The sequence below is a fragment of the Panthera uncia genome, chromosome C2 (assembly GCF_023721935.1).
Source record: "Panthera uncia isolate 11264 chromosome C2, Puncia_PCG_1.0, whole genome shotgun sequence".
Lineage (NCBI taxonomy): Eukaryota > Metazoa > Chordata > Mammalia > Carnivora > Felidae > Panthera > Panthera uncia.
Genome location: NC_064810.1, coordinates 79,494,803 through 79,634,382, shown reverse-complemented (window position 1 = coordinate 79,634,382; position 139,580 = coordinate 79,494,803). Strand labels below are relative to the sequence as shown.

The 139,580-nt window shown below is 43.3% G+C and overlaps 1 protein-coding gene, 1 long non-coding RNA gene and 1 other non-coding gene across 4 annotated transcripts; all 3 read right to left on the bottom strand.

Moving 5' to 3' along the window:
* Window positions 1–56,121: 56,121 nt before the first annotated feature.
* On the bottom strand, window positions 56,122–116,310 carry ETV5 (ETS variant transcription factor 5). 2 transcript variants are annotated; one of them, XM_049628420.1, is made up of 13 exons: window positions 116,041–116,310; window positions 112,823–112,941; window positions 112,598–112,685; window positions 112,393–112,440; window positions 112,248–112,298; window positions 88,335–88,464; window positions 87,125–87,418; window positions 75,323–75,582; window positions 73,250–73,309; window positions 68,676–68,744; window positions 68,347–68,516; window positions 63,877–63,978; window positions 56,122–58,659 (listed from the first exon to the last, which is right to left on the bottom strand). In XM_049628420.1, exons 1-13 carry the CDS (start codon window positions 116,258–116,260, stop codon window positions 58,438–58,440), a joined length of 1,833 nt encoding a protein of 610 aa, XP_049484377.1. In that variant the 5' UTR covers window positions 116,261–116,310; the 3' UTR covers window positions 56,122–58,437. The 2 variants fall into 2 exon arrangements, with proteins under 2 accessions (XP_049484377.1, XP_049484378.1); XM_049628421.1 differs by lacking the exon at window positions 116,041–116,310 and adding an exon at window positions 115,594–116,029.
* Window positions 94,577–94,679, bottom strand: LOC125922168 (U6 spliceosomal RNA). Its single transcript, XR_007457605.1, has one exon. It is a non-coding gene; the product is annotated as a U6 spliceosomal RNA (small nuclear RNA).
* Window positions 116,311–119,526: 3,216 nt separating the features above from the next.
* LOC125922112 (uncharacterized) lies at window positions 119,527–122,477 on the bottom strand. Its single transcript, XR_007457579.1, has 3 exons — window positions 122,311–122,477; window positions 121,490–121,609; window positions 119,527–120,073 (listed from the first exon to the last, which is right to left on the bottom strand). It is a non-coding gene; the product is annotated as an uncharacterized LOC125922112 (long non-coding RNA).
* Between the last annotated feature and the right edge of the window lie 17,103 nt (window positions 122,478–139,580).

Here is a 139,580-nt window from a genome sequence, read left to right as displayed (position 1 = left end):
TATAATAGTGTCTGCCATATATAGGTGTCGTGAGGATTAAATGAAATCAAGCTGCTTAATCTATGCAGTACAGTCAGAAGAAATTAACTGTGTTTATCTCTCAACTGGTGTCTCACCATCAGGATAGTTGCTTCCCCACAACCTGCTCCCTACTGCAGTTCACCTTCCCCACTGCACTAAACGGATATGCGCTCAAAGAACAGCAGTTGGCTTATCAAAAAGGAAAGTATGGAAATACATCTGCCTGGGGGTGGAAAGGTATAAAGCACATCCCAATCCCAATGGAAAAGATTGAGCGGTTAGCCCAGTCTGGGGGCTCCATTTCCCCACTTCCCACCGCAGTTTCTCTGGAAGTCTGAGTGGCAGACTGGACTCTACCCTTTTCCTCAAGTCTTAATAACACCATCCAAGGAAACAGAAGCTTGGGGTTCTGGAAAGGGTGTCTTGACCAGGGTGAGGCAAGTGAGGTACTCACCTCGGTACAAAATTTAAGGGATTGCCAAAACTCCAGGATGAAGATATTTATCATTTTTTTTTATTTTTAGAGAGAAAGAGAGAGACAGAGAGAGAGCAAGCAGGGGAGGAGCAGAGAGAGAAGGAGACACAGAATCCCACTTTACAAATGAGGACTTCAAAGCTCAGAAAAATTAAACAACTTGCCTAAAGTCATACAGTTTACAAATAAAGGATCAAGATACTTTAAAAAAAAAAAAAAAAAGAATCCAAAGCAGGCTCCAGGCTCTGAGCTGTCAGCACAGAGCCTGATGTGGGGCTCAAACCCACGAACCTGTGATATCATGACCTGAGTTAAAGTTGGATCTTAACCGACTGAGCCATGTAGGTACCCCAATGCACAGAGGAATTTTGAAACTTGTCTAAGCTCACACAGTTAGGAAGGGGTAGAATTGGGTGTTAAACCAATGGAGTACTACGTGGCAATGAGAAAGAATGAAATATGGCCCTTTGTAGCAAAGTGGATGGAACTGGAGAGTGTGATGCTAAGTGAAATAAACCATACAGAGAAAGACAGATACCATATGTTTTCACTCTTATGTGGATCCTGAGAAACTTAACAGAAACCCATGGGGGAGGGGAAGGGAGGAAAAAAAAAGAGGTTAGAGTGGGAGAGAGCCAAAGCATAAGAGACTCTTAAAAACTGGGAACAAACTGAAGGTTGATGGGGGGTGGGAGGGAGGGGAGGGTGGGGGATGGGTATTGAGGAGGGCACCTTTTGGGATGAGCACTGGGTGTTGTATGGAAACCAATTTGACAATGAATTTCATATATTGAAAAAAAATAAAAAATAAAAATAAAATAAAGAGGGGATGTGGATGAGCATCCAGTACTCATTACATATTCCATCTAGCCTAAAAAAAAAAAACAGAAAAAAAAAGAATTGGGTGTTAAACCTAGTCATAGTCCACAGCTTTAATCACGTTATGGAACCTTCTAGCTGACAGTTGACTGGGTTCAGTTAATTACACTTGCAAGTAAGAGACAAACATAGGCAAGAGAGTGTAGAGCTGAACATTAGGAACAGAGAACTCTGCCCATTCTCTTCACTGGGTGGACCAAAAAAAAAAAAAAAAAAACCAAACCCACGCTCCTTTCATCAAGGGAACCCTAAATAAATGCTTTGACATCAGCTCAGGATGCCTTCAAACCACAAGAAAAAGGCATCATTGACTACTCTCCATGAGAACATAGTCTTTTCTTTTTTAAGTTTTATTTTGAGAGAGAGAGAGCGAGCAGGGGCGGGGCAGAGAGAGAGAGAGAGAGAGAGAGAAAATCCCAAGCAGGCTCCAAGCTGCCATCGCAGAGCCTAATGCAGGGCCCAAACCTTGGAAGATGTGAGGTCATGACCTGAGCCAAAACCAAGAGTCGAATGCTTAACCAACTGAGCCACCCGGGTACCCCACACATAGTCTTCTTAACGGGTCACTACTTGCCCTGGCGGGGATTAGCTTAGTTACAAAGCCACAGGTTTTTGTTTCCAGCCAGCATAAATGTTTATAGGCTGGTATCTGCCCATTTTAGCTTTTCCTGTTCAGTCACTCTAAACTTATTTTTCCTTAAAACATATTTTTAAAGTAAACTTTCTAATGAAGTATAAGATATATACAGAAAGGTACATGGTACACAAATCTTAAGTGTACAGCTTGATAAATTTTCACACAATGAACATTATCAGCCCTGCAGAAGCCCCTTTTAACCTTCTTTCAATCACTATCCCCAAAAGCAACCACTATTCTGATGCCTATCACCATAGATTAGTTTTTTATTTTGCATTTTATATAAACTGAATCATATGCTAGGCATTCCTTTTCTCTCTCTCTTTTTAAATGTTTATTTATTTCTGAGAGACAGAGCATGAGTGGGGAAGGGGCAGAGAGAGAGAGGGCTCCGAAGCAGGCTCCAGGCCCCGAGCTGTCAGCACAGAGCCCGAGGTGGGGCTCAAACCCACGAACTGTGAGATCATGACCTGAGCCGAAGTTGGACGCTCAACCACTCAACCAGCTGAGCCACCCAGGCACCCCAGTGTATATGCAAATGTGGCAGTACCACAAAGACACTGAAAGCCCAGGGGGAGGGGCCAGTTTTTCCTGACTATTCCCACCAGGTTGCCTCTCAGCTTCTCATGGGTCCCTGGAATGCTTTCTTCTCTGCCCCTTCCCTTCTTTCCTCTTCTACTCCCCGCCACTTCCCAGTGTCCCAAAGTCTATGGCCCTAGTAAGAGCAGGCTGAGGGCTTCGGTATTTTGACATGGTGGAGCTTCTGCTTGCTAATATTGGTGGCCTCTCATATGACACCTTAAATATATTTTGATGCTGGGAGAGCACCCTGTCCAAGGAGAACAGTAAGAAAAAGAGGGGGTGGAGAGGACCCAGCACCCATCCTCTTGTCTCTATGCAACTCTATATAAAAAATTTACCTTTGTCCCTTAGGGAAAGCTGATGGCAGAGGCTGCCAAATGCCTGGGTCTGAAGCATGTGATACGGTGGCCTGGAGATTGTCAACTGCCTGAGTATGTGGCAGGTTGGAGATACCACACATTGATGGGAAGGGAAAGGTAGAGGAGTATTTCTGGTCCATTGGTGTCCCCATGACACTGGTCCCCACGACCAGCATCTGCATGCAGCCTCTTTGAAAACTATCTCACCACGTGGAAGCCCATGATTACTACACCTTGGGCAAATGGAAGGTTGTAGTGTAAGTTACCCCTTCTCTCCTCCCTCTTTCCCCGGCTTCCTCTCTTCAGTGGACACATGTCATTTGAATGCCTTCCATGTGCTTAGCTCTACGTGAATTTCAGAGGGACACCAGGTTGTCCTGGACTTCACAGAGAACGGGATCTTGGACTGGAAACACAAGGGGTTACACTTCTTATTGATGCTTCTTATATAAGTAGTCAACTTTGTGACCTCAAGCCTTAGATCTTTCATGTCTAATGGGAAAGTTGGACAAGATGACTTTTCCTCCTAGCTCATCCACCTGACCTTCTGTGGCAGCAGGGAACACATTCTCCTCTTGACCTGGGTCCCATGGTCAGAATCCCTCAAGGGATGCTGACTCCTCAGGGACAGGTTCCCAGTCCTGCCTCCAGAGCCTGATTCAATCCATCTGGGCTGGGGCCCCAAAGACTGTAGTGTAATGAGGACTCCTGGTAATTCCGGTGCTGCCAGTCACTGACCAGCATCCCCTTACCCTTTGGGAGACATTTTCTTTGTCCACCGTCCTAAGTGGCTCTGGCACAGAGAGAATACCACACTGTAGTATCAGTGCAGCAACGCAGTCTTTCTTTCTTGTCACATACTGGGGACACTTCAGAGGCATAACTAGCAGCAGGCAAAGTAGACTGGAGCTAGAGCCAGGAGCACCTCCCTGAACCATAGACAACTCAGGTGATAGTTCAACAAATGACTAGATAAATGTGTAAATGTGGCCCATCCCTTCACCTCCGTTTCTTCCCATGCCTCCTCTACCAGCTTTCAGAACCCAGCTTATGCAACACTTCCCAGATCGACCCTCGGTGAAAAGATGATGCCTTTAACTTCTGATGGTACCCAGTCCCATTAGGGGCCCCAAAGTCTGTAAAACACAGCCTCAGGTATCCCCAAATCTCATCTTCCACTATAGGAATAACTGACATTTACTAATGTAAATGTAATGACTCTTACTAGGTGCCTGACGCTGTGCTAATTGCCTCCATTTTACAGATGAGGAAACTGAGGGACAGATACACTAAGTAACTTCCCTAAGAACCAGGACTAAGGCAGAACCAGGACTTGAACCCAGGCACTTTGGCTCCAGAGCCATATTCTTTACCACTGTAAATATAGCTGCTTTTATTTTTATTAAAGTTTATTTATTTTTGAGAGAGAGAGAGCAAGTGAGAGAGAGAAAGTGGGGGAAGGGCAGAGAGAGAGAGGCAGAGAAAGAGGGAGAGAGAGAATCCCAAGCAGGCTCTGTGCTGTCATTGCAGAGCCCCACCTGGGGCTTGAACTCAGGAACCATGAGATCATGACATAAGTGGAAATCAAGAGTCAGATGCTTAATGAACTGAGCCATCCAGGCCAGAGCCATATTCTTTACCACTGTCCCACAGCTGCTTTTAAACTCAGCCCAAGAACTTCAACTCTGAAGTAAAAACAAACCTCAAAGTCAGAACAGACTTGACTCTGAGTGCCTCAAATAGAGGCTTTACAAATAGAAAATTTAATTTAATCTAAGGAATAAGCAGACATTTTGCCTATAAGATATTCAGTCAGGAAGCTAATTTTGTTACAAAACACAAAATATGGTATTTAGTCCCTGGCCGCTAAGCCTGAAGTCACTTTTACGCTGGAATGACATTCGGAGGCCTTGATTCTTGCCTGAGCTGGCTGCCTTCTGGCTGTGAGGCATTGGGCAAGTTAATAGATTTAGTTTCTTCATTTAAAAAAATAAGCACACTGGCGTTAGGTCATGTCTACGCTGGGTTCTGGCCTGGGATTCTGGGAATCTATGAAAAACCATATCACCCCAGAAGCAGGCACAGGCTTTGGAGTGACAGATGAGGGTGTGAATCTCCTTCTGCTGCTTGCTGGCTGAGTAACCTCAGGTAAGTACCTAATATTCCTGTGTTTCAAGGTTGTCTTGAGGATTAAAACAGCCAATATGTTTGTCTGTTCGTTCGTTCATTCATTCATTCAATAAATATTTGAGGGCCGATTTGCTAATCACTCATTGGGGAATCAGCAATAAAGAGTTTAAAACAGACAAAGCGCTGCCCTCATGAAGCTCATATTCTGGTGCAGGAGACAGATAATAAACATAAAACATGTAAGTAAAATATATTGTACATTAGAAGGTGATAGTGCTATAGAAAAACCAGGGTGGGGAAAGTATCTGTGGAGAGAGAGCAGTAAGGATGGGATATGAGATTTAAAGACGACTGGCAAGCCTCCTCAAGAAGGTGACATCTAAGGGGTGCCTGGGTGGCTCAGTTGGTTAAGCGTCCGACTTCAGCTCAGGTCATGATCTCACAGTTTGCAGGTTCGAGCCCTGCAATGGGCTCTGTGCTGACAGCTCAGAGCCTGGAGCCTGCTTTGGATTCTGTGTCTCCCTCTCTCTCTCTGCCCCTCCCCCACTCACACTCTGTCTCTGTCTCTGTCTCTCTCTCTCTCAAAAATAAATAAACATTAAAAAACATTAAAAAAAAGAAGGTGGCATCTAAGCACCTTCCGATGGAGGTAAATAATGAGCTCTGTGAATATTCAGGGCAAGGAGAACAGTCAGTGTTGTTGGAACAGAGCAAGTGTGGGGGGAAGTAGGAGGTGAGGACAGAGCTAACAGAGGGTCTGGTCCTGTAAGCCACTGGTTTTTCTTCTGAGAGACACAGAGAACCATTGCCAGTATGGACAGACATGACATGAGCTGACTTCGGTTTTTACAGAATCATTCTGACTTTTGTGTGGGAAAGAGACTATGGAAGGCAAGAGTGAAAACAAGGAGACCAACTTTGTAATAATTCAAGTCAGAGAGAAGGGTGGCTTGGACCAGGGTGGTAGCAATGAAGAAGGTGAAAAGTGTCTGGCATGCAATAAATATGTATCATGTCCCTATTATGTCCTGGGGGTATCTTTGAGCAATTTACAGCAGAGGTGGGGTAAAAATCCTAATGCAGATGAAGTCACCATGATCAATACAAAACAGGATGCCATCGGTTGTGTTGGCCACACTATCTGTGCTACAGGTGACCAAAGAAGGGTAGGAGAAGGCTTCATGGAGAAGTGGCCTTGAGGTGGTCCTTGAGGGTGGGCAAGACTGTGTATGGGTGGAGGGAGTGACATGCTGGTCTGGCTAAAATCTAGAATCAACATGAATGAACCAGAGGCTCTTTGGGGGAAGTAAGGAAATCCTGGTTCTCCCCTCATCTATCCGTGGAATTTTGGCAAGTTATGTAACCTCTCCAGCCTCAGTTTATTCATATGTTTAAAAAGGTTGTCACATCCCTTTCCTGAGACTGTTGCACGGATGAAATGAGTTACACATGGGAGGTGCCTGGCACTGGGTCTGGCATTTAGTGAGCCCTCAGTAGCTGATCAGGCTGGAATGGCCTGGACGAGGGTGTGGCTAGCACAGAGCTTTTACAGACCAGCAAGAGGAGCTGATAACATTAAGCACCACCAGCCATTTCTCCAAGGAAAGGGAAAGAGAACAGAGTTTCTCAGAAGGAAGTGTGTGTTTGTGTGTGCCTCACACAGAGTCTGTCAGAGCTGAAAGGAGGGCCCATGACTTCTCTCAAGCTGGCAGGTGTTAACTAATGCGCTCTTTGCCTCTCTTGGCTGCAGTTCTCCCAGCTGTGAAAAGAGAGTGTTTTCTCATGATTTCTAAGGTCCTATCCAGCACCAAGGTCTCTCCAGAGTAGGGGGTCCCTTCTTCCTTACAGAGTTCAGGGCTGCTTTTGTAAATACTGATTTATTGGAACACAGACACACCATTGTTTATGTATTGCCTGTGGCTGTGTTCATGATACAATGCCAGAGCTGAATATTTAGAGACCATATGGCCCACAAAGACCAAAATATTTATATCTAGCCCTTTAAGAAAAAGCTTGCTGATCCCTGTGGTAGAATGTTGCCTAGAGTTGGGGATAGAAGGTTGGTTTTGTTTTTATCTGTAACTCTTGGTCCAAGTGAGTCTTGAGGGGGTATCAATATTCCCAATTCTGCCTCAGGTACTGGAAATATAAGGAGACCAAGACATTTTTTTTTTTTGAGGTGGGGAGCTATTACAGCTGTCAATCCAGCTACAAAACCGCATCTGGGAATCTCACTAAAAACCACACACAGTTTACTGGAGAAAATATGTTACTCCCTGACCCATGCAAAAAAAAAAAAAAAAAAAAAAAAAAAAGGACTTCTGAGAAGATCTGCCAAGTCACTTATTTGTACCTGGGTACAAATTTGCTTCTCAGTGACTGACCCCATTCCCAGGGTATTTGCATTTGGGTATTATACTCATTTTGTCTTGTGGGGTTTGAATTCCTCAAGGGAGAAGGGGAGAAAAGTGAAGGAGTGTGAGCATGTGTGTGTGTGTGTGTGTGTGTGTGTGTGTTCGTTCTCAGAGGACTGGCTAGACATTATTTTGGATGGCTCAGGACCTTCCAAGCATCTTTCCATTGTATACCTGGTCCCTGACTATTCTTAGTACATCAGGTTGTTTTAGAATGCAGCAGAAACTTCCCTGGTACCAAAAGTTTGAGGGTATTAGAGGCTGGGAGTTCTACAGCGTGGTTAATGCCGTTCTTAGTTATTCGTCGGACTTGAAGATGCTCTCCACTGTCTGGCTAGAGTGGGGAAGCCCTTCTGCACCACGCTACTCTGGGAAAGGACGCGTGTGGCCACAAGGTGGAGCTCCAGCCCTGGAAGTCTGCCTTTCCCCCAGTCGGGTCGGAAGGAGGCTGTTTGCTTCATAATTTCAGTGAATGCACGCTCCAAAGTAAACTCCCGTCAGCAACTCTAGTCTGGCTGAAATGGTCTAATCCCAAAAGAAACATTGTTCTCTCAGAAAGTGAGACACAATGGAACAAATCTCTTTCCTTCAAAAATCTACAGAAAAGAATTTTTATGTGACTGAAGGATGTTAATCAAAATTGCAGGATGGGAGGATGACCCGAGAAGACAGAAGTCATCTTTCATGCCTCTCTTGTAGTGTTCTATTTCCAAACTCACTAAAAATTTAATTTTTTTCTGATTTCAAAAATAACAAATGCTTTACTGCAGACAACTCAGAAAATTATAAGAAAGAAAATAATGATCACGTAATGCAATTTTTCAGAGATAGTAACTGTTAAGATTTGGCACATTTTCTTCTAATGTTTTTAGGGTATTTATGTAATGAAATTAAAATAACACTATATGTACCATTCTGTATCTGGCTTTTTCACTAAAAGTATGCATTTTTCTGTTTTGTTACATTTCTTCAAAAACATTAATTGTAATAGTTGCACAATATTCTTAGAGTAAATGTATCAAAATTTATTTTACCATTCCTTTGTTTTTGGACACGTAATTTGTGTTTGATTTTTCATTATTATAAATGGCACTTGACAATCACTGTTTCAAAGAAGTTGCTTGTGTTGGTTACATTTTTTAAAGCCAAGTGGAATTGCAAGGTTAGAGTTTATCTTTGGGGACTAAAGACAGATTACACTGGATCCAATAGCTAGAAATGGTCTTTGGTGACTTAGATGGGGCGACTATTGGTCTAGTTAGTGTCAGAAGGGACTCAGGGAATGGATTTTGTGGAAGGTGACAGTTAGTGTGTGATCAGCAGAATTTGTTTGGGCCTGGTCTTGGCAGAGGCTGGGATGGTCAAAATGCCCATTTACAACCAAGAAGGGGAGTGATAATGGAAGAAACATCGGCCAGAAAGGAAGGATAGAGAGCCCAGTGGCAGAGTGAGAGAGCCTAGATGCTGCATGGAGAGATGAATTGGTAGAATACCGCAGAGGGCGGCCTGATGAAGGCCATGAGGAAATGTAGCTGGAAGGTGAGGAGGTGAAGGCGGGTGGGTACAGATCCACAGTACCTTATCCAGTACCTTGGTCCCCCTTGCCCCCCCCCCCTTCTCTGGGGCCAGAAAAGATTTAGCTTTCAGAGTCTTCCTGCTTTTAGATAGGTTATGGTCTACACGTATTATGTAACATCATCAGCAGGGACTGGGGCAGGAACCTGTAATCAACACGTCAACATCTCCGCAGAAAAATAGGTGACTATTTCTATTAAATGGGATAACTGAACACCATAAATAGCTTCACATAAGTTCAGATCAGGTTTTGCCACCAAATTAGCTCAGAGAAGTCAGTGGGCTGCAAAGTTGCTTATAAAAAAATGTTCAGACTTTCTTGAGTTTTCAAGTTAGGCTAAAGAGTTGTGGACCTACATCATCACTAAGGTGAATACTTTCTTTTCAAACTATTTTAAATGTGGGCTATGGCATTCCCCGTCTTTTAACTTGTTCTTAAAAGATCACCCCAGAAGCTTGAGGGAAGCTGGGGTTTCCTGAATCTGAGGAAATGGCCAACATGTGTCGTTTCTATCAAATGAAGCCAGATTATGATGTCAAGCTGACTGACCGATTAAATAAGTCCAAAGTTTCAGCCAGTTTATCTCGGAGAACCAGGGAGCCTTGAGGGGCATTTAAACTGTTCAGACAGGCCCCAGACCACACAACCCCCTTTCTTCCGGATCCTGGTTCTCTTTACCACACAACATCCACATTTACAGAACAGATGTGTTAGAACCAATTGTTGGAAGGCCAAAGGTTCCCCTGATGCTCTCTTCTCACTAGAACACTGCAGTGGTTCTCTGACATAGTAATTTGACTCACACACAACCTTCCAGCTAGCATTCAGGGTGGTACCCCTGTTTGGTTAAGCAAGAAGCCCCAAACCTACACCCTTTGTAGCTCTCCCTCCCTCGTAGTCAAATTTGCCTCAAAAGGCTCTAGCCTGAGGAATTTGAAACTTCTTCCCTAACATGAGTTGGGGGCCATTCAGCATTCTTGTTTGCCCGCATAAGTGACCCTGAACCCTGGTTTTGAAACTCCTCCATGCAGCTCCAGTGTTTCCAAGTGCATTGTCACATTCCCAATGGACTTTTAAGTAATTTTAATTTCTTTTAAAAAATGTTTTTAATGTTTGTTTATTTTTGGAAGACAGAGACAGAGCCTGAGCGGAGGAGGGGTAGAGAGAGAGAGAGCGAGGGAGACACAGAATCCAACGCAGGTTCTAGGCTCTGAGCTGTCAGCACAGAGCCTGATGTGGGACTCAAACTTGTGAACTGCAAGATCATGACCTGAGCTGAAGTCGGACGCTTAACTGACTGAGCCACCCAGGTACCCCAGTAATCTTAATTTCTTAAATTAAAAATCTTTGTACAGGATTTTCTCAGGAACATGGTGTTCAAAGAGCAAATACAAATGTTGGAAACTCTAAAGTTCAGTTTTGCTTCAAGGATGGAAGTGCATTCTCTGATTCATTCATCAAATCATCTATTGAATCATCATTCAATTATTCATCTCTTCACTCATCTACCCTTTATTTATGCGTCCACAAGCTTTATTTTTAGCACCAGCACTGATGAAACATTTGTGGACTTCTCTCATCTCCTATGTGTTTTCCTATTGGGGTGGTGCACACTCCAAAAGCTGCCATTGCTCCTTTCCTCTTTGTGGTTGGGTTTGTGTCATGCCAGGGCAATGGGTGCCATCTAACCATTTAACTAAAGTGAGCTCCAGAAGCTCTGTAGTAGGTGAAAGCAAGGAGCTTGAGGTGGGGCCTGGGCAAAGGTAGGAAAGTGGAAAGAGAAGATGAGGGAAGGGACTCCATAATATCTTTGTATATTTCTGGCTTAGCATATCCTATGCCATGCTGTAATTGTCTTACTTACTAGTTTCCTCTTGGCTGTGAGAGACTTGCACTCACCTTTATCCCGGCGTCTGACACGTGTTAGGTGATCAATAAGTAGTGATTGACTAAATGAGTGAATAAAGGTAATTGATGACATCATTATAAGAAAAGGGAAATAAACATGTGCATAGTTTGGAGAGTGGTAAGAACCAGCAAGTGGTGCTTAGTGGATGAGAAGTTGTCCACTTCTGGGAGAGGTGAGGCAGGATGGCATGTGCCTGTGTGAGAGGCTGCAGTGGCCTAGGATCTGACCCAGAGGCGAAAGAGCCAGGGCAGTGCTGAACAGCAGCCGTTTTTGTCTCTTAAGGCATCAAGTGGCAAGTACTTATTATGATGCAGGAGTTATTGCAATGAATGAATGATACTGAAGTTACTGCAGACACTTTTGGCTCTTGGGAGGAAGTCACAGTGCATCTGAGGACCACTCTCCTTTTCAAAGGGCACTTTCCTTATCCCCTGAGCAATAAACTCAATGCACCTCAAACTCTCAACCCTGGGAAATGGGTCTGGATAAATTTCTAAAAAGGGAAAAGAAAAACAAAACCTTAAACTAAAAATAGGCAGTTTATTACTCATCTGGGTGGGCCGGGCAGGAAAAATGGCTGTTCTTTCCTAAATAAACCTCAACATCCCCTACATGGGGAGTGTCTGCAGGCTGGTGTATTCCCTGGCCGCCTTGTGTATTCACTGGGGTGGCAGGTGGGTCCTTTCAGGCCGTGGGACAAAGGTAGCCCTGGGCCAGCCCCACCATTGTTCTTAGAAGGCACATGAAGCCCTTTTTGGGCTTTGAAGCAAACTTTACAGAGGCTCATCTGAAATGGGACTGTTCCTTTAAGGGCTAGTTTGCGTCTTCGTCTCCCATAACCAGTAAGGGAAAAGGATTGTGACAGAAAGTCTACAATATTTTAATATTTGTTGACAGTAGACACGGGAGTCCACTACCACCTTGTCCTCCCCCTCAACAATCTCCAGGCTTAGGGAGAGGAGCTGCTCAGAGTAGAGACATGGGGACCCAAGAAAGGCATGGAAGGTGGAAGCGGGGCTATGTACCACAGTGAACAAAACCATCCTCGGTTGTCCAGGGAGTGGGTTGGGTGAGGGTGGGGCTGGGGGTTATGAAACAGAAGGCGGGCAGGAGATCTCTCTGTGATTTTAGAAAGGTCCCTAGAAACCCGAACTATCAAGTCAGATGATGGTGTATTTAATTCCTGCCTGTGGCACTGACTAGTGTGGGAAGTTGGGCAAGTCACTTGACTTCTCTGGGCTTTAGTTCCCATCCTCACAAGGGCCCACTGGGAAGACCAAAAGATTGAAAGCACGAAGAGCACTTGGACAGTCTTTGGCAGACAGTAAGTGCTCAATAAACAGTAGCTGTAAATATTTTTGGGAATAATTCCTGCCCTTGCCTCCTTCCTATGGCACCCTGAGTTCTGTTGGTGCCCATGGGGTGCTCTGGGTCTCCCCACCCACTGGTGGGCTGCTCCCAGATTGCAGGTTCATTGTACCCAATTGCCGTCTGTCTACGGGGGTCTTGTCCCTGCCCAGCTCCCTTTGCCCACCACTAGATGGCAGGATGAGTCCTCTGTTTAGAAAGGGTGACACCAGCCTTGCCCCACATGAATTCTTTCAGGGGCTTTCTTTGAGGACAAGGCTCCAGCGGACAGTTAATATGGTGTGTATGACAGCCCTTCGGTCTCTCTCTATTAGGCTCTCTCAGTCCCCCTCCAAGGTCATTTCAACAAACATGTGCTGGATACTGTCTCTGCACCTGGCACTGTGGGATTAAGTGCCTTCTCTGTGCCTAGTTTAGGATTAAGGAAAGGAAGAGCCAGGGTATTATCTGAAGGCTCCCGCACTGGCCTGACCCGCCACGGAGAGAGGCTCTTGGGTGGAGGAGGAACCTACCATGGATAGAGGGCCCTGAGGCCCCTGCCCCAGGAGCATGGAGCACTGCTCTCCAGCCCAGTAGTGAGGGGGCAGAGCCTGGGTATGGGTGCTCCTGGAGCTGGCCTCAGTGTTATTCTCTCTCCTGCCCACAGGACACTTCCAGCTCTGAAGTCCTACCAAAACCGTACAAGGGGCAGAGACACTTCCCCCAATGGAATTCAGGGCATTGTTAGGAAAAGGAAGTGCTTGCCAGGCAGACCCCAAACAAACACCATGTACTCTCCAAAGTAACTGTCCCCTGGCAATAGAGTCAACTCCTGGGCTCGGTGCAGAAGTGAATAGAACAGCAACAGCATGAATTTTAAAACACTCCAGAGAATAAGTTGTAATAGAATTTCTGAAGGAAATGCTCAGCTGGCTCTTGCAAGAGGATTAGAAATGTGCAATCCTTTGACTTGGCAGTATTATTGCTAGGAAGCTGTTTTAAGTAAATAAACACCAATATAGACAAAAATAAAGTTTGCAGGATTTTATAGGGAGGTGTTGTTCATGACAGTAAAAAAAAAAAAAGTGGAAATCATCTGAATGTTCAGCACGGAAGGAATAGATAAATAAATTATTGAATCGTGAAAAAATGTCCTTGAATTTAAAATTCTTTAAAACTGGCATTCGTGAAGAACTTTTACTGACAAAAAGCTTATTATGTGTTAAGTGGAAAATGTTGGATGTGAAATCACATTATAGTTAGCTGAATTCCAACGGTATAAAGTATACATGGACATAGTAAAATACTGAGAGGAAAAATCACCAAGATGGTATAATAGTGGTTTTCACTGAATAGTGCAATTTTGGTTGATTTCTATTTTCTCCTCTTTAAGTTTCTCCTTTCCCCTAGTTTTCCATGGTAAAAATATGTTAATTATATGTTGAGATTTTATGTAAAAAAAAAGTTTACTTTAAAATTTTAACAATCTAGGGGCTCCTGGGTGGCTCAGTCGGTTAAGCGTCCGACTTCAGCCCGGGTCACGATCTCACGGTCCGCGAGTTCGAGCCCCACGTCGGGCTCTGGGCTGATGGCTCAGAGCCTGGAGCCTGCTTCCGATTCTGTGTCTCCCTCTCTCTCTGCCCCTCCCCCCGTTCATGCTCTGTGTCTCTCTGTCTCAAAAATAAATAAATGTTAAAAAAAATTAAAAAAAAATAAAATTTTAACAATCTAAAAAACAAAACAAACGCGCAAGCAAAACAAAACAGAAACAGACTCATAAATACACAGAATTGGTGGTTGCTGGGGTGGGGTGGGGGTGGGGGTGGGAATTGGTGAAATAGGTGAAAGGGATCAAGAGGTTCAAACTTCTAGTTATAAACTAAATAAGTCACAGGGATGCAAAGTGCAGCACAGGGATCACAGTCAATGGCGTCATAATGACTACGTACGGTGACAGATGGTAATTACACTTATCGTGGGGGATCATTTTGTAATACATAGAAATGTCAAATCACTATGTTGCACACCTAAAACTAAAAGAACATTGTATGTCAATTATACTTTAATAAAAAATGAGTAAACGATTAAATGTAATGAACAGCATTGATCAACCTAATTCTTCCTTACGTTATGGCAAACTGTAATAAATTGCTATTTATGAGTGTTTACTTGGTATTGTCACTATGCTCTGAGCTATGTATACATATTTTCATTAAATGTTTGTACCAACACTCTAAACAAGACTATCTCCTAACGCTTTCGCCCAGATGCACACCCAGGAAAATAATGAAACCAATGCTAAGGAGGACAAGGCAGTACTTGGGGAGGTCAAAAGGAGGGCATCCCCGAAGCCACCTATGGGTACAGAAAGAGAAAGCAGAGCCAAGGAGTGACTCAGGGTACAGGCAAAACCCATGAGGTCTGAATGGCTGACTGGCAATGCTTCCAAGAAAAGGGTGCTGGGGTTGAGAGTGGAAGCCCCGCAAGGAGACCTAGGGAGCCCCCAGGAGGTTTTGGGGGGAGGGTATCAAATCCAAACGTTTCCAAGAACCACACAGGTAAATGCATGAAGCCGGCCAGTTGTGATCCACAGGAAATAGTGGGGACCACGGCAAGGAGAGACTGTGTAACCTACCCACAGGCATTAATAAAATTTAACAGAAACCCAGTAACACTAAACGTAACTTACCTCAACTGTTCCTTAAGAGATGGCTTTCTGACCCTGAGTTTAACTGCCGAAATTTCACATTTTGTGGAAGGGTAGGGACCTGCTGAAGCTGTAAGGACTGGGCTTGAAAATGAGGGGAAGGAGCAAGAACAAGATTTCAGGGTCCCCTGCTTTGGCAATGGGGAATATCGGACGGGGGCGGTGGGGGTCCTGAGCCTGTTGACAGCAGCTGCTCCTATTTGTGCGTCATTACAAATGAAGCATTCTCTCATTGCTTCTAGCAAAAGTTTGGCCGTGGGGAAAGAGAAAGAGGGAAGGAAACAACATGTCTTGAAAGCTGCATTGTTTCATAGTCATTATTTCACTTAACCCTGTTATTGCCCTGAAAAGTTGGTGTATGTGGCAAAGACTAGGTAGATGTTTACCAAACATCTGTTTCCTCATCTTCCTGGGCACACACCTGGACCTTAGTTCTAAGTGTTCTTTGCAATTAATTGCAGCCTCACGCCTGTGATAAAGACCCTAGCCCGTGAGTGGAAGTGCTGTGTGATATTTCTAGGCTTAGTAGAAAACTTTTCCACTTGCCACAGTCCTCCATCACCTTCCTCCTACTGTTGGATTGACATCTATAAGCCTGATGACCTTGGGAGCCATGTTTAGAAAATGGCGAAGCCAGACAGAGAAAGGACCCAGCATGTAACTCCCCTCTTGGAGGAGGGCAGCCGGCAGATTAGAGACACCTGTTCTGGACTTTATGCGAATCAGAAATGAACTTCCACAACGTTAGAGCCAATTAACTTTTTTTGGTGTGTGTTTATTACAGCAGCTAGCATTGCTTTAACCAGTATGGTATTTTTAGACCCATGTTATTGAGAGGCAAACTGAGGCTCAGAGAGGTCAAGTAATTTTCCCAAGGTCACACAACTGAAACTAAATGAATTTGAACCCAGGTCTATCCAGCTCCCAAGCCCAGGCTCTTTCTATAACAATCATACTGCTTCCAAGGTAACCGGTAAATTCTGTAGTGCCTAATTTGTGATTTCTCATTCTGTTTTAACCCACCCACCCACCCCCAAATTTGATGGGTGCCTCCAAAATGCAAGCAAGTGGGAAGCAAAACAGGGGCTGGGGGACGGCTGAATCTCCACCTCCCTCTATTATGTAGTTGCAGAGGGGGAAGTGCACAGGCAGCTCCCACGTCTTTCTCCTGAGAGCCGGGAGGGGCCGCTGATGGTGCAGAGTGTGGCCTGATAATCCTGGGGAAGGTTTTTGATTCCCAGTGGCACTCTTGCTTGGTCCCCTTGTTCATTAACATCTGTGTCCCTCCAATTTGGGCTCTCGCTTGAACTCTGTGAACTGCTCAAAGAGGCTCTTGCTACCTCTTTGTTCAAACAGACAATGGTTGCAATCACAAAGAGGAAAATCAGATGCAGGTGAAAGTTTATTTTTAACATTTCCAAGGCCAAATGGGGATTTAACATGAAAATCAGAGCCCTCACTTCCGCCTGCCCTGTCCAAAAGTGGCTTGGGTGCTTTTGGCTGGCCAGGACTCCAACACATTTGGACCCCTTCCAAGCAAATGCACCACTCGATGAAGTAGATAGTTCAGGCTTTCTAGGGCCTTCTTTTGGCCAGAAATAGATGTTTTCTTTGGAGGTGGTGTCAAACTTGGGCCCGCAGAGCGCGAGAAGCTTAGGAAGCATGCTGCTCTAGCTACCCCAAATTTGTGAGGTCTCTTTATATTTTAGTCAAATTAGGATGAAGTCTGAAAAAAATGTGTCATAAAGTGACAATTCTTGGAAACCACCAGGTAGAAGAGTGTGCCCCTAAGCCTCCTGTGTGGCTCCACGGGCAGCTGGCAGATAGCAGAGCCTAGGAGGTTCGTGTGAGAAGCAGCAGGGACCGCGGGGCCAGTGTTCCGGGAGCCCCTGTGCCGGGAAAAGGACCTGACCACGTTGTGCCACGATCATATCCTCTCCAGAGGGCAGAGTCATTCTTGCTGTGCTTGATCAGTGAGGAACCGGCAGTTTGAAAGACGAGTCAGCCCACGAGTGACAGAGCATACCTGAGAATATTTGATTCCAGAGTCTGTTTTTTCCCTGATTGTCCCATAGTGCGGACAAGCATTAGCTTTCTTTACTTGGATTTTCCACCTACCACGGGGAGGCAGAAACGTGCAGAAATGGCTCTGTGCTTTCCCTCTCCTGAGGCCACAGCAGCTGCAGTTTTCCTGCAGAAATGAAGAAATGAGAAGTTGTGCGTTCACAGCAGCCACGGTTAGAATACAATGTTTAGAATACAATGTTTAAAGAAAACAGAACAAAAGTGAAATTCTTTCTGTACTTACTTGAAGCTAAATCGGTTTTCTGATATAGATGGCTTTCCTTTCTGATTCAGTTCTTCCATCGGCAGGGTCTTGGGCAAGTGTGGATGGAGGAGAAAAGAAAGGGGAGTAAGTGGCCGCAAGAGCTAAGCACTGCCTTTATTTAGGACACTTGGTGAATGTGCCTTCCTCTTTGCCTGTATTTTATGTTTTTTTCTTAGCAAATCAGAGAAAAGATGGGGTGACTGCTGGAGGGAAGGGAAGAGTGGAGAAGGCCAGGGTGAGGAGGTGGAGTGAAATAGGATGTCTGGGCAGGGCCAAGGGTTGGCTTTAAAGCCAGCTCCACCAGGTGGATTGGGGTGTCTGAGGCAAAAATGAGGCAATACAGGCTGCAAATGATGGTCCTATCGTTCCATCCAATTTTCCTTGTCATCCGCCTGTTTCCTCTCTGCTCTAAGCCTTTTTAGAGTGGGCAGTCCCTACCCACTCCTGCTGCCGTCCCTTTCCTAGAAGAAGAGTCACTCATTGAAGATTACTGAACAGGTTCTTCCCAACCCCCATCCCCAGCCAGTACCTGTTATCCCACACTGCCCTATATTACTCCATTTGCATCACCAGCAACTTCTATGAAGCTCAACAAAGGCAAAGTTATGGCCAGATCTTCTCTCACAAGCCAACGCCTCCTTCTTCCTTCCCATTTTTGAAGGGTCATTGCCAGTGTCCAGGACCTTGGGGCTGGAGTCACCTTTGATCTTCCTTTTCCCATGAACTCCCATAGTCTATCACTCACAAAGACCTATCTGTGCTTTCTTTTGCATGCCTCTTGCATTTCTTATTTTTTTCTAACTCCCTCTCCCATCCTAACCCAGTCTTGCATCTGCCTCTTGCACCTGCTTCTTGGCTGGTCTCCATATAGATTCTTTCCTCTCCAAACTGTCATTCCACTCCATCCATTTATTATTTGTTCATCAAAAGGGTATTCACTGAGTACCCGGTAGGTGCCAGACGATGTACTAGGCACCAGATGCACCAGTGAGGAAGACCAGCATGGTCCAGTTGGGGAGGCAGGCAATTATCGGGCACTTACAGTGTCTTGGGTGACTGGGGGTGATGGAAGGAGCACAGGCAGCTTAGGAAGCCTGCAGGTGGGATCCTGGTCCAGATGGGGAAAAGTGACAGGGGACGCCTGCGTACACGGGCCAGACGCATCATCATCCAACAATGCTTTTATCCTGTTTTAACTAAGATCGCCCTCCTATTTATTACTTTTGCTTCTTCAGGTTTGCAATGAGCTGAATGTGTTCCACCAAAAGCCGTATGTTGAAACCCTAAACCCTAATGTGATGTTATTAGGTGGTGGGAGCTTTTGAGAGGTGATGAGGTCATGGGGGTGGAGCCCTCAGGCATGGGATTAGTGCCCTTGTAGAAGGTACCCCAGACAGCTCTCTCACCTTCTTTCTGCCATGTGAGAACACAATGAGAAGTCAGCAGTCTGCAACCCAGAAGATGATCCTCACCAGAACCCGACCGTGCCAGCACCCTGATCCCAGACTTCTAGTCTCCAGAAGCGTGAGGAGTACATTTCTGTTGTTTATAAGCCACTCAGTCTGTGCTGCCTTGTTATAGCTGCCTGAACAGGCTAAGACGAGGTTCAAACTTTGCCACCTGAGATTCCAGCCTTTCTCTCTTCAGGCCAGGCTCATCCCCAGGACTCACCCATGGTAGTAGTAGTGGTAATAACGATAACAGTGGCAATAATAGCAAAACTGCATTAAGATTATACATGCCCCAGGCCCTCTACTCAGTGCTTCTCTCCTGCTCACTCTTCACAACATTCTCTATGAAGGATGGACTGTTACTGTCAGCACTGACAGATGAGGAAACTGAGGCAGGGGGGCTAAATGGCAGGATCAAATCCTGGTGGCGTGGCTCCAGGCCTGACACATAGGACCACAACACCAGTGAACATCAGTGTAACCTGGCTGTGTGGACCTTAGACTCCATATCAAACACCATAAAGGCTCCCCGAGGGCCTTCCCCCCCGCCCCCCGCCCATCCTCTCTCTCTTGGGAATGCTCTTCTCCTTCTTATCACACCCTAGGTCTTTTACAGAGCCTCCCTCTTTGGAAGAGGAACTGGGTCTGGACTCAGTTCTGTGTTCAACTCTGTTCAACTGACCTTCTCCCTGACCCTCAGTTCCCCCATCTCCACAATGGGAATATCACTGTCCTCCTCACAGGGTCTTGCCGAGCGTGACATGAGAACAATGTATATGAGTACATTCTGCTAGCCCTGGAGTGGTACCCAAAGGTAAGGGAGTCAACATCATTTTTCCCCTTTTGTTTCCCAAAGTCAGAACATTTCTTTACAGTCCATACTTGACCATGATGGAGTTTGCTTACACACTGCCTTGCGCATACAACTCTATCTTTCTAAACCTCAGCTCTGTCATCTGTGAAATGGGCATAAAACCATCTGCCATGTAGAGCGATTTGTGGGGATTAAACGTCATAGTATTTCTAAAGGATTATGCGCATAATAGACACACAGAATGTGCATTGGATGCCTCCCAAACCTTGACTTTTTTCTCAAGCGGCCGGGGATGAATCTTTTTTGTTTCTCCTGAGAAGGTCATCTAGAATCGTGCCTTCTCTGCCTCCATTCTTTTAATAAATGAATCACACCTGTCTTGTTAGAGCCTCTGCTGTAACTCAGCATCAACAGTGGAACATTTACTTACCAAAGAAAAGTACTTTTCATGCTCCTTTTGACCATGTGACACCATGGACCCCACCACCAGCCGCCCATGGCCTGTTCTACGGCGGCAGGACATTTTGTGAGCACAGCAGCACTCTGTGGCGCTCAGAGTGCTTGTTCAGCTGGAATTACTTGCGTCTGGCACAGACCTTCTCTTTTGATTTTGGCAGAACTTCAGGGAGTGAAAAAGCTGGGTTAGTGTGAGGGCTGGGATTAGAATTTGAGACTCAACAGATCATACTGTTAACACTTCTTCTCTTTGCTAACTTTATGAAGTTCAAGAAAAGCTTTCTGGGGAACGGCACCAATTTATTTGCCAAAAGCTGAGATGGGCCAAGGAAGATGTAGTCAGCATTTGGAATCTCCTCGCCTTAGAATGTAACAGCCAAGGAGGGAAGAAGGATATGCTAGGGAGCCGGGGAGCTGGGGGGCTGTGGGGGTAGGTGTGTGTAAAAGGGATTTGGAAGGATTCACAACGCTGAACAGGCTTGGCTTCTTGGGATTCCACCCCCACAACATCTCTCAAGCCGTCCCTTCCTGTCCTTCCCTAGTACAACCCCCTGTCCTGGTCCTCGTCATCCTCACCAATGACAGCAATACTTTCTGATATGCCTTCCTGTCCCTCTTGTTCTTCCTAAAAGCTGCTGTCAGTTTCTATTCCTCCGTTTAAAAACACCCAAGGCTCCCCAGTACTTATCAGATAAAAGCCTCACCTTTAGTACAGTGTTCAGGTGACCCTAAACTACCATCTGTCTGCACCTCCTCCCTCCCTTCCTCTCCATCAACCTCGCACACCTCCAGGTAGGTACGTGCTATCACACAGGTGGGACGGTATGCCTGGTCTGTGAGCCTTTGCCCAGGCTGGTCCTTCTACCTGGATTGCTCTCACCTGGTTCCCAACTTTGCCAGTGGGATTCCTCCTTATCCTCGAGGACCCAGTCCAAATATGGTTCATTCTGAGAAGACTTCCTCCCCTCCTCCAGGCAAAGCTGATGCCACCTCATTTCTGCTCCATGGGACCGTGTCCTGCATTTGTTTGTGTGTGCCACTGGTGACGTTGGGGACAGGACTAAGCTTTATTTTGTCTTCCCCATTCCCACCTGGTGCCTTGTCCAGAGTATGTTACTTTATTTGAACCTTTGAAAGCTGATGGGACAAACTCCCATGATGCTAGGGAGGAGCCAGAGCAGTAGACTGAGTTTTTGGCTGGGTCGGGCTCACTGATTCCACCTTCCCTAATCTCCAGAGAAGTGCAGCACACTGGGTAAATGCCTCCTCGTTTACCACGGGTAACTGCTCCCTGAGAATGTGTCTGTCTCTGAAGGGGTGTCCCAACGGGCAGACGTTCTGGGGGGGGGGGGGGGGGGGGGGGGGTGGGATCCTACTATGTCTGCATCTACTCCTATGATGGTTTTCAAAGTGTGGTCCCCAGACTAGCAGTATATGCATCCCAGGAAAATTGCCAGAAATGCACATTTTTAGACCCCACCCCAGATCTCCTGAATCAGTTCCCTGAGGGTGAGACCCAGTAATGACCACCAGGTGTTCTGATGCACAATGAAGTTTGGGAACTACTGGGCCACATTCATACAAGAATGAAAAAGAAATGCCATGGTGGCTCAAAGAAGAAGCAATAATGTTTGATCAGAAGATGAGGAAAGCCCGAAGAGAAGAAGTCTTTCAAGAAATAACAAGTGTTGATGAAAATGTGGAGAAAAGGAAATGCTTGTGCACTATTGGTGGGAATGCAGTGTCTTGGGGCATTTGGGTGGCTCAGTTGGTTAAGCAACCAACTTTGGCTCAGGTCATGATCTCACAATTCGTGGGTTTTAGCCCCGCATCGGGCTCTGTGCTGACAGCTCAGAGCCTGGAGCCTGCCTCAGATTTTGTGTCTCCCTCCCTCTCTGCCCCTTCCCCACTCTCTCTCTCTCTCTCTCAAAAATAAACATTAAAAAAAAAGAAAATGAAAACACAAATTCAAAAAGATAAATGTACCCCTATGTTTATTGTAGCATTAGTTACATTGACCAAGATATGGAAGCAAACTAAGTGTCCATCAATAGATAAATGGATAAAGAAGAGGTGGTTTATATCTACAACGGAATATTACTCAGCCGTAGAAAATAAGAAAATCTGACCATCTGTGACAACATGGAGGAACCAAGAAGGTATTATGCTAAGTGAAATATAGTAGACAGAGAAAGAGAGTATGATATGATTTCACTTATATGTGGAATCTAAGAAACAAAAGAAGCAAACAAGCAAAAAGAAAAAAAGCAGAAACAGACTCATAAATACAGAGAACAAACTGGTGGTTGCCAGAGAGAAAGTGGGTGGGGGGATGGGCAATTTAGATGAAGGGGATTAAGAGGTACAAATTTCCATTTATAAAATAAACAAGTCACAGAGATGAAATCAGGAATAGGAAATGTAGTCAATATAGAGTTAACAGTGTAGGGAATATGGTCAATAATATTGTAATAACATTGTATGGTGACAGATGGTGCCTATACTTATTGTGGTGAGCACTGTGTAATGTACAGAATTGCCAAATTACTATGCTGTATGCCTGAAACTAATATAGCATTTCATGCCAATTATACTTCAATAATAAAAAAAAAAAAAGAAGGGGGCACCTGGGTGGCTCAGTTGGTTAAGCATCCAACTCTTGATTTCTGCTCAGATCATGATCTCATGGTTCATGAGATGGAGCCCCACATGGAGCTCTGCACTGACAGCACAGAGCCTGCTTGGGATTCTTTCTCTCCCTCTCTGCCCCTCCCCTGCTCAAGCTGGCTCTCTTTCTCTCTCTCAAAATAAATAAATGAACTTAAAAAAAAAAAAAACCTTTAGAAATGATCTATGGACTCATCACTGTAACCCAATCATCACGACCATTTCCTTCTTGTCTTTCTCCTGTGGCCATTGCTTACCCAAGCGGGATGAAAGCAGAGATGTATTCTCCACAGACACTTCACACTCCAGCACAAGCGTTCTTCATTACTGAGCAGCTCCATTCTGCACAAGAGGCCAGCAAATCAATGTCTCATGACTTATTCAACCCATCTCCTACTATTGAACATTCTGGCTGTTTCCAGCTTCTGCTGTGATAAACATCTTTGTGTATGAAATGCTTCCTTCCACATTTTGAGTTATTTCCTTAGAATAGATTTCCAGAAGTGGAATTACAGGGTCACAGGAACAAACTCTTTTATGGTTCTTGATGTGTCTTGCCAAACTTCTTCCAAAAAGGTTTGTACCAATTTACATTGCCACCAGCAACGTGTGACAGTGCCAGTTTTCCCATATCCTTGGCAGTTTGGGCATTTTAATTAAAAAAATTTTTTTTGCCAATTTAACAGGGGAAGAGCTTTACCTTGTTTTAATTTGCATTTTTATTACTTTACCTAACATTACTTAATAAATATTTTTCCATGTTGTTTTAGTGTTCTTAATATGCACTTTTATGGTTGCAATGTCTTTTTTATGGTTTAGATTTGATGAGTGGTGGGCATTCCAGTTTAGCTGGATGGAACCACCATGAGCCATAATGCAGAGTCAGGAAGTTCACATACAGCCTATCAGGAATTGGACTCATTGTTTTCAGCACCCTCCTCCTTCTGAGCTCCCCATCTTAGTAACTGGTACCACTAGCCATGTAGTCATTCTAGCCAAAGCCTGGTGTCATTGGTGACTTCTCCTTGCTCTTCATCACATACATTCGATCAATAACCAAGTGCTCTAAATTTCTCTGAAACCCTACTGCTACTATGTGAGTTCAGACCATATCATCTCTTTCCAAAATTATTGAAGAAGCCTCCCAATGAGTCTTTTTCCCCTCTCGACCATACTCCACATTGCAGGCAAACACATTGTTCTCATATCCAAATACAACTCAAGTCAAGTTTAACGACTTCCCATTACTTTCAGGATTAACGACTTCCCATTACTTCCCAATATTTCTTAGTTCATTTGCATGGCCTCCATGATCTGGACCCTGCCCTACTCTTTTCCAAGTGGTGCAGTTAGAAGGTGGTCTACATCTTTTTCCTGCTGAGCTGTGCAGAGACCATGCCCCAGACCTTTAAGGACCACAGCCACATTCTCAAAATGGCTGGCTGGCCTGGGAACAAAAGGTGGGAAGCATTACCTGGTTCATATGAGCAGACTCACTCTCATACCCTGTATCTAGACCAACCACCTGGATTGTGCTTTATCTGGAGCTTCTCAAAGTAGCTCCACGATTTGTTCATGAAGTGTGTTGCTGGCTCACAATGGGGTGAGGACAGGAACAGAAAATAGGTAGTTAACAACTGTTATAGCAATTTGATAGAGAAATTTTATGTTTAGAATCTAATAATAACAAAATAGTTGTATTTTGTGAGTCTTTTAAAAATTCAATTGGATTTTATTGTATTTTACAAATTATTGGTCTCTCATAAGATTAGTTCGAAATTTTAATTTTTTGTAATGTTTATTTTTGAGAGAGAGAGAGAGTGGGGGAGGGGCCGAGAGAGAGGGGGACAGAAGATCCCAAGCAGGCTCTGTGCTGACAGCAGAGAACCCAATGCGGGGCTCAAACTCACAAACTGTGAGATCATGACCTGAGCTGAAGTCAGACGCTTAACCTACTGAGCCACCCAGGCACCCTGTTAGAAATTTTAAAATAAAAGCTCTTGACCACAGATGGTTTGACTTGAATTCTCCTGCAAAGTTTAGTCTGAAACAATCTTCCCGTAAGTGTGGAAATACACTTTCTGGAGTAAAGAGATGTTTGAATGTCCCACAGGGAAAGTGTATTTCAAAGATTGAAGAAAATCACAAAGAGAAAGAAACCACAACTTTAATTTATATCTTAACTTCATGAGTTTCTTTTCTTTAAAATTTTTATTTATTTATTTTGAGACAGAGAGAGAGAGAGAGAGAGAGAACACATGTGTGTGCCTGAGCAGGAAAGGGGCAGAGAGAGAGGGAGGGAGAGAATACCAAGCAAGCCCGCTTGCTGGTAGCATGCTGCCAGCATGGAGTCTGACTCTGGGCTGGAACTCAAGAACTGTGAGATCATAACGTGAGCCAAAATCAAGAATTGGATGCTTAACCCACTGAGCCACCCAAGCACCCCAAACTCATGATTTTCATGGAGAAACTGGTTAAAATAGAAAGCTCTTGTTTCTGACATCAAGATGTAACAGTACTTGATGTATTGAATGGGACAGTAACTGGGAACACCTATGAAGAGAAATTGGTTAAGTAATTCCTAGTTTTCCTGGCCTGTTAAAATGAAGGGGTGGGATGAAAAAACTTCAGATATTCCTTTCTGCTCTAAGACCATGTGATTTGATAATTCTATGCCTGCCTATTTAGTACAACAAAATTTAAAACTTTTCTAATAAAGGTATGTAACATGGAATAACGAGAGCTTGAAAAAAGACACAGATAGAGAATCATTATTCTTACTCAAAATTTTTCTTTTCCGTTCTACAAATTCAACAACTTTTTAATGGAAGAAGCTGCCAAACATTTATCATTTATCAGAGACCTGGGTTCCCCACCACTGAGGGGAACCCAGTGGTTCATGTGACCCAGAGTCACACTGAGCTGTGTGACTGAGGACAGATGCTTTCTGCTGTGGAATAAGAAGATTGGACTGTTGCCAGCACCCCTGAAGTGTCGAGGGGTCTCACAGAGGGGGTAAGGGAGGAGGATAGAGAGTAGAAGATTGAGTACTTCTTGGGGTTTTCCCCACTCTCAGCCAGATCAGCTTCTCTTTGTATTTAGAGATCAGGCTTGTGTAAGATTTCATTAGAAGAAATACTCCACTGCCATAAAAAGTTGGGAAAAACTGTCTACATGATTGCCAATTTTAGATTTAGTTCTACCTATTGGCATTGTACCACTTAGTGGCAGATGCCTGACTTACAGTCATGGTTCTAGGTGGAGGGGTTGAAAATTCAGGTGTATAGGAGACAAGCAAGCTATGAAGAAGGCTGGATGTAAGTCCGATAGGGAGCAGAGAGGATTGCGGGGAAGCAGGAAGTGCATGCCTTATCTAAAGAGAACCTCAGAAATTCAGTTCCTGCCCATAGTTGCCAAGTGGTGATGTGGACACTCCTCTAGGGCCTGTGCATCCAATATGCACCCTGGAAGCAAAATGTGACTCATTTGCCTTCAGACTGTGGCCACCTGAAATTCTTAGAATTTTTGATGCTAAATAGCCCACATGAAGTAGCGGTCTAGTAGGTAGTGGGCCTGATCATCTTCCTATCTGTTTAGCACTGTAACTGGCACATGGTAAACGGATGCTATCATTATCATCATCATCTTTTCTTGCCTAACAATGATGAAGAAGACTTGGATCTGTTAATAATTGCAACTGAATTATAACATAATTATACAATTTTGTGCTATTCGAGTTTAATTCCTTTAAGAGTCATATCATAAAACGAACATTTTGGAGAATTACTGACAAGAGGAGGAAGGAAATAAAGGATCCCTCACTCTTAACTTGAGTCATGTCCAAGGTAGGCCCTATGCTGTTCTGCCAAGTGTGGTCCTTCAGATGCATCATGGCTCACAATGAAAAATGTGTGGGAGACCAGCATTATTAAATACTTGGAAGTACCTGCTCTCTGTGTGTTTTAAAGCCAGACCTATTCCAGTAATAATAACACAGTCACACTCAGTTAAGGGTGTGGGTTGTTGGCTTCTCTCTCACTCACATATAGATTTAAAAGAAGTTATAATATCTATAGAATAAGGCCCTCTTTCTTACTTTTTTCCAAAAACGTCTTGGCTTGTCTATAAATTTATTTTTATAAATTACTTTTCCAGATAAACTTGCTTACTCATATGGGACATAAATACCCAATGCCTGATTTCAGATAGCACAGTGAAATCCTGTCTGGGCATTTAAGATTCAACCTTAAAAAAAATTGTAAAACAAAACATAAAAGAAAAACATTAAAAAAAAATGTACTCTCAGTTTCAGCAGCCTACTACGATTATTGTCATTTCCCTGTATTCCCTCTCATCACATACTTGTACATTGTCAAGTAAATTAAAGAATCATGACTTTATTGAGTTTGTGAGTGGCTGGTGAAGAGGGTAGGTGATTACAAAAATGAGTAGGACATAATTTCTACCTCAAAGGAAGGGAGATAAAGAGGTAAAAAAATCTTAAGATAGAATAAATAAAGCAAAGGATGGCAAGGTTGGGAGGTGGCTAGGGAGAAGGAAGCATAAAGGAGAAGAGCTGATTAACTCTGCCTATGGAATTATCTAGCCTAACGTTTGCCAAATTACTCTGAAACCTGCTCTAGCTGAAGGTTTCTGATGCTGAAGTCCCACCTGGATCCAGGGACTAGAGTTATATTTATTATTATGTACAGTTTTGTGTTTTCCTCTTATTAAATTTTATATTAAGAAGTAAATCATTTCTCATATTGCTACACAGACTTTCTAATTATTTTTGTAATCTACTGAAACATCCTTTTGTATTAGGTATGTATGTCACAATCAATTTATCACTAATATAAATAACAGTGACAGTCATATATAATAATAATATAAATAACAGTGACAAATATCTTTATACATTTGGTTTTTTCTTCATTATAATTATTTCCTTAGGATAAATTCTGTGGAATTGGGATCTTAGGTTTAGAAAGATAACTATTGCTTTGAATTGTGTCATATTGCCCAATTGTCTTCCTAGAGGCTTGTATAAATTTACATTACTAATGGATTAAGAGGGTTGTTTTTTTTTTTTCTGTAGACTCCTGGGGATTTGATTTTATAAATTTTTGTTTTCATTGTTTTAATTTTTGTGTCTTTGAAGACCAGTAAAATAGAGGATCTTTGAAAACCTCTTGTTTGTTATTCTTTCTTCTTGTACTCATACTCCTTGTCCCTCACCATTTGTCTAATGGGATTGAGGTGACGTTCTTGTATATATTTTTCCCACTTTCTCTCTCTCTCCCTCTCTCTCTCTCTTTTTTAAAGTAGGCTTCATGCCCAGTGTGGAACCCAGCTTGGGGCCTGAACTCACAACCCTGAGATCAAGACCTGAGCTGAGATCAAGAGTCGGATGCTCAACCAACTGAGCTTCCCAGGCTCCCCTTTACCCGCTTTTATATGGATAAATAATAGCTCTTTGATAATTATTTTTACAAATAGTTATACTTTTTAAATCTTAGTTTGACTGATTTTGTGCCAAATACATCCCGGGCTTACATGTCCTTTGTTTCTGTCTCATCAGGTTGTGCTACAATTATTGGTTTACATCTCTCTCTCTCTCCTAGTGAGCCACAAGTTCCTTTCTATATGCCCACTGTACATAGAATCTGGCACATAATAAATAGTTGCTCAAAATTACTTGTTCGGTTTGGAAGAAAAAGAACACTTGATTGAAAGAAGTAAATGGGGAATGCTTTGCAGTGATACTACCATTTTGAATTTCTAGAACTACAAGGAGACCCGGGTTTTATTCCTTTGGTCAGGAAGATGAAAGGAAAACGCTGGCTGACCCTGTGGGGAGGGCTAGTGGTTGGAGAGCAGGTCTTCCTCTCTCCCCTGGGGCCTCACCCAAGACTCAGGTCTCGCTTGGAGAGTCCCTGGGGGGTCCGGGTGGGCAGCTGCTTTCCTTTGGCGCCACTTTCTGGGCAAAAGGTTCCAGTGTTTGGATTTTATTAGCCAGTAAAATTAAGGGAAAATGCTGGAAAAAAAAATCACAGCATACTGTTGTTACTTTTGTGAATGAATAACATAACTCGCAACTAGACTATTAATGTCTAAATGGATTTTCTGTGCTCCAAGCCAAAACACATTTCATAAAGTTGCACAGAGATGGATGGTGTCCCAGTTAATAAAAACACTTGTGGGCGAAGGATGCGTGGTCTGATGGAAGGGAAGCTGATTGATGCTAGGTTGCGGGGATTGTTGCATTTCACAGGGATTTTATTTATTTTTAAATAAAAAATAAACACTTTATTAAATAGTTGAACTTAAACACTGTTACCAAAACTTAACTCAAAAACGTGAATTTACTGAGCAAGTGTTTGGAGATATAAATACGTAGATGAGATTTTATGAGTTATCTTGAATAATTTTCAACATTGCATGATCAACCACTTTAATCCAATCCTAGTTTGTTTCTAGTCATAAGAAGGGATATTTCTTTTAAATTTACATTTAATTCATTTGTTGGAATAATATCCCTTCCAGAATTGATGTGTAGCTCCGGAATTTTAGTCTATATTTAAAAATTAAAATAAACAGAGGCACTGGGTGGCTCAGTCCGTTAAACTTCCAACTTTGGCTCAGGTCATCATCATCTCTTGGTTCGTGAGTTTAAGCCCCGCCTCGGGCTCTGTGCTGACAGCTCAGAGCCTGGAACCTGCTTTGAATTCTGTGTCTCCTTCTCTTTTTGCCCCTCCCCTGCTCACACTCTGTCTCTGTCTCTCTCTCAAAAATAAATAAACATTAAAAAAATAAATAATGCTACAGATTCTGACAGCTACAGATATCTTAGCTCAAATAATTATTTTTGTGATTATCTTTCTTTACAATCTATTGTGATAATATATTTCAGAGTGTGATTTCTTTAGAGCCTCCTTTAGTCCGCTAAAGAAGAAAAGAAAGAATGCAAGTCACTGTACAGAAAGCCTAAAAACCCCAGGACTTTCATCTGAAAAGGTAACTTTTCATTCTAAGAAAACTTCCCGATTCCAGTGGATCTCTGTGGTAATTGGTGGCTGGTGGCTGGCTATCACCTCAAACTGCAATGGCTTCTTCCAACATAGCTATTTGTAATATGGCTAATTTTACAATTAGTATGTGGTATGGGAGGTATGGGTATGGGTATGTGGTATGGGAGACTGAGTAGACAAAGTAGTTAGAATCATATAAGTATATTATTATATATAAATATATATTTATATTTATATACAATATACATTATTTTCCTTTTTAATATTTATAAGATAAATGTAAAAAAGTGATAGAATATAAAAAAATAAAATGAGGCATATGTGGATATGCACCAAATGTGAACAGTGGGTTACTTCTGTGTCATGGAATTAGGAGTGATATTTATTGCTTGTTTGTATTTTTTCTGCATTAAGCCTGCAGTTCTTGTATTATGGAAAAGGGAGCTATTTTTCTTTTTCTTTAATTTTGGAAAAACTTAAGTAAATATAAAAACAGCAAGACTAGATGAATAAAGCTAGACTATCACCTAGATTTGTGCACTGGATTTCAGACTTGCTTGGAACCCATGGACCCTTTTTGCCTTCTTCTTTTTCACTTTTGGACTGGGACTACCTACCCCATGCATGTCCTACCATTGTATTTTGGAAACAGATAAATTGTTTTCCAGTTTCACAGGTCCTCACATAGAGCATAATTTTGTGTCAGGATGTACCATATCTCAAATCTCACCCCATAAAATGACTTAGATAATGAAATTTGGGGCTTTTGGAGTTGATGATATTTATTTATTTTAAATTTCATTATTTTTTTAATTTTTAAATATAAATTATTATCAAATCGGTTTCCATACAACACCTAGTGCTCATCCCAACAAGTGCCCCCTTAATGCCCATCACCCACTTTCCCCTCTCCCCCATCCCCTATCAACCCTCAGTTTATTCTCAGTATCCAAGAGTCTCTTATGGTTTGCCTCCCTCCCTCTCTGTAACTTTTTTTTCCCCCTTCCCCTCCCTCATGGTCTTCTGTTAAGTTTCTCTGGTGAATGGATAAAGAAGATGTGGTTTATTTTTTATTTGAGAGAGAGAGAGAGAGAGCATGTGTACAAGGGGAGGGGAGGGGAGAAGAGAGAGAGAGAGAGAGAGAGAGAGAGAGAGAGAGAGAATTCCAAGTAGGCTCTGTGATGACAGCACAGAGATGGGGCTTGATTCCACAGCCTTGGGATCATGATCTGATCTGAAATCAATTGTTGGACACTCAACCAACTGAGCCAACCAGGTGCCCCTGGAGTTGATGAGATTTAGATGAGATTTTGGATGTACAGCTGATGCTGGAATAACTTAAAACTTTTGGGGATGTTGGGCTCAGGTGAATATATTTTGTGCATGGGACAGATGTGAATTTTGGGGGGGTCAGAGGGCAGACTATATTAGGTTGGCTAGTGTCCTCCCGAATTCATGTCCTTCCCTGGAACCACAGAATCTGACCTTATCTGGAAATAGGGTCATTGCAGATGTCGTTAAGATGTAAGTTAAGATCAAGTTATGTTGGAGCAGGGTAGGCCCATAACCCAATTTTGTTTGGTGTCCTGAGAAGAAGGGAATATGCATATAGAGAGACACAGGGAGAAGGCCACATGACAAGGGGCAGAGAAAGTAACTTCAAGGACTGCCATTAATACCAGAAGCCAAGACAACGGCGGTGGAACCGATTCTCCCCCAGAGCCTTTGTAGAGAGAGATCTTGCCCACACCTTGCCCTCAGACTTCCAACCTTCAGAACTGTGAGACAATCGATTTCTGTGATTTTTAAGCCATGCGGTAAGTGGTACTTTGTCACTATAGCCCTAAGAAATGAATATAATTTGTTCATAGGCTCCTGTATTGGTATATTATGCACATTCCAAAACATACACAGAAACAGATATTGAAAAATGTATAAAGATGAAAAAGCTAACATTTAAAAAATAATTTAAGCTTATTTATTGTTTGCAAAGAGTTTCGTCTAAGAGAGCAATGGTACTGAATATTTGCCATGTTTAAATAAACTTACCTTGGAATAATTTTACACGTACAGAAAAGTTGCAAAGACAGTACAGAGAGTTTGCCAGAGACTTTCCTGGTGTGGATGGGGGTGGGGGCAGCAGACAGTGCCTGTGACACAATAGGCAGCTGTGATACTTAGGAGAGAGCCCTGACTTTGGTGGAGGAGACCACCGTGAAAGCCTCACTCTGCCACCCACTATCTTCCCGCTTGCCTCAGTTTCCTCACTGGGGAACGAGGACAATAAAGCTAGCTCATCAAGTTGTGAAGGTGAAGTAAATTCTCACTCTGCCCTGTGCTAGCTAAATGAGCCTAGAGAAGATATTTGACCCTAAGCTCTGTAAAGTTGGCAGGGTTCTGTCTTCTCTATCAGGTTGAAAGGGGGTGAGGGGTTGTTCAACTCTACGCCACCAGGTCATCCGTTCTCCCTTTCTTTGGGCCTCTTCCATGTTTTCTAGGCTTTTCCTTAAACGGAGTTCTTGGTTGTGTTTGCAAAAAATGCCAAAAGGCAGCCCAAATATCTGCATGGAATGTTCAGATGCACCATGAAAACTTGCTCTGAAACATACAGCGTGTGGCACTAACATGATTGAAATGTTGGGGGGCGGGGAAGGGGGTGGACCTTCCAGTCTTAGGATTCTTTGTATCAAGAGAAGCAGAATCTAGGCTTGATGCTTTTATGCTGGGAGTAGTCCTCAGCTCTGTCTGGAAAATTCCAGGAGGAGGCTTCTTCAGTACATATGTCGGAGAAGAGCTGATTTGTTCTAAAACTAGCAAGTGCGTGGGTTGCTACGCACCACTGCTCCTCAGCACCCGCCCCTCGCCCCCACTTCTGCGATGCCCGCCTTGCCCTCAGCGGAGGAACCTCTGCCACCCCCGCTCCTTTCTCCCCAGACTCCCTCAGGGAGAGGGGGCACTCTCCGGGGTCTGGACTTCAGCCCTTTTCTCCTCTTTCCCCTTGATGGCAAAGATCACAGAACAGGGATTTTAGAGCAAGTTGCTCTTTGATCATGTAGTCTCTGTTTCTCAATCCTGGCTTCTCCTTAGAATCTCTTGGTGGAGATTTTAAAGCATACAGATTCCTGGGTCCCACCCTCAGAGATTCTGAGGAGAAGCCCAGATCCTGGTATTTTTTACAAAGCTTCTCAGATGATTGGGCACCTGGCTGGCTCTGTTGGTGGAGCGTGTGACTCTTGATCTTGGGATTGTGGGTTCCAGCCCTACTTTGGGTGTAAAGATTACTTAAAAGTAAAATCTTAAAAAAAACAATAATAAAATGCTTCTCAGGTGATTCCAAAGTCCAGCCAGGATTGAGAGCCAGTCCAGGGTTTTCCAACCACCTCTTTCTGAAAGCAGAGATCTTGTCTCTCTTGCATTCTACCAGCACAAATATTTGTTGAATGAATGAATGAATGAATGAAACATATTCCTCAGAGCTGTGGGCAGTTTCTTGGATGCCCCAGAGTGTTGGGGAGAGGAAGGCCAGTCTGTTAGGCTCCAGGCCTCCATCCTTACTTCAGCTGGACCCCTCACATTTATCTGTTAATTTTTTGGTATATACTTCCAGGTAAGACATGGAAACCCTTCATTTACTGATAAAGTCTGATTGTTCTAGATAAAAGAACAGGGAAAATTTCTCCTGATGCAACAAAATGGCCTAAGAACAAGTGTTCTCATGATAAAACTGCAATACATGTTCATTAACAAGTTTCGTAATTTAGGAATAATTTAAGAACACATTTGTGGAGTTCAATACAAACTTATACCCATTTTTCCTAACAGACTTTAAGTTTTAGAACAGTTTTAGATTTACAGAAAAGTTGTGGAGACAGTACAGAGTTCCCATATACCCTGTACCCGGTTTTCCCTTACTACTAATATCTTATGTTAGTAATGTACATTTGTTACAATTAATGAACAAACATTGATACATTATCATTAACTAAGGTTCATGCTTTATTCTTATTTCCTTGGTATTTACCAACGTCCTTTATCTGTTTCAGGATCCCATCCAGGATACCACCCGGCACTTAGTTATCGTGCCTCCTTACACTTTGTCTCGGCTGTGACAATTTCTCAAATTTTCCAGTTTTGGAAGATTCTGACCAGTTTGAGGACCAATGCTGGTCGGGTTTTTTAGAGTGGCCCTCTATTGGGATTTGTCTGTTTTCCTCATGGTTACATTGGGATTATAGGTTTAGGGGAGGAAGGCCACAGAGGTAGAGTGCCATTCTGATTTCATCATATCGTGGGTACATACTCTCAACATGACTTATCACTGTTGATGTTGACCTCCATCACCTGGCTGACGTGGTGTTTGTCCAGCTTCTCCACTTAATTATTCTTCCTATCCCTGCCCTTTCTCCACTGTTTTCTTTGGAAGGAAAACATTTTGTGCAGCCCACACTTGAGGGGTGGGGAGTTACATAACCCTCCTTGAGGGGGCAGTATCTACATAAATTATTTGGAATTCTACTTGGGAGATTTCTCTTTTTCTTTCTTCCATGCTTCCTTTCTTTTTATTTATTCAATCATTTATCTATGTCAGTGTAGATTCTGGATATTTACTTTATACTCTGGATTATAATGAAATACTTTTTAAATTTTGTGTCTCAAAATGTTCCAGCTTTGGCCATTGGGAGCTCTTTCAGTTGGCTGTAGTGTCCCTCTGACATATGACCATCAGTTGTTTTTTTTTTTTTTTTTCAAGACTTCCTTACTTTCTGGCTCTACAACATGCTACAGGCTCATCATGCATATATCCTGCCCTAGAATATAGCCATTTAAAAATGTATTAATATTGTTCTGTGTACTCGTTAATTTCAGACAAATGTATACTTAAAGAAAAAATTTTTTTTAGCATTTATTTATTTTTGAAAGACAGAGAGACACAGAGCATGAGCAGAGGAGGGGGAGAGAGAGGGAGACACAGAATCCGAAGCGGGCTCCAGGCTCTGAGCTGTTTGTTAGCACAGAGCCCGATGTGGGACTTGAACTCACCAACTGCGAGACCATGGCCTGAGCCGAAGTTGGACGCTCAACCGACTGAGCCACCCAGGCGCCCCGAGACTAATGTATATTTTTACCAGAATTGAAAAATTTAAAAAGTATTAGACAAGTATGTCAGGCTGTGAGGGATTTTACAACGTTAGTCAGCTTTTAAATTTTGTAATTTGCTATGATTTCTTTTCTTGGTCAAAATTAATATTATTTTTATACCTAATTCAGTATTCATGATTTTGTTTTTCTTTAAAAAAATTTTTTTTAATGTTTATTTATATTTGAGAGACAGAGAGAGAGAGAGAGAGAGAGAGATAGTGCAAGTGGGGGAGGGGCAGAGAGAGATGGAGACAGAATCTGAAGCAGGCTCCAGGCTCCAAGCTGTCAGCACAGAGCCTGACATGGGGCTCACTCGAACTCACGAGCTGTGAGATCATGACCTGAGCCCAAGTTGGATGCTTCACCAACTGAGCCACCCCAGTGCTCCAGATTTTTCTTTAAAAAGTCCCTCCAATTATAAAAGTTTTAGGCCCTAGTGAGCCCTTTATGCCCCTTGCTTGTTCAAGTGAGCCAAGACATTTAGGAATGAGGTCTAATTCTTCAATAGTCAGAGTCAAGAGAGAGAATGACAGAATAGGAACATGGGAAAAACTGGCCCAGCCCATGGGCCAGGCCAGCTGAGGCACCTTTAAACTGGTTGTTGACCATGGGCCTTTGCTAAGAGCACTTCTTTGCCAGTAATGTAACTTCAGTTGTTATTTTACTAAGCACATGGTACCGGTGACTCATTCAGTAAGTGCTCAGTGAGAACGTCTATGTGTTAGGCATCTTTCTGGACTTAGTTGGAGATAATGATAAGACAAAGTCTCCAACTCCAATGTACAGTGCAGAGAAAGAGAAAAGATGGAAGGAATATGAAAAATTACAAATGCAGTGTGACAGGTGCCATGAAATTCTCCAGGAGAGACTTACTCTATCTTGAGGGGTTAGGGAAGGCTCCATAGAGCAAGGGATATTTGGATTGGGTCTTGACTAATAGATGGAAGTTTGCCAGGCAAAGAAAGGGTCATTTCAGGTTAGGGAGTAGGGTAGCTGCACGAATAAGACTTAGGGCTGTGGAAGGGCCTGCCAGGCACACTAGGAACCTTAGGGAGTCTAGTGCGCCCAAGGGGTAATGAATGATTCTTTTAGTATCCTTTCCTAGATTGACAGTTCCTGTGCCAGATTCATCTTTGTTGTTGTTGGGTTTTTTAGATAATTTTTTAAAGATTTAATTAAGTAATTAATTAAAATGCTTATTTATTTTTGAGAGACAGAGGGCAGCGAGACAGAGAGTATCCTAAGCAGGCTCTGCAACACAGGGCTCGAACCCACGAACCGTGAGATCATGACCTGAGCTGAATCCAAGAGTCAGACGCTTAACTGACTGAGCTACCCAGGTGCCCCTAGATGCATCTTTATAACTCTAACACCTAGATGGTTCATGGTGAAGTGTAGGTGCTCAAGAGCAGTTGTTGAATGCATAAAAGAAAACATACAGCATTCGTTCAAAATTGACTTCTCTAATGTATGTGAGTATTTGGCTATAAAGATGTCCAGTATAGCATTATATATAATATTAAAAATCTCAAAAGAACTCAGATTTCCAACAAAAGTGGATTGGCTAGACCAAGTATGGTATATTCACTAATGCAATAAAATTCTATATAACCATTAATAACAATAAAGATAATATTTGTGAATATGGAACAGGATTTATACTATATTGTTGAGTGGGAATAGGAGATTACAAAAACAAAATAAACAATATGAACCCAGTTTTGTAAATTATATGTGTGCGTATATGTGTGTGCACGTGCGTCGACACACATATATGTATATAATATGAAAGTTGGGCAAGGAGTTTTGCAAATTATAGATTATTTCCATTTCCCTCTTTTTGTTTATTCACTCTTCCTAATTTCTCTATAATGCATATATGTTAAATATTTAACAAGAAAAATGTTTTCAGAAGACTCAGATTTTGAGAAAATAGTGTTTATTGAGAAACCATAAAGCAGTAACCAAAAAGAATTCTTGTCAAATTGCAAATACTTGAGAAGCACCTGCGTGGCTTAGTCAGTTAAGCGTGGGACTTCAGCTCAGGTCACGACCTCCTGTTTCGTGGTTCGATCCTTACACTGGGCTCTCCGCTCTCAGGGCAGACCCTGCTTTGGGTTCTCTGTCTCCCTCTGTCTCTGTCCCTCCCCTGCTCGCTTGCTCTCTCTCAAAAATAAATAAACATTAAAAAAATGCAAATACTTGTGTGTGCATGGATGGATGGATGCTTGTACACATGGTGTAGCTGTATCAATATTTTAACACCTTGTTGCCCCACAACGAATGGTCTTTTCCTAACCACTGTCTCATTTGATCTTTACTGCAGTCCTGGGTTAGAGAGGCCAGGTTGGCATTACTGTGGGTGAGAAGATGTAAATATTTCAAACTGACTCTCACAGCCTAAGTCCTGCCTGCGGGCACACAGCTGGTAACAAACTGGCTGAGTTGAAACTCACTCATAGGCCTTTTGACGCCAGGGGCCAAAGCATTCTGCTTTCCTTGTCCAGACATTATCTGATTGGGAGAGGGACAAAACCTAGGCATATTAGTACCCCAGAGCTTTTTCCTGACATCAATAGCCTTTAAAAATCATACCAGAGGGGCGCCTGGGTAGCTTGGTCGGTTGAGCGTCCGACCTCAGCTCAGGTCATGATCTCCTGGTTCATGAGTTTGAGCCCCACGTCCAGCTGTGTGCTGACAGCTCAGAGCCTGGAACCTGTTTTGGATTCTGTGTCTCCCTCTCTCTCTCTGCTCATTCCCTGCTCAGGCTCTGTCTCTCTCTGTCTCTCAAAAATGAATAAACATATCATACCATAGACGGGCACCTTGGTGGCTCAGTCAGTTAAGTGTCTGACATAGGCTCACGTCATGATCTCGCATTTGTGGGTTCAGGCCCCCCTTGGGCTCTGTGCTGACTGCTCAAAACCTGGAGCCTGCTTCCGTGTCTCCTGATCTCTCTCTCTGCCCCTCCCCCACTCACGTTCTGTCTCTCTCGCTCTCAAAAATAAACAAAAAAAATTAAAAACCATACCATAGACTCTTTGATCATATACAAACAGGTCCGTAAAATATTCTTGAGTGATGAAGCCACTTACAAAAGTGTGATCCCATTTTAGTAAATGTTTGCATAAACACAGGAAAAAATCTGAACTATGCTATATTATCAAGAGCAAAATGTTAGATGCACTATATGTGGTAGGCTGCCTCTTGTAGTTTGAGCCCCACGTTGGGTAAGGAAAGCGTCAAACACGAAGTTTTGTTTGTACTTGTAATTTGCATTAAGGAGTGCTACAAGGATACACAAACAACCCAAAAGATTTCACCTAACAGGATGGGAGTGGGTGGGAAACAGATAGATGGAGGTGGGGTGGGGACAACACTCTCAAGGAATATCTTTTCAATACCACTTTGTTTTGAACCATTCAAAAAAACTAAAAATCACGTTAAAAAAAATTGAGTAGACATACCAAAATGCTGATTTTGGGTGGTGGAGAAACATGCCGTGTTTATTTCCTTCTTTTAGTGCATCTGCATTGTCTCAATGTTTTACACGTGTAAGAAAAGGAGTTATTTTAAAACCCTTTTTCTAAACTTATTAAAGTCTTTGTACCCTTGGTTGAAAGAGATGTTGAACGAGATTTCTAACAGATTTTGGGGAAAAGTGGTTCTGTAAGATACTGTAAACGTGGATCCTTCTTTCACCTGAAGCTTTTAGTACTTCAGGCTGCCAGGTTGCCAGGGAACATTCTGGACCTGGTTTCCATTGTAAGAAGAGCAGTAGTCCCCAGAATTCTCTCTGCAATTGCATTTAAAATCCCGCTCTGGCTAAAAGATGAAATGCAGATTTCCCACTACAGGCCAGTCCTTCCCACTCTCCGCCCTCAAACGTTGATTCAGATAATACTTTAAAAAGAATCTCACACCACTTACTTTCAGGGAAATGGAAGAAGTCTAGTCCAGAGGCATTCTCTGGGCCTTTCGCATTTTTGATTGATTGTGAATTCAATATATTTTTAACTCAATTCAAGTGCTTCTCTCTCAAGAGACTGCTCCTCTTTTTCTTGTCTGTGTTGCCTGAGTGGTAGTCGGTGAAGTTTGGCTTCGTGTTTGTTGACACATTTTCTGGGCAAGGCTATTTGAGAAATACTGACATTTCCTCTGACTTTCTCTTTAGGCATCAACCCAGTTTGTCTCCCCATCCCTGTTGGGGCTCCAGTTTCTTTCTTGGAAGAGAAGAGTCCGCTTTCGTTTTCACAATTGCTTTCAGATTTTTTTTCTCTTTCTTTCTTTCCTTCTTCAGACTTGTCTCTATTCCACAGCCTGGGCCTCTGCCCAGCCGGCTTCCAAACCATGCTGTCTTCCTAAGCACGGAGTCCTCTGCTCTCAGATTTGGAAGGGACCTCAGAGATCTTTTTAACTTGCACATTAGGAATCTCCTCTACTACATCTTTGCCAGGTAGTCATTCAGTGTCTTCTTAAACACCCCTAGTGACAGAGAGCTCACTACCTTTCAGACCAGTTGGCCGTCTATTGTTGGTGTTAGGAAGTTGTTTCCTCAGGAAGCAGAGAGCAAGTCTGGAGTTATCTTTCCTGCTCTTTGGTTGATTTCTGATCCTAGCAAAAAGAATGGCCTAAAACAGGAGGGTGGGGGAGAGAGGAGATTATTGCCCAGCCTCGACCAAAGGGACCAGAAGACTGGCATTTGTCCCGAGGGCAATGGTGGGAGTAGGGGTGGGAAGGAGGGGGTCCGAACTTGGCCTCAGAAGACAGGATTTCATCCCTGCTCCATCTTTCACTTACTGACCCGTTATCTAAGGAAGTCATTTTTACTCTGAATCTAATTTCTCTCCTTTATAAAATTGGAGCTGTAATAACTTCTTCCCTGGGCTAATGGAACGACTGAATGAAATAATCCAGGTGCAAATACTTTGTAACTGTAGAGTTTTACAGAAAGCACAGTTATCATCTAAATTCCAGATGTGTAGCTTAGGAAGTCTGTGAACGAGCCCAGCCCAAGGAGGTTACAAAGTGGAGGCTTTGGGGATTTACTCGGCCGACACCTGTGTATCATTGGCGGAATCAGCCTGGTCTCCTCTGAGGGGCTGTTGGTCTCCTCTGAGGGGCCCACCCAATGTGATGACAGAATCTGGGCATGTCTGAGGCTGAAGGATGTGAGTTCCCATTTGGAACAAAATGCTCATTTTCAAGATGAATGAGAAGAATTGGTGCCTTGCCCAGTCACATGGCTCAGTAATGGTGGGCTGGTTGACTGTAGACCCCAGAAGACTGATTTTTAGGCACAGTTTTTCTGACAAAGGTGCAGTGGTATTTTGGATAGTACCATCTTCATTGTGTAGGACTTCTTGGATCACTGTAACAAGTTTAACATCTCAGGTCCCCATCCACTAAATGGCAGTAGTATTCCCTCGTCTTACGATGATTAAAAAAGGATCTCCCACATCTGCCATCGCTTCTGGGGGCAGAGCCTCCCCTGGCTGACAACTCCTGGGGGCTTTCCTCTAAAGTGGAAAGAGCACTGGGTGGGGAATTAGAAAGTGACGTTTGCCCTCAACCAGTTCCGTAATCTAAAGGAGATAATTTGTGTCTCTGAGCCTCAGTTCCCGCATCTATGAAATGAGAGCCCTGTGCCTCCTTCTGGCCTGCCTGTGCCAAAACAAGTCCATCAGTGAGCCTTCGTGTTAGGTCTTGTTATGATGGGTGATTTGTATTCTTTTATACATACCTTTCCATGTTTACCACATTTTCAGCTTTGAATATTTATTTATTTTATTTTTTATTTTTTTTTAAGGTTTTATTTATTTTTGAGACAGAGAGAGACAGAGCATGAACGGGGGAGGGGCAGAGAGAGAGGGAGACACAGAATCAGAAGCAGGCTCCAGGCTCTGAGCCATCAGCCCAGAGCCCGACGCGGGGCTCGAACTCACGAACCGTGAGATCATGACCTGAGCCAAAGTCAGATGCTTAACCAACTGAACCATCCAGGTTCCCCCAAAATATCTTTTTTTTAATGTTTTTTTTTTTTTAATTTATTTTTGAGACAGAGAGAGACAGAGCATGAGCAGGGGAGGGGCAGAGAGAGGGGGAGACACAGAATCTGAAGCATGCTCCAGGCTCTGAGCCATCAGCCCAGAGCCCGACGCGGGGCTCGAACTCACGGACCGCGAGATCGTGACCTGAGCCAAGGTCGGACGCTCAACCGACTGAGCCACCTAGGCGCCCCTATTCTTTTTTATAGTCTCAAGCATTTCCTCATCTTCTGTTCTCTCACTCGTTTGCTCTTCCTCTCATGAACACTCTCTCCCCGTTTACCATGTGCTTCCCACTACTGCTATCTTTATTTAAGTATGCTCAAGTTTCTCTCATTAAAAATACCCCAGGGGCACCTGGCTGGCTCAATCTGTGGAGCATGATGACTCTTGATCTCGGGGTTGTGAGTTCAAGGCTCATGTTCGGTGTAGAGCTTACTTAAAATTTTAAAAAGTCTTACAAGAATACCCCAAACCCTCCAAATGTTTGACCAACTTCTCTCTCCTTCCTTATCATAATCAAGCCTGTTTAAGAAGCAATACAAAGAATTCCCACATAGGTTTTGCCAAGATTTCCCAAATGTTTCCAGCTTACCACCTTTGCTTTCTCCCTCTCAATCTAATTTCATTTAAACAAATAAATATATGTTTACATTTATATATTTTATTATTTTCCCTTAATTTATTCATTATGCTTTGATTTATTCTTTTTTTTAAGTTTATTTGTTTTAAGAATGAGAGACAGAGAGAGTAGTGGAGGGGCAGAGAGAGACGATCCTAAGCAGGCCCGGTGCTGTCAGCACAGAGTCCAATGCGGGGCTTGAACTCACAAACCTTGAGATCATGACCTGAGCTGAAACCAAGAGTCAGATGTTTAACTGACTGAGCCACCCAGGCACGTCTATTTGATTTATTCTTAATTCTACTATTTTTCTGTTTTCTAACACATTGATTTATTCTTACACATTTTTTCCTGAACCGCTGCACACAGGATGCTACTTTACCCCTATATACTTCAGTATATATTTTGTATAAACGTAAGTCAATGATAAAAATCAGGAAGTTAACATTAATATGTTATCTGATCTATAGACCTTATTCAGATCTATCCATTGTCCCAATAATGTCCTTTATAGCAAAGGAAAATTTTGGATCGTTTTGGATTCATTTGTCATGTTTTTTTAGGTTGTTGTTGTTGTTTATCTGAACATACTTCCTCAGCTTTTTCTTTCTGTTTCACGATACTGACGTTTTTAAAGAATAGAGACTGGTTTTTTAGTAGAAAGTCCCTTAGTTTAAGTTTGTCTGATGTTTCCTCATGATTAGGATAAGGTTCTACTGCTGTGAAGGAATACTACTGAAGGGATGCTGTGTTTTTCATTGTGTCATACCACGGGGTGCTGATTTGTCTTGTTATTAGTGACATTAACTTTCACCGCTTGACAGTGTTAACCATCTGTTAACAGATGGTTTTCCTCTGTAAGGTTACTATGTTTTCCATTGCAATTAATAAATATCTTTGGGGAGATGCTCTGAGACTATGCGAATATCCTGTTAGTCCTCAAACTTTTCACCTACTAATTTTAGCATCCACCGATGGTTCTTAGCTTGCATCAATTATATTATTGTAATGGTTGCTGAATTATGAGTTTCTAATTCCTTGACTCCTTGTATACTTATTAGTGATTTAAATGCATGCTCTTTAAATTTTGTCAAATGCCTTTTCAGTGTCTGTGGGAATGGTCATATTCTTTTTCTTCCTAGATCTGGTAATATGAATTATACTGGTTGATTTGTATTGAACCATCCATGCATTCATAGTCTATTCTCATGTAGTTTGTTTTTTTTTTTTTTAATTCTGTTGTGGTCTGTTAATATTTCACTTAGGATTTTTGTATCTATATTTATAAATTTGATTGACCTGTAGCTTTTGTGTATGTAATCTTTGTTATTTATCTGTATTGGTGTTAATTCTCACTATAAAAAAACATTTATAAGGTTTTAATTTTTTCTGAAGCTGTGGAACAGTTTAGATAACATTGGCATTGTCAACTCTCAAGAAGTCTGGTAAAAAAATTCCCTGTGGGGGGTGTGTGTGTGGGCGGTGGGGGGGACTCCCTGTGAAATTCTCTGAGTTTGCTGCTTTTGGAGGGAGTAGCTCTCTGATACATTTTTCACCTCCTTTTATGGAAATTGGTCTACTTTTCTTTTCTACCTGTTCTGGGGTTGATTTTAGGGAATTATATTTTCCTACAAGTTTATCAATTTCATTCAGTTTTTCAAAGTTATTTGCATTGATTTAGCAAATTAGCCTCCTGATTTTTAAATTTCCTCTAATTCTAAGGTATAGTTCTGCCCTGTCAGTTTTTGTTTGTGAAGTTGAACTTCCTCATTGTTTTTTAGTTTTCTTTTGTTGCTGTAACAAATTACCACAAGCATAGTGGCCTATTATCTCACATTTCAGTAGGTAGGAAGTCTGACTTGGGTACCACCAGGTTAAAATGAGGTTGTTGACAGGGCTTTGTTCCTTTCTGGAGGCTCTAGGAGAGAAGCCCTTTCTCTGCCTTTTCCAGTTTCCATAGGCCACCTGCATTCCTTGGCTTATGGTCTCCTATTTCCATCTTCAAGCCAGCAATAGCATACCAAATTCTCTCATACATCTCTCTGACCCTTCACCCATTGTTACATCTCTCTCTGATCTCAACAGGGAAAGGTTCTCTGATTTTAAGGACTCATAGGATTAGGTTGAACCCACTTGGATAATCCAGGATACTCTTTCCATCTCAAGGTCTTTCACCTTAATCACATCTGCAAAGTCCCTTTTGCCATGTAAAGTAAAATATTCATAGGTCCTGGGGATTAGAGTGTAGACATCTTTGGTTGGGCCATTATTCTGCCTACCGTACCTGCTTTTTTACTTAATAGATTGGCAAATTTAATCTATTTTATTATTTTCCCCTTAATTTATTCATTATGTCTTAATTCATTCTTATTTCTATTATTTTTTTCTCTTTTACAACATTGATTTCTTTTTCTTTCTAGTTTCCCACAGTTTCTGTTGTTCTTTTTCTAATTTTGAAATCAGATGCTCAATTGTTTTTTCTGTCTTCTTTATCAGTATAAACAAAGTTATGGAATTTTCACTGAACACTGCTTTAAATCTAGCCCATAGGTTCTGGTATGTTGTTTTCATTATTGCTGCCTCTAGATAGACTAGAACTTCAGTTGTCATTTTCCCTTAAGCCCAAGAAATGTTTAAGACAGAATTTTAACATTTAAAAAAAATTTCTGAAGGTGGAAGAGTCTTTTTATCTTCTGACTATATTATTACTGGTATTTTTTTACATCGGTCTGAGAATGCTTTCTGATGGTCCAATACCTGATCAAGTTTCATGAATGTTTCATGGACCCTTGGGGGAAGGGGAATGTATTTTTTATTTTCAGGGTACAGAGTTGAAATTTTATCTATCAGAACTTCTTTACTAATAATTATATATGTAAGGTCTTATCTATCATTGCTCATCTATCATCATTTATCCACTTGACCTGTCATGGACTAAAAGAGGTGAATTAAAGTCTCCTTCTAATGTATTTGTGTTTATTTCTTCTTGTATCTTTTCTAACTTATGCTACATGATGGTCATTATTACATTTCTTGGTATATAGATTTTCAAACTATTATATCTTCATTGCAGATCTTCCTTACCTCACTCAGTGTGGTATTTCTGATGTACAAAAGCTTTTAAGGGTTTATGTACTCAACTTTTATCAATAAAAGTTGATTTCTGTGTTTTGTGTCATGCCTAAACAGTCTATCTCTATTCCCAACATTTAAAATTATTCAGTCATGCTTTCTTCCAGTCCTTTTGTGGTTTTGTTTTTTATATAAAGAATTTTAAAATCATCTGGAATTTGTTTTGATGTGAAGAGTGAATAGGTGCCTTGCTTTACTCCCTATTCCCCGACGTTGGTCTTTTCAGATGGCTTATCAGATGTCTAAACATCTTTATTGAATAATCAGTTATAGGAGACATCTGTTGTTTCTGCCTCCTGCCCAGCACCCTTTGCCTCTCCCTTTAATAACAGCCCCTCTGTTTTCCTTGGGGAACCACCTCTCAGTCCATATGGTCTGTTTGGAACTGAGACACTAGCTCCTGCTCCAGGACTGGGTATGTAAATCAAATGGTGTCATCACCCTGGCCACAGGCATTGGCTCAGAGATGGGGCATGACCCAAGCTATGACAATCAGAGTCAAGAAGACTTTGCTCTAAGACTTTTATTGGTATTATTTCAGAAGAGGTAGTCTTTTTCTATTGGACTTGAAGCTGTAAAGTGTAAGCCTGGGCTTTCAGGGACCACCATCATGTGTAACCCATGAATGAAACCAACAAAATGAAAAGCAGAACCTTGTGTGGTAGAAAGAGACTAGGTACTGGAGAAATTATCTGAGCTTCTGGATTCAACTATGTGTTACCCCTGGATTTTTCTGTGATATGAGCCAAGAGGTCTACTCACCTTTCAAGATATACCAGGAAATTGACATTGGACAACATCCAATGTGTAGATTTATTTACTCAGGCAAGATCATCAGAGGATGATAAAATCATCAGGCAAAATTTAATTGGGGAATGGGCTACTTGTTAATCACATAGGGGAAAGAGTAATTTTATAATAGAAAGAATTGGCATCATCACCTTAATCAAGTGATCAGATTCAGCGTCAGTATTATCAGGGCAAACTGACATCATGTGCCTCTCGAGGTGATGTAATAGGCAGTACACTAACACTTAAGTAGTATTCCTGCCAAGAATGTCTAACCTGAATCTAATTATGAGAAAATGTCAGACGAATCCAGCTTGTGACACATTTTCCTAGACAATAGGCTTGGTATAGTCCTTGCAGCTCAGGAGCTTTCATTTTATATACCTTTATGAAAAGGTAGAAGGTTAGATGAATTTAATTGAAATGTTTACCAGTGTTTATTGTATTATTCTTCCCACTTTGCATAGGTTTGAGATACAAAAAAGAAATTTGCAAACAAAGTATCCTTCATGCAAGCACACAAAATAGGTGCTATATAAAAATCTTATGTGTTTCGAATTTGCCATGCCTCGTTCAATAAAATAGTTCAAACCTATTTTGTCAAATCATATTATGAAATGTGCATTGCAATTATAGCCAATACTCATCTTATTTCAGCTTATAATGAGATTTTCCAGCTCTTATTAACAAAAAATAAGATTATATGCTAGCTGCTGGACCAATTAGTTTTAGCAATATATACCTTTCTTTTTCATTAAATACATGTGAAATTTAATCATAATGTCTAATGAAATTAATGGAGCTATTTTGGCCTTTATAATGCATCATTTTATTGCATTATCCCCAGAAGCTGTCCACCAGGGTTCAGTACCCACATGGATATACACTTACTGAAGGAGTACCTTGCCTTCAGTAATACTCATCACATTAATAATAACTGGTAGCTTTAGTCACATATCATACTGAATAATTATAAAGTAATGAGTACTACCCTTATCATCTTGTTCTGGTAACTTAGATGTGATCAATTATATTAGATATGCATCTATTTAATTTTGACGTGACTGCTTTTAGTAATCTATCTTACCATATGTGCTATAGAATGTATTATTCCAAGTTGTTCTGTTATTTCTTAAATTTCAGATTAACACACTTATTTGAACTGAAAAATGACACCTGACCTTTTCTGACAGAAAGTAAGTCATAGTCAGGGTTGGCTGATTGGATTGACCATGAGGCCCAGCTTTGCAAAGATTATTCTAGTCAATATTTTTCAGAATGTTTATTATTGAATGACCTAAATGGTACCTCAGAAGTTTGGTAAAATAGAGTTAAAGCATGTGATGAAACAAAGGCACTTAAACAAAAAGTACTGAGTGATGTAGCAGACAGGCGATCCCTACTTCCTGGTATTCTTGCCTCCATGTAATATCCTCCCCTTCAGCGTGGGTGCAATCTAGAATTTGCTTTTAAGTAAGAGAATAGGGCAAAGGTGATGAGATGTTTATATGATTTTGTTACATGAAAGTGTGACTCCAATTTTGTTAGGAGAGACTGCCTTGCTGGCTTTGTAAGGCAAATGGCCATATTAGGAAGACCTCAAAGTGGCAAGGAGCTGAGGGTGGTCTCTAGCTGGTAGACAGAAGAGAACTGCTCCAACGATGATGTGAATTTAGAAGCAGATCCTATCCCAGCTGTGCCTCTGATGAGACTGCTGTCCCAGCTGGCACTTTGCAGCCATAGGAGACGCTGAAGGAGGGGACCCAGTTAAGTCATGCCTGGACTCCTGAACTACAGAAATTGGGAGACAATAAATAGGTGTTGTTTGAAGCCACCAAGTTTGTGGTAACATCGTTATGCACTAACAGATAACTAATACAAGTGGCAAAGATATGTTAAAATGAATATTTCAATATTTGAATGCTTTTGGAAACTATCAGATTACATACAAGTCCAGGAGAAAGAATTACAGGTGTAGCATATGGTAGGGATTCTTAAACTTCCGTAACAGAATCGCTGAGAGAGCTTGTTTGGTAAAACACAGACTACTGGTTTCATCCCCAGAATTTCTGATTCAGTAGGTCTGGGTGGGGCCTAAAAACATGCATTTCTAACCAGTTGCCAGATGATACTGATGCACTTGTCTGGAATCCACACTTGGAGAACAATTGATGTAGAAGCATTTGGTAGCTAAGTCTTGTTAAGAATTTTTTTGGTATACTTATCAGAAATTGAGGAAATGATTAGATTCTAATGACTGGTAACTTCTGGTTTTATAAGTTAAATTGATTCTAATCTTTTGTTTTCAATGAAGTTGAAGGAGGACCTAATAGAATTGTCAATTGGTAGGTCATTTAAAATAATTTCTGACGAATAACAGTATGTGAAATTTTGGCATGTAACGTGGGAGGACTTCTAATAATGGAGTGATATTTCTACTAAAAACACACACAGCTTGGACTTCTAGGTGGCTCAGTCACTTAAGCATCTGACTCTTCAGTTTGGCTCAGGTCGTGGTCTCATAGTTCATGGGATTGAGACCCACATCAGGCTCTGCGCTGACAGTGTGGAACCTGCTTGGGATTCTCTCTCTCCTGATCTCTCTGTGCCCCACCCGTCCCCCACTCATGCTTGCATGTGCACGATCTCTCTCACTCTCACAATAAATAAAAATTTTTAAATATTTTATTTTTGAGAGAGAAAGAGAGAGACAGACAGACAGAGCATGCGAGGGGGAGGGGCAGAGAGAGAGGGAGACACAGAATCCAAAGCAGGCTCCAGGCTCTGAGCTGTCAGCATGGGCCTGGATGTGGGGCTTGAACCCACGAACCCGTGAGATCATGACTTAAGCCAAGGTCAGATGCTTAAGTGACTGAGCCACCCAGGTGCCCTTCAATATAAATAAATAAACATTAAAAACAAAGAAACAAAAGCATTCTCAGCTTATTCCATTCCTAAGTACTTGTTTAAATGAACAAGGCATATTAGTTAGGGTAAGTTAAGCTGCTGTTACAAATAGATTTAAACATGGTTCAAACATAACCAGTGTGAGTTTAGACAAGTTTTAAAAGTCCCCTAAGCTTTGGGACACCTAAGTGGCTCAGTCAGTTAGGCGTCTGACTTTGGCTTAGGTCACGATCTCATGGTTTGTGGGTCTGAGCCCCGCATTGGGCTCTGTGCTGACAGCTCAGAGCCTGGAGCCTGCTTCGGATTCTGTGCCTCCCTCTCTTTCTCTGTCCCTCCCCTGCTTGTGCTTCGTCTCTCTCTCTCTCTCTCTCTCTCTCTCTCTCTCAAAAATAAATAAATGCTTTAAAAATTTTTTAATAAATTAATAAATAAATAAAATCTAAAAAAAAGAAACTTTGATTATGTTTGAATCATCTTTAAATCTATTTGTCAGATTTGGACATATATTTATGTTGTTTTGATAAATTGTGAACTATTAATTTAGTAATCACTCAATACAGAATAATTTTTAACATCTAAAGCCTTATTGCCAAAGGAAATTATTTAAAACAATTTGTTGTAATAGGTAGGATAGAGTAAGATTAAAAGGCGGATAAAAACTTCCAAGCATAGGGGCGCCTGGGTGACTCAGTCAGTTAAGTGTCTGACTTCGGTTCAGGTCATGATCTCACAGCTTGTGGGTTCGAGCCCCACGTCGGGCCCTGTGCTGACAGCTCAGAGCCTGGAGCCTGCTTCAGATTCTGTGTCTTCCTCTCCCTCTCTCTGCCCCTCCCCCACTCACACTCTGTCTCTCTCTCAAAAAATAAATAAACATTAAAAAAAAACAACAACAACTTCCAAACATAAAAATATATTGTATCAGGATAAAATTCTTTTGGGGGGTGTACATGGAAATATGGATTTAAGGATAAAAAAGAATGACATGGGATGCCTGGGTGGCTTAGTTGGTTAAGCCTCTGACTTCAGCTCAGGTCATGATTTTGTGGTTCGAGCCCACATAGGGCTCTGTGCTGACAGCTCAGAGCCTGGAGCCTACTTTGGATTCTGTGTCTCCCTCTCTCTGCCCCTCCCCTGCTCACGCTCTGTCTTTCTATCTCTCTCAAAAATAAGTAAACATTAAAAAATTTATATGAGTAAATAAAGAAACAATAAAAGAATGACATAAAAGTCTGTGAAAGAAGAGATTGTGTAATTTGGTGATAATGACGAAAATTTAGTGATGGTGGTAATTAAATTGCTAGCATATATAGAATCCATTGTTAAATTGGAATAAGAATATTATAAAATGTAAGAATTTACAATAAATTAGAGATTATATCCTTTTCAACCTTTCATAATATAATAGAAAGTATTAAATGAGTTATTAATTTTAGCCATTCTAATCAGTGTGAGGTGGTATCTCATTGTGGTTTTGATTTGTATTTCCCTGATAACGAGTCATGTTGAGCTTCTCTTCATGCGTCTGTTGGCCATCTGGATGTCTTCTTTGGAAAAGTCCACACAACCTGTTTTTCCCATCTTCTCTTCATGGACATTTGTGTTGCTTTTGTTGGCTGTTGCGAATAAAGCTTCTCTAAATGTTCTCACAGAGGTCTTTTTATGAATACATGTCTATATCTCTCTTGAGTAAATACTTAAGACTAAAATTGCTAGATCACAAAGTGGATGTATGTTTACCTTTATAAGAAACCACCAGTTTTCCGAAGGAGTCATACCATTTTACACACGCTCCGCAGTGTGTTCTTGCCAACATTTGGTGGTGGTAGTCTTTTTAAATTTTAGGTGTTCTAGTAGGTGTCATTGAAAAGGCTTAAGTGAAGGAATGGCTTGGGCTTAAAAATCATCACTCTGACTAGAGTAAGGAGAAGGGTCGGAGGAGGTAAGCATGGATGTGGTGAGATATGTTAGTTGGTGATGGTAATAGTCTGTGAGTGGTGATTGTGGATGAGTTATGACAGGTGACAGAGCTGGATTTGAGAGATATCCAGAAGGTAAAATTAGTACTTAGTTATTAATTGGGAACACAAGAAAAAGCCCCAATTCTTATTTTTTGTTTGTTTGTTTGATTTTTGAGGATGGAGAACACTTGGATTGGTTTTGGATGTATGTTTATGGTACCTTAATTCCCAGCAAAGGGGACTGCTCAAAAATGCTGTAGTACTTATGTACTATGGAACACCATGCAGGCATTAAAAATGATTAAATACTTCCAGGTTTGGAAAGATGTTCAAACTACAGTGTGGAAAAATAAGTAACAAAACTGTGTTCACTGTATAGCATGACCTTATTTTTATAATTAAATAACAGTACCGAGAAAAGCCATGTGGAAAGATGTACAATAAAGTTTTAACTGTGATTTCTAGGTGGAGTTCTCAGAATAGTTTTAAATTTGGGCTAAGGTCTTTTTTTTTCTGTTTTTCTACAAAGAACATATGCTAATTGTGTAATATGAAAAAAAGGTTATTTAAAAACAGTTAACATTTCAAAAAAAGAAATTTAAGAGCACAAAACAAGAATAGGGTCCCATAGGGATGGCAAAAATGGTGGTAACAGCATAGTAATCTTTCCTCCTTTATCCTTGAATGGCTTACCCAGTACCTTCTGGTCAAGACACCTGAGAGGGATGCCCACCCAGGGCTCTTTCAGACTTTGAGAGTCAAGGAATGGAAAGAAAGGCTAGGGAGAGAGGCTGAGCTGAACTCAAGCCCAGGATTCTGAATCCATGGAGACTTCTCTGATCTCTGCCTCCAACTGAGAATAAACTTAACCCCCTTGTATTATTGTATTATTCAGTTCTGTCTCTTTCTTTCACTCTGTGGAAAGGCACAAGTAACCTATGACCTCCAGGTTGCCAATTCAGTCCCCGTCCTCACCCTACTGACACATCAGAAGCATCAGCCATGTTAATTTCTTTTTTCTCCTGGAAATACCATTCTGATCATCACTATTTGACTAGTCACTTTTTTCCCTTCTCCTCTGATGGTTCTTTTTCATCGCCTCAGCCTCTTCATCCTGAACTTTTCTTGTGAATTTTTCTTTTTTTTTTTTTAATATAGGTATATTCCCTTAGTGATCTCATCAGCTCAGCTTTATATACTCTCTTACACACTGATGACTTCTTTCTCTAGTTTGGATCTCTCTTCTGAACTTTAGACTCGTATATCCAAACCAATGCTCCCATCTGGATTTCTAATAGGCACCTCAAAGTTAATATGTTCAAAACAGGATACCTGTTCTTCCCCCCACTCCCACCCCAGATTTCTCCTCCTCTATCTCAATAAATAGCTGTAAATGGCAACCTCACACTTCCTTAATGCTCGGACCAAGAAACTTTGAAGCCATAACCAACTCCTCTTTTTCTCCCACTCTATACATCTAAAACCTATTGGCTCTATGTGAAAAATATATCTAGACTATGGCCTCTTTGTGCCCTGGACCAAATCACCATGTCACCTCATCTGGATTACTGTCTAGCCTACTACCTGGCTGTTCTTCCTCCCCTGTTCTCCTACCATCTATTTTCAACTCAGCAGCCAGAGCGAGCCTTTAAAACAGAAGTCCGATATGTCAAGGCTCTGCTCAAAACCTCTAACAGCTAAACACGAATAGAGCAAATGTCAGAGTCCTTAAAAAGCCTACATGGCCCTTGATAATATAACCACAATTTATTCTTGCTGCCTTTGTTTCTTTTTTTTTTAACGTTTATTTATTTTTGAGACAGAGAGAGACAGAGCATGAACGGGGGAGGGTCAGAGAGAGGCAGACACAGAATCTGAAACAGGCTCCAGGCTCTGAGCTGTCAGCACAGAGCCCGACGCGGGGCTTGAACTCATGGACCGCGAGATCATGACCTGAGTCCAAGTTGGCCGCTTAACCAACTGAGCCACCCAGGCGCCCCTTGCTGCCTTTGTTTCTTACTACACACCCCATCACTGTGACTCTGATCTGGAGTCACAGGCCTTGCTATTTTCCATAAATATTCCACGTATATTCAAGTTTCAAGCCCTTTCACTTGCTCTTCCCTCTGTCTACAAGCTTTTGCTTCAGATGTGCATCTGGCTACTTTAATTTTCTCAAGTCTTTGCTCAACTGTGAGGTCTTCCCTGATATCTCTATAAGCGCAACCCATGCACCTTACCATTCACTATTTCCCTCTCACGCTTTATTTTTTTCCATAGTACTTACCACTGTCTAATGCATGTCATCACTTACTTGCTTCATTTGTTTTTACCCTCTTCCCCACATGCAAGATCCCTGAGAGCAGAGACTTGTCCCTATTTTTTTTCCTTCCACTAGTCCTAGAGTGATGCCTGGCACAGAATAGGCACTATTTATTGGATGAGTAATAGTAACTTATAACTTGTATTCTAGTTTCATGTAGAAAAATGTTTTCCCCATTTGCCTGTGAGCTGTTTAAGGGGAGGGTGGGTTTCACTGTGGGACCCCCACCCCCACCTCAAAGCGTCTATTGCAGTATACAAAAAAGATGCTTGATATATGCTTGTTAACAGAATGATGGAAGCAAAGAATCACTCACCTTCAGTATGGAGACAAAGAAACAAGGTCATTCAGGAGAGCCCTGCTGATGTGGAAGATAGGTATAGCAACCATCACGACATCTGCTTCAGGTCCCCGCAGCCCACCTGCATTACTGCATCTGCAAACAGCTCCCAGCTCATGGACATCTGGGCTTACCCTCTTCTCTTCCTGGTAGGAAGTACACCAAGGACTTAACATCCCTGGGAACAACCCTCCACCAGCAGTGGCAGTAGATAAATGCCCAACCTCAGCCTCTGGTCAATGTGGTCAGAATAAGATGGTGTCAGTTGTGTTTAAGTATGAGCAGCTGTGAGCTGGTGAGTAGGGCATTTAAGGAGTCATTGCATGTATCATCGTGTCAAGAACAGGGCTTTATATAAAAATGCCACCTTCAGTCATTTATTTTCAGTATCCAGCAGTGCCTGGCATCTAGTAGGTATTCAGTGGATGCCTGGGAAATGAACAAACATATACCTTTAATGGTGGGACTCAGCAGTCTTCAGAGCTTCCTTAATGACTGGAGAATGTCTTTAACTGTTAAACCTGTGCACCTGTGTTTCCCAGGCATCCTTTGGCCTTGAATTCCCAAAGGAACTCCTTCTCCCCTATCTCCTAAGAGCTCTGGAAGTAGCAGCTCATCAGTGCCCTCCCTGACCTGGGAGGTTAGGCCAGGATGCCCCTGAGATTATCTGGTTAATCCAGTCAATCCCAGAGCTGGGGCCAGAACCCCTGTGTCTAGCCCTCTTCCCACAGTGGCCACTGTGGACAATCCAAGAAAGTACTTGGGGAGGCTAACAGCCGTATTTTCAGATTCAATTTCAACAAAGTGTTACCATTTAAGAAAGCCTGCCAAAAAGATAATGGGGATGAAAGAGTGCTCTGTAAACTGTAAAGTGCCATTCAAAGGTTAGCTATCTGAGGTTCACTGCCAAGGTCAATAAACCAAGGCCTGGGTGTAGAGCCAGGTTTTAAACTGGAGGAGCTAAAGAAAGGCTGGTCGGTCGCTCACTGACCAGTGTATGGGACAGGAGTGTATCTGCTGGGACGGGGACACAGTGGCTTGTCTGTATGCCACGCCCGCCCCCACCGCCTATTTTAAGTACCAGTGCGCTTAGGCTAAATAAAACCAATGCTTCCATATATATGTATTATTAAAACTGATGATTTTTATGGCTTTTTTTTCCCTTTTGCTTGTGTTTCAGAGGCTGCACACTGAGCTCCAGCCACCTGCACCACTGGGCAACGGATTGTCTAAGGTTTCCAACCGTCTGGGTACATGAGTGTTTTTCCTCCACATTAGTTTACATTTGTCCCAGCTGCATTAGAATTTAGATTCTGCACATACTCTGGCTCCCATAACCACATTCTTTTGCCCTCACACTACCTCTTTGTCATCTAACGACTGAGTGAGCATTGTTTGCCTGGCTTGGCTCATGAAAGGGGACCTCGATGAAGAGTAAACTTCACATTTTCTGGGCTTCCTTATCCTCGCGCCCGACACTGGAAGGGCGGCCCAGTGTTTGGTGACCTCCCGCATTAGGTTAACGATCTGGGTCTGGGCCCAGGCTGGATAATGAGCCCGTGAATAACGGGGAGCTGATTGTCAGAGCCTTATCTTGGTGAAGCGGAGAGGCAGAGCTCCCTTTGTCCTGGGCTCCCCTGCCTTCTCCCCAAGCATCTTTTCTTAATCTGTCGAAGCTAATGGGTTTATGTGGCAGGCATTCATTCCTCACAAGCTCCGATTCAAGCGGCTGTGCACCGATTCAGTCTCAGATGTTTCTCCACTTAACGGCTTGTAAAACAGTGGAAGAAAGATAGTAGATAAACTTACAGAAAGGCTTCTGTTATAGGCCTGGAAAAAGGCTCTACTTATTCCTCTACAGTAACAGGAGTCTTGAAAAGCCCACATGAAGGTACAGAAAAGAGAGTGAAACAAGAACACCACGGGGCCTAGCACTGCACGCAGTCTGCAGACTGTATTTTTCTTCCACACTTTCCCCAAGCGATATATGCCCACAAGAAGGAGACAAACTTGTAAGAAAAATTCTTACTGCTGCACGGCTAAAAACAAACAATAACAGAAAAAAAAAAACAGGCTAGAAAAAAACTTCCTAAGCTTTTGTTGTAATTTTCAGGGGAACAGCCTGATTTTAAAATTAGGAACAATTTCACTTCTTAAGATCAAAACTTGTTGGGGGAAAATTAGTATGTAAGAACTTCTTAGGTTCTTACTGTTTTCTCAAGTATGTATCCAAGGGGCTGAGCTAGAATCACTCTGGAACCCCTAGTCCTAGCCTAGTTAGTAACCTTTCACACAACCCAGGGTCCAAACATGAGCTACACTTTAAAAAATTGTTACTAAGAGGGGTGCCTGGGTGGCTCAGTCAGTTAAGCGTCCGACTTGGGCTCAGGTCATGATCTCATGGTTTGTGGGTTCAAGCCTCGTCCAGGCTCTGCGCTGACAGCCTGCTTCGGATTCTGTGTCTCCCTCTCTCTCTGCCCCTCTCCCGGTCACACTCTGTCTCTCAAAAGTAAATAAATATTAAAAAAAAATTGTTACTAACAGTTGGCAGGTAGGTGGGCTTGAGGGGGTGGGGTGGTCTCAGCTCACCACTGGCTGGGAAGAGGACTTCTCTACCTCCTACTCCTTCAGCTCGAATTTTTAGCCACAGTTTAAGAGGGGAGGTGAGGCCAAAGAGCACTGTGCACTAGTTCCAGGTGACAGTTCCTTTAATTCCTCTCTAAATGTCTGAGAGAGGGGGGTAATGGATGGAAGAGAGAGAGGGGGGGAGGGGGGAGAGAGAAAAAGAGAGAGAGGAAGCCAGGTGGCTTCTGCTTGCTTTAAAACTAGAACACTGAGGGGCACCTGGGTGGCCCAGTCGGTTAAGAATCCAACTCTTGGTTTTGGCTCAGGTCACGATCTCCCAGTTCTCGTGTTTGAGTCCTGTGTCCGGCTCAGTGCTGCTGGTGTGGAGCCTCCTTGGGATTCTCTCTCTCCCCTTCTCTCTACCCCTTCACTGAACTCTCTCAAAATAGATAAATGAACTTAAAAAAAAAATTAGACCACCGAGGGCAAGAAAGAGGCAGGTTTCAGGCACTCGGTAAACTGAAAGCAAACTTCTTTATTGTACACAGTACAGAATATAACGCAGCTTGGCAGGATGCATACGGCCCTGCGCAGGGGAAAGTATTTCAAATCAACTGGCAGGTTAAAGCCTTTCTGCACTGTAGACTTTCCACACTCTGGAAAAGAAGCAAAAATAAACAAGAAAACAAATAAAAAAACCAAAACCATCAGGGAGGTGCATGAGTCCGATGGGAATGCAACGGTGATGCCGCCATCCTAGGTCCCGTGACAGCACAGGCCACGCGGTTACAGCCGGGGAGAGGGGAGCTCGGGCTACAGAGGGTTATTTTCATACTTGCTAAGACAGCGTAAATTCATCAAAAAAAGAAAACCCAAACCAGGATAAGTAAAGAAAGAAAAAACAAATCCTATACAGCATTTACAACAAATAAATCTCTAGCCAGCTGGGGGTAAAATATGCATCTATATATAGACTATGTGGAGGTTAGAGAGCTATAAATATGGTTTGGAAAGAGTCCTTTGATTAGAGTACAATGCTAATTAAGGCCCAAGCTAGAGGTTCAATACCTTTGTGGGCTAATTAGCTTCCAATAGAGGAAAACCTCCTGTTTTCAGAGCTGTAAAACGCACCCCCTTATCCCTAGGACCCTCTTCACAGACATGCTGCTGGTCTTAAGGGGGACTGTTTGAGACGGTAGCGCACCCCATTCGTAGGAAAACCAATCAAAGCCTGTTTCTTCCGCTCACCGTGTCGGCACGGTCTTCCCCGTGTGAAGAACAGCAGTCGTTCCTGACGTGCTGAGTGCCGCGGGGAGCACGGAATCCTACCAGCAGGGCAGGTAGCAAGGTACCACCACCTCCTAAGAACTTTTCCTCTACTTCGAGGCCAACTTTCACATAGCTTTAGCTGGGTTGTTTAAAACTTTTCCAATATAATACAGTAATCCGAATAGCTTTTTTTTTTTGAAGGTGGCAAGAAACTAAAACGCTAGCACTGTTTTTACCTGTCAGTGTCACACGTACATCTGAAACCCTATCGAATCATATGCAGGGTTTAAAGTCCAAGGATTAAAGGAAAAAAAAAAAAAAGAAATGAAACAGACGAATGAAATGGAAATTGTCATCAGTCACGCCCAGGGAGAAACCCCCAGGGTTCCCACCAGGTGGCCAGGTTTCAAATGGACATGATATGTATTATGTACATATGCTTTCCAGAGAGGGCGTGTTAGAGAATGCGGGGAACTATACACATAGAATCTCAGCGGGGTGTCCAGGCTGCCCTGCACACCTCAAAAATGTACAACTCAGGTGCAAATGTTCTGTCAGGCTGTCTGGTGCAGAAAGCACAAAGCAGGCAATAAAGTGGGCTTGGACACTGCTAAGGGCAAGCCCCCAGCAAAGCCCCTTTCAAGCTGCAGCGTCTTCATCGGTCGGCACCGCCCTGCTAAAGGACGCAGTGCGCAGTTACCAAAAGGTTTTTTTTTTTTGCTTTAAATACCAAAACTACAAAAATCAGTTTATAAACTGTTTTTCCAAAACAACCACCAAAACAAAACAATCCCCCTAATCAAAGCAAAACAAAATACTGTCAAAAGTGTAAATCACCCTTCTGAAATGAAAGCCATCCACACACGGCCGTGTGACTGGGAAGAGAAAGGGGGCTTGTTCTACTTGGTGACCACATGGCTAGAAGGTTCCCAAGAGTAGCAATGGTTTATTATTTGAGAACCATGGAGTGGGTAACAGCTGTTCTGACTTCCCCCCCGCCCCCATCCTTCTTTCTAGACCAAGGGGGAAACATTTCAGATTGAGCTAGAAGAACTCTCCAGATTTTAAGATCTATTTTTAACCCTTCATGGTTTGAGCCTCCCCGACTTCGTAGCCTACCTACTCTTCTACAGGTTTGTCATTTCTTGTTCAATAAATTGTGCAAATCAGAGCCCTTCTACGTAAAGGCAATTAGTAGTCCGTGATCAATGCAGATTGTCACACACTCCATCCTGGTTTGTGGGCACTAACCTGAACAAGGTATTGCTTTGCATATATTGTCCATGGGAAGGAGGCTCCGTTTCAATCTCTTCCCAGAAACCTTGTCAGGGTCAGAGCTGAGGCACCAGCCTTTTGGTGGTTTCTCTGCCCCTCCCTGTCCCCACTCCCCAGCCAAGGTATCGGTCTTTAAGGGTGCCAATCCAGAGACAGCTTGAGTTCTCCAGATAATACTCAAAGGGCAAGCTTTAGGAACAGCCAAAAACACAAACAAAACCACTGCCCTCATTTGCCTGAATGGGAACTGCTAGCTCTAGGGTTTGGCCGCTTAGCCGCTCAGAAACTTAGTAAGCAAAGCCCTCGGCATAGGGGAGGCTGCTGCAGCGATCCACGTCCAGGAGGTAAGCCGGGTTGTCTTCAAAGTGGGTCAGTGGCAGGGTATCCTCCTCGTTGAGGTGACACTCAGACTCTGCCTTCAGGAACGGACGCTGGTTGTCAGGGAAGGCCATGGAGAAAAGGGCATCCGGGTCACAGACAAATTTATAGACGTATCGCTCCCCAGCCACCTGAGAGAGAAAACATGCTTTATAAGGCCCAGCTGGAACAGGGCATGGGGAGGATGGGAACCAAGGGTAGGATAATGAGATAACTGAACGTCATCAAGTTCTCAAGGAGCCAGGGACCAAAGGAGGCTCATTAGTAGTTGATTGTCCGAATCATTCAGATTTACTTTGATCAATCTTGGGGACCTGTTAGCTGCCAAGCGTTGCGTTGACACCACAGCTCGGCACTTGAAAAAGAAGATACCCGAATTTCAAGATCACACTAGATAGGCTATTTTATTTATTTGATAGGCTCTTTTATTTTAATTTTTTAAATGCTTTTTAATTTGTTTTTGAGAGAGGGAGAGGGAGAGAGAGAATCCCAAGCAGGCTCTGCGCTGCAGAGGCTGGTGTGAGGCTGGATCCCATGAACCTGTGAGATCATGACCCGAGCTGAAATCCAGAGTCGGATGCTTAACTGACTGAGCCACCCAGGAACCCCAAGGCTTTTATTTAAACAATTTTTTAAGGGGCGCCTGGGTGGCTCAGTCAGTTGAGCGTCCGACTTCGGCTCAGGTCACAATCTCGCGGTCCGTGGGATCGAGTCCCGCATCGGGCTCTGGGCTGATGGCTCAGAGCCTGGAGCCTGCTTCCGATTCTGCGTCTCCCTCTCTCTCTGCCCCTCCCCCATTCATGCTCTGTCTCTCTCTGTCTCAAAAATAAATAAACGTTAAAAAATTAAAAAACAATTTTTTAAGTTTATTTATTTATTTTGAGAGAGAGGGAGAGACTGAGTGTGCGTGAGTTGGGAAGGGACAGAGAGAGAATCCCAAGTGGGCTCCACGCTGTTGTGCAGAGCCGGACATGAGGCTCTAAATCAGGAACCATGAGATGGAGACCTGAGCCAAAATCAAGAGTCGGACGCTTAACTGACGCAGCCACCTAGGCTCCCCTAGATAAGTTCTTTTAGAGAATTCTCACTGTGTTATACTCATTTACCTAGGAAGAAAGCTTACGATGAGGCTGGTGCTTAGTGTTACAAGGGGGATTGAAAGGTTAAATGCAGCACAGGGATCACGTTTTCCGTTACCTCCAAGGCTCACAGTCTTCACAGTACAGCTTTGTTATTCTGAAGGGCTAGGAATTTGATCAGAGACCCTACGTGGGAACTTAAATTTGTCCTAAGCCAAGTAGAGTTGCTTTTTGGCTTACCTGTGGTTTTACATTATGCATTCCATGGTTCTGCTACACTGAAGAACTGCTAACTACCTTTTAATGAATTTTATGCATGATAAGATTATTAGAACCAAAAGGTCTTGATTCAAAGGCCTCACAATGCAGTTTGAGGAGCCATCTAGGTCAATGGGATCACCTGTTTTCTGCTAGTTGTTTAGCATCAGCACAAGAAGACACACACCACTCAAAATCAAACCTGATAATGCGCTTCACTTGGGTAATGCAAAGGGGCAAGGGAAGGCAGCTAAAATTACTGATAAAATAAACATTTTAGGCTCAAAAATTCAAAAGATTGAGTTTAACCCTGCCCTTCAGTCATTCTGTTGTGATTGTAAAATCTTTTTTTGAATTTTTAAAAATCTTTATTTATTTTTGAGAGAGAGAGTGGAGGAAGGGCAGAGAGATGGGAGACACAGAATCTAAAGCAGGCATTAGGCTTTAACCTGTCAGCACAGAGCCCAGTGTGGGGCTGGAACCCATGAACTGTGAGATCGTGACCTGAGCCGAAGTCGGACGCTTAACCAACTAAGCCACCAGGCGCCACATAAAATCTCTTTTTAATTGCAGAGATATGCCTTTGCTTCCAAATCTTGGGCTTAACAAATCTGTGGCTACAGAGGCAGGTTGTAGAGGTAACAGAATTATCCTAATAGGTCTCAGGTGCCTGGGTGGCTCAGGCAGTAAAGTGTCCGACTCTTGATTCTGGCTTAGGTCATGAGCTCGTGAGATCGAGCCCTGCATTGAGCCACACGTTGGGCTCAACGCTGGGCATGGAACCTGCCTAAGATTCTCTCTTTCCCTTTCTGCCTCTCCCACACTCACGCTGTCTCTCTTTCTTACTGAAAATAAATAAATAAAACTAAAAAAAAAGAATTATCCTAATAAGGCCTAAAAACTTATTTTATGGTGATACTTCTGTCTAGTCACCAGAACATGGCTGTCTGCACCAACGCTCTTTGGAACTTAAACACTAGGAGTTAGGGGCTATGTATGAAACTGGACAGTTAGGATCTTCACCAAAGCAAGACTTAAGGGTGGCAGATGTACACAATTAATCATCCCTATTTAGATTTTTTAAGCTATAGATTTACACTAAATCTTGGATTCCCTCCCTCAAAAGCCAGTACATGTATGTAGAAGAGTGAGGCAGGAGGGCATAGTGGAAACATAAGATCAGGGGCCAGGACTTGATAGCTTCCTATCCTGGTTCAGTTACTAATGAGTCTTAACCTCTGTGAACCTCAATTTTCCCTTTCAAAAATTGAGGGTATGGGACTATAGCTTTTTAAAATTTCTCCCCACATGGGCATGCTATCATTCATCTTTAATTAGTTCTCATTTACTCATGGGTCATGTGACCAATACAACAAAAATCCCTTACACTGACTGGATAGTGCATTACCATCTCTGGAACATTTTCCCATAAATTACCCTGTGAAATTGCTGCAACATTTTTCATCTCCATTTTTATTGGGAATAGAGTCCTTGGGAGGTTAATACAAAGCATACAACTAATAAATGGGAGTGTTAGGATCTGAACCCATCCAAGTTCATTCCTGTGCCTTCCTTTACTCTTTGCCTGTTTTATTCTCAGAAATGAAGTTCTCTTCTACTTCCTTAAAAAACAAGGACCTAGTCATAGGGACAACTAGTTCAAGTTCCAGATTGGATCTGGAGTTGGAAACAGCAAAGGAATAACAGCTCTTCTTCCTGAATTTAGGATTCCACCTGATAGTATTAACATTAAAATGGTGGCAGGGGAGAGGAGTATGTGTATGTGTAAAGTTTGGGGGAAAGCGGAAAGTGATTGCTAATGGGTTTAGGGTTTCTTTCTGGGGTGATAAAATGTTCTAAAATTGATTGTGGTGATGGTTGCACAACTGTGAATATATTAAAAAACCACTGAATTGCACACTTTACAAAAAGGGGAAGTAGAATAGAGTGATTGCCCATCCTAGAGTCTCTATCAACGCTGTGCCAAGCACCGAAGTGAAACCCTCAGCCCTGTCCCAAAGGAGCTTGCACTCCTGTGAGGGATACTGACAAGTAGTGAGTAACTTAGAAAAAAGAGACAAGGGCCATGATAGAGATACATGTAGGTGCTACTGGAAGCAGGAAAGGGACCCAACCCAAGGACTTCAGATTCTTGGAGTGTTAAGGTGATTATTGGCTGGCCAGGCAATGAAGGGACTAGGAATGTTCTAATTCTTAAATAGGATGATAGTTTAATGTGTTTTTTTTTTTTTCATTTTTTAATATGTTTGATGACTTACATGCATGTGATCTGTATTCTTTGGTAAACAAATACTACATTAATTAAAAGAAGATGGCTGTGCAAGTGACAGAGGTCAAATGCAGGTAAGGAAACAGATGTTAGGTGATGGTGCCCAGACTGGGAATAGCCTTATAGTCTATATGAAGCACTAAAATACCGTAAGACTTTATTTTTATCTTTACCTTACGTCTTTATCCAGAAGACAATGAAAAGCTGTTTAATATTTGTTAAGCTGGTGAGAGGAATATGGGGTCACATTACCACCTACCCACGAGAAAGATAAACCTGGCTTCAGCATAGCCAGGTTCTCAACAGCAATGGCCATATGCTTCTGCCAAGTGCATCTTATCGGCTACCACCAGACTGCCGCGATGTGTAAATGTTAGAGTCTGGGTTATAGCACAGCATAAAATATGGTGGCTACGAATGATGAACCAGTGATCTGCCATTGCCATCTTCTGCCTATCCATAGGATTTTCAGACTGTGGTCCTCTCACCGGCCACCCCAATAAGTATTTTGTGCTGGCTTCCTCAAAATACACTTCATCCTTTATTCTGCAAACAACCTGCTACCAGGTGATTCTGTTGCCATTTTATAAACCTTGGGTCTTTAACTTGAGTTCCAGTTTCTATAGGTTTGGAGAGAGAAACAGGATTTCCTTATTCCTCTAACACTATTGAGAATATTAAACCTGCAGCTGCTCTGGAAAACAGTGTGGAGGTTCCTCAAAAAATTAAAAATAGAACTACCCTATGATCCAGCAATAGCAATGCTAGGAATTTACCCAAGGGATACAGGAGTGCTGATGCATAGGGGCACATGTACCCCAATGTTTACAGCAGCGCTTTCAACAATATCCAAATTATGGAAAGAGCCTAAATGTCCACCAATTGATGAATGGATAAAGAAGATGTGGTTTATATTACAACAGAATACTACTTGGCAATGAGAAAAAATGAAATCATGCCATTGGCAGCAATGTGGATGGAACTGGAAGGTAGTATGCTGAGTGAAATAAGTCAGTCAGAGAAAGACAGATACCATATGTTTTCATTCATATGTGGATCTTGAGAAACTTAACAGAAGACCATGGGGGAGGGGAAGGGGAAGGGGAAAAAGATAGTTACAAACAGAGAGCGAGGGAGGGAGGCAAATCACAAGAGACTCTTAAATACAGAGAACAAACTGAAGGTCAATGGGGGAGTGGGGGAGAGAGGAAAATGAGTGATGGGCATTGAGGAGGACACTTGTTGGGATGAGCACTGGGTGTTGTATGTAAGCCAATTTGACAATAAATTATATTAAAAAAAGAATTAAATCAAGATATTTAGAGGTCTAGGTGTTTTGACAACTAAAGATTTCAACTCAGCACTTATGGGAGTAAAGACCTTCAAGTTGATTCCCTGATGTACTCATGTACTATGGATGTAATAGTTGGCCTAAGTTTCTGGACATTTTTGTAATTAGAGGCAGTTTAAATAAAGCAGAGGAGCCTAATTTTCCCATAGTGTGCTCCACATGCAACCTCTGGTTTCTGTGTACCCAAGAGCATTAAGAGTGCTCTTTATATCTCATTTGACTCTTATCTTAAGTTTGTTTTTCCTACAGCAGAATCATTTATGAGGCTGACATTTTCTCCCAGCCATTATAAACAGTCTTATTATGGAAGCCCTTGGCATTTTCTTTGAAAGTGGTCAGAGCGGTCTAGGTGTCTCTCATCATTGCTCACCTTCTGCATGATGCCCTTTTCGTAGTAATAGCGTAGAGAACGGCTGAGCTTGTCATAGTTCATGGCTGGCCGGTTCTTCTGGATGCCCCAACGCCGAGCAACCTAAAGAGACAGGAAGACAGAGAGCAATGGAAACTCATTCCCTGGGCCTGGTGGTTTTCTCCCAATCCCAGGAGAGCCAGTTCTGTAATTTGACTGCTTTGGTCAATGATCCATTTCCCTGACCTGGAAGCAAAATCACTTAATTCCCTCAAGACCAGATGTTCAACAAAGGTGATGATTTAGTCACAACTGCTAAGAGGTGAGATCTAGAGGTGGAAGAATCCTAGCACTTTAAGATTGCAGAGGGCTTGGCTAAGGTCCCAGAGGAAGCAGGCTCTCTAGTGTTTCTCCACATATGAATTATTGACCAATACCCATAGACCATTAACATGTTGCCATTAAGTGCTATGGCTTCTGTAGCAGTCAATAAGGAATAATTAGAGTGGTCATTCTTGAAACATTAGAAACACACTAGTGAGTTGCTAATGGGCCAGCAGAGCAAAAGTTCAATTCTAATAAGATTGGCGAGGGGCTGGGAGCTGTTTACTTACTGCAGCTCATGGAGTAAGGGGGAACCGGATCATTCCAGCCCACTGCCATCCAATCCCCTGCTCCCAGCAGACTTACAGAATGGACATTAAGACATGCGGCACCATTATCCACTTAATGAAAAATTAACAGGGCTTCCCAAACAGTTATGAAGTGCATTATACCCAACCCAGGCCACCTGAGGTGCAGTGATGGGGATGTAACCGGAGATTGGGGCGAAGAAGCCTTACAGCAAGAAAACTTCCTAGTAGACTTTCCCAATCATCAGGACAGCCAAGCAACTTCTGTTCTCAAGTATCTCAACATCCAAACCCTACCTGTAAGGATGACTGGTCAAGGAGAAGAATAACTCCAGAAACATGAGTCTCCTCAGAGGTCTTTAAGTGTATGTAAACCAGGGGCTCATGTTTTGAAAATCTGAGATCGCTTTTGGAAACTTAAAAAAACAAACAAACAGAATAACTGTATTCCTTTGATCTTTAAAAAACCAGATGTTACACACAAAATGGGAAGTAGGAAGACTGCAAACGGGAAAGTGGGTCATAAAAAACGCATTTCACTTAAAGTTATTTCCTTAAAGTATTTGGGCAGAATGAAAGCAACATCTTCTGAAGTCAGGATTCTAAGCTGACCTTTAAAAAAATATCAGAAATGATCTGATAAGCAAGGAAGAATGCGTCTGTCCTAATTACATTAGAATAATTCAATAGCCATGATTCCTCTCTGCCTTGCAACAGACCATGTGAAAGTTAACTTTCCATTTGTTTGCCTCATGCCCCTATGGCAAACACGATGTCCCTGGCTCTCCTTTCCCCATACTGCACCCATTCAACTCCATCTTTGAAATAGCCAAAAAGGCACAATTAAGCAAAAATCCATCCCTTGGTTAGAGAAGATACAACATTTTAAGCCGGAAGAAATAGTGGTAAAAGGGAAACCTGCTAAACCAATTCAGGTCTTTCTACCCTGTTCAAAAGCAATGACACCATAAAGCTGTCCTTGAAGTACTATGAGCTGTCAAGTGACACAGGGGGCCTTACAAAAGAAGCCCAGCCTCAACGTCTTACTGTATTCAGTGGTGGAAACCAACTCTTGAACATTCTCCAACTTCAGCCTTGGCCTCTCCTTGCTGTCACTTGCATATGCAATAGCTTACTGGAGAGAGGTTGTGCATATGCGCTGACTTTGAAGCAGCTCTGGTAGCCATAGTTACTGACTCATCCTCTTGGGCCAGGGCCCTGTGATTCAATAGCCCTCCCCAGGGCTGCTCCTTCCACAGTAAGGCATGATACGGCACACTGAAGGCTGCTGGAAATGAGGGCTGCCCCATTTCTGGGGGAAGGGGAGCAGGCAATAGCTTGTCAGCAGCTCTTTCTTTCATTTTTTCCATTCATTACTTCGATAACGTGCCTCTTGAGGACGGAGGCTGAAAGAGTTAAAAGACTCACATTTCTTTTCCTCCCTTTTCAAGAGAGAGCAAGCCACAGCACAAGGAGCGGCTCTTTCTAGCAGCCCATCCTTTTAAACCTCCCCATGGCATCAGTTATCTGCCACATGTTCAACAAACAACCCTACCCCCCAAAATATTCATTAATGCAGATTCACAGTTAAAATGGCTCCAGATTAAAGCAGAGTCAGTCATAATTGAGAGGGTGCTAAGCTGGATGACTATCAAAAGACATTTGATTAGGGGGCCTGCCAAAACGCAGTTCTAAAACCACAATTTCCATGCACAGTGTAATGGATATTATGGATAATTACCCAGAGTGCACTACTCAGCCACACAGCTGCCTACAATTACGTCCCAAACAGCTTCCTCCTCCGCTTCACCCTTCAAGCTCCCCCCATGACAACGTCTTACAGCCTTTTTGAGGAGTTGGTATTTTCCTGACTTTAACAAAGAGTAGGGATGGCCAAAGTTATACAACCAGTAGGTTAAGAAAACCAAGGCTGCAGGCTGTGTGTCCTGAGGCCCAGTGCACACACAGAACAGAATCGGTCCTAGAACATCAGAGAATAGAACATTCAGAGTTCAGGGAATGCTGGGGGATTTCAAGGTGGAGTGGAAGGAAGTACTTCCTGAAGAAACAAAGCTGTCCAGTCAGCCGAGGGAGGCGCAAGGCCACCACAGGCCTCTGGTGCGACCTGGCTACTTGACATTTATGAGCATTTTGGATTAATATTAGTTTCCCTATTAAGTACGAAAGCAGGGGCCCTTTACCATCTGTTCATCGTTGTCTTTACCACTGGTAGGAGAGCAGAAGATTCAATAACAGCTTTATAAAGGGTCATAACCAGGTTTACCTGCAGCTGCACAGCCTGTGCTTAGGCCTGAGGCAGTGGCAATAAAGTAATAAAAGCTCCTGCTTGTGAAATGAGATAAATCAATAAGGGCTGCCCACATGACAGATTTGCTTTCGAAAAGCCTCAGTGAGTCTAGGCAACATGCTTTCCTCAAGCGTCATATAAACCTGGCTGTGATATCAGGAAAAGGATGTGGGGTGGGGGGGCTCTCCAGTAGGGCTCCATTTGTACATGACTTAGCCCAGAAGAAACCTTAGAAAAACACAGTAGTACTAAACTCTGGCTTTGAAGGGAGACTGAGTCTTAACAGAAACTGTTTACGATAGATGTTGACACATTTCCATTTTCATGAATGATACAAGACAGGGAACGCCATACAGCTTCTTTTTATAACTGCCTTCAATGAAGCCTTTCTTATCAGTCCTATCAGTCAGGATTCTTTATAAATTCCCAATCCACATAGTCTCCTTTTCTCATCTTAACTTTCAGATCATCTTCTTTTTCTAAACCAAGTACCAAGTGGTTACTTCCTGCTGTTAACTCCCAGACCAACTATCCCCTTGGTGTGCTGAGTGAGCCTTGGTGTTAATCAAACAACATCTAAAACTGTAGTTCTTGCTCAAATGCCTTCCAATAGGACTGTTCCCATTTCGATTAAATCCAACTCAAAGACAACTTCTGCTCTGCTGGTTTAATATATAATGCCTAGGTATATGCTACCAAAAGAAGCATATGTCAAGATCTTCAGGGCAGGGTTCCCCCCCCCCCCCATTTATGATCTCTTTAGATTTTAAATCAAATAGAAATTTAAAATCAGCGCTTTTGGAATATGCCAAACTGAAACCATGATTTAGTTCACTTTGTTATGTGATATTCAGGAAAGGCATTTTGTGTATTTTCTCCATTGAAGAAATGGTATTGGTATTATCTGTAGGCCTATCTGTCAACAGTTCTGGGCAAAGGACAGTAATAATGTTTCTTTGTCTATTAAAATAATGAAGGTTTGGGGTCACCTCTCAACTATTGTGATGCCATGTGATAAGCTTAAAAAAAAAAACTAAGCTCATAAGACTGACCCATTTCTGATCACTTTATTTGTCTAGGTTAGAGCCATTTGAAATATGCTGTGGGGAAGTTGCATCTTATGTTACCAAAATGTCATACAGTGTGTCCGTGTAGCCTCAAATGTAGCCTGACTCATACAAGGACCAACACCAAAACAAGCTGGTATCACGAAACAACACTTGAGAAAGACTTTCCAAGATGGAAAACAGACGTTATCTAAATGCAAGTCTTTGTGGCCTCACTCTATAGATTATGCAGATGTTTAACTAATACTTTTTGTGTTTTCTCCAGTGGAGACCCCTGCGTGTCCCTGAACTGTAAATTGTCCTATCGATAGGAAAAGAACTGCCAAGCCCATTGGCCAGGTCAGAGCGTGAATGAGAAGGAAGAGTGTATTTCACATAGTGAAAAGCCTCAATGGAGAACTAAACGAGCACCCGTCACCATCACCATCATCTTCATCATCATCATCAGTGGGTCAAGTATCATCCAAGTCTAGCCAGTGCTTACCTCCTCAGGTTCGATCAGCTTAAACTCCATGCCACGACCCGTCCAGGCAATGAAGTGGGCATTTGCTGGGTCATCAAGCAGGGTAACCAGGAACTGCCACAGCTGAAGAGAACCTCGTCTCTGATAAGGGGGCCCCTCCCGATACATGGTGGGCTCTTGTTTGACTTTGCCTATTTGGGACAAGGATATACATGCAATACTTTAGTCTTAAGTTTCTCAGGTGTCTCAGGCATGAAGGAGTTATTCTCGCCGACTCGGTGTTAACAACACTGAGGCGCTCCGACATCTCCAACACTCTGGCTTAGCAACAAACTGGAGAGGCTACTTACCTTCCAGTCTCTCAGGAACAACACAAGTGTCGTCAAAGTACAACCGGGGATCTTTTTCATATGAAAAGCCTGAAGGAAAAGTTAAAAAGAAAAACCATGTTGCTTGACAAACTCTATCTGTATTCTATTAACACTCTGGATTTAAGGACTAAAATGGAATTCTACTATTTCAGGTCCGAAGCCGTATTAATTGCGGTATGCGTGCCAGTCTGAATTTGGGGGGCTTCAAAAGGACTTAGGCATTTGTGTTCTGATGTCTTAGAGAGGCATCAATTCCTGCTATTTGAGCTAAGACTGCAGGGAAGCGCTGAGTCACGGGTGAGTTCCTTCACATCTTGTTATGAGGTCTGTGTGGGTCATTGTTGCTGTGGCTAAGCTTTTATATCTGAAAAGGCATCTCATCTATTTCCATTGGCCTAGCTGGGAGGATTTGGTTGATCTGCACGTAGTCTTGCCATTTTCCTTCTAGCAAATATTAATTTCAACCTTTCCTACGAATCGTCAAGACTTCCACTGTACCCCATTCAATTATGAAGGAGCTTACAGGGTAGACGATGTTGCCAAAATGAGTAAAGACATGGGCCTGGGGAGGACTGTGACCAGCAATAAGTTTAAAAGCAAGTTGGCGGTATTATCACCAGACATAATGGAGGAAATCTGAAGATTTCTTCTAGCAAGAAAACTTATTCATTGCCTAGACAATAAAACAGAGGTCAAAAAAGGGGAGCTGATGGGCTCAACACATGGAAATGGAAATGAAAGGAAGGTAGGGCAAAAAATGAAAGGGGTCAAGGAGAAGGAAGGATGGCCAGCATTCTCAGTCCACAAACCCTTAATAGGCATTCGATGCTGACCACCACGTCACGTCACCAGGCACCCTGACAAGATCAGTGTTCAGTTCAAAGCCAGTTAATAGACAGGCTTGATGAGGACCACATTCTTCTCTGTGGCCTAGCCTGGGTCTGACGTGTGAGCATGCCAGCGCGCCTTCAGGAGAGAGCCCTAGCAGCTCCTGTGTGCTAAGCCATGCGCCCGTTCCATTCATCTGGCTGCAGGGTACAGGCTATGTGTGTAGGGTATGTCATGGGGAGAGGCCAGGGGAGCTGCTCTGCAGTGAAGGACTGGCATTAGATGCTGAGAGGGATTTGCTAGGACTTGAAAAACCCGCGGGGAAAGATGCCAAGAAATAATCTGCTGTTCTTTAAGATCAAGTTCTCGGCAGGACCAGCACCATTTTTAAGAGGCCTGGGACGGGAAAGCACTGCCCAGCTTGGAGGAAACTGAGATTATTTTGAGGTTTGTATTATTCTCAGCCCCAAGCGCTATTTCTGTTTATTTAACAACATCAAAGGAAGCATATTTTATTAGCATTTATTTATTATTTAATCCAATAAATATTTATGCCAGGCACTGTGCTAGAAGGGGGTAGATAAGAAGAATACAGACTCGGTGCTTGCTCTCATGGAGCTTGTATCTCGACTGGGGGACACACACCAAAAAGGCGGGGGGAAAAGTGAGACACAGGGTAGTGTGGAGCATTAAGGAGTGTGGGCCCTGGAGCCAGGGCCTGATGCACCTAGATTAGCTGCGTGACCTCTCTGTGCTTGTTTCCTTATCTTCTGACAGGGGAAGATAGCCATTCCTACAGTGTTGTGTGAGAATACAATGAGTCAATATATATTCTGTTACATTGATCTGTTTTATCTTTATGCCAGGGTGCCAAGAGTAGTTCCTGGCACATAAATGTACAATAAGTGATAGTTTAAAAAAATGAAGAGAGTAGTTGTACATTGTGATAAGTACTATTAAGAAATTAATTGGATAATGTGAGAGCTTTCTTTTAGAATTCTCTGTCATGGATTCTAAATTCCTTGAGGATAAGGACCATGTCCTGAATATCTTAGTATCCTCATGTCACCTTGTACATAAGTGCTCAACAAATCTTTGAATAAGTATGAAAGAATCCATTACAAAAAGATTTAAAAATACAATACTAACTTTTCTGAGAGTGAGAAAGAGCGCACACATGCTCATGACAGTGGGAAAGGGGCAGAGGGAGAGGGGCAGCATATTAAGCAGGCTCGATGCTCAGCCCTCCATGCAGGGCTCGATCCAACAACCCCGGGATCATGACCTGAGCTCAAATCAACAGTCGGACGCTCAACAACCTGAGCCACCCAGGCGCCCCTACAACGTTAACTTTTAAGTCAGGGATTCAGTGACTCCTATGATATATTTATTTTCCTATCTGGTACTAGGAAACTGACTTTATGACAAACTGTTATACTTTATATTAGCAACAAGAATTACATAACCCCTCATGTTTCTTTCTTCTTTTTTTTTTTTTTTTTTGGCCTTGGCTGCTAGGAAGCTATATATTTCCTGACTTTCCACATGGATTTTAACACTCCAGTGATGTCTTAATGGGCTTGTCAAGTCATCATGAATAAACTCCTTCAATGTTTACACATCTGTCAAACTTGCCATGCTATTTTTGGCACCGTTCTTCCTCTAGGTAAGGATACTACATTCACAGCAAACAGGAAAAAAAAAATGTACATCTAGATGAAATCCTAGGTTTGGCTTTCAAACCAATCAGATGAAGGTCTGCCGGTGAGAGTCATTTTGGTGTCTCTGTGGTCACTAGTCCCTGCCACACGAGGTTCTCTAAAACATCTGCAAGATGCTCTTGATTTAAGTGAAATTTAAGTCAGTTAAATTTGCACCAGCAGTTACATCAGTTGTGGCCACAACCACCAACCACTCCACTGAAGGTGGCAGGAAGGAAGGACCTGTGTGAAGCGCCAAGTGGAAACGAAAGATTCACGCGCTCTGCAGAGATTCCAGGTGAACGCTAAGGCGGGCCGGCTATCTTAGTAATCACAGATGCCAATCAGAAACACTTGTTCCACTAACTGGCGCCTGTGGTCAAGCACATATAAATAAGAAGGAGAAAAAAACCCACGCCACGGTAATTTAGGGCAATTAAGAATGCAGGTCTCTTTGCAAGTAGCTTCCCCGATGTGTGTGGGGTCAGGGAAAGGAATGGGAAAGAGGAGGGGGAAAACACATAAACTCGCCAGATATTCTGTGTGTAGTAAGCAGCCCAAAGCTTTACTAAAAATATTTCCTTTAAGAGCATGCTCCTTCCTAAATGTTGTAATTATGCAAAATGTTTTCCTCCCTCTCTTTCCCCACTCCCTCCCAGTCTGCCTGCTGCAGACATCAATTGCTGCCGCAGAAACATTCGGGAACCTGGAAGAGAGCCCCGCACAGCTGTGCCGGTCGCAGTCAGAGGTCCGGTAGACAGCCCTTCCTTCCCAGGGCTGGACACGCACTCAGAATATTCTCAGGCACCCAATGCAACCACACTGGGTCTTCTCTCTCACCAGGACAGTGGGAAGCAGCTACCTATAGAAATCATGCTTGTAAACCGGTAGCTTACAAAAATGAGCAGATGCTTCCTAGTGCTGTTTTATTAGCTTTTCAACCTCCTCAAAAACTCTAGAGAACAGTGGTTGTCAGCCTTGGATACACATTGGAGTCACCTGGAGAACTTTAAAAACTAATGCCTAAGCTCCACCCTGGAATTTCTGAGTTACTTGTTCTGGGTGAAGCCTGAACACCAAAAGTTTTAAAAGCTCCCTAGCTGGGGGGCACCTGGGTGGCTCAGTTGGTTAAACGTCTGATTTTTGGCTCAGGTCATGATGTTTCAGTTCGTGGGTTCGAGCCCCGTGTTGGGCTCTGTGCTGACAGCTCAGAGCCCGATTTGGATTCTGTGTCTCCCTGGATCTCTGCCCCTCCCCCAGGCGCGCGTGTGTGTGCTCTCTCTCTTTCTCAAAAGTAAATAAACATTAAAAAAAATTTAAAAGCTCCCTAGCTGATTCTAACATGCAGCCAAAGCTGCAACTCATGACACTATAGTAGTTCTAAAACTTGAGAGCCCATCAGGATCACCAGGAGGGCCTGTCACAACACAGACTCCTGGACTCCAGCCCTGAAGCCTCTGATTCCATGGGGCGGGGCGGGGGGGGGGGGGGGGGAAGAGCAGGTCCTGAGAACCTGCATTTCTAACAAATCCCAGGTGAAGCTCATGCTATGGGTTTGGGGAATCACACTGCTCTAGGTATTTGAAGACAGATATATATGACAAAAAACAAGACAAACTTCTGTGGAAAATGTTCTAAGAAAAAAACCCATTTCCTGTTTAAGTGCCCAGAGAAGAAGTCCTAAACCCACCATCTCAAGTTGTGACGTAGTTCCCCAGTTCCAGTTTAGGCCAATAATGTTATATACAGCCATATAAAACCTCCTTGAATGGAAATGTGGAAACCAGCTTGGTTTACTTTTTCTTCATGTTATTCCATAAACTCTTACAAGTTAGAGTCATTACTATTGAAACTGATGGTGGCGCTCACTGTCTTCAGGAGCGTGCCCCAAGATAACTGAAGATTACCATCAATTAGCTCCCATTTTCATGACTTAAGAAAGGCTTAACCTCTGATCTCACATCTGAGCCTGGAAGCTGAGCATGTTAAGCTTCCTTGAATATTATTTTAAAAAGCATTACTTGCCTTCATGGTTGCTGGAGAAATACCCCCCTCTGATATAGGACGACTGGCAGTTAGGCACTTCTGAAAGAGAAACAGACACACACTTTGTCAATAGTTTCTGCAGGTGAATCAGCATATGGGTTGAACTGCAGCTCTCCAGTAAGGCCCCCTAAAGCTTCCCCTACCCCAAGGTCATGTCTTTCTGGTCCTGTCCTAGGAAAGAGGTACCACCCTAATAAGTAACATGGGGAACACTGTCACCCACCATTTGAAAGTAGGACTCTTGACTCCTAATCAAGAGAACTAGGAGGGAAAAACAATGCTTCATTCTCATAACATTTTGGAAATTTGCTAACACAGTTAATGGTAGAAAAAGAAACTGGCTTTCAAAAGGCCAAGCTTGGCCTTCTGTTTCTAACTGACTTGGGAGCTTTGGGGTTTGGAGAGGGAGGAGGGGTGCTTTAGATCTTCCCCAATTTGCCCCCCTTTACAGTGGATGGTCACATTCAATTCTACTCTAATGGGTGAAGGTGCTTTTTAGGCCCAAGAGATGAGGGGATTTGAGGTTAAGAAGCTAGGACAAGAGCTGGCAGGAGGGAGGGGATTGTTGTTTGCAAGTACATTTCCCCATGTTGGAGCTGGTAGAATCAAACCCATGCTCAAGTGAACTCTTCTTCAAGCATTACATTATCAAGGTGTCTATGGAGAGGAAAGCTGGTGAGCTGAGTTGTGCCCAGTTGGGACACACAAATTACAGATATGGTAACATCTGCTGAATGTCTTGAATTCAGGGATAGTCTGGGGTGAAAAACTCGCCAGGACAGATTAAAATGTCAATCCCAAAGGAAAAATGTTGCTGGTCATGCCTGCTCCTGAGAAAAATACATCAAAGCCTTCAGAAGGAAAGCCCAGTGGGAATTTTATAAGCTATCAATACCTATACACTTGATTTTTTTTATCATAAAGCAACAGATGTCTGCCTTCTGTCTACCTCCCCAGGCTTTCTCATAACCCATTTCTGCCTGAATTAATCAATCTACATATTATCTCCCAGAAGGCCAAGAGCAAATTCTATATCCTATTCCATTTGCAAAAACCATTCAAATACATACTGCCCCACCCCTCCCCAGAGCCTTCAAGAAAAACACCCATGGAAAAGGCTGAAAACCCACACACCACCCTCAAATTCCCTTAGCACCAACTGCAAGAGTGAAAAAGTTTAAGCAATTTCTGAAAGAAGAGGAAAAGAAGAGGAGGAAACAGTTTCTAAATGTGCAAACTGTAGAATTTCCACCCTCCTCTCCCCTAATGACCTCATTTAATGTGTCTGGCCTATAAGGTATGTAGTTAGTGAGTAGTGTGGGGGGTGGCAGGGGAAAAGCTCCCAAGTAAGTACAGCTTAAACTTCCTGATATGCTTCCATTTCTAGACGAGAGGTCCCATAACCAGATAACAGGTGCCCTAAGTGCCCTAACATGTTACCTCTCCCCATGTACACCAGCAGCCTCTGAAGGTTACCAGGAACTTCCCCCAATGAAAGCATTGCAACAGGGCAGTGAATCCCACGAAGCAATCAAGACCACCTTTTCCATGGTGCGCCCAGCACTCTGTACTGCTATGTCACCCCAGGTGTGTTCTCAGAGGACCATTCATTCCAAGAACAGAAAGAATCCCACCCTCCATGTGGACCCTTTTCCTTATGCTCACACTGGGAGTTTATGAGTCTACTGTATTCAAAAAGAAATCCATGAAACTAGGGGCAGGACTAAAATGCAGAAATGGTATTTCCTTTGTCCAGTGACCCTAAGATAAGGGGTCTTAAAAAGGGCATTGCCAAGACTGGAGCTTCAGTCTTGGACTCGGACGAGTACTCCCTACCACTTTTGAATGCCTCCTGCACTTCCTACCAACCGATGGCTTTTCTGTTTTGTTCTGTATTTGGTTATGCATCAACAAGTCTGCTTCACTAGCTCCTAAGTTCTTAAAGGGTGATTTTTATAAAATGATTCCCTACGGCCCTGCACACAGAAGACAATACCGACCAGACAGATAAATGAGAGAATGAAGAAAGGAGTGGCATGATTTTATGCTAACCTGAATCAACGCAGTAATCCCGGGGCTCCTGCTTGATGCCCATTGGTGACTGGAACCCATGTGTTGGGGGGCCTGGCATGCCTGGGACCCCATGTTCATAGAGTGGATCATGGTATTCTTGTTTGAATCCCTGAGGGGGTGGGGGAGCTGCAGGGACAATAGGTTCGGACATTTGCCGGTGGTAATTGGGGCGATTATCTCCAGGAACTCCTGACTGAGGAGGGAAGGGGTGGCAGGGTTCAGACAGTTGTCTCTGAAATCTGTAAGAAGAAAGTAGTTACAGTTTTTAACTAAGAACACGATAAATACCTACTATGATTTAGCACTGGGAATTAGAAGTTCAGACACCCTCTTCCCAAAATTATACGGCATATTTCAGACTTCTTGAGTAAGGGAGTGGCAAAAAAGCAATCAAAGCAATGACATGGTAGCTTCTTATCTCCCATGCATGTTTATTTCATGCACAGTCTATCTGTACAGTTGGGCCAGATTATGTACCTAAATATATCAGACCACTTATCTGCAAATAGTACTAACATATACATATGTTTACTAGTTCATTCATTCTTTCCCCTGTAGACAGAACTCAATTTTAAAGACCAAAGAGTACAAATTCACCACTTAGAAAATGTAATTTAAAAATCCCATTCATAATAGCAATCAAAAACATAAAACCTCAGGGATAATCAGGAAATGTGTAAGCCATATAAGAATAAAAACCTTAAACCTGGGGGTACCTGGGTGGCTCAATCAGTTAAACATCTACCTTTGGCTCAGGTCAGGATCTTACAGTTCATGATTTTGAACCCTGCTTCTGATTCTCTGCCCCTCCCCTGCTTGCATGTTCTCTCTCTCTCTCTCTCTCTCTCTCTCTCTCAAAAATAAATAATAAAAACCTTTAAAAAAACCCTTAAAACTATTTTTGGAGGAAAAGAAAGAAAATTTAATTAAAGAGGAAACATTTAGGATTTTGAAGCTATTGGTTCCCTGAAAATTATTCTGTTAAAGCAATGCCTTCCCAAAATCAACCTGACAAAACGATTCTAAACTTTATTTAAAATATTCAATAATTGTTGAAAAGAAATAATGATTTTCTATTTCTATTAGATATTCACAACTTTTGTAAAATTGCAATAATTAAAACAGTAATACAAGGAATGAAAGATAGGCATATCAAAGGAACTGAATGTGAAGTTATAAAATGTCGAGTGTATTCTAAAATCTAGTACTTGCTAAAGTTTTAGCATTTCAAATTAATGGTGGAAAAGTTAGATCCTGTTTTATACCATATGTCAAAACCAATTTCATATGGATTCAAGATTTCAATGTGAAACCTTAGTGGTAGAGTAAATATATATATGAAAATATATGATCTTGGAGTGAGGGAAAACCTTTCTACACATCATACCAACAGCAGAAATCATCAAGATAAATATGGATATTCCTCATTGTATAAATCTCTATAGTTCAAAAAACACCAGAAACAAAATAAAAAGAAAACAAACTGAAGAAAACATCTGTAACAGTCAGAAAATATCAGAAAAAATAAACAAAACCAAAACTAAAACAAGCTGGGGAAAAGTCTCTAACAGATACAGCACTGTTAAATTTGTTGACAGAAGCAGCCTTTAAAAATCAGTAAAGAATGAATATCCTATGGCGCCTGGGTGGCTCAGTCGGCTGAGTGTCTGGCTTCAGCCCAGGTCATGATCTCGTGGTTGATGAGTTTGAGCCCGAGCCCTGTGTTGGGCTCTGTGCTGACAGCTCAGAGTCTGGAGCCTGCTTTGGATTCTGTGTCTCCCTCTCTGTTTCTGCCCCTTCCCCGCTCACGCTCTGTCTCCTTCTATCTCAAATATAAATGAACATTAAAAAAAAATTATGAATATCCTGGTAGAAAAAAATGGGTTAAGAATACAAATAGGAAAATCAGTAAAGAAGAGACACTAATGATCATAAACAAACAAAAGGTTCAAGTTCATTAGTAATTGAAAAAGTACTAAGAGAGAACAGGTTTGTCCTGGTTACTTGGAGGATGAACAGGCAGCTAATAAATCTGTGCCTGGCACATAAAAAGCGCTGTAGCTACAAGGATGGGCACCAATGTGGCTCAGTACATTATGATATGGCTACTCAGTTGAAAGCAACAAATATGATGTAATATACAAATATGTAAGAACCTGGAAAGGTATTTTTGATATATTGTGAAAAAGTACGAAGAACATCAAGTTTTTACAAATATAAAAAGTACTTATGAAAAAAAAAGCATTTGTGGTGTCATACAAAATCCTGGGAAGAGCTGCACCTAAATGTGTGAATACTGCTTATCTTTGGTTGATTATTATTTTAGGTGATTTTTTTTTTGTTCATCTACAATTTAATAAATATGATTATTTTATAATAAGACAGAACCATAAAACGCTTTTATTCTTAACTGAATATCATAACATCCTTTAGCTGTCGGAGGGACGCCTGGGTGGCTCAGGTTGGTTAAGCGTCTGACTTTGGTCCAGGTCATGACCTCACGGTTTGTGGGTCGGAGCCCTGCGTCTGGCTCTGTGCTCACAGTGCAGAGCCTGCTTCAGATTCTGTGTCTCCCTCTCTCTCTGCCCCTGCCCCGCTTGTGCTCTCTCTCTCTCTCAAAAATAAACAAACATTCAAAAATTAGAAAAATTATTAAGAAAATACCCTTTAGCTGTCAGAAAAATCTGAAACTGTGCCAACTGGCCTTTCTTTGTTGGAAAGGCAGTGCAGTAAAAAGGAAAGTGACAGAGGGCAGATTTTCTTGGCTTCAGTTTCCTCCTCTGTAACATGGGGGTGTATCAGCCACCAAAATGCTGCTGGAACGATGAAATAAAATCATGTCTACAGAGCCTGGTTTCTGCCACAGCCATACGCACTGACACACTGGTGTAGACTTCAGCGGTGCCGGTGTAGAAGTCAGAGAGTGTAACCCTCGAAGAGAGATGTCAGTCCATGAAATATGTATAAGGCACTCATCCATGTGTTTAAGGAAAAGCATTTCTGAATATATGCCCTCAGGTAGAAAGCAGGAGCCAAGGTTCAGGGAAAAATAAAAAACTGAGCACTAATTTCACTGGTATTTTAAAAATCAACAATAGAATCCTGTCATATTAAGGCCTCCCTCCAAATTTAGCTTGAACCCTATTAATAGTTTTCCTGAGATAATTTAAACTTGATTTGAATCAATCTGTGGCAACAGGTGGCCAACAGATTTGTAGAACATCAACATTTGAAATCCTTAACTGAAGAGATCAGGATGCATATAAAACATCGTTTAGATCGGGGTTTAGCATGGCACTCACTCTGTGTGACTCCTTACTACCTTACCAAAAGCAGCACCGGAAGATCATGTCACAACATGAAGACCACCAAACAATTTTACAAATACCTATCCTTTCACCCCAGACACCAAAGGCATCAGGATTTGTCTGGCCAATATATGAAGCAAGCTTTACAAACTATGGAAGTTTCGGCGGGCTGAGAGCCTTTCACTGGGGCGCCGACTGCATTGCGGTGCAACTTCATCAGGAATGCGGATTTTCAAGGTTGCTGTTATTTAAGGAAACCTTCCATGGTCTTTGAAGAAGTGCAAATTTGAAACCCGGGTTTAGGCTTGACATTTAGAACACAGGCCCCAGCAGCACACTGCAAACCTGAAACTTCTGAAGCAAATTCTGAAGAAGTGGGCAGAAGAGAAAGATGAAGATACTCTCAAGGCCTTATTTTTATCAGGTACCAAACCTACTGCTAGCAGGAAGGAACAGTAACAGGGGCACGTCTTCCACATTCTCTCCTCTCTGCCACCATCTTCGCACCTTCAAAGGTGACCTCCACAAGTCACTTCCTTTGATGGCGCCGAGAGGGCACAGAACCGCTCAGTTCTGTAACCAGAGCCTCTGCTGGCAGGCCCAAGCCCTTCCCTTCCTCTCGGCGCCTATCTTCTCAGCTTCCAGAATGAAACTTTAGAGTTGGCCTGGTGTGGTCCCTTCAGGAAAAGGTACTTCCATATGGGCACCAGCCAGCAGCCCCTGTCCCTCCCCCAAGCTGCACTTGAATGGTGCACGGTGCTTAAGGGCCCGGGATCTGCAGAACAGAGTCTATAATTGGGATGGTTCAGGCCGGGTTTGTTTTGAGGGAGTGGCAGTGGCAAAGGGGATCTTAAGGGTAGGTCACAGAACCAACATACTTGGAGAAAGATTCTCTCAGAGCTTGCTGTTGATAATGGCTTTTATTTGCAGAGATGAGTAAAGTAATTCCGTTCTTGTCCTTAAAATACATTCCGTGAACTTTACTCACTGCCCTTCATTTGAACCCCTTCCCTTTCCGCAATCCTTTTGAAGTATCTAAGAATGTGTTGTATATATAATACAGCAATGACAAAGATGCCTCTTGTTTACTGAGGCAGGCAATCATTTTCAATGGAGAGGCAGCTTGGTTCCTAACAAACCCCTTCTCCTGCTCACCCCCCTCTCCCCCCTTCCTCCCCCAACCCGTCATCCCAAGAGAACTCCCCAGGCTGTGGTGAACTCACAGTTGGTGAGCAAAAGGAGATTTCTGACTATTGGGTGAGCTTAAATTCAATAGGTTACGGATTAAGGCTTTTTCAGTGCCAGTTTATTTAAAGAAACAGTTATTTATTTATTTGTCAGATTTATATAGCGCCTTTCCTCCCAAGAGCTCACCCACGCTACCAACATTTGGTTTACGTTATGAAAACCGTTAGATGCTTTTTCTGCATTTCCTTTTCGGTTTCTGCTGCCAACACACAGAGTAAACACAATGCTTAGAGGAAGAAAGGAGAAAAGTGTGGATCTGATGAAGGCTACACAGTGGCTATGGGTGCCAGGTAAAGTAGCCATGGTTCAGAGGCCAGCTGGGAGAGGATACATAAAATCCGCCAAGAAACCAATACCATGTACTTAACGTTTCCATTTAGGCTAAGAGAAGATACAAAAGGAAAGCAGCATAGCTGGGTAAGAGGCTGTGGCTGTGAAGGCAGAAGATCCTGGGCTGAAATCCAATCTTTACCACTTATTGGCTGTGTGACCTTGGGTGAGTTATATAACCGCTCTGAGCCTCATTTTCCTTGTCAATAAAGTAAGGACAACCCGGATACCTCTCCAAAGGTCTGTTGTAAAGATTACATAAACCAATGCATGAAACCACCCCTGGCACACTGTTAAGTTCTCAATATACACTACCTTCAAACACCACCATCAACTGCCCCATCTCATCCCCCAACCCCCAATAAACTAAATTCAGAAGCTATACAAATGTAAGGGGAGATCTTAAGGAACTGGGAGAAAACTATCACATGCACATAACAGAGTCCACTAGCTGCCTACCCAAAATCCATTCTCCTTTCTCACAATGAAAGTGCTGATTTTCATTCACATTTATTTCACACTAATGTTTATTTTCCTGCCATAAACCAAGAGCCAGACACTGTTGCAAAACAAAACTCAAACACTCCCTAAAAGCACAGCACAGAACTCTGCAAAAGCTCTCAGGGCTCTGTGAGGTCTGTCAGCACTGTGTACATGCAAACTGGACCATCTAAACTGTGATAAAACATTGATAGAGGAGGAACAAAATATGTCCTTTAAAGGCCTGGATGTTTGTCTGGTTTCCCAACATCAAACATGCAAGAAGGAAGGTGATGGAAATACAAGATGTCCCCAGAGTATCAGCTGCCGAAAGTATTAGTTTTATATGTACAACACTAATAAGTCTGACGATGAAAAGATTATAGATAAAGGGAGTTTCACCCGTTAAAAACCTAGCATCGACTGATGAAGCATCAGAAGTTCCTAAGTTGTGGTATCTGTATCATTTTAGGAAGATTCCTTTAATAGCTTTCTTTATGGATTATAAAAGCAATCTTTAAAAAGTAAAAGTGTCATAGAAGCTAGCATTTATTGAGTACCTTCTCTGTGCCAGTATGATTTCATTTAACCCACCCAATGTTTCTATGTGGGAAGTTATCTACTCTTCTTCCATTTTCACATGAAGAAACCCAAGCTTAGACAATTTAAGTGCCTGCCTGAGGTCATACGGATAGGAGACAGCAGAGCTCCCGGGACTCAATCCCAGGCCTAACTCCGGAGCCCATACTGTTTTTATAACTGCTTTTAAATACTCCCTTGATGGTATTTAAACAAAAATCATATAGTCCAGACAGCTAGAAAACCCCCATGTTTGGAAATTAAGAAATATATTTTTAAAGAACTACAGGATTGAGAGAACAATAGGATTGAGAGAGAATATTTCTATTGAAATAGAAAACACTTAGAACTGAGCTTTTAAATCAAATCAGAATTAATTTAAGTCAGGACTTGTGGTATGCAGCTGAAGCAGGACTTGGGTAGGGAAATCAAATAACTGGTTATCCATATCAGGACATTTCAGGGAGTAAAAAGGAAAGGTATGAGTAGTGACTTCCAGATAATGCATAAACCATATTGACCTGGGAAAAACTGAATGTATGGTCACCCCAGCCTTAGGAGAAGTTTTATTTGGTTATGTGTTTATACTATAAAGACAAAAAGCTAAAAAATTAACGAGTGAATCATCCAACCAAAGCAGTTAGGAAAAGAAAAACAGTAAACTGAAAGAAAGTAGAAATAATAAAATTATTTTCATAAGAGCCAAGAGAAATCAATGAAATAGAAAACATCTAATAGAGAGGATGAGCAAAACTGAAGCTGATTTGTTGAAAAGACAAATGATATTGTCTGCCAAGGACTAACTAGAGATTTCACGGCAATTAATTTTAAAACTCACACCAAATGGAAAATTTCCCAGAAAAAGTAATTTATTAAATTCACTCAACTAAATAGAAATTCAGAGCAGGACTAGAAAAGTGAAGACGCTTAACCAGTAATTAAAAATCTTCCCACAAAGAAAATACCAGGCCCAAATGGTTTACTGGTAAATTCTTCCAAAAATTCAAGGAATAAGAAATTCCAATTTCACATGCGCTATTCTAGTATACATTAAAAGGAGGACACCCTCCATTTATCTGATGAAAATTACTTTAATGTTAAAACCCAACAAGGATAATACAAGAAAGGAAAATTATACATTATCCTCAATCATAGATAGCGATGCACAAGTCCTAAATACAGGGGCACCTAGCTCAGTCGGTTGAGCGTCTGACTTCAGCTCAGGTCATGATCTCGCGGTTCGCGAGGTTAAGCCTCGTGTCAGGCTCTGTGCTGGCAGGAGCCTGGAACCTGCCTTGGATTCTGTGTCTCCCTTACTCTCTGTCCCTCTCCGACTTACACTCTGTCTCTATCAAAAATAGATAAAACATTAAAAAATTTTTAAGAAATCCTAAATACCATACTGGAATACAAAGTCCAGTGATGTTAAAAAAGGTAACCCATAACCAGTAAGTTGGGTTTATCACACGAATACAATGCTGGTTGCATATAAACCAATGTAACTCACCACATTAAGAAATGGAAGGAGAAAATTCATTTGATCAGGTCAACAGAGGCAGAAAAAATGATCAAATTCAATATCCATTCATATTAAAAACTCTGAGTAAACAAAGAATACAAGGAAATTTCCTTTAGCTTGACAAAAGGTAACAACAACAACAACAACAAAACCTCTAGTAAACACGGTGAAATGCCACAAACAAGCCCTCTTAAGATTCAGAACTACAAACACCCCACACTGTAACCATCAGAAGTACATTATTCAGCCTGTCAAAGAAGGTTCCATTAAGCATCTCAGAGACTCAGTTTCGGATCCCAAAGTGAATGTGTGCTGCCATACATAACATGCGTGGAGAGGAGATGCGTCAGACACATTCACTTCATTCCAGGCCAGGCTACAAATATGACTCACAGTCAAGTTCCTCCCTCTCTAAAAACTACAAAATCTAAAGGACAAAAATGAATGGCAATTTATTGGGGATGGACTTTAAGAGAGGAAGTACAAACAGCAGAAAGACTTGAGTATATTAAACATAGCATCTTCAGGGAATGAGTAGCTATCTATCGAATCACAATTCCAGAAAACTTAAGCTCATTCCTTTAAGCTTTGAAACCTTGATCAGAACCACTGAGGGAGAGAACTTTCTCAAACGGGTTAGGCGATTTGCTCTTCTAGAAGATGCTGTGCCTAACTGACCCTTTCTTGAGGATTTGGGGTCACTCTATCAATTTCAGCAGGATAGCCTATTACAACGCTGATGCCTCTGGGGAACATCAAGAAGTAGGAGATTCTTCCACTAGCAGTACTCTCTTAAATGTTGTGCTTCTTGATGCTGGGTGAGAGAGCAGGGTATCCCAAAATTCTTCGATGATAAATTTCCTAGTGGAGCCCTTTCAATGGAATTGTGGGGACTCCTTCACCTTGAGTTGTAATGAGAAATGGTATATAACGAAGGACAAAATCATACCTGACCAGTACAATGGGTATATAAGGTAGGAACGTTTTCTAAATTCTTCCACCTAGCCCATGTAAACATCATAAACAGTATGATGAAAAAACTTTTGAGATCAGGATGGCTGAACGAAAAACACACCCACTCTTTAAGGAGCGACTGGTCTTTAAGGATAAATGGAACATGTTTCAACATGCCAAATTACATGGTTTGTTTTTTTTTTCCCCTCCTTGTGGGGGAGGAAATCACAAATATAAATCATGGCTTCCAAACACAGTATTTATCTTCTAAAAATAACTTATGAGTTGTGAAGAATTATATACTAAGATCATTCAGAAAATTAAGAATATACCTTTGCCTAGATTATGTTATCAATAAACATACACTGAGGACAAGTAAGATACCAGGCCAAGAAGGGTCTAAAGCATGGTTTTTAAACCTCAAAAAGTTTATTCAACTGCAGAGATAAGGCATATTGTGAGCAAAACAAAAAAGATACCTGTCACAACATGAGTTTAGATAAGTGAAGTAGGAATTTAGTAGGATTTTGTAATTTAAGACATGGATAAAGTTCTGGCAGTTAGCAACGTCCCCCCCCCCCCCCCCCCGCCCAGCCATCATAACCAAAACAAATGGTGCAATTATGAATTAATGTTTTGGTTTCTAAATGTAGGCCCTTGTATTTGGCTATGTGACCATTAGGAAGTCCCTTAGCTGCTCTGAGGCCTAATATTCTTATCTATGAAATAGTGTATTTCACTCTGCTCTGTTACAGGACTGTTAATAAAAAGCTCAAATAAGACTGTAGTTCCTTCTATCCTGCAAAATGCCACATATTTTTGTTAGGGGGTTACTTTTGAAGTAATATTGCTTAAATAAAAAGCTAGCAAAGAGCAAACTACAAAAAAACGTAATCTACCCCATTTCAGGCAGGCGTAACAATTATTAGAGGTGGGATTATGAAGCTTGTTCTCACACACACGCAATTATTGTTACTTTTACAAAATCAGACCAGAGATTTTAGTTTGCCTCATTTTCTGTGTGCTCTCCACTACCTACAAGCAAAATCATTTGCCACGTTTCTGATGTATTTTGCATCACACAAATATCACGTGGACACCCCCGTTAATAACAGACAAGGGCAAGAGAACAAAATTCAGAGTACTGGGTACTTGATGCTTAAGGAAAAGGTGGGGTGGAGTAAGGATGGGGGCAGAAGAGACAGCCGGATAGTGATTTCTCCAAGTGGGACAGTGAAGTATCCAGGCTATGCCCCAGACACACCAAACTCAAAATCAAGGGTGGAGTAAGGAATTTGCATCTTGAGTAATTCCACGGGAACTCCTGTACCCTTGCAACTTTGCAACTACAGTGCCCTGGGGTAGAAGACTAACTGCCTCAGTGGTGCTTTTACTTCATCGATTTAGGACTTTGCCCTTCACCCCAGTTCTCTCAAGGATCTCTGTACCCGCCCAGTGTGTGCAAGGTCTTTTATTCTAGACCCATATTCCCAATGGCAGCGTGTAGGGGAGGTAAATCCAAGACGGACAGGCAAAGTTCAGGGAGGAATCCCCCTTAAAAAGAAACACCTGGTTTCTGGTCCCTGCCTCTGTCTCTTTGGACCCTTGAGGGAAGACACTCCTACATCTCAGGGATCAAACCTCCCCCTTTTGGGAGGGGGCCGGGTAGCCTGGTGACAAACCTGTCTGCCGGGGCTGTGGGAGGACAAACATTGTCTTTACACAAGCCCCCTGGATAAGAAACAGGGATTGAGGGGGGACTATGAATCAAAGAGATTTAACATGAAATAATTTCCCCTTACACGTGGTAGAACGTTTGTTTAAGTATTTCAAATACCAAATCTAATGCTCCACCTCATCCCTCCTCCTTACTTAATAATCCCTGCAGACACACCAGGAAGATACTGTTTAAAAACACAACACCAAAAAAAAACTATTGAAATAAAAATGGTGTCCAGGCCTGAGTTTACCAACTGGCAGGCCTGCAGAGTGATTCTGCCCACAGGGAGGTTTTGTTTAGTCTGCAGAGAGTTGCTGTTGTTTTTAATTTGAGTTAGTTGCCAACCTAAAAAGAAAAACCACACAACCTGGGGTTTTTACACAAAAATCCACATTTCCAAATTCTCCTGAAGAAGTGCAAGGCTGTTAACAAGGTAATAAACTGGCAACCCTTCGTGGTGGCTGTCTCCTTCAGATGGGCTCTCTACTGAAACCAGGGCCCTCTGCTGAGCCAGTCCCCCAGTCAGCGCTCGCCCCCTGGGGCCCTATGTATCATCAGCGTTCACGGCTCTTGGCCTCACGAGGGGACTAAAGACTAACCAGGCAAATTATGTAGTTCTTTAGGGTGACTTTCACAGCAGGGGCGGGGAAGGGGATCAGAACCAAACAAGAACGCTTGCTTTTTTTCTGTATTTCATCTAGAAATAAAGTGACCCTCAAACAAATTTTGGGAGGCATTTGGGTTGGACCAGGCCTGGGGAAGGTATACTCTTCCCTCCTCCCTCTCCTGCCCCTCACCTCCACACCCACACGAGGCAGAACAAGAAAGACAGAAAGGAAAGGCAATGGTCACCACCTTGCAACCCCTGGTAACATCCTCACTGACGACTCTTCACCTATATACATCCCAGAGAGACTTGAAAGAAAAAGACAGGTCCCGGAACACCCTATGTAAAGGAGGGCCGCACGCATCCACAAAATTCTAAAATACCCCAATAAAGGACTTACAAGGCTGGGACCTAAAACATTAAGTTTGATGTTTGCAGGTAGGTTACCTTCCTACTGGAGTTTGTTCGACAAATGAATGACTCTGATGCCTCAATTTTCTTATTAGGAATGTAGAACTACCTACCTGGAATGAAACCAGGAGATTTCTATCTCAAAAGTAGGTAATTACAGATAAGGTCTTTAGCTAATTCCCTGTTAAAATGTGTTAAAATCAGATGAGTGATAATACCTTTTATAATTCAGCAACCTTCTGTAATACACAAGTAAAATGTTAATAAAGTATTTATGGGTAGCATAAACCAAGGCTCAATTCTAGTAGGCAGGATCCAATGAGGAGCCAGGAGACTTGCCCTCAGGGAGGGTCAGCAGGTTGTGTATCCTGGTCAAGCCACTCTGTTTCTACCTGCATAATAGGGGGATAGTACTAATGATCTCTCCCTTATCTACTTCATAAATCATTCGGAGTGCCTCAAGAACAGGTCATATTCATATCATCATTCATCTTACCTCACAAGGGGCTTCGATGCACTGAGATCTTTATAGGGACCTGGTAAATAGGACTATCTGCTTCCTCTCTCCCCACAGGGCAAAGGGGAGGCGATGGAGGCGGTGAAAGAAGCTCAGATCAGTACCCACCTCTGTTCCGACGGATACTGGTTTTCAGGCATCATCTTTGGCATCTGCAGGGGCTGATGGGGTGGCCGGGGGACCGCAAAGGTTTGCTGCTGTGGTCCAGGTTCAGGAAGCGAATGAGGGGCGGGGGCGGGGCCCACACCTTGTACCGGGCCAGGGCCAGCTGCAGGGGCATGTGCAGAGGTGGGCAGAGTTGCCTGAGGTGGGGGAAATAGGGAGTTCTGATGGGTGGGTGACAGGGGTGTGGTGGGAGGGGTTAATGGCTTGAACCCAGAGGGAGGCTTCCTATCATAGGCACTGTAAACAGAAAAAGAGAAGGAACCGTTAAGCTGCAATGAAGCCATTAGCATGGTCACCAGATCCAGCAGAACAGCTAGGCTAGGTTGCAGTCCATGTTGCCAGGAAATGACAGCATTAACATAGTTAAATTGCTGGCAGCCCCGAGGGAATATTTGTACCTCTGAAAAGTGACAAACACACTGCGTCACAGGGACTTGTTTAACACTTCTAGTGATTCTTCTCAAAGATAATTTTAGCCTCTGTTTCCGGTTTCCTTTTTCCCCCTTCTAACAGAATTCTCCATGTATGCATGTGTAGGGATGGATGGGTGGGAGAGGGGAGAGTTTATGCTCTGGGAGGTTTCTGGCCCACTCTCCCAAGTATTCCAGGGTTCCCAGGAACTAGTCAGAATCTCTGTTGCAGATAAATTTCTGCTGTAACATCACTTGAATTAACGACTTTTCTCCCCCTTTCAGGCAGATCTATGTTTATCTTCTAGAGCAAAGAATGATTTAAAATTAAAGCCTCATTCCTGGGGCCTGGATATTCCTAAGTAAAGGGCACAAGCCTTGGGACTTTTTCATATATTCTGATTTGAAGATTACTTCTTTGGTGCTTAAAGTTCACATTAACATATGATAGACATGAAGAAGTATATATTCCCTCCCTAGAAGCCACAGATCAAATATCCCAGTATTCAAGGTTCTTTCCCTTAGGAGGGCTCAGTACCCCATGAACTCAGTTCCCCCATGGAGCCAGTTTAGCAGTTTTGCTTTTTATGTGCAGCACAAAGGCCCCATTTGGACTGGCCTACACTAGGGGATTACGTTGCCATGAAAGACCAGGAACGCTACGCTGAGTGTCTGCTGAATAGTACTTGAAACAGTCGGCCCGACGGCTCCTTTCTGGCCAGCCTCGCTCTGGCTCCACTTACCAATAGCTGTAGAGGCACTTTTCTCCATAGTTAGCACCGAGAGCCTGCTCATGGCTACAGGACGACAGCTCACAGGAGGGGCTGTGCAGCTCCCGTTTGATCTTGGTTGGAGGTGGGGCATGAAGCACCACTGCAATCAGAAGAGGGACGAGGGGGGAACGGAGAGAGGACAGCCGATTAACAGGGAGCACAATGCTTCCTTCTGCAAACCCTGGAACTAGCTGATTGTTCTTGGGAGTCAGGTCAAGTCTCATGCCAGAGAAAGCCAAACACTTAAACACAGAGCCTTCCATCTAAAACCAATGAGAAGTTCTGTAAAGTCACAATTCAACATCATTTTGAATAGCCATGTCTTTCCCCCCAATTTCTTTGGTGTTAGGTCTGCTTCCCAGAGGCTTTGAAATCCTTAAAAATTCCTGCAGGTGATGGTTCGTCAAGAAAAATGCAGGTGTGAGAGAATACCAAGAGTTGCAGACAGGAAGAATTTTGTTTCCAAAAAGGGCAAAAGAGCCAAAAATACATCGGTGGACATTCCACATTAGCTTATCAGAGGCTTGAGACTGCCCTGGCAAACACATTTCTTACTCAGAGGCATATAAATTAAATATATGACTTTTTAAAAGTCCTTCCTAGAGCAGCTTTAAATATCAGCTCTGAGTAAGAAATACTCAACTTTAAGGGCATTTCAAAAAATTTAAAAGCAAAGGAAGACAACAATGGACTAAACCATGATCTAGGAAAGGCTAACTGCATAAGGACAAGTCCTGGAAACCTTCATGCTTTGTGCTCATGTCTGCTCTGTGCCTTTCCTACCGACCAACCAGGAAGGGCAGGTTTCATAACCAATCCTTTGAGATAAGTGCCAATTACTTTTCCAAAACTGATGAAATAATACACCGAGCTCTTGCGTAATGTTTGGAAGTCAAGGGCATGTTCCATATGTGATTCTGAGAGGACAAATTTTTTAAAATCAAGATGACTTACATGGTAGCAAAATGAAACAAAATAAAACCAGGTTTTCCCTTTCTGTCTTATCTAGGAGCGAAGTCATTTTACAGAGGGCATTTTACCCAAGGTAGAAGGACAAACTCTAAAAGACGCTACACCATGGGGGATGCCTTCTTCTACCGAGGAGTTAGAATTGCTGTTCTCTGTCCAGCTATCTTGAAGGGTGGGGGAGGAGTTAAGTTTTGTGCCGGCTACTCTCCAGTGTATCAAAAGTCTCATTAGATAGCTAACCACAGTCAGTGCCCTGGTGACCCACTTAAATTTCTGTATGACTCAGTGCTTACTCCTAATATACTTTCAGGTGTTTGGTTAATTCTTAGTGATTATATTAGGCAGAATGAGCGTAGTGATCATCTGTTTTCTTCTGCTAAGACTGAACAATCTTCTGGCCAACTGATTTCTCAGGTGCCTTCTCCAACCCCAAATTTGGGTCTCAGAAGTAAGCAAATGAGACAGATGACTATCACAGATGATAAATTTATAAAGCAAAGTCCTGCCAATGACTGACTGGAAAGGATAGGTTTTTATCTTTCCTTTCCTACATAATGCCAACTGCTTTTCCTAAATACATGAAATAAGCTCGGAACCGTAAGATTATATTTAGAAGTCGTAAGAGTCTCATGACTTTTTGATGGTGACATCATGGCAGCTACCCCTCAATTGTTATCAAATGTTTTTGGACATTTTAGACAGAAAATGACTAAGCTTATTGTTGGCAGAATGTTGTTAGTAAATGAAAAGGGAGAGTCAGACAACTTGACATAGAAAGCACTTCTTCCGGGCGCCTGGGTGGCTCAGTCGGTTAAGTGTCTCTTGATTTCAGCTTAGGTTATGATCTGGTTCATGAGTTTGAGCCCTGTGTTAAGCTCCACACTGACAGCACGGAGCCTGCTTGGGATTCTCTCTCTCGCTTTCTCATTGGCCCTCCCACCTGCACACTCTCTCTCTCAAAATAAATAAACATTAAAAAAAAGAGAAAAGACTATGTTAAAAAAAACAACAAAGCACTTCTCTAATGCAGTGCGTATTCCGGTGGTTCTCAGCACTGTCCCTTTGTCATTCGTCACCTTTCCTCTCATAAAGTTTTGGAAAAGTAATAAAGAAAGGTGTTGATACCCCAGTGTAAACAAAAGTTACATGTCCTTGAAAACTCTACTTTTCTTTATCTAAAGAAAATCATTTATAATCACTATTTTACCTACGTTTAGAAAGTAAGCAATTATGGTATCACTCAATTTTCCTATTTAAGCTTTTGGAAATGTCTTGACATTTTCACAATGTTATTTAAAAAGTTACCAGTTCTGCTGACAAGACTAACACCAGAGGATAAACCAGAGTTGTCCAGAAAGAAAAATTTTATAATGGCTTCAGAAACCATATATACCCATTTTAAAAGAGAATCTAACTGCCAGCTAGGTCTAATGTCTTGATTTCTTCAAATCCAGTGTGTATCATATCATTTTGCCTGCAAAATATATGATACTTTTTACTACCCTCAAATTGTCTTCTACCTGAAATCTTATGTTCTCTACGCAAAGGCGGAGTTCAAGAAATATTTGATGAGTGCTCTGGTCTGAATGTTTGTGTTCCCCCCCCCCCCCCCCCCCCCCCCCCCCCCGCCCCAAGTTCCTATGTTGAAATCCTAATCCCCAATGTGGTGGTATTAGGAAGAGAGCTTTGGGGAGATGATTTGGTCATGAGGGTAGAGCCATGTGAGGACAAAACGAGAAGAGAGCCTTCACCCCACCATGCCGGCACCCTGATCTCAAACTTCCTGCCTCCAGAACTTGAGAAATAAATTTATGTTGTTGATGTTACCCTGTCTGTGGTGTTTCATTACAGCGGCCTGAATGGACTAAGACATTGAGTGACTGAATGGATTATGTTTCCAATGAATTCTTAACCTTGAAGGCTGGGACTCCATTTCCCCTACAAGGCAAAGCAGTGTTAGTCATAAATATTTTTTCCCCAGGAATGAACCATTTGAAAGAGAGAAAAGAATGTGGAACACGGCCAGAGTGAGATTTAAAGTTTCTCAGATCCCTGACAAGAAAATCATTAGGGGCCGTTGGAGTGGTAAGGAAGAAGGCTCAGCTCTCTACAGGGACCAGGGGATGTGTGAAGGAACCTAATTATGGCATGCATTAGTCAGAGATAGTGGTGTATTTAAAGCAGGAACTTAGAAGCCCAAGCAATGCTCCTTGCTTTCAGTCTGTTCCCTCCTTTGTAAAATGAGATATGTGATGCTGCGTTGAGAAATAAAATGGCACAGCACCTTACAGATGGTGCAATGATGTTGTGTATTAATACACTGTGCTTTCAAAAATAGAGTATTTAACTTCGCACAGGCAACTTACTAAACGATGACAGAGACCCAGGACTACAAAGCATGGTAATGAACTGGAATTTGAAAAGATCATGAACTCCTGAGGAAATTGGAAAAGAAACGCCAAAAAAGTTGAGTATGTAAATTGATAAACATTTTCTACAATTAAAAACCCCGAGTTTAAGCTCAGAGTTATAGAAGATGGGCCCATAAAGCCAATGGTGCCCTGACAAATATTCCTGGTGAGTATGGAACCATTCATTGTTGTAAATATTTCATTATTCATTCATTCATTCATTCATCCATTCACTGAGCATATTCTATGGGTCAAGCATCCTGGAGATGCTGAGGACAGGACGGTATGTCCAGCAAACATGGCCCTTTCTTCATGGCATGTACAATTTTGTGAGGAATCTGACTTTTAGCATCATCTCATAGATGCGTGTATAGTTAGACCTCACAGGGCCTCACAGTTCACTTCATTCAGGCCCCTACATTTATAAGGACACTGAGACCCAAAGGAATTACAGTAATTGTTCAAGGTCTTGGAGCTTCTGCTATTAGAGAAGAGAGGAAGCAAGAGCTTCTGTCATTTCAGTAATCTACTGCACTGACAGAAATGGGAGACATTTCACTCCTCCACTTTGTACATTAAAAATAGAGTACATAAACCTTTTTTCAACAAAAACAAAAATATCACATTACACCTGGTTGAGAGAAAGTATTCTAGAACAAAGGAAAAAATGAATAAGAACGAACCTCTGGAAAAGAACAAGGTAGACAGATCAAGACAGAGGCAGCCACATAGACTCCTTAGGATTTACTTTGCACCGAACTGCTCCTACACACATTATTTTATTCGATCTTCCCAACCCAGTGAGAAAGTTACTTCCAGTGTCCCCTCTTTATAGATGAGAAAACCCAGACTCAAAAGGGTAAGTAATCTGTCACAGTCTCGTAGCTGTAAGTGGTCAGGATTCCTACCTAAACACTGTTTAGTGTTCTATCACATTGCCTCCTAGAGGGAATCTGAGAGAAAAAGACTAAATCAAAAAGGACTTAAAAGGAATAGGGAAAGAGATGGAGAAGAAAGACAACACCAGAGAAGAGAGTGGAAGAATACTTTCTGCCAACTCTCAGGGTCTGTATCCTCATGTTTACTCTGCATTCTTCAGCTGGAGAATACAGCTGATACACCTGCATCCACTCGACTCACACCTTCCCTCTCCCTAGGCCACTAAAATGCCCAGAATCCCTCCCCCACTCCTACTGGCAACCAACATTTCCTGACTCCAGTAGCCTTTACTTATTATCAGTCCTTGCCTCCCACTCTACCTAAAAGATCTCATTCTCCCTTCTATATTCCAGTTGGCCAATATCTTCTGCTTATTTAGACAACTGCAGGAACTTTGGAGACCTGGTGTCTTCCACAGTCAGTCACTGACTGGCCAGATAACACATTGCTACCATGGATACCATTTCTCTCCCCAAATGTCTTGTCCCTCCTGAAACTGACTCTAGACAATGCCCTCTCAATGCCACGTGTGAGGCAAGAACACTTTGAACTATCTGTACTCCTACTGGAGTACAAGAACTCTGTTAAGGATCCATGCACAAATATATATGGAATATTTATATATCCCATATAAATATGCGATTTATACCTCTGCTTGTCAGGGGTAGGAAAGACAAGGACAGCTATCTGATTAGATTTAAGCCCACATCTGTGGATATGCACCATAAAGTACAATGTATTGCTTTGTAGACCAGCATAACACCATTTTAAATTTAGATATTATAGTTCACAGATCAATCAACTTAACTTATTAGAAAACTCCTTGGGAGATTTTTCTATCTGACACAGTGATCAAAAATCAGGCCTGATCCTGGGGCACCTGAGTGGCTCAGTCGATTAAGCATCTGACTTCAGCTCAGGTCATGATCTTGGAGTTCATGAGTTCCTGCCCCACATCGGGCTCTGTGCTGAGAGCTCAGAGCCTGGATGGAGCTTGCTTTGGTTTCTGTGTCTCCCTCTCTCTCTTCCCCTCCCCCATTCTTTCTCTCTCTCTGTCAAACATAAACAAACATTAAAAATTAAAAAAAAAAATCTGGCCTGATCCTAGCCAATGCAATAAGTCAAGAAAAATAAATAAAAGGCAAAAGGATTAGAAAGGAAAAATATAACTGTCATTATTCACAGATGGCTTAATTGGGTATGTAGAAAATATAAAAGTATCCACAAAATAGAAGAATCAATAGGCTAATTTATGAAGATGATTGGCAACAAGGCTAATATGAAAAAGAACTATTTCTGTAGACCTATGAAATCTAAAAAGTAAATTTATAATAGCAACAAATAACATCAAATACCTGGGAACACATCTAATAAAAGACATGTAGGATGCCTCAGCTGAAAACTACAAAACCCAAGAAAATCACAGAATTCTCAATAAATGGAGGACTATATCATGTTCATGGGTTGGAAAGCATAATATTATAGAGATATCAATTCTTCCCAAATTTATCTATAGGCTCAATGTAACCCCAAACTAAACCTCAGCACCACCCAGAAATGAGAATAAAGAAATTACAACTACATGGACAACATGGAATCTCACAAATATGTTGAGTGAGAGCCAGACACAAAAGATTTAGGCACCATTCAAAAGGAGATGGAACCAATATACGGTGTTTAAAATCAGGATCGAGGTTACTCTGAGGATAGTGCCTGTTCAGGGGCCACAAGGGGTCTTATATTCTGAGAAGCTTTCTGGGTCCTGATCCAAATGCTTGTACAGCTTGTCAAACTGTACTCTTATGATTGCTCTACATTATTTCAAGTCAGTTTTTTTTAATTAAGTATTAGAATTTTAATACCAGGATTGTTCACATACAGTGTTATTTTAGGAAAAATATGGAACGCTTCATGAGTTTGTGTGTCATCCTTGCACAGGGGCTGTGCTGATCTTTTCTGTATCGTTCCAAGTTTAGTATGTGTGTTGAAGTGAGACCAAATTCCTCGTTTTTAAAGAGAGCAGCCCTGTTAAACAGCATCATTGAGTTAATACTTATGAAGATTTCTCAAATTTTAAAAAATCTTTATTCTGTGAGGGTAGAGAAGCAGTCTTCCAAAGAAATAGCCCAATTGTTTTAAAATAGAAAAAAATAGACAAACTGGCCCATTCAAGAGAAATAATAATTCCCTCTGCTGACAAAATCTGTTTCCTGCCCACAAGTACAGGCTTGTGGACTCTGTCCAAGGGAGCTACCCCATGCCAGTGCTGGCAGTGAACTTCACTATTACAGCATATACGATCAAAACAAAGGAAAACACTTTTGTTGAATGTTATGATGAACGACAGTTTGATTCAAAATGAATTTCTTTTTTTAAGAAAGACAAAACCCACCTCGTCTAATAAGCCTTTCCTCTAGTGTTTCATAATCATCCAAGTTTCAATTTGCCACTGACTTTGTTGTGAATACATGTAACATTTAGGTAGTTGCTGAGTGTTAAAGAAATTGCCAATCAGTTACACTGCAGTCTGGGTGGGTTGGGGCAAAGACTAGTTGTTTCTCCTGCTTCACACACAGGCTTTGCCCACCTTCCCCTGGTAATCGTCATTCAGGTTTTGCTTTGGGGTTTTCCTCCTCCCTTCTTCAGTTTCAATACCTTCATCTGGGGCAGACTAATCTTTCCCAAATCAGCTGTGCAGGCCTGCCCTTGGGGGAGGACCTTATTTGGTCACACTCGACAGCCACGATCTTCTTACTTCACATGGAAAGTTGTGTCTCATGACGGAAGTTGACCAGAATACCAACACCTGCCTCCAAATGGCATGTCCACGAGGCTGTGTCTGGGGTGGCTAGCCTATGTCTCTCGAGCCTCTCAGAGCCCTTCTGAACAAACGTGATGTGGAATATAGTCGTGGTCAGAGACTTCTCGAGATTCCAGAGTCGTAATCCTAAAGTGAAGGTCTATTCTTAAGCTTACTACTCTCTTTGCCGCTGGCTTTAGGTCACTGTTCCTCACTTAGACCACTACCATCCCACTTCACTTCCCTCCACAGAAAGGAAATATGTACTGTTTAGTTCAAGAATGGGGGCGGGGGGTGGAGAGAGCCCAAGACGTCTGCCCATACTGTTCTTCGGTTACGGCAGTGAGTGGAGCATGAGGAAAGAAGGCAGAGGGAAGGACCATCAAGCAGAAGGACGTGTGAGTATGAAAAGGACACTGGTCAAATAGAACCAAAGAAGCCACCCAGAAAGAGCAAGTGTGATCTCTTCTCTTCTCTTCTCATTTACCCTCTACTTGTCAGAGTACCCTACTGGCAAGGACTGGAGGGCTTTAAGTCGCCAGATGTAGTGTCCCTTGGGACCTGTGGTTTGAACAGCACAACAAAGCCAACAGGCCTACTTTCCAATATACCGCTGCCTTTCCTTAGCTCTCGCCTTTTCTGGACAAATTTTGAGACAAAGCGCAAATAGCTAGTTCTAAGAAAAAAAGATTAGATACAATTAGGCTTAGTTTTTATATCCTACCATATTACCAGAAGAGGTCAGAAAGAGGTCTTTATTTTAAGGCTGAGTAGATTAAAAATTCATTTCAAGAATAAAATATATTCCTAATGTCTCAATATTCTTTGTAATTGCTATCGCAGTCCTGGTGAATGACAAGGACAGGAGATAATACCCTGTTCTGGGAACCGAGAAGGTTTAAGGCAGATAAAGTAAGTGGATAAGTTCTGGCACTTCAAAAGAGCATCTGGAAAAGGAGATGCCTTTTGGATTTCCAAACCAAATAAGAAACATACTCAAACCCATTGTAATAGTTAACGTTAATTTTGCCCAGCAACAGTTTCCAAAAATAAAAATTTGAAATGTTATCAAATGCAGTTAGGGGGCACAAGATCCAAAAGCAGAATTGGAGGAGGTATGGGAGAATGTGCTGTTTTCTTTAATATCTAACACAGCTAACCTTGGTAAGCATAAATTTAAAAACTGAATATAGTGAAAAATCATCCATAAATAGTAAAGTCAACTATTTAGTAAGCTGTGCTAAAAAATTTCAATGATTCCCTCAAAAGCCCTCTCCTCAAACACGCACAAACTATCTCTGACCCAAATATCTCCATCTGACTTGCTCTGTTCTTTTACCAGTATTTTAAAGTCAACACAATAACATGGATGTAAGAGTAAGAGAATCAGCACCCTATAGGACATTTCTGTGCCTCAGGCCAGCATTTCTATATGTTTGCATTTCTACATACCCTTTAAATGCACCCCCAAAAGTCAACAGCTAAAAAACAACTGTCTAGGGCCCTTCAAAAAAAGGTCAATGTTATGGGGGCAAAAGGGATAGATTGTTGTAAAGAAGATAAAAAAGACATAACAGTAAATACAATAGATGATTCTTACTTGAATCCGAGAACAAAGTCAATGATAGTATCAGCTAGAAAAGACATTTAAGGGACAACTGGGGAATTCTGAATATTATTGAATAAAAGTTAATTTTCTTAGGTTATGTAGAATATCCTTAATCTTTGAAGATGTACACTAAAGTATTTGGGGGTGAAATATTATGTCTACAACTTGCTTTTGAATGGTTCAGAAAGAAAAAAAAATCTATACACGGAGAAATGAAGCAAATACAGGAATATGTTTTAAAAATCAATCAGTAAGACAGATATTATACCCCATCTCCTCTGAGATACTCAGAGGAAAAAAACGTCTTTCTTATGGTTGACTAACAGGTCAAAAGTAGATGTGCTAAGAACTTCAAAACCATGCATTCACACACGAAGAAAGCTACCCTGGGCCCATTACCAAATTGGAAGGATACTATCCTGTTTATCCCTGACCATGTTTGGGTGATGCAGCCCAGGGAATCTAAAATTACACAAAGACAAATGCTGGTTACATTCTAACATCTAAGCCAGTAGTTCTCAAATACTTTTTTTGGCCTTGGTCTACTCAGGAGAAGAGAACACCCAAGAGAGGGTAAAATGAAAAGTGCCACTGCTATCATCATGACTATGGTCCATGGCCACCTCTACCATTGCCTGCGTAAAAAGACAGTAATTACACAAGTACAAAATATTAACAAAAATGAAATCTATCAGTAATTCCACATACACATTAATACATACATAATGGGAACTAAAACATATGCCCAACTCAAGACCACAAAGCATTCTTACTCCTTGTAAACACATGTAAATACATATGCACAACAGGTTTAGAACATTACCAGAACAGGTGGACAACTCCTTAGATTTTATCCCTAGAGTCCTCAAGAGGACACAATGTAGTCATCACCAATCTGTGAAGATTGGGAGAATGAAAAAGAATTAAAGTTCTCTTCCTTGAGGTTCCTTCATTCTCTTCCCTTCTAAGCAGCTAATTTGGCTCCTTCTGTCCATAAAGGGTGGGCAGGGCCAGGAGAAGAGGCTTGAAATGGGCAGCCTTGGCCTTTGGTGCTCTGAGCCTTAGAGAAAAAAGGCACAAGAGTTTCTGGAGGCTCCAACTGGTCTAACTTAGCCTACCAGGCTAGATCAGAAAGGTATGTGGACTAAAGACCCAAGTTGTATTTTAAAAGTATGTTGGCTTAGAGAATCCCCTGTGCATTTACGTTTTGGGAATCAAGGATGGCAGTAGGACTCTGCTGTGGAATCAAAGCTCTCTATATAACTCATGGGAAATATGACAAACATCTGGTACAGCCAGCATCTAGGTCAGCATACACATGCACGGACTAAGATTTCAGGACAGACTCATTCTGCAGTCCCAAACTGTAAGAATGGCTGCATTTGTCCTCAGCAAAATCCCACATCGAGAAAGCAAGGCTGCCTCTCTGGGATTGAATGTGGTATCAGTAGGTACAGGGAAAGTTCTCTTCAGGATTAGCACAGTGGCAGTATTCAGGGTTTTAGATTGGTGATTAATCATGGTGGTGGTTACGGTGTTGATTACTCCAGGTTATATTTTCCTACTTGTCAAGTTGCTTGTTGGGGACCAAAGGACTGAGTATCATCACCCTGGTGGTCTATTTCTGGGCCCCAAGGTATAGAGCCAACCATGAGGTAGCAGAATTCATCAATTAGCAATTATAGAAGCCCTTCTTATATCACCAATATTATCTTCTGTACGATAAATAACGCAAGAGCCAAATTAGGATCTGATAAAGCTAGTTCCTGGAACATCTGGCTTCAGGAATCAGATTTCTTCTATGCAGTGGGGAAAACGTACAGTCAGCAAAAGAGAGTCTTCAGGAATTGGGTGTGTGGACAAAAAACAAACAAAAAACCCACTCTATTTTTTCATGATTTAGAGCTAAAAACTTGGGGTAACACAATAAGCCGAAGGAAAAAAAAAAAGACTTTGACCTTACTATCATGACATGAATTATGGAAAAGGCAGATCCAAAAAGTAGGGTTAGGGTTACACTGCTATTTGAAAAGGGCTAACCTAAGAGTGAGATTCAAGTCTTATGACCCTGCATGAACATGGCTGGGGAACACTAGAGTGAAATAACAACAACAACAACAACAACAACAACAAAACCCAAAAATGACGACAAAACAAAACAAAACCCCAAACAAACAAACAAAAAAAAACCCTGGAGCCAGGTCTTGCTCAAGGAAAAGGGTGAGGGAAGAAGATACCTTTCTTTGCCCATAAGAGTGGATGAAGTTATACCAAATATTTGGAAATTCAAGACCTGGAAACTTTTTGGGGATGCAAGCTTAGGAATCCCATTGGTGAGCTCTTATTAAAGATGATAGGTACTTACTTGAAAGACAGGGTGGAGATTTGGTCTCTGGAGAACTCACTCCCAATTCACAAATGGGGTGGCAGAAAAACAGGGTTAGCGGGGACATCAAAAGATTACTTCAGAATTCTGAAAATGGAAACCCAGAGGCCTTGCATACAAGAGTTAGAAATTAAAGGGAGGAAAAGGAGCTTAGAAAAGAACTGGCCCAACTTTGAAAATGTATAAATAGCTTTAGTGGAGAGTGGTATCTGAAATATCTCTAAGTGGCCACCTGCAAAGGCAGTAGAATTCCTCCCAGGGTACAGGAATTAGAGTTATTGATAGAACTTCTTCCACCTGGGTTTCAAATCAGACAACAGAATTGATACCACGAGGCAGTTAAAACCACGAAGCCAGGCTGTGTAAGCTCCTCTTCCATTTTCTGTTTACCTTGGATATCCCTAAATCTCTAGGGACTGGAGCTGACGGCAACATGGGTCTAGGCCGTGCCATGGATACACGTGGAGCTTGCAGAACATTGCTTTCTCTGGGGAAAGGCTGGCTGTACACAGGATTGGCATCGGATCAGTGACAGGATGCTGCAGTGCTCACACTGGCTCTGGAAAGCGAAGGGTTTCTAAATTTTGTTTTGTATAGGGCCGGCGTTATGGCATTTTATGCCCTTACTACTCCCTGGAATGTGGAACGTATGATACGAGACAGATTCAACTACAGAGAAATCTAGTTCCAAGGATGCTGAACCACATCTGCAGTTCCAGCTCAAGGGGCCCCCCAGCCTGTAGCTTCTGTTAGACCCTCACACAAAGCCCTTCTGGCTAGGGTAAAAGCAGGAAAAGACAAAAGAAAAAAAAGAAGAAGAGAAAAAAAACCACGGTGGTTTTACACTTACAAGAGGTTTTAAGTTTCTCTGTAGGAAGGGGGATTGACTTGACAGGGATTATGCTTCACAGGAAAGGGCTTTACTGGGGTGTTTTCTACTGTTGGGATCATATTATTTGAACTATAATGTTTATATCATCTAGTGACTTCATATAATAGGGAGGGGAAGGGGGTGGTTTGGAGGTTTGCCTCTGCTAGGCTCAGCTCAACAATTACAACATCCCGCAAATAAATGGCCTCCCTCCCCTCCCCCTTCTTCCACGGTCTCTTCCAGCAATGGCAGCAGCTGGCTGGCAGAACTAGCACATGGTATCTCAGAATCAAATCACCAACCGAAATACTACTTGCCATAAGATGAAAAACTAAATTTCGCCCATGAAAGTCAGTTTGGGAGGTCACTGTGTAATGTACAACTATATTACCTCTCAGGCCGACCACTCAGAATATGGGGGCGGGAGGCACCCTAGCCTCCAGGCGGGGCTCAAGGCTTCCCCTGCCTCTTTACTCCCCCTCCAGAGAGGAGAAAATGTGATCCAAGTCAAGGATGACACCCAAGTTCTATAGGAGAGACAGCGAGGGGGACAGCTTTCGCTCAGAAGAGCAGAAGTGATCCTCAGAGCTATTTCTGTCTTCTCTTGCAAGGGGCTGGAAGCTACTCTCCACCGGCAAAGGCTGAGTGGGCCCCGGGAAGAGCTCAGGTCGATAATGGCCTGTTATAGGCCTTAGGAGCAAGAGTCCTCACAGCTGACCTGTGGTCCTGAGGAGAGTTTGCCAGGGTAAAAAGTTGGCTTGTCATGTCTTTCTTTGGTCATCTAGGAGGACCAGTTGCTAAACGGAATTTGGGATACTGATCTTGTCCTTTCTTTACCTCTGTCAGTATAACCATAACGACACAGGTGATTTTTAAAGGTTTCTATTCTAAATCTGGCTGAAACACAAGGAAATCGATTCCGTATATGAATCCTCCTTAAAAGAAGTAGTGGTGTTAGGAGGAGGAACCCACTTTGGAGGTAGGTACTGAATCAGGAACGTCCTGATTCACAGATGGGAAACTGTGGGTAAGAACAAGTGTCTATCACGGAACAGCTCCCTCTTGTCCTCAGCACAAAATTGCAAATCTTCCGAATAGTCATTTCCAAACAGAAAACCTGCTATCAAAGAAGGAAGATAATTTAATGCCAACGGTAGCAGAGTTGTTGTTGTTGTTTTGACACAGATGAATTAGTTGCAGGTTTACTTCAGGGTCACATTCTCCATACCACAGTACTATTTTTGTAACAGCCTGGATCTGGGTAGTTCCTTCTCTTCAAAGGACGCATTTATCCTAACAATTTAGAATTGTTACTTTAGAATTTGAAAATGGAAACCCAGAGGCCTTGAATAGAAGAGTTAGAAATTAGACGACAAGGAGATTCGAAAAGAACTGGCCCAACTTTGAAGGAGGGCTTGTGTATTAACAGATATGAGGCTCTTTCACAGAACGAATATATCTAATTGCATAAATGTGTCACATCCCCAAATTTGTGGGCCGTGGAGAAACCAAAGCATCTGACAGTCAAGTAAAAGGCTTATGCGAGTGTACAGAGCTGACTCAGAGGAGAGTCAGGATAAAAATAATCGGTTCTTCTGGCTTTAAATGCACCACCCCGTTACAACTACCACGGGGTGGGGCTTTTTTAGACCCACAGCCTGGAGAACTGGCTTCCACCTGGGGCATTTGGTTACTTTCAAGCTTAAGAGACCAGCAGGAAGGAGCACCTGGGTGGCTCAGTCGGTTGGGCATCTAACTCTTGATTTCAGCTCGGGTCATGATCCCAGAGTCGTGGGAGCGAGCCCTGCATTGGGGCTCCGTGCTGAGTGTAGAGCCTGCTTAAGATTCTCTTCCTCCCTCCCTCAGTCCCTCTCTTCCACTCAAGCTCTCTCTTTCTCAAATTAAAAAACAAAAAACAAAACACAGACAGAGAGTAGTAGGATAAAAAGGTAGCTGACTGGCCTCCTTGCCCCAAAAGGAAAATTTGAACATTGTTCTTATTAATTCCTTTCCTGGGGCAGCTGTTCAAAGAATTTTAATATTCGACTTTTGCCAATATGACAGACAACTTATTTATTTACTTTTCATTTGTGAGAAATAGGTCTAAAGAGAGCCTTGGTGGGGTGCCCGGGTGGCTCAGTTGGTTACGCATCCTACTCTTGATACGAGATCAGGTCCCAATCTCCAGGTCGTGAGTTCAAGCCCCATATTGGGCTCCACACTGGGTGTGGAACCTACTTAAATAAATAAATGAAAATACTTAAAAAATTTTTTTAAGTAAATAAATACTGAGAGCCTTTGCAGCAGAGATGACAGGATGGCTTCCTCTACTGTGGGCCTTACGTCAACCACAGCAGATTTTACCACGGAGAGCTGCTCATTGGGCAACACACCAGCAAGAAAAGGGGAAACAGGGCATTTTTCCTGAATGGTGAAAAAAATGCAAAACTAAACCTTCTTCAACATCCCTCTTATAATTTACTCCCAGTTTACACGATTCTTCTCTAAGCCGGCATTAAAGAAAAGTGCTAATAATACTTTTATTATCATTAAAAAGTCTTTTAAGTGGGACCTAGGCACTGTGGACAATTTCATCTTTGACTTCAAACTTAAAATCTGACAGGAGAAAATCCCAACTCTAGAGAAATTAGGAAATCAGCTTCTCCGAGAACTGTTCTATCTATGGCCCTCCTCCTAAAAGCAGAAACTGGGCAAGTGCGTCAAGGGTGCCTACACTGTGACTTGTTCTCTAGCACATGCAGTTTTACTGGGAAACATAGCATTAGCTGCACAAAGTCTAAATGCAGCCTGGGAAGAGTTGGCTTGAGGATGTGTTTGAAGGAGGAATCAGAAAATGAGAACTAGTCCTAACTAGTTTTTTCCCTATTTATCTCTGAGGTCATCCCAAGGACTCTCAGAACTGGGGTTTTGAGATCCTCTACTGCTCTAAGCGGTTAGAGGCTGGTGTTGGGGGCTGTTGAAAGAGGGGAGTGGGAAGGGTTCATAACAGAGAGCGGGCTGGTGTGCAAAATGCATTCACCAAGTAGTGGCTGTGTGCAGTGCTCAGTGCTATGGCTCCAGCAGTTATAAAGAAATGTAACACAGGGATTCTCTGCTTTTGGAGACACTTAGAGCCTAAGAGAAATTGTTTCCTGTTTCAACAAGAATGTGAGTCGGGAAGCAGGGACTAAGTTTAATATTCATCAAAATACAGAAGACATTAAAACCCTATGCTGCTTTTTCCTTATTCCTCAAGAAAGATTCCTTGGAGAGGGAAAGGAATTGAGGGGCAGAAATCTTCTGACTTGAGTAGCCCTCGTCACTGTGATGTCATCACCACTAAATTATTCTCTATTAAGATTCAGATTTCAACACTTGGGGTAGGCACTCCAGGATCTGGTCTTTACTGTGGGCCTGCAGCCACGTAGAAGACACAGCCTCCTCGTCTATTCTAACTTTTCTATGGGAAAAGTATAAAGGACCCTCATTAAGTGCCCTTTCAGGCAGTCACAAAGCATTTCCAGGCACTCAGCTGAAAAGTGTTTATGTAAGCTGAAGTCCTCCTCAGCCCCTCCGGAGAAGCACAGATATCAGCATCCTCTTACACAGCTGATATCTAGGGTTACCTCCTGAGAGGTTTCAAAGTCTCTCACAAAAGAACAATCTGCCCAGGCCTGTTCTTTTTTTAATGGGGAAAGGAAGACATTCCTGCAGGCCCAATTTATAGTGAGGGAAATATTTCAGGGAAAAAAAAAACACCACGTTATAGCAAAACACAAATGCAACAGTCTCATCTCAGTGGTGAGGATGAGGGATAGGAACTCAGAAGAGCTCTTTAAAACCCTGAAGCAGCTGCACTGACTACTAAGTTTTGGGTTGCTTTTTCACGGATTGTCCTTTTCATGCTTATCCGGTGGCCCTGGTTTAGCCCGCACGGCCCTTGTCCTGACCGCACGTGTCTGTGAGCTGTTGGCCAAGATGGTGGAGGATGTCTCAGGTGGGTGCAGCTGAGGCAAGCAGACCCCTAGAACCTGGCCTCACTTCAGGGGAGGAGGCCTCTCGGGTTTTGAGGTTGCACAGAGGCTGGGTTCTTTCTGGTACTTCCTGTGATGTTCATTTGAGGAGACAAGGCATTTGATGAGTGCCCAGCGGAAGGGTCACAGCCGGAGTGAAGCTCCCCCGTAGCTGAGTAACAGTCTGGGAAGTATCATTTTAAAATGACATGTATCCGACCACAGTGGCAAATGAAACAGGACAGAGAAGGCCAAGGAGTAGGGAAATTACAGCTTTGTCATTCCCAAGTCCAAATGTAAGCCTGAGCAGGAGACCTCTGCTGCGCTGTGGCAGGCAAACACCCGAGCTTCAGTCCCGGAGGCCCGAAGGCGAGGCTGGAGCTTGGAGGGGAAGAGCAGGCAGCAATCTTCACTGGGAGCTAAAGCCACAGCCCCACGGCAAGCGGGAGATAAAAGGGTAATATCCTTGGATCAAGTCTCAACACCTCTCTCTCCAGGGAAGCTAAACCACCCTCTCCTATTAGCACCCCCTTTAGACAGCTACAGAGACAAACAGAGACAAAGAGAGGCGGGCGGCCTCATTGGGCAGTAGCAGCCCTACCCCAGAAGCCCAGGCCGGCAGCCTGGCAGTGGCGGGGTTAAAGCCAGCACTTAAAAGAAAACTGGAACCCCATTAAGCCCGGGCTCATTAAGCCCAGGCTCGGAGAACAGGGAGCAGCGGGGAAGCCAAAGGAAACTAATTTTGGAGGTTCTCCAAGCTGCCAATCACAAGCATATTTCTAACAGTCCCAGTGTTGTTTGAGTTGGTTGTTTTTCCACAGGCTGCACAATAGGGTCTGGTTATTCATTGAAAAAGTCTGCAAGGGAGCCCCGCCCTCCATTCACAACCAATTTGGAATGCTCCATTCAGGCAAGAGGGGGACTCAGCAGCTCAGCTCGCTGGGGCAGACGGAACAGAGCCCAGCTGTCGCCACAGGGACGCTTGCTCACCCAGTGCGCTGTGTTTATGTAAGAAATTCAGACACTGCAGGCGCCTGCCTGCTCTGCACCCTCCCTAAGATTCAGATGGCCAAGACCCTGGCTGAAATCTGAAATCTGCAAGGATGTGCAAGTCAGCTGTAAGGTCAGCAAGTGCCCTCTGGCAAAAGAAAACTATCCAGTGCTGCCCTGTTCAGAATCTGACTATAGCTACCAGCTGAGAGAAACAGACTTCACAGGTATTTCTCCTGCCTCCCGGGGGCAAGCTGGTTTGTATTAGAGGACAGCTCTCTATGGAACTCAGCCTTTCCAGACTCCCTGCTTTTCCATTCACTGCCAATAGCTACATCAGGAGCCACCTGGCATCCTCCCCAAGGGAGAGGGTCTCTGGAGACATTACTAGATTCTCTGGCTGCAGAGGGGGGAGGGTGCAAGCCACCTATTAAGAACAGCTTCACAGTTCTTTTACTGGTTTCACATCGGGCTTGGAAGGTTTATAATCTGTGCGTGCTCTCTCACACACACACACACACACACACACACACACACCATGCCCAAGAGACATCAAAAGGGAAGAGCATGAGTATCTGGGGTTGGCGGGTGGAAACTACTCCAAGGACAACGCAAAGTACAAGGCTAAAAACTGGTTAGGTTTCTTCGAGATTTTTTCCCAACTTTTCAATAATTACCCTGAAGGAGATCTGATAAAGCCAGTCTGACAGCCAGAGTTTATTGCAAGAAAAGCATACTACTTTATGAAAATCAAATCCATAAATTAGCTCATGGGTTGTTTCCTTTTTTCCATAACACATTTGGCTATTTTCAAATACCTTCTGTTTACCTCTTCTCATTGCCTGCCCCCATTACCAACACTAGTGAACCCAGATGGGGACATGGGAAGCATTCCTCTATAGTTTTTCTGACCACAGAATCCCCATTTGGTTCCTTGGCTGCTCTGCAGACCAGTGGCAAACTCCTGGCCTCCTGATAGCTAGATCTTTTCTTTCTCCCTGGAGTCTTTGCACCCTACACTGCTGCTTTCCCCCAGACGCTTCCTCTTCCTGGGCAGGGGAGCCCCCTTTATTTGCTATAGAGGGGCTCTTCTCCTTGAGAGGAGCTGCTACTCCATTGTCATCTACCTGCCAAGCCTAAAGTGTTCTTATATTGTGGTTACACACACACACACACACACACACACCCGCACACACACATTCACACGCGCCCACCAGTATCTACACTAGGGGCCAGCATCTACACTACGGCCCCTCCTTTAAGCTGAGCCTCTCAGAAGGCTGGGACAATGACAGAAACCGTCGACCAAAGCCTCTGTTAAATGAGCTTGATGAGTTCACAAAATGAATTTTTAAAAAAGCAACCTAATCCGGTACTGGCATCAGCATGCCTGGCACTTGTCCAAGAGCTGGGAGCTGCAACATGACAAGACTCTGAGCTCCTTGGATTCCAAGAGGAGAAGCACTGTGTGCCAGGGCACAGATGGGGCCCAAGCTGCCTCAAGGGCAGCCATGTGCCTGAGAGGGGGCTGTCAGCCTCTGAGCCTGGAGGTACTTTACCACCACTGAAACTGGAGAAACATGTGGAGGGTACAGTCTCTGGGTAGAGAATCACACACCCCACCCAACCCCACCACCACCACCACCGTTTTTTCCTGGGACTGAAATTAAAACAATGATACTCTAAGATGGGAGAAATGGCAGATAATACAAATTCTCAGCTGTATCATGCTATCTACGTCTTAATCTTATAAAAGTAAAGAATGCTGAAAACTGGGGATAGATGGTAATTTCTCAATTGCTACCAGGATTTTGTTACCTCTGGAATCTACATAAGCGATCTGCCTGGGGCAGACACACATGTAATTCCCCATCCCAAGTCTTTCTTGCCAAGCACAAAGGTCTGGGAAGGTTACTGGGTCTTATTAGAGGCCTAAGAGCTGTAAGACATCGAAGAGGAAGAGAAAAATTCACTGGTTTCAGTACACCTGACTGAATTAAAATGAGATAAAATGGATTCTGTGTGAACATATGGCTCTCTTAGGTAACTGGGAACGGATCCTTAAGAGTCCTGGTCTAAGGATCTTGGAGGCTGGCTATCAAAACAGGAAGGATTTCAAGTCACTTAGCACCCTCTCAGTGGTAAGGTAGTGGGCTAGCTAACAAAGACTTTGAAAGTTACACTGTAGCCTGGAGTCAAATAACCTCTCCCCCCCCACATATCCCTCTGGCTTCCTGGATGTAGCCCTCTTCTGTCTTCTACCTTCAGAACTCTCCAGAGCTCTTGAAAAAGACAAACTGATAGCCCTGACTCCTTCAAATCTCTTATTTTCAAAGTGCCTACTGTTGTTTTCTTACTTTCCATAACAAAAAGAATTTGGGATGATCTTTTCAAATAAAAATGGCCCAAGGCCACACAGAAAGTAAACCCAGAGTTTTGTTACAAACTGGGTCCAAAATGATGTGGCCTTTACAAAAGGAAGGCACTGCCTCTACTATGTCAATTTCATATGTAGTTAAAAAAAAAAAAATCCAGTTGAATAATCTCATATTGAAACAAGATTAAGATCAATGTGTTTTAGGATCAAGGGCTGCCATAACAGTTCATTCTATTTTCCCAGCCACCTATTACAATGTATTTATGAAAAGTCGATTTTATCAGTTAATTAGCCAGTCCTTAGGAAATTACTAGTACTTCCTTCAGTCGGTCCAAATTCTTTTTGAAACACAGATCTAAAAAAGAACACTTCAAGGGGAAAATAAGGTCATTTGGATTTTCCAACAATTCTCTAATTATATTTGCTATGGAAGCCATGGTTTTTATTTATTTAAAAAACTTTTTTTTAATGTTTATTTATTTTTGAGAGAGGCAGAGACAGAATGTGAGTGGGTTAGGGGCGGAGAGAGAGGGAGACACAGAATCTGAAGCAGGCTCCAGGCTCTGAGCTGTCAGCACAGAGACCGACGTGGGGCTTGAACTCACGAGCTGTGAGATCATGACCTGAGCCGAAGTCGGTTTCTCAACTGACTGAGCCACCCAGGTGCCCCCAGAGGCCATGGTTTTAAAATAAGATTTTTATCATGCTTTTTCCCCAGTGTAAAATATTTTTGTTGTTCAAGATGCTGACAGTTAAATATTCACAATATCACAATTGAAACAAATGCATGAGATTAAAAATAAAATTAGAACTGAAATCTGCATTTAAAAAATACTACTATGAATATATGCTAAAATCTAGTAATATCCTTAAATGCCCAAGCATTTAGCCCAGAAAAATTAATGTAAGCCCCCCACAAATCTAAGCTCTTTGAGTTCCAATCTTATCCATGGCTTTGATTTATAGTTAATTCTATGAAAGTGTGTGATAAAAATGTACACACATCTAACTGCTGACCCAGATTTCCTGGTTTGTAACTCTGTGTGTTAATATACGTATCTAGCTACACACACATTTATATAGATATACATGCATTCACACACTTATTTATATTATATAAGATATATACACACAGCTTTATCTGTATGCACATTAAGGTGTCTTGTAGAAAAGATGTCAGTTTTGTAATTTTTCTGTTTTATAGGTCTCTTTCTTCCAAATCCTAGATAGAAATACTCAAAGCACCAAGATATTTAATCCGTCTCTCAGCATCATGGAATGAAGAAATCTGAGGTGTCAGACTGGGTAGCCGGCAGTCTCCCTAAGTCTTTCCTGAGTGCTGGCTCTAGGTCTTTGAAATAATGAGGGAGAGCCCAGAACTCACCTGTACATGCCAGTACCCCCTGGGTCTGCAGCTTTGTGACAGTTTCTTTAAGGATCTTATTGTGTAACTTTTTCCTCTTCATTTCACCTAACCTCTCCATTTGCCTCAAACCACCAGTCAGTCTCTCCAGTTACCTGGACCTTATATTAGCCCCTCTGTAAAATGAAGGAGTTGGGCAAGACTATCTCTACAAGGGACTTGCAGCACAAACAATCCAGAATCTTCAAGGTTACTTCTCAGGACCAAGGAACAATGAGGGACACTGGTAGAACTCCTATGGTCTACAGGCTGTCCTTTCTGTTCCCTTGAATTTGACCTTTAAGAGTTTCCAGTGGGGGATGCTTTACTAATGTCTGTATTTGTGATGTAAAGTGAAATCTATACAGCTAGAAGTAAGCTGAACATTTCTAGAAGACAACAATGGTTTCATTTATTCAAATAACACTTATGGATGGATGCCTATGGGTAGGAACCCAAATCTGGAAAACTTACAAAATATAATCTCTTTAGAAGCTGAGCTCATAGCACTTACTGAAAAAAGTAAGCTATAATCTTCAAAATTGACATTCTGAAATAAAAACAATTACCCAGATTACTTAGTATTTCTTTTTCTCTCATACATACATACACACAGACTCTCACTGCCTCTCTCTCTCTCTTACACACACACACACACACACACACACACACACACACAGTAATCAAATGATCGTTAAAAGGAAAGGTAGACTATAATCAGTGGCAGGCCACAGAAACATACTTGTTACAAATGCTTTTGCAACTACAGGGAAAAGGTTTGTTTTACTGGGCAAGTGCAAGTTTGGTTTATAGTTCATTGATTGGCTGATTCAAATCAACTCATAAGATTTTATTAAATTTGAGTGAGTTTCTCCCCCCTCCCCTGGCATAGTCATGGGCTCTTCCAGAAGGTGACTACAGTGAAAGTTAATCCACAATCCAAGGCTGTGACATGTGCTACCGGGAGTAAGCCCAGCCCAAGGCTCTGCCAGCTCCCATGCATCTACACTGGCCATCCCACAACTGAAGGCAAACCAGTCGCACTTAACAGTAAGGAGGAACAGCTCAAAGACATCCCACCCCACACTTGTATTTTTACCTAACCTCTAAGGCCAGGTGATCTATTTGAAGCTATCCTTCTTAAGGCTCTATCTCCCAAAATAAGAGTCAGAGAGGGGGAAAGAATTATTAACAGACTTTTTGAGGCTTCTCAACCATCTGTTTTATCCTTAAAGTCCAGAAAAGCTCAACCTGAAGAAGTTAAAGCAAAATGCAAACAAAGTAAAAAACACATCACACTTGGTAAGCAGAAATATCTCCCAAAGCATGTCCATTTTAGGTAGGTATGGCAATTTAATTAGAGTTTAGCACATTCTATTCGTTGAGCAGGAATTACTTCTAAGGAGCCAAACAAAACACATTTATTGATTCCCTCTCTTTAGCCTAACATCTCTCCAAATATAAATCTTGTTTATGGACATCTTTCTCTCAAGAGTCTACCTTTGCTTCAGTTACATAAAATAAATTTGAATGCAGTCACCTCATCTCCTTTTTAACTCTTTGGGTTACGGAGAAACAAACAGAAGTGTCATAAAAGAATTTCAAAGAACTTCTGCCAAGAAAGCTCCCAGGCTGCAGTTTCTGCTGCTCTGAGCAGAAATGGGAAAGGCTGGGCGAAATTGTCAACACAGAACAAAGTGGGATTACAAATCCTGTCTTTTATCTTGCAACACACACACACACACACACGCACACACACACACACACACACACATCTGGGTTATCTTTAGCCTTTTAGTGGCAAGCTTCCCAATCACTTGAAAGCAATCAAAGGGCAATAATTAACATGCACTTACTTTCCTATAGAAAACAACTATAGCAAGCTGTGACAACGCTAAGGTAACTATGCATCTGTGGGTTATAGTTTATCCCCTTTAAAAGTTTCATGGCACTGTGCCTTGAAAAGGAGGTCTATCATTAAAGAATGTTTAGATGGTCCATCTGGTCTTTCATCTAATGACTCAGAACACCCAGCTTTTACTTCGATACAAAGATACCCCCTCTTTCCAGTGGCATTTATGCACACACGCGCGCACACACACACACACACACACACGATAAAACAAAAAAACAAAGCCAGGAAGAAATTTGTTGGTGCAAAATGAGAAATCGAATCCTTGCCTGGCTCAGGTGTTTGCTATTATAAACTATGACTAAGAGACATGAATTTCTCTATGATGCAACTCTCAAGAGAGGCAACGTTTTCTCCAGGCCTCTCTTAAACCTGCTCACTCGCCAGTGACTAATGCTCTCTAGAGCTGCCCTGTGCCACTCACATTTCATCAGTCGGCTTTGTCCTTGATAGCTCTGCCTAGACCATAAAAGCTCCCAAACCTGTTGAGGACAGCCCTGAAAGATCAGTGCAAAGCTAACCATGTCCTTACCAGCGCCCAGAGTCATCTTTTGAGCTTCCTGCTGCATTTGGTATCTCAATGATAGGAGCACTTAATGACCATTTGAAGAAAAAGTTTTCACTCCCCTCTGAAAGATAAAGTCCTGACAACTGTATGAAAAATAAGGGTAAATCAGGTCACGCCGTGACCACCCTCTGTCAACCCAGAAGTAGAAACAAAATTGACAACATGTGGGGAAGCTACAATTAACTGGAATCTTCCATTAACTATTTTCTGCACCTTTTAAAAGAGAAAGAATGTCAGGTTCATGATCTGCATCAAGGACTTAATTTATAAAACAAACAAAAAACACCATATGATAATGTCTGGTTAATGGATGCTAAGGCCAACATCTTATATATATAATGTCAATCGATTTATAATTTTGAGTTTGAAGCCTTGCAATATTCTTAGGCAAAAAGAAATTTAGGATGAAACTGTGTTCAGTAAATCTCACCTGCAATAGAATAAAAGCAGTTTAGAAATAACTCCAACAAAGAAAGAAACAAAAGTTTTGGGGGTTAACTTTGAATTACTAAAAGAAACTAAATGCATTCCACTGTCCGAATATGCTGGGGACGGCCAAAAAGAGTTTTCCACGCATGGATGTTCCAAGACCAAACATTTTCAGAACAAATGTGCCGCCACCAGAAAGGTACTTACAGTTATCAGACTGGAAATCTGGGACAAACTGTTCATCATCAGGAACTTGTGCTGGAAAAGAGATTTTTTATTTTAGACCTTGAAGTTTTATTAAAAAGCACAGGAAAATGTTTTCTATGGAAACTCAGACAGCCAAGAAACTTGCCTTCAGCTAACCAAGCCTCTTGAAGTTGACTGAGATCCTGAAACAACTCTGGAATTGAAAACAGAAGACACCAGCATGAGAACTCCTGGGGGTGGGGGTGGGGGTGGGGGCAGAAGACTGAGGGCGAGTCTGCGCTCCATTCACAGAGAGCTGTTCATAGAGGGCCTTTGGAGGAAGCCACAGCCCCAAGGGAAAGCTTCACTACCTTCAGAATCATGGGCCAGATCTGTGTCCAAAAACTTCCTCTTTCTGTCAATCACAGGCCGCCCTCTACATTCCTCTGACCGAGATTTCTGAAAGAGGCCAAAAGACAGTGAAGGCTCAAGGGTAAGAAAGGGGTCAAAAAAGGGGGTTGTGCCACTAAACCAATAAGGAGAAGATTCATATTCCAAGAGGGGGAACAAAACAAACCAAAGCCACATAAACTTACCCCTGGGACCATAAAAGGGACTTGCTGATCATAAAACCCATCCATGGTGCTTCCAACGCCTCTAATATCACTTTGAAAGGTTTCAGCATTGAGTAATTTCTGGGAGGAAAGGGGTCCTCCTGTAATATGAATTTGGGAGATTTTAACTGAGAGGGGGGATGGGAAGAGAAATGAAGTAATTACTATTGCTTTCTTTAGGGATTGTGCAAAATCACTACCTTTCTCTGAGGTACTTAAAGCCTGCTCAAGGTGTGAGCTTTACAGACTAAAAGTTCTCTTGGTTAAGGGCATCAAAGGTTCTTCACGTACTTCGAGTCACATCGATTTACCTAGCTATTGTTCCCTCTCTCTGTTATCATTAACATGGTAAGTTACCTGCTACTAACTGCTCCCTATATAAACAAAGCCCCAAACCCCTTATTTTCATTATAAAAGGGTGATTTCAAGATTCTCTCCAATAGAAGATTCTCCTGGGCATTGGTAATGTTAGGTCTTTTTTTTTTTTTTTTTAAATAAGTTCATTCTTGACAGTACAGTGACAGGAAGTAGAGAAAATGGGCTTAAGCATTCCAAATTATTGGCAATTAAGAATCTGACATACATAGTGTTTCTAAAAGTAGTTTGTAGGTCAGTGGTAAAACACCGCATATAGTTCCAGGGATATATCGATCAGAAGTATACTTAATCTTCACACAACACTTTTAAAACCTAAATCTTCTATGCAAACAGATATAGTGTCTGTCATGTCACAAATACTCCTATGGCAACTTACAGAAATATCTATGATACCACCAATTTCTAAAATAAATAAGATAGCTACGAAAACTAAGGGATAAAGGAAACTAAATTCCACCACACATATTTTAAATGCATCTTTACCACAGGTCTTTAAAAACAAACATTAAAAGCAAAAGATCCATGTAAAGAAAATTCAGTTTGTTTCTTATTGTGAAGTCAATTTTCCTCAAACTTGCCAAAAAAAAAAAAAAATTTTAAACTCGTTTCAGCACTGTCCAGTCTTGCAGCTAGGAAAACAGGTTGAAGGTCAAAATGGAAAGGAGGGAACTATTTTCTAATTTTGGAGGAATCAAGTAACAATTTTAGGAAGGTACCATCTTCCCAAACACTTTGTTTCATTCTCCAAACAGAGATGCAGTTAAATCAAAAAAATGGAGAAAACAGGAATTTCATTTACCCCATCTCTAAATAATGCAAAATGCTTAAGGATAATTCTTTTGTTTGCCTTGTATACAAATTTTTACAAGGGAACTTTCTCTCCGTGGGCAATTCCGTCCAGTGTGTTTTTCACTTTGTGGACAACATCAATTTTTTTAAGTGAGCAGGGTACAAGAAAACCCTTCAGGGCCAACGTCCTCTCAGCACTGGGGCCCAAGTAATCAGGTATTTTCAAAGTCAAAGAGAAAGAAGGAGAGGAGCAAAACTGCACACAGTCCATAATTTCCTAGAAAAACACTCGTTAGCCTGCCTGCGTGCCTTCCAAACAGCGCTAAACGTTCAGAATAAAGCCTCTTTCTCAAATGTCACCAACCCGTAGAGAAAATCTGAGAAACATCGGCAGTGAGTTCAGGGCCATGAAAATGAGTCCTCTGTAGCTTTCAAAATCTGTCAGATTAAATCGTGACCTTAGAAATTCTTAAATGTCTATGGGGAAAGGGGACAACGGGGAAAAGATCGGAAGGGGGACATGTTTTCAGAGCCTCACGATGAAATCAATTGTAAAATACTTCACCAGGAAGAGCAAAAATACCTTTTCAAAAATCAAATAAAAGACAGAAGCTACCATAAGCGAACCCAAAAGAGGCATCGAGGATGTTTAAAGCAGCTCTCAGAGTTCAAGGGCTAGGAAAATCGTGTTCAAAGTATAATTTTTTAAAAAACCTGAAGGGAGTTTAAGCCACTTCCTTTGTGGTCCCCCCTTCCCAGTGCCCCCAGGAAAACTTTAACGCGGCGCAGCGGCGCGATCGAGGCCCCTCCCCCGCGGCGCGCAGCGGGCCTGGTTTTATGAATGGGAGAGCGAGCCGCGGCCGCCACATCAGGTAAAGGCTGTAACTGGATCCTTCGCGCTGGGCCCCATTCACAAAACAAGACACACTTCCACCCAATTCCCAGCCTTCCCCATTCATGAAAACTCCTTCAGATGCACCCCCGCCCCCACTCCCAACGCACGCCCAGCCTCCGACGCAGGCCCCTCACCCCAGCGATTTAGGAAGAAAGCTCAATGCTTCATTCACAAAAAGGGATAGAAAAAAAAAAAAAAAAAGCCGCAGGGAGCAACGAGCCAACGAAAGAAACCCGCTTCATTCATAAAGTCATCCACATTCATAAAACCGAGCTGCGGCGCGGGGCGCTACCAACCTCTTCCAATGCCCCCAGCCCTCCAAACCTCCAAACATCTCTCCTTGGCACTGCTCCTCAATAGGAGTTCGGTTCCCCCCAGAGGTCTCCTCTCTGAAAATGCGGACAGATCCCTAATCCAGTGCGAGGCTCCAGCATCTCTCCATCTCCCCCCCCCTCCGCACCCGTTTTCCCCACTATTCCCAGGCCGCTGCTCCGATGCTCCCCGATTTCTCGAGAACCGCGGTGCAGCCTGACGCCCTCAAGCTGCTGGGGGTGGGAGTTGGGGGATTGAGTGTCCACTTTCCACAATTTGAAACTTGCAAGGCCTGCCTAAGTTCCTGGCCAACCCCCAACCCCTCAGGCTGCACATGCTTGTGTCACTTAACCCCTCCCGGTGCTTTGGGGGACATCACCTCTCAAATATTCCACCTTCAAGCTGCTTCCCGCCCCCTCCTCTCCACTGCAAAGCTCCGCCGGGCGTCTCTTCTCGCGAGCCTCCAAGTCTCCCCCGGGTTCTCAGACCTCCAGAGATGGTAAAGCCCCGCAACTCTGCACCGCCCCCCCCCCATCCGCACCCAGGAGCCCCCGCATCTTGCACCCGGACGCGCCTCGGGGCGACGTGCGGAAACCCGCTCTCTGCGCGCTCCGGAACCGTTAGCCCCCTCACCTCCTCCCAGAAACCGAACCGGACCGGGCCACGAGAGGAGGGGGCGCCCGGCTCGGGGGGTGGCTCAGTTGAGATAGAAAGTGCACCCCGACTTTGAGGATTCTGAATCAGCCAGTGAACTCTCGCCGGCTGGGCCCTTCGGACCCGTTCCAGGACACCCCGATGCCCCCCTGCCTCCTCGACGCCCCCTCACCTGAGGTAGCCGCTTTCCTCCCGTTGCAGCGGCCCCGGGGCGCAGGCGCGCTCACGCACGCGCGCACCGGGCCTGGGCGCCTGGGCGAATGGCTGGGCCGAACCGCTCCGGGGACGCTGAACCGCTCCGCGCACCAGCGGCTGGACTCTGCGCCGCAGCTGCCAACCAGGCTGGAGCGCTGGCCCGGCCCCCTGGGGCCTGCTGCTCCGCCCGTCACCATTGGCCCGCACTCCTAGCTCAGCCTGGTTCTCATTGGTCCGAGGCCGCCCCAGCGCCTGTCCATCACGTCTTGTTTACCCTGTCTGCGGGCAAATCCAGCCAAGCCGCCCCATCAACTCCAGTTCCCATTGGTTAATATTGCCTCCCTTCCCACCCCCTCAGGGGTCTGTTTTACATAATTTATGCACCGGGGGCCATTGGCCAATCAGCACAGGCTTGTTTATATAATGAATGTAAGGACGTTTTTCATTCATAAAAAACGCGACCTGAGGGGGAAGCTTAGCTGAGTCAGTGAAGCACTTAAAGGGGCCGAAGCCAATAAGAGTCACGTTTACTTTCCTCCTATCAGCTCTCCCAACTTTTCACCGAGGGATGGCTCTTCCCCGTCCCCATTTACCCCTACTTCTCCACCCCCCCAACCCCCACCCCCCGCAACGCCACCGCCTGGATGGGTCGCTGGGCGCCAGAAGTTCGCAGCTGCAGCACCAAGCAAAGTTATCATTTTAGAATTCAGGCGAGAGGAATTCGTCATTCCACCCAGAGAGAAACTCGCTGACCGACCTGGGCGTTCGGCCCACAGAAACACAGAAAACGGAAACCGAGCCCTCTAATCTTAGCTACCTTTAAGAGAGGCCTTAATTTCCTTTAACCAGGTTTCCAGTGAGGAAGAATAAGCAGTATCTCCCTTTAAAATCTGAGCTCTCAAATAGATTTTAGGTACTATTTTATACTGGCAAGGCCTAAGGCCCAACTAAATTCCGTTTTCTCCCCATGTTTAATTGCAGTTTACAACCTCCGCCAGAGTGAGTTCTGGAGCCCAGACGAGATGAGAGAGGGTCGGCGCTCAAAGAAATCCTCTCCGGGGACGGCAGCACCCGACCTAGAAACATAAATCTCTCCGAAACGGGCCTGCAGAGTTCGACCGCCTGCCTCCCTTCCGGGGCTGCTTGTTTTCCATTTAAGTGTTGAATGCAAGATGGTGCATTTGCGAATTAGATCCCGTGCAGCTGGGAACGACGAGAAGCTACTCCGCTTGCCAAACGATCGGGCACTAACTGCAATTGCTGAGATTCTTAACAGGGTGTTCCAGGAAACAAATAAATAAGCAATCCTCTCCCCTCTCTGCCCTTGCTACCCACTTCTGTGAAGGCTGGGGGCAGCTCTGCGCTCCTCCAGGATGCTGGGGTGCCCTACCACCATTCACCCAGTGAATAGGGAGGAAAGATATCAAGTTAGGAGAAAGCCCTAGTGAAGGAGGTCCCAGGGTAGCCAACAGTGGGGCTTCCGCCCCCCCCCCCCAACATTCATGAGGAATGCTGTGTGGTTTTTTATTTTTATTTTTTAAAAATTTTTTTTAACGTTTATTTATTGTTGAGACAGAGACAGAGCATGAACAGGGGAGGGTCAGAGAGAGGGAGACACAGAATCTGAAACAGGCTCCAGGCTCCGAGCTGTCAGCACAGAGCCCGATGCGGGGCTTGAACTCAGGGACCCTGAGATCATGACCTGAGCCGAAGTCGGCCGCTTAACCGACTGAGCCACCCAGGCGCCCCAGTGTGGTTTTTTAGAAAAAAAAATTTTTTTAATTTATTTTCATGTTTATTTATTTATTTTGAGAGACAGAGCGCACTCTGGGAAGAGGCAGAGAGAGAATCCCAAGCAGGCTCCAGCACTGTCAGCACAGAAACCAATGCAGGGACTTCATCTCAGGAACCATGAGATCATGACCTGAGCTGAAATCAAGGGTCAGATGCTTAACCAACTGAGCCACCCAGGCATATCCCCACCAAAAAACATTTTAAGTCACAATTTGCCCACCTTCTTTTCTGCTTCCATTTGTGTATCTTAAAGAGAGAGGCCACTTCGTTGGTCATTTATAGTCCAAGAAATGTTGGGCTTCAGCAAAGTGACCTGGAGTACCTTGATTGAGTCCTGGGCCCAGCACTGGCAGGGTGTGAGCTACTGGCTTTGCAAGAGACTGGAGTGGGCATGAGCTGCTGCGTGGGAACGTGCTCTGAACTTTTAACAAGCAGGTCCATGATACTTAATTTCCTAGTAGAGCATTTTGCTTCTGATCCCAGCTCTAGTAGTTTTTCCCTTAGCGCCTCTCTTCATTCCCCAGGTAGTGCTACTTCTGTTTGGTGGCTGGAAATTTTACCCTAGTTCTGCTGTGCTTCCAACTGGTTGCTACCAGCCCTGAGGGCTTTTTCTATCCAGCTAAACTCCCAACCCAAGTTAGCCACCCATCTTCTTCTTGCCCAGCCTGGGCTGCCTCCACCCCACCTCCATCCCACACCATCTTCTTCTGCTTTCTGATCTAGTTTGTCCAGAAGAACTTTCCTATTCCTCTTCACTTCAGTCTGTTTCTCACGCCCCAGCCCTCCCGAAGGCCTGCAGCCCCTTCCACAAATCCTTACCATATTAGCCTTAGTACCTCAATCACAGTGTGACTCTGGTTATGGGGAAACAGTGAAGGACATTTCCCAGCAACTTCCTCCACAGGGTCGGTCTCGGTACCTGGAATGTGACTCGTGACCTTTGCCTCAAGGCAAAGCCCTCCAGCCCACCTTGGGAAGAGAAGTTGGTATTTCAGGATTAAGTAGTAATAAAGAGTGGCTAAATTAGGGACAGCGGAAAAGTTGGGGGATGGGTTTTTATAAGAAGGTTGTCGCAGACACGAGATCACGTATACGGATTTACACCAGAATAGAGTTACTGCCAATTAAACATTTGGTTATTCAACTGGTAAACATTGATTTTGTACCAAATACTCAGCCAGACCCCGCGCTAGGCAAAAACGTTACGGAGATGAATAAAATCTAGTCTTTGTCTTAGAAGATCCTCCAATCTATTGCACAGTTCAGCAGCTGGAATTTACTGAGCTCTTAATATATCACTTGTTCATGCCACATACAATTCTCCACGGATTATCTCCCTTAATGCTCATAATAGTAGTGCTGGAGTGGTCGCTACAACTACTATCTGCATCTTGTGATGAGAAACTGAGGCACAGAGAGATTAAGTCACTTGCCAATGGCCACAGAGCTTGTACGATGCTGAACCTGGGTGAGAACTAAGGCAGGCAGGCCCCAGAGTCTGTATGTGGGAAAAATAGCATGTACCTCGGCAAACCACCAGGAAATATCATTTGAACTCCAAATGGTGGAGGACAGAACTGGTTGATATCACAGGGAAGCAGATTTTAGTCTTCTAAATGATAAAGCTAGATCATTAGGAAGGATTTGGGATGTTTAGAGTGGCCCAGTGAAGGAACACTCCCACTGGTAATGAATGAGTGTCCTGCCACAGGACAAAGTTACACGGAAAGATTTAGGGGTAGTGCAGAGGAATCACTGCCCTGGGGGTGAGAGGTGAACTCAGAGGAGTGTTCTAGCTCTAAGAGTCTATGATTCTGGAATTCGGAGCTTGTGTTAGACAGGGAGGTCCCTGGGCCCCGGCACCGTGGCTCTCGTGTGAGCCGTGAGGGTATAACTCATGATGACCCATCTCATCAGGCTGAGTCCTGGGCTCAGAGTTGGTTCCTTTTTGTTTAGTGTTTCTGATGTTTTCCCTTCATGTCTCTTCCTTCTTTTCTTCCGCTTCTCCTTCTTGATGATTTATGTCCTCTGCTCCCATCCCCATCCCACTCTCCATCTTCTCTGGTTATCTTTGCTTTATAAGAATTAAGGGTCAGTATTTAGAAGTTCTTTCTCTAGTACATTGAGTCTTTCCTCCTCAAAACATTATTTATTGGAAGTTTGGTTCAGCATGTGTTCTAATGTACCATTCCTTCTGCTCCAGGAGAGTAACGGGACTGCAAAAGATAACAAAAAGAGCAATCAGCCTCTGGAACGCTCATCTCATCTCGTGTCAACATAGCTATTGTCCTCCAGTGGTAGCAAAACTCACTTAATTACAATAGGACAACTCTCGCCTTGTTCTTCAATTTGCAGTCTGTCTTCAGGGAAACAGCATGGAAGGATGGAAAAAGAAGTCCCTTGCCCCAAGCCTGAAAATTTCTGTTTCCCTTAGAGGACAGCTTTTAAAGTTTTTCCTACAATTCCAAAAGTAAGTTAAAGTTTAAGGCAGGCAATCCTGCCTCCAGCTGATTGCCAAAATGGCAGTGGGAAATGTGTCTGTGTCCGGCTCTTTGTCCCTCACACTGGGAAACTGCTTCGCCTTCCTCTGTTAGAACTGTTGTGGTGAGTGTAGCCACGTGAAGAGGACTCCTTGTGGGCTACATGGTCCCTGGGGCCCTTTTCCATTGTGGTATTAGTAGGAGGAAGGGACTTGCGGACAATGTCAAAAAGGTAAGGAAATGTTTGTTTGTTTCGTCTTCAAGGGAGAGACAAAGAACTCCCTTTGGCTAGCACATCTTCCTTTCTAAAATTCAGGAGTAAATACCCTCAAAACAGAGGAGAGGAAAGAAAATGTTTTAGATTCAATGTCTCTTTAAGCAAATAGGGGCCATATTGCATACAGGGTTCCTTATAGCCAGGGAATAATAACAGCTGACATTTACTGAGTGCTTAATATGAGCCAGACACTTTTCCAAACCCTTCACATGTGTTAGCACATTTAGTCCCAACAACAGTCCTCTGAGGGAGGTCCTATTATTATCACCTCCACTTTTCACAGATGAGGAATTTTCGGTACAGGAAGGTTACATAAATCACTCCAGGTCACAGAGCCAGCACACAACGAGAAGGAGAGGGTACCTAAGGGGGCCCTTCCGGAGCCCCCCATTACCCACTCGGCTGGGCTGCCTCAGCCCCGGGGAAGGAAGGGGAATGACCACAGCCAGCACTGAAGGAGCACTTCGCTGTGCCGGGCCCATTAGGGGATTGGCTTATAGTGACCCACTTGATTCTTCTACCAACCTGTGATGGAGACACCATTATTATCCCTATTTTACAGATGGGGAAACTGAGGCACGGAGAGGTTAGGTAATTTGCCTAAGATGTAAGAGTTGGAGTTGGAGTCAGGAGCTGATGAGGATCTTACTTACACAGAGTCCTTGCTCCAAAATATGTCAACATGAGGTCTAAGTTCCTGCAATCTCCCTCTGTTGATTTCCTTCACCCTGCCTTCACCTTGCCACTCCCATGGAAGTCCCTGTGCTTCCTCAGGAACTTGCTCCAGTAACGCCCACGTGACCTGGGAATTATTATCCTGGGTCAGCAAGACTTGGTCTCCATTAAGGACACTTTAGAAAGAGAATGGAAGTTACCTTCATGGTGCATCCCCTGTATTCCAGGCTCTACGCTAAATGCTTCACAGACGTCATCTTATTTAATATTCCCGACCGTCCTCAGAGGCAGTACCAATACCCAATTTGCAGCTGTGAAAACTGAGGGTCAAGGTGAGAGGTTAAAAAATATATCTGAGCTTTCATAGTTATGAAGGAGCAAGCCAGGCCTCTGACCAACTGGCCTCCTGGAACGTTAGTCTTCTCCTGGCTCATTTCCTAAGCTTGAGAACATCCTCTCTCCTGCTTCCTCCTCCTAACTTGAATTCTTAGATTTTATAAAGCATCTACCCTCAAGGGGCACATGTCATATTTAATGATTTTTTTAAAAGTTTTATTTATTTATTTTGAGAGAGAGAGAGAGGGCAGGAGAGGGTCAGAGAGAGAGAGAGAGAGAGACAGTCCTAGTCAGGCTCTGCTCTGTCAGCACAGAGTCTGATGCAGGGCTCAAACTCCCGAACCATGAGATCATGACCTGAGCCGAAATCAATAGTCCGACACTTAACTGACTGAGCCACCCAGGTACCCCGCATATGTCATATTTAGATTCCTGGTGGCTGAGGGATTTCTCCCGTAAGCCCAAAACTTAAAACACACACACACACACACAAACAGTAGGGTGGAAGTCTTTGGAAACTTCCTATGGTTTCCCACAGCCTTCAGAAAGGAGTCGAGCTCTGCAGTGGCATCCCCACGATGCACGGTGCACTGTCTTTCCCGAGCCTCCTGGGCCCTTCCGTGTGACCATACAGGACAGAGATGCCTGTTCATTGAACCAGTCACATGACGGCATCCAATTTTACCTCTGAGGCCCAAGAAGGATTGCATGTCCTCACACGAAGGAGACTCAGGCTGCTGCAGCCTGGGGGGAATCCTGTGTCTTATCTTTAAAGTTCCCTTACTCCTTTTCCACCTTAAGTTGTCAATAAGAACTTCTCAATATGTCAAGAACACGCTTCTCCAGCAGCCCTTCACATCTACCGTAATTTTCTGCTTCTGATCGCCAAGGGCTCGGAAAGCAGCAAACCATGTGAGGTAGAACTGGGCGTAGAGAAAGAGTCCGTGGGTTCTGAGTGAGAGCTAAAGGGCCCCTCCAATGGGGAAGTGGATGAAGTTGAATGTGTAGACTTGGCAAAGTCTATTTTGACCAGTCAGAGGCCTCTTTTTGCTTCCTTGTATGCGTTAGTGGGGAGTTGTGTATGGCCAGGGGTTAACACGGTGACATTCTCATTTTAGCCCCCCCAAAGTGTGAGTAGCAGGCTAACTCAGAACTTGCCCGCCTCAAGCTCTGCGAGGCCTCACTTTGGCATCGCCTGTTGGCCCCAGGGGAAGAGCAGGCTGGCGGGGCTGGAATGTGGATTCTCTCATGGGCCTGCTTCAACGTGGCAGCTGGAGAGCGGGTGGTAAGGAGGGCGGTTCTTTCAGTTCTTGGCTTGGTTTGTTAAGCACCCACCTCTGCTTCAGCTCTGTCAGGCCTGTGGAGGGGGCTGTATTTATTCTGAGTTGGACAAAAGGAAAGATCAAGTATGGCCAGCTGGTAAGGGAGCCCCCAGGTGAGATGCCCCATCAGTGGATTTGGTCACCTGGCTTCAATCGGGCATCAGCCTGCCCTTTCACCCTGGGGCAGCCCTCCCCCTGATTGCCACACGAAGCCAAACAATCAGAGTGTTTGAAAACAAGCCGTGTCCTCTTCTGGCCCTCCTCCACCGTGATTCTTGCTAGTCGTCTCTCACCTGCCCCTTGGGCTCTGACTTGGGGCAGGACGCAAGCGCTGTAGGGAGCACAGCTTGGCTCCGTCTCCCCTATCCTGTTGCTGAATATCTAGGAGGCCGGAAGGTCGGCATCTGCCCCTTAAGAGAGATTGTCAGCTTGGCGTAAGGGAATGCTCAGACATCTCAATTGTGACCTATTTTGTGTGTTTGTTTACTTTTTACTGAAGTGTAACATCTAGATAGGCAGGTACACAAATCATATTTTTACAAAGCAAGAGCCTCTGTGCATGCAGACCTGGATTATAAGACAGAACATTATCAGCTTCCTGCTCCCAAAAGACCCCCTCGTGCCCCATTCTCCTCACTAAGTCCCTCTCCCCCCCTCCCCACAAAGGTAGCCACCATTCTGGCTTCTACTATCATAGATCAATCTTGCCTGTTTTTGTACTTTATATAGATGGAATCCTATAGTACATACTCTTCCATGTCTGGCTTCTTTTCTTCAACATTGTATTTGGCAGAGACATTCGTGCTGTCGTGTGGAATTGTGTGTCATTCATTCTCTGCTGTATAGTATCCCATTATATGAATATATTAAAGGTGACTCATCCAATTTACTGTTAATGGACTTTTAGGCAATTTCTAGTTTTTGCTATTACTAATGACACTGCTATGAACATTCTAGTAAGACTCTAGAGTGTATTTTGGGGTAACATGGACCTAAATGAACCATTGAATTGGTTCATTTAAAATGTAGTCATAAGATTCAGTTTAGTGTCTTATTTTAGTGTCACATGAGTGACAGACTCATGACAAAGATCTCAACATCACAGAAAGGTGTAGAATGGAAAACAGAAGCCCCTACATCACCTCCCAGCCTGTACCCATTATACAGAATCATGCACTGTTAACGGTTTCTTGTGTATTATTCTAGATATGCTCTATTGCTTAGACAATAGTATCTAAGTACAGTATATGCAGTATAGCCTTAAAAAAACCCATACATTGGATTTTACTGCACTACGTTTCTGCCCCCTGCCCCTCCCCCCTTTAGCACTGTAGTGTCCCAGCAATAAGTGGATGAGTGTCTGGCCTTGGAAGGTGAATGGCCTGTCCCTCCTGTTGGATGAAGCTGGGCTATCACTTTTAATGGGCTGTTATTAAGGTAAGACACAGGGGAGTTTATGCAGCAGTAACTTTAATTTCTACTTCTATAAACATTTGTTGAGTGGCTGAGATCCTCAGTGTGAGGTTTGTCTGAGAAGAGCTCCCAGTCTGGTGGGAAGTGGGTGCAAGGCGCAACAACAAATAGCTATCATATGACGTTTACAGGTGTCGTAACAAAGACCCGTGAATGGGTTCTGGGAGTACAAATGAAGGAGCGGTGAGTACTTCCTGTTAGGGTCAAGGAAGGCACCCGAGAGAGCTGACATTTGGGCCAGCGCTGGAATGCTTAATTACTAGAACTCTGTTGGGCAGAGCAAGGAGGGAAAGGCCTTCCAGGCAAAAGGAACAACTCTCCCAAACATAGGGAGGCTGGGCAGAAACTGGCAGGTTCAGGGACTGGCCACTGCTCATGCGTGGCTAGACTGCAGGATGTTAGGGCCAGGATATGTGACTGAGACCAGATAAAATAGGTATTTTGGGGACAGGACATCACGGGTCTTATACCACCATTACATGGGTGATCATTCACATTTTGGAATCATGGGATACATCTCTTAGGTGCTTAAAAACAATCAGCCAAAAGACACAAAAAGATTGCCTCCAACATCGTATCCCTCGCGATGCTCTCAATTGAAGTATATATCACATTGCTCATGCGTCTGTATTGTCCATGGGACAAGCTCCTCTAATAGGGACCCTCTCATATGCTTGTCTGAATTACCCAGCCCCAAACACAGCACCTGCACTCAGCAAATGGTCACCAAAGGATGAACGAATGAGCAGCAAGTGATTTCGACTGCGTGGCAAAACTCTTGCTTGAGAAAGGGGGTGGCTGGGCTAGCTTCTCTTTGTGGATATGTTTCTAGGCACGCCCAGCTTCTCCTTGCCCACGTGGTGGGAGAGGAATGAGGAGCCGCTAACCTGGCTTCTGCACTCGCTCAGGGTGTGTGCTGAGGGAAGTGCTTCATTTCCTTAGCAACACTACCTGTGCCCTACATGGAGCTTCATTTCAGCCAGATTGGGGATGGCGTGGACCTTGGTGAAACCCTACAGCTTCATCTCAGCCCTTGGGGACCCACGGGAACTCATAGTGCGCTAAAATGTCCGCACCTTCCATTTCCATTTTGGAAATCCAGGCCTTGTTCAGAAAAAGGGGATCAGCTTCCTCATTGACTCATTCAGCCTACATCCTCCCCTGCAGGCGGGGCCTTATCCACTGGGCTGGCAACATTAAACACGTCTGAGAAACCACTTTCCTTTTCTCCTTAGTCTGCCTGGCCTTCCTAAATGCGCCAGCTCCCTGCACGAGGCCCCCCTCTGCACCTGGAGGGCCCCCTTTAGGCAGCCCAGAAAGAGCTGCATTTCTGCCTGACCTTCAAGGACTTTTTTTTTTTTTTTTTTTTTTTTTTTTTACCAGGTAGCATCCAGGTTGGGAGAATTTCACATGCCCTTTGACTTGAACTGCCTTCGAAATCTTTCCTCACTCCTGTTGCTCTTTTCTGCATGCCTAATTGCTTTGTATATTTATCTGGATTTCATCTGGACCTTCCCACTTAGGAATGTTCATTTTGAACCTGGAAACTGACCTCAGGGCCTGTTCTGACAGAGTTGTCTCAACCACAGTAGAATATAAATGCTAAATATGGTCTTCCTCTTCCTCCCTATGTGTTAAACTGCCTTCAATAATGAGATGTCATTTTGCATTACGGGATCTGCATTTTACCCTTTCCAACCCACACACTCCTGAAAGAGTGAGGGTAGCATTCATTTACAACTACACGTATACCTTGCAAATGTAAATGGTAGCGAGGTAATCCATATGGTAATATGGCAATAGCTCTATAGTCTCATGTCTGGAAGAAACTCTTTGTTTGTTAAAAAATCTTCAGTGGGTTAGACTACGTCTCCCTGCATCCCAGATTCACTGCCTTCTCTTGCAGTTACTGAATTATACTTGCACTCCCTTGTGTGGTAATAGAGAGTGAATACAGAGCCAAAGTCCTACTTCATACCTCAGCCCCATCACTATTAAATATATGACTCTTGGTGCAGGCCACTTCACTTCTCTGCACACTAGTTTCCTATCTGAAAAATGGGAATAATAACTTGCCGCACCGAGTCGTTGGACTATTCAGTGAGATGGAGCATGAAGGTGTCCAGGGCCTAGTAGACATGGGCAGTGACACTGGTTTTGCATCATGGCTCTGCCACTTGCTGAGTGGGTGAATCTGAGCAAATTTAATCTCTCTGAGCCTTGGTTTTATCATCGCAAAATAGGGATACTAATGCAAGGAGTAAATAGAATGTTCGAAAAGCATCTAGCAGAACGGGACAGATTCGATACATTGCCTTCCTCCTCTTCTCTTCTCTGTATAAATTCAGGCACTAGGTGAACCTTTCATGACCACTACTGACCTTTGCAGTATTTCCTGGGAGGAATGACAGAGTTTCTAACATCTCGCTTCTCAACGTAATATTTTCCTTTCTTGTAGATTTCACTAGTGTTTTCCTTGTAACTACTTTTCTCTGATGTCTAGTGTTTCTCTCCTCATCAATTTCTGAAGGCACTAAAGGAGATCTGCTGGATCTTAAGACAGAGCGCAGAATGCCTTGGCCGAGAATGTGTTCTTTGAATGGGACCTTGAAGAATGCCGAAGTATTCTTTGGCAGAGAAGGGGGTGTGTGAGATCACTGGGAGAATAGAATGATACAGGCACAAATATGCATGAATGTGTGACACGTTGTGGGGAAGGGGTGTAATGTGCCTGAAGCAATGGTTTGCAAAGCCACCCAGGTGTGCTGGCTCACAGCAATCATAAGTTTCTTATACAAAGAATACCATGATTTTTTCTGAAAAGGCAATCACGAAAGCATGTGGTATATAATTCTATCCACATGAACCCCCAAAATTTTATTAGTAGAAAATGGGAATTTATTTTTTGTGTACATATAAAACCATAACATGAGCACGTTATCTGTCAAATAAACAAGTTACTGAAGGTGCATGATGGGCTGTTCCTGAGGCTTTTCCACAATTTTTCACCGGGGACTTGTTTTTTTGCTTTGCCGTCTGTCGGCTCTCACTAGAGATAGGCAGAGCTGCTGGTGCCAAAGGTTTAACAAAAGTTGATGGGAAAAAACTTAACATTGAGAAAATTGTATCTTTGAGCATAATTCGGACAAGACTCCATTATTCGATTTTAGTGAAGGAACATTTCTTTCCAAGTGATGGGACTTCTCAGGCTCCCCTGAAGTGTCGCCTGCAGGATGGGGAGAGCTGGGCTGGATGCTGGGGTAGGGGTAGGGAGAATGAGGTGGGGGGAGTGTGGAGGGGACGTAGGGCAGAGGAGGGCCAGTTTGGGGGGAGTTGGGTAGGGACTATATAGTGGACAGCTGAGGAGTGTGGATCGGATTCCTTGAGCAAGAGGGAGCTAAGGTAAGTTCTGGAGTAGAGGAGTGACAAGTGAAAAGGAGAGACTTGGAAAAGATACATCGAATGGGTGTGAAGGGTGGCTTGTAGTACATCAGAGCAGAGAGGAGAGAGAAAAATAGCTCAGAGGCCTGCTGAAGAGATGGGGGACAGGGAGGACAAAAAAAACATTCGTTCTAGATGCCTCCTTGTCCTGGCCCAGAACCCTCCCAAGTGCAAATGAACAGGACTAGGTCTACCAGAAGAATGGGGAAGACTGGCTATGGGCTCCTGGCACTCTGAGTGTCTCCGAACGATTGGAATCAACCCAGCACGGCCTTCTGCTGCTGCTTTCTGCCTCTGCTAGCTTGCACAGTGGAGGGAGAACAGGGTTCTAAATTCCTCCAGTAAGTGACTAAGCTCACACCAGGCTGGGGAGGAGGCTCATATATGCTCACCTCCCTGACTCCCTCCCCCTCACACACCAGAAATTTCATCCAAGAGCCCTTCATCAAGCCTGACCGTGAATGGTAGAGGTCAATTTTGAGCTCAAGTCCAGGGTTGACAAGGAACAGAATTCCCAAGGCTGTTACATTTGTTATTTTAAAAGATTTGGTACATTATTACTTGTAAGGGAGTAGGATCGGAAGTAGAAATTGTTCTTTCAACTGGCAGGCGTGCATTTCTCTCATGATACTTTAAAAAATTTTTAAATTTATGGCCTAATTCCAATCAGATATTTAATAGTCTCACTTTTTTACAGTTTCCCCCAAATTGTTTGTTTCTGTTAATTTTTAAATCAATCTTCTTAATTCACCAGATTGGGAATTTGGTCTTGGAAAAGTTTAAAAACCATTTCAAATTGTAAAATCATTATATACTCATTGTGTACAATTAGGAAAATACAAAAACGATTAAAAATTAACAGGCACCCATAATTCTAGAAATGAATACTGTTAACATTTAAACATATTTCTTCCCTGGCTTTTTTCTTCACTGTTTTACATAATGGAGATGTATTTTTTAATATATAACTTTGCATTTTGCCTAACATTATATTGGAGGCATGTCCCCAGGGCATTAAACACTCTTCATAAACTCCATTTTTAAGGTTTGCCTTGTACGCCTTCTTATGGCTATAGTATCATTTACTTGTTTCCCTCCTGTTGGAAATTAGGCTGTTTCCAAATTTTTGAGGTTAAAAACAACACTACCGTGACAATCACTCTCTCTCTCTCTCTCTCTCTCTCTCTCTCCCTGTGTGTGTGTGTGTGTGTATTTTAGTATAGGTATGACTGTTGGAGATCCAGCCAGACCTTGTTGCCTGGGGGTCCAGGACCACTTCCCACTGTGAATGACAGCTTCTGGCTGAAGGAAGGGGACACCAGGGGCATCCATCTGGCCCCCGGGAGAGGCAAGAATACCCAGAGCACAGGGCTGTTGTAAACACATCAGAGAGGTCTTGTAATTCCACTGTGTAATGGGGGAATCTAAAAGATAATTCATTTTCAAAGGAAACATAGAGGCTTTCAAAAAGTCTTTTGAATTGATTGGGTGAGTATTGTGTTGCTTTTACATGTGTTAAATTTTTAAAATTACATGTGTTAAAAAATAGAGGATCTAATGAGGTAGAGAATAGCAGTTGCTTTGAATAACAAACTAGTAGGAATAAGCAGACATTGGCTTCCTGAAGTTCTGTGCAGGCTGGCTTGCTTGGTGAAGCAGTACCCTGGGAAGCAGCTTTGGGGTCAGCAAATCAGAATTCTGACTCTAGCTGGGCTACCTTGGGCAAGTTGCTTGGCATCTCTGAGCCTTACATTCTCCACTTATGAAATGAAGCAGATGATGACACTAATATTTTTCACCCGCAGTTTGTTGAGAGGCTTAAAACACCAGCTAAGGGCCTATAAATGGCAGCTAAGACTGTGCCCTAAGAAGTGACTGAGGCTTGTTCTTGAACTGGAATTGTAGAAAGGTGTGCCTGACCTCAGGCCAGTTCAACCTGGAAGACTCACACTTACACAACATGGAGATGTAGCCGGGAGTCCTGGGTTATATTTTCAGAATCTGCTGCAGAGACTTAAGCCATCCCTCTTGAGGCATTTAATAAATGGTTTCATCTGTGTACCCTGGGTTTCCATAACTGATAGTTCGACGCTGTGTTGTTGTTGTTGTTTTTTGTCCCAGCCTGTAAGTAGGGACAGGGCTGGGCTAAGGGAACACTGAAACATTGCATTTCTGGGTCAGATGCTTCAAAACCCTGCAATCAAACCTGAGGCCATATTCGGAAACAACTGTATCCAATGACAGCTTATTATGGAAGGTTCTGAACTTCTAAGAATTCCTTAGTAGGAAACAAACAAAATACAAAGATCTCTTCCTAATTTTCTGCCACTAGGAATTGTTTTTCTTCCTGACTTCTTCAATCATTCTGCATGTTTGTTAAAATGTAGGCACACTGATCCATGGTGTGTGTGATGCTTGGGTGGGCAGAAGGCTAGCTTCAGCAGGCCGGGGAGATGGAGGAAGTCTGGTTTAATGCACACACGTTTCTGGGAGGTATACTCTCCATTAATTAACCATGTAAATCAAGTAAAGTTTTCTGGTGTGAGTGTGCATTGATGTGTTTTCACAAGTTTGGCTCTTCCTAATCTCCGGAACGATGGTGAAGAGAATCTTATGATGACCTGGCATGTCTGGGATCCTGAGGCCCATGGGAGGGTTTTTTTGTTTTAAGATTTTATTTATTTAAAAAAAAATTTTTTTTTAACGTTTATTTATTTTTGAGAAGAGAGAGACAGAGCATGAGCGGGGGAGGAGAGAGAAAGAGGGAGACACAGAATCCGAAACAGGCTCCAGGCTCTGAGCTGTCAGCACAGAGCCCTACACGGTGCTCGAACTCACCGACCATGAGATCATGACCTGAGCAGAAGTCAGACGCTCAACCAACTGAGCCACCCAGGTGCCTCTTAAGATTTTATTTTTAAGTAATCTCTACAACCAACATGGGGCTTGAATTCACAACCCCAAGATCACATGCTCTACCGATAGACACAGCCAGGCACCCCTGGAGGAGGAGGTTTTATTTAGAAATGTTCAAGGGGAATCTTAATATCCAGTCTTCATTCGCCCATGTCTCTGGGAAGGAAAGAGTTACACCTCCCGCCCCCACCATGGACATTTTATTTTTGCAGTTCTTTGAAGTGCCCTCAGAGAGCTAAGCATCAGGCTGAAGGCAGCTCTGTGTATCTTTGCAACAGATTAGAACATATTCACATTTTATTTGCTCACAGAACAAATATTTCCCTTGGAATGAAACCGAGGCAGTGAAGCAGGATCAGGCAGGACTAGCCACAAAAGACAGCACCCCCAACCCCCAGGGCCAGGCCGACTCAGGGCCTACACCCGTGGTTCTCTCTCTCACCTCATTGAGGCCCTATAGACCTATAGTGATTGATTAATTGAGTCATTTATTCATTTGGAAATAATGATTGAGCCCCCACCATGAACCAAGGACCGTGCAGGTTGCAGAAATAAAAAGAGAAACAGACTCTGTCCTCACGGGTCTCAGAGTCAAGTAGGGGAGATATGTTTGTATATGTATATCTCTAATCAAGGCGAAAGAGATACATCTTCAGAACTCACGAGAGCCAATGTTTTGAGGTGGATACTTATTCTGTTTGTGTGTTGGGGGTGCATAAGGGTTGGGAGACCAGTGGAAGGTGTGTGACACAGTTAGTGTGGTGTGTAGGTGCCTCTGTGTGTGCATGGGGGGGTATGTGTACATGCATGTGTTTGTGGTGTGGGGGTGCTGTGTATGTGTGCAAGGGAGTCAGTGTATATGTATGTGTTTAGTGATGGTGGTAAATATGGGTGTGAGTATGGGTGTGAATATGTATGCGGTAGTGGTGGTGATATGTATGCATGTGTGATGCTGCTGTGTATGTATGTGTATGTTGTGTGTGTGTGTGTGTGTGTGTGCACAGTCTACTTGTTTCTGTGGTGGTGGTAGGACTGAGAGAGGGAAGGCCTATTGTTAAAGGAAGGTGGGGAGGAGCTGGGTGGTGGTGACAGGGAGTGGGGAGGGCCCAGCAGGCAGAGGAACTGTGCCAGAAAAGGCCTGGGGATGAGAAGACTCTAGAAGGGATGTGTGAGGGGAGGGTGAACGGTCAGAAGTAAGCTAGAAGGGAGTATTTAATTCTGATAACTGCTTTTTGATCCAGACAATGGCAGTTTTGCTTTCCCCAGATGTCCCTCTTCCTGAGCTCACGCGAGGATCTTGGTTAAAGGAACCGTTTCCTTCCCTGAAGATCAACCCCAGCTAAGACTCAGTCCTCAGGACTGAATCTCTGAGTGCTGACTGGGCCCCTTCTCTACCTGGGCAGCTGCACTAGGCATGGTTCAGAGCTCTTCCAGCCTCCCGAGCTCTCAGAATAGCAAAAGCAGATTCTACTGGGCTTGGGGCTGAGGAGGTGTAAAGACTGGAATCCCTGAGGCAAAGGTCAGAAGAAGGTGCAGAGTCCATCTACCGACTGGAAAAGCAGGGGGATTGCTGGCTTCCTCCTAATTCACGGGCTACCCTGGCTAGATCTGCATTTTGTGGAGCTTTTTAAAGAACAAACAAGGAGGCAGATGGTAGGAGCTGGCTCCTTTTCTCAAATTTTGGTTTGCTTTTCATTACTTTTCCCTCTCTCGATAGGGACAAAGCTGCTGCATGATTAAAACTTGGCCAGATAAGAATGATTTCTTTCCATTTTATTAGGCAAGGAAAGCAAACCAACATTTACAGAAGATCTAATGTTTGCAAGATACATATCATCTTCATAGGTACTTCTGAGGTAAATATTATCATCCCCATCTTCTAGATGAGGAAGTCAGGGCTAAGAGAGGTAAGGTAACTAGCGCAAAATCACTCCAAAACCTCTGTGAGCTCCCCATGACTGGTCACCTCGCTGACATTTGAATCCCAATCTGTTTGGCACTAACATTGGGCTCTTCTCATATGCTTGCGGAAGTTTAGGAGGAAGCAAGATACAGTGAAACGATGATGTGTTTTATTGTCAGATATGTAGGTTCAAACCCAAGGTCTTCCCTGTACTGCTTCCATATGTGAACTTCCATCCCTTCCTTCCTCATCAAATGTTCATCAAGGATCTATGCTATCCGTTGTCCAACACGGAGCCGGGAGCTGGGAACATGCTAGTTAACTCCACAGTCCCAGCCCTCCTAGACCTCCAGTCTGATGGCTAATGCAGACCATGAAACAGGCAATGACAACGTAGTCTGAGAAGGGCTATGATGGGGAAGCACCAGATTTGGTGGGAGCACCTAGAACTTCTACGTCTGCTACGGCAGCCACTCACCCCAGGCTAGTGCTGCCATATAAAATAAATACTGGGTTTTGAAGACTTGGGACAAAAAAATGATGTTAAGTATTTCATTAACTATTTCAGAGTATTTGAATTATTCATGTTATTTAAAATTATTTTAAGTATTTAAGTACTTGATTATTAAGTCATGAATACTTTTATATCGATTACATGTTAAAATGATAATGTGTGGGAAATCCTGAATTAGATAAAGTTATTACAGTTCATTTCACCTGTTCCCTTTTACTCCTTTTATGTGCCTGCTAGAAAATTTAAGCTTACCTATGTGGCTCACGTTATATTTCTATTGAACAGCTTTGCTCCAGAAGAATAAAAACATGGGATCAGATTTCTTATCTTAGCGCAACGATCCGAGAACATTTGCCATGTGACCTCCCCAGGAAGGTGCACAAGAGATGCAGAACATGTTCTCTCCCTTCTCGTGTCATGGAATGCCACTGTTCATTGTGGGACCCTTGGCCCTCTAACAACAGGGAGAGGGTGTCTGGTGACAGCAGTAGGGCTTCTGGCTCAGCCTCCTTGAACATTTCTTAGTCTCTGGGTCCAGCATCTTGAGAAGTAGCTGTTGTAATCCTTCCTTCCCCTCCCCTGCCCCCAAGCCCCAGGGCTGGCAATCAACTGAAATAGATGTTGCTTAACACCATGGCCCCCAGCCGTCTTTGCTTTTCTTTCTTGTAGCAAAAGAAAGCCATGTGAAATATATGGAGTGAAATCTGATGTTCAATATAGTCATTGGATTAAAAGAGAAGATGACCCATTGGATTAACAAGAAGGTCTTTTCCTACATTAGATTCAGGAAACTGGGAAAAGTCTTGGGAACGGACTAGTCCCACTCAGATGTGGGGCTATGAGAGACTAAGCGGTTTGCCTAGGGCAGCAGAGCCCCCAAGGTGGGTGGGACCTGGGATCCAGTCTCCCCTTCCTTACCCACACCATGCTGCCCATTCTTCTCTGAGATGCTCCTTTTCCAGCTCCTTCCTCCCAGAGACTCCCCTTGTTCGGTGCTTCATCTTCTTCTGCTGTCTTCTCTCTCTGACCCAGTGTCTCCCCTTTAATGATACGGGGTGTCAGAAATAGGAGTCAAAAAGACCGAGACGGGGCTCAAGGATGGGTGCACACTGACAAGACAAAATGGAAAGAAAAAAGAAAAAGATTTTGAACAGACACTGGCAAACGAAGCCAGGGAGGCTGTCTTGGCCTTAACAGGAGTTCAAGTGAAAAGACAACATGGGTGTGTGTGGAGGAGCAAGGATTTGGAACCACAGACTCCGGGCTTGAGGCCTGGCCGTGCGGCCTTGGAAAAACCTTAGCTTCCTCATCTCCAATCACCCTCCCTGGGCCGTGGTGAGGAGTCAATGAGACCGCGTTTCTGAAGGGACTTTGTGATCCGTGAAGCACCACCCCAATGGTAGTTACTAGCATTCGCTGGAAGGGAGAGATGTCAGCTGTGAGAGCAGGATGAATTAGCAGAGCCATTCAGCTGCCAAAGAAAGCGAATGCGGAGTCCAGAGCGAGGGACGTGGCTTTGCACTTGTCCGCCCTTTTCTGGGGCGCTGCGCTCAGCTCTGGGAATCACATTTTAAGAGGGATCTTTGGCAAACTGTTGTTGTTCTAGAGAAAGTTGTAAGAATAGCTTAGGGTCTGACAGTCACAACATATAAGGGATGATTTAAGGATTTAGAGGATGTTTAGTCTGGGTTGGGGGGAGAAAAAGAGTTAGGACTAGGTTACTGTTCTCAGATATCTGCACGCCGTCCCACAGAAGAGGTGACATGTATTTTGCGTTGCCAGTGGCCAAGCCAGGGAGTCAATGGGATCGGAGTCAATGGGAGGCAGACTTTGGGTGCAATAGGAACCTATCCAAGTCTCAGAGAACTGCTCCTGAAGGGGCTCTCTGGGAAGATGGTGGGCTGCCTTTCAAAGAAGTCTTCAGGCAGAGGTGGCTGTGGGCAGGACAGGTGCTGTGGTGCGGGTCTTGCTCTGGCTGAGAGGTCAGACTCCCGGCTGTCTGCAAACCCTCCAATTCCCAGACCACCACTTTTCCTTCTAATCTCTCTGATGTTTTCTGATCTTCCATCACCACTCTGGCTGTCTTTGACTTTCTGTTGCCTCTGTGAATGCCTTTAGGGTTTTAGATTCAGAAATGTTTCTGTAATAATTGATAGGCTGGTTTAATGGAAGGTAGGAGGAAAGAGCATTTAAAAACAAAGGGAGTTTTGTTACTGTTAAAGGTACACAGTAACCTGTGAAGTGGGGGAAGGAGAGGAAACACAGTCCCATGTGTTAGAAAATCTTGTAAATGCGACAGCAAGTGGCTTATTCTTCGCTATTGTTTAAAATGCAAACACAAATGCTAAGGGCCTTTGTTCTTGAATGGACAAGCATTTTCCTTGTTTACACAATTCTTTCCCTAGCTACGGAGATTGGAGAGAATTCTCACTATAAGAGTTGTATATCATAAACCACTTTCCGGATTCATAACTTAAATGTTTTGCGGATTCGGTTATATCAAATTCTGGACAGGAGGGGTTTCCTTGATTTCTTGACTCCAGAAAAGCCATCCTCCTGGGGAAAATTTTTTCACGCATAGTTAGTGTTGCAGTGGGGAGGGTGAGAATGGAGCCGAATGTCCCCAGTTGAGCGGCTGTGGAGCTATTTCCAGTATTTCGTCCTGCCCCAGGGAGCAATTACGCATCTGTCTCACAGGGCCCCACCTCAAACATCCCAACCGTCATTTCAGAAACCTCCACCTAGACTCTAAGGCACAAAATAGAACTCGGGCAGATCCAGGTGGAAAGGGGAGGGGATGGGTAGGAGTGAGTAACATTTTGGTTAGGCTCCCTGAGGCCAGAGTCCTTGCCCAGCCCTGAGGGTGACAGCAGGGACGTGGAGAAGACAGACTTCAGGGCATGGGTTCTGGGTCTTTGGGAACACTGTTGGTCAACTGTGGCAGGAAGAACCTGGAGAGGCAAGGAGACAATGGCTCTTCAGATCCTGGGACTCCCCGGGAAGGCCAGGCTGGGCAGGGCAGTGGGGGCAGACAAGGCAGCCTCCTCCTGAGGCTGCTCCTTTGTAGCCTTTTACCGGAGGCTTCGGAGCTGAGCCCACACCTCCTTGCCTAGCCCCACCCGGGTGTGAGTCTGAACCCCTGGCTTGGGACCGCTCAGCCCGGAGACTAGCTGAAGGACTCTTCTCGGGGTCTACATTCTGGGGCGAGGGGCCGGCCACCTCTGATGTGAAGCCCATGGCCTTGCTTCATTCCAGACATGCTTCCTTTCCAGATCTCTTCTATCTCACGGCGCTCTTCCACAGCCTCCAGTTTCTGAGTTGTTCCAAAGCCCTGGCTTGTCTCTGTCCTTCCAGTGGTCCTGTTCTCCCAGCAGGGTGCGGTGCGGTGGCCGCAAGGATGTATGTACCAACCCAGCTTATAAAAGATCAGATTTGAGGCTCCTACTCTCAGGATTTAGGAGGTCTGACAGGGGCCCAGGAATCTGGACCTCGGGTGTTTCTGAAGTAAGTAGTCCATGCCCCACCCCCTCCCTGCAGAAATACTAGTTTAAAGGAAAGAGCAAGAATATATGGGATATGAGACAAGAACTGGGTGACTTACTGTGTTACTTGTTGAGCAAGTTAATTACCGTTTCTGAGCCTTTGTTTCCTCATCTATAAAATGCTAATCACTTCAGAGGGGAGTTTTCAGATATCAGTGAAATGATGTGCATGAAATGTTTGGTAAAGCCTTATTTAATAGGACTTTTGGCTTCCTCTCCCCCTTCTCCAGCACCAAGAAAGTGGTAACAGAGAGTTTCCATTCTTCCTAGTCCCGGCACATCAGTGGAACCCCTGGCAGTGCGCACCTGTGAATAGGCTACCCGGGAGTCTAGAGGACCATGCTCGTCTCCAGTGCTCTGTGGCTGATCAGACAACCCAGATTTCTCAAGCGGTGGCTTGAAAAGAAACCACCCAGAGGTCAGAGGTCAGCTACCCGCTGTCACTTTTATTTGTAGTAAACCACAGAGTGAGGACACACATATACACGGTACATTACAGAACAATGTACGGCACTCAATGCAGGCAGACAGGCAGGCTCGAGCAGGCGGCCACCACTACGAACAGCATATCTATGGGTGGAAGAGGCTGTGGAGGTGGATGGACCACGAGCGAAGGATCTGGACCCGGCACTGTGTTACCTAGTTACTGCCTCAGTCTCGGCTGGTAGAGTCTGCATTTATGGGCCGTGGTTGAGGTGCGTTAGGACCTTCTGCTTCAACCTATGCCCAGGGTCACCCCCAAACACTGAGGTTTAGCTAAGTTCTCTAAGAGGAAGTGGCGCTTTTCCACTGGTGGGAATGAGTTTTCTCCCAACATACTGGCGATGAGAAAGGGGAAGATAGGTCTGATACACAGAAGGGAAGATGTTTACACTTCAGGGATCAAGTATGTGTGTTTGTATATGTGTGTGTGTGTGTGTGTGTGTGTGTGTGTGTGTGTGTGTGCGTGTGTGTGTAAAGGTGGAGGGCTTATCAAAGAGTTTCCTCATAGAGTTTTTTTCATATTGGTCCCCCAAATCTGCTGATTTCTGAGCCTGATAAATCCTTAAGAAGGAAGAGAAGATTCTTGAAGCGGCCAGGAGTAGCCCTTCAGGGTAGCAGGGCTGGGGGAAACCTTGGGCCTGGTGGGAGACCCATAAGAACAAGGACCCTGCCCCCTCTCCTTTGGCCGCAGCATTTACCCCAGGTAAAGGCAAGATCAGTGAAGAGGGAAAGTCTTTAGAGCCCCCTTGTTTGGTAGAGAAAGAGAGGCCCCAGAAGGCTAAAGGACATGCCCAAGGCCATGTGGCTGAGACAGGACTGTAGCCTACTCCCCATGTTGCGCTTGTTTCCCAGGCAGGGTTTCATCCCTCACACCATCCTGGCATGTGGAATGGCTCCCTTCCACAGCAGCCTCTATGGGACAGTTGCCAGACTTTTCCAAGACAGGAGGGTCTTGTTTTCTGTAGAGAAAGAAAAGCATCCATCAGAAACCGCACCTTAGCAGTGGCTTCTTTGGGATTATGATTTCTTGCTAACAATATCACTTTCTCTGAGGTATCTACCGAGTGTTGAGGGTGATGGTACACAGAGGCACAAAAGGTTGCTTCTTCTCATTCTGTGGAAGAGGGCAGCTGTGCTATAAGCTGGGTCAGCAACTTGCTGTAGGACCTTCTTCTCTTTAGTCGGATCTCCTGCCTCTTGTCATCTGGAGAAGAAAGGAAGGAAGAAAATGGTGCAGGTTTTGAAATCTGCCTCCTGGTCAGGCGACCCACCCGCTAGGCCCACTACCCACACTGCCTCTATCAGCTGCAAGCAATCTTGGCAGGTTTGTGCAGATCAAAAAGGGCAACATTTGGAGCATTAGGCCCTGTCCAAGTGTAGACCTGGGTTGCCTCCTAACCAGAGGCCTGGAAAAACGGCTCTGGAGAGGAATTCTGCATATAGTGGCATTGGAGCCAGAGCTGAATGACCACCATTTGTTATTCAACTACAATCGACAGAGCACTGACATTGTGCTATGCTAGCTACCAACTCTGTGTGCAAGGCTGAACTTGATGACATGGAAGGAAGAGCCTTTCCAACAATGGGGGGCTGACTCCAAAACTCCCTGCTCAATGGACTTTTTGTGTTAATTGAGGTAGTTGATCAGAAATCATGACTCCAGTAGGGTTATACTTGTGGGTTCTTTCTTATTCTCTTTTTGTTGATTTCACAGAAACTAAACCTACTTAATTGCTATGGTCTCTGGTCCTTTCTTTGTTCCTCGTTCTATTGTTTTCATACTGAAGCTCATATCCTCTGGTCTGGGATGTTTGGCTATGCTGTTTTGCATTAAACTCCTCAGTGGTTCTATACCCACAAAGGTGCTTTAGGCCTGAGACATGACCCAAAAGGAAAAGAAAAAGGAGCGTAGTATTGAACAGAGGGGTTTCAGTTAGGCATTGGAGATAATTTCTTGATGTGGAGAAGCTGTAAGACACTTGAATACATTCTGAAATTGGGCTCGGGATGATGTTCTCTGATCTTTCCTGGGCCTTTTCAGCACAGACTTGCCTGGAGATAACAAAGTGGGCAAATGTCCCCTTAAGATCCCTATGATCCTCTGATTTTGTGTATGAAAGCTCTAAAAATAGAATCATAGGAGGAAAGGGAAGAGAAACATCATGAGAATAAAAGAAAAAGGAAAAAGTGGAAGAAGTGGGCATTGCAGGTTGGTGCAGGTTGGGAAAAGCAGCATGTGCTGGGAAATGGCTGAGAAAAAGCAAGACAGCCATGTTGAAATACGTTAAGAAGTTAGGATACAGTGCCTGGCAAATCAACATTGGTTAATAACACAGTATTTATGGATGAATAAATGAATAA

What these genes read in the sequence shown, in the direction of transcription:
- ETV5 (XM_049628420.1), bottom strand. Translation starts at nt 116,260, where the DNA reads ATGGTGACGGGCGGAGCAGCAGGCCCCAGGGGGCCGGGCCAGCGCTCC. An exon ending in TCTGGCCCATGATTCTGAAG is followed by an intron (nt 112,441 to 112,597) that starts GTAGTGAAGCTT and finishes TTTCAATTCCAG; the next exon opens with AGTTGTTTCAGGATCTCAGT. An exon ending in GGATTACTGCGTTGATTCAG is followed by an intron (nt 73,310 to 75,322) that starts GTTAGCATAAAA and finishes TTTCTCTTTCAG; the next exon opens with AAGTGCCTAACTGCCAGTCG.